The sequence below is a fragment of the Plectropomus leopardus genome, chromosome 20 (assembly GCF_026936395.1).
Source record: "Plectropomus leopardus strain MGB_pleo_1.0 chromosome 20, ASM2693639v1, whole genome shotgun sequence".
Taxonomy (NCBI): domain Eukaryota; kingdom Metazoa; phylum Chordata; class Actinopteri; order Perciformes; family Serranidae; genus Plectropomus; species Plectropomus leopardus.
In genome coordinates, this window is record NC_142195.1 from 21,824,342 (window position 1) to 21,928,738 (window position 104,397).

The 104,397-nt window shown below is 38.6% G+C and overlaps 4 protein-coding genes across 7 annotated transcripts in view; 2 read left to right on the top strand and 2 right to left on the bottom strand.

Moving 5' to 3' along the window:
- rassf6 (Ras association domain family member 6) overlaps positions 1 to 4,726 on the bottom strand; it is an 8,416-nt gene extending 3,690 nt beyond the window's left edge. Inside the window, exons 1-4 of one of the 4 annotated variants that reach the window (XM_088071230.1) lie at positions 4,561 to 4,726; positions 1,331 to 1,398; positions 621 to 694; positions 1 to 133 (exon numbers count right to left, since the gene is read on the bottom strand). The exon at positions 1 to 133 is cut by the window's left edge and continues 25 nt beyond it. In XM_088071230.1, the coding sequence (XP_087927356.1) occupies positions 1 to 133; positions 621 to 694; positions 1,331 to 1,349 (226 nt within the window). In that variant the 5' untranslated portion in view covers positions 1,350 to 1,398; positions 4,561 to 4,726. Of the gene's footprint in view, positions 134 to 620; positions 700 to 1,330; positions 1,399 to 1,626; positions 2,622 to 4,560 lie in introns of those variants that run through there. The other 3 variants (XM_042509969.2, XM_088071231.1, XM_042509970.2) reach the window with 3 other exon arrangements.
- A 3,706-nt stretch (positions 4,727 to 8,432) lies between these two features.
- musk (muscle, skeletal, receptor tyrosine kinase) lies at positions 8,433 to 40,715 on the top strand. The gene is made up of 17 exons (XM_042509459.2): positions 8,433 to 8,667; positions 14,869 to 14,995; positions 15,596 to 15,747; positions 15,914 to 16,041; positions 16,335 to 16,476; positions 16,611 to 16,735; positions 20,210 to 20,369; positions 20,836 to 20,842; positions 22,511 to 22,774; positions 22,908 to 23,101; positions 23,634 to 23,657; positions 24,189 to 24,277; positions 29,173 to 29,344; positions 29,520 to 29,706; positions 29,792 to 29,983; positions 32,973 to 33,121; positions 37,742 to 40,715. Exons 1-17 carry the CDS (start codon positions 8,586 to 8,588, stop codon positions 38,440 to 38,442), a joined length of 2,895 nt encoding a protein of 964 aa, XP_042365393.1. The 5' UTR covers positions 8,433 to 8,585; the 3' UTR covers positions 38,443 to 40,715.
- Positions 40,716 to 44,182: 3,467 nt separating this feature from the next.
- On the bottom strand, positions 44,183 to 81,888 carry lpar1 (lysophosphatidic acid receptor 1). The gene is made up of 3 exons (XM_042508961.2): positions 81,755 to 81,888; positions 63,133 to 63,888; positions 44,183 to 50,139 (listed from the first exon to the last, which is right to left on the bottom strand). Exons 2-3 carry the CDS (start codon positions 63,869 to 63,871, stop codon positions 49,823 to 49,825), a joined length of 1,056 nt encoding a protein of 351 aa, XP_042364895.1. The 5' UTR covers positions 63,872 to 63,888; positions 81,755 to 81,888; the 3' UTR covers positions 44,183 to 49,822.
- Positions 81,889 to 95,879: 13,991 nt separating this feature from the next.
- On the top strand, positions 95,880 to 99,047 carry LOC121960097 (serine/threonine-protein kinase pim-2-like). Its single transcript, XM_088071460.1, has 7 exons — positions 95,880 to 95,940; positions 96,601 to 96,981; positions 97,376 to 97,518; positions 97,685 to 97,906; positions 98,021 to 98,198; positions 98,304 to 98,454; positions 98,918 to 99,047. The coding sequence occupies exons 1-7, from the start codon at positions 95,880 to 95,882 to the stop codon at positions 99,045 to 99,047; spliced, it is 1,266 nt and encodes a 421-aa protein (XP_087927586.1).
- The last annotated feature ends 5,350 nt before the right edge of the window (positions 99,048 to 104,397 follow it).

A 104,397-nucleotide genomic window follows, 5' to 3' on the forward strand; every position in this document is an offset into this window, starting at 1 on the left:
GACTGTTGGGGTCGGTTGAGGTCAGAGGAGCAAAGGGGATAATCTGTTTATCATCCTGTATTTTCAGCCTGATGGGCCTCCTTACTCCCCAGGAGATATTCAGGAAGCCTTCCACCACCACCTCTCTATCATCCTATTATACAGACAGACCAACAAATACCTGAATGTTGTATAAGTACAGTCAAACAGTCATTCTAACCCCTAATCCCTTACCCATAACCCTAACGCCCCAGCCCTAACACCAATAATCTCTCATAAATAATGCTGCGTTCATATGGATTCAGGCAGACATTGGTAGGAAAACAAGGAGAGAACAAGACAGTAAAATTATGCAAGGCTGGCAGAGAATACTGCTGATGGTAACGGTAGACAGCATTGCCATCCAAAGTTAAAATATTTCAACTTTGCCATCCTCCATGATGGAATTTCCAACCACATGTTACACAGCTACCTTACACAAGGAGAATTAAAAAGGTCTTGTCTGTCTACCATCTGCCTGATTCCACGTGAATGCAGCATAAGAGTTCTAAAGATAGTAATTATGTGTACACTTTCCCTTACGTAACAATTACAAAACAACAAACAAACTAGTCCATGTTTTAAATACTGCACAATCATACCTTAAAGTAACTGAGGTGCAGCTGAGTGTGGTCCTTTAGGAAGCAGTTGTAGGTGTTCAGTGTTGAGAGGAACTCTGCTCTGAAATAAAAACAACAGCAATGAATGAATACATGTTAAAAAACAATCTTACATTTTATTGTTGTTTTTTTTCTTTTCTTTTGTAGGCTAATTTTCTGCAGTCTCTCAACATGGAGTTGGCTGAGCCAGCAGCTAAGCAGCTAATAATCAGCATCAAAGAATTGTTTTTAATTAACCAGTGAGAAAACAGATGGTAGGCAATACATTTTGGCCGCAGTGCTGTCCCGATACTACAGCATCAGCTGTGTGAGCGCAAAGCCGTGGTAGTGGTAGATCATTCTCTGCTCTAGGCGTATTTACTCCACAATATATTTACATAGCAAATAGTCATTTGTTACTATATTGATGCCCTCAAATGCATACAGAACTTTTAATAGTGTCAACATGGAGACTTGGTAGCCAGCTTTTTGCAGTGCATGCCACATAACTGCAACATCTGGAATTTGATTCCAGCCTTGGGACCTTAATGTCATACCTTCTGTCTCTCTTTCCCTTTTTTTAAACTGTCATCTGTCAAATAAAGGTGAAACTGAACCAAAAGTGAAGTTAAAATAATAAAAAATAAATAAAGCTAATAATAATGGAGTACTTTCAAACAATGAGAGTCTCATCTGCATACAAAGTGACCCACCTGGACAGTGTCCTCCCATCCCCTGCCTGAATCACTGGGGGAAGAGCTGCTCCATTCATCTCTGGTTACTGCAGAAAGAAATCGACAAATCATTTGTAGCAGCAGCTTCTGTTGACATTCGTACATCTGGAGCCTGAAGCAGGAGACAAACACCGGAGGCTGCCGACTTGTTGAGTAGCACCAGCATTATGTCAATATGGAGCGAAGAACTGCACATAAAATGGACTTCACTGCAATTGTACAACTAGCACTGTGTCACCCTCTTCCAAAAATGAACAATATAATTAGAGTCTTACCGTCTCTAACATGACAAATCAGAGCTCTCCTCTTGAATCTGTTTCTTTGCCACTGTCTTCTCTCTCTGTGCTCTAAATATCTCTTTCCTCCCTCTCTTTTCCTCTCTCTCTCTTTCTCTCTTTCTGAAGTTTTTGTGTTATATTTATCCCTCTCTTTCTCTGTCAAGCTGTGCCTTTACTCTTTCACTTTCTTTTTTTGTGCTGTCTCCAAAGAGATTTAATAACAGTACTCCACCCAGTAACCAGTGATGACAGTGTAGAGCCAACCAGTTGTTTATTCTTTGGTCGCAGACTCTGAAGCCTGCTCCAGTGAGCACAGATTGTTGGAGTATCCATGTGGCCTCTCTTTAAATCTCTTTTCTTTTTTCTTTTTCTCTGAATTGCACAGTAGTGTGAAAGCAGCCTTCTGTCCTCTTTGTCCTTTCTGTCACTCTTTACAACTCTCTCTGTGTCAGCCTGTTTGCTGGTGGAGGAAATATCTCAGGTATTCAGCAGCTGTCATCCCTGTAGCACCACTACTCCTCTTTCTGACTGACAGTTCACTCTTGCAGAGTGAGAGAAACCATTTTAAAACATCAACAACAAAATTTAAAGGTGCAGTACACAAAGTCCCTTGCAAAATTTACAGATTGTAAGGCAATCCTGTATTATTAATCTAAGACTAATGTGGATGTACTGATCTCTTTTATATGAACATGTGAAATTTGTTGTTACATGTGAAAGAAAATTATTAAAACTGTCCAAAAACAACATGTGCCGATATGTCAATCTATTGAAAGCATTGTCACATGGGATAACAAATGTTAAATATCTGGTACCAAACATGATAACCGACGTCATATATGATTTCTGAAAAACACATCACTGGAATTTATTGCATGTGAAATTGTAGTCCACATATAATATCAGAAGTGTTTCACAAGTTAGCACATATTCTCTCTGACATGAATGGAAGTTACATGTTAAAGAAAAGAAGTTGTTTTCTACCTGGATATTACTACAATTCCAGTTGGCATAGTGGCACCAAAACTGATTTTTACCCAAATATTGCTGCTTTTCCTCCCAGGACTGACCCCCCAAAACCAGGTATTTAAACTAGACATGATCTTATCATAACAAAAACTAATTTTTGTTTTGTGCCTAAACGTGTTGTTGAAATATGAAGTTTTAACATATTCACTAAATAATAGCACGCAACATATCCATTGTTTGCAGAAATGTACAAGGCAAACATTTTTTTTCTGACAATTTGTTTAGATCTTAAATGTATTCTTATCTGATTCAGTGTAAAATGGTTGCATTGTTTTGGTAAATAGAGGTCAGACTTTGCATGGAAATGTAAATCTGCCTTTCTTTTTCTGGATTTCAACAAACACCTATGGGCAGGTGCAGGACTTTAGACTCAAGAACTCATTTGCCATCTGCTTGGAGGCTGCTCACTTGCTCATGTTGTAAACAATGACTCTCAAGTGTGAATGTTTATGTCTGAACAGACCTGGCATTGGACATGGCTGGAAAAGGGCAGATGTATTTGCATAAAAAGTTTAGTAAAGGTTTACAAAAACCTCTTCATTACAAAATAAAAAGTTCTTGAGAGAGGCAGGATAACAAGAAAGAAAGAAGCTGTCTTTAGTACAATAAGTCCAAGGTCTCTCCCCTATGTCTCTAACTTGAACTGATGTGAGCACTTCACTGTGGTTCTTTCAAGCCTCAACATGCAGGTTTTAAGGTTGCCTGGAGCAAATACATCCAAACACTGTGTGTTTGTGTGTGTGTGTGTCGACATGTATGTGCATGTGTGTAATTTGTGAATCATATACATGTCAAAAGTCAAAGCAAAGTCAACTATAGCGGAGAAGTACTGTGTCAACATTGCAAAGTCAATATTATGTCATACATCCAACACAGCTACTGAGCAGCAACTATTTTAACCTTTAACAACTGCTCTGTGCCTGGATGCCAAAGGATCTCACAAAACAAGATAACCAGTGATTTTTATCCAGTGCAAAAGAAAAAAAAACACCTTGTTTAGAACTTTAACAATCCTGTGTCATCGCTACTTCCCCCTATATAATTATCCATCATGCTCAACTTCACTTTGAGGCATTGCCACATGAATTTAAGGTTTTCTTTCAACACTGCAAGCTGCTACCGCAGAGGAGAAAACAGCAACAAATCAAAGCAGTCCAACTGGTGGCAATGAGGCTGACTAGAATCCAATTATGAGGACGGACTAAAAGTGGAGACACTTTGCTGTTTTTTTCATATCCAGCACCAATGGGCCCAAATCTTGACTAACTCAGAGTGCAGTGTAAGTAGTAAACAGAAGCTTTTTTAAGGTAAAACTGTGTGCCAGACAAAACATAGCCAGTGGGAGAAAAGCCAAAGTACACCACGACACACCCAGATTCTCTCTATGTTGCTCTCTTGTGTGCCACTCCCCCTGTCTCTGCTTTTCCTTCTCATTTACTCCACTCCTTTGTCCTTTTGTGATGTCGTCTAGTTTGTGACACTTGCTCTTTGTCACTCAAATATGATGTCATGTTAGCATAGTGCCCCCTGTTGAAACTCTGTCCCTTTAAGTTCTGGTTAGTCTGAAAAATGTACATGTACTTTAAATTGTGTCTTTAAACATATCAAATTGCAGCAGAACCATACCCAAATTATGGAAAAGTTTAACTGAATTTTGAATTCAATCATGAAGTTGACAACTAAATAAATGCTGTTAATACATTATAATCAAAATTTAACCTCTTACACTTGTGTACATGACATGTGTCCAGGTTTTAATAAACTATAAGCCATGAACACGCTCAGGCACATTATGTAATAGCTAATATTGTTATTAACTAAAAGTAGCACTGTTGCTTTCTTTCACTTCCACAGTAAATCACTTAACAAACTGAAGCATTAAATAAAGATGATCAAACTTACATTCAGGTCCAATCAGGCAGTCTTACAATCTCCGAACAAATGAAGCAAGTTCACTCCATGTTTAATTTTTTAAAACTTTTGTGTGTGTGTGTGTGTGTGTGTGTGTGTGTGTCTCTGTGTGTGTATCTGTGTGTTCATAGGTCCAGAGTACAGTGCATTTGGTTGGAGTTGAGTTTGTGTAGCACTGCAGCAGCTGGTTAATTATTACAGGACAGGTTGAGACAGCGTTGGGAAGGAGGGGCTGACTGACATCAGATATGACTCGCCTGTTTTTTTTTTTTTGTGTGTGTGTGTGTGTGTGTGTGTAGTGAGCATGTCTAGAAAGAAAGAGAGAGCAGCCCTGTTGTAAGCCAACTTTCAAAAGGTTACCTCATAAGAAATCTGTGTTTCGTGTATGTGTACACATACAAAGACTCTGACTCTAGTTTTAAGTTGCTCTAAAAACAGTTTACGGGAAATATGGAAATAGACATACAGTTAAAAAAATGGACAAAAGGCTGAACAGTTATGAAATCCTTGCCTTAAAGATGGCTGTCTGAAACTGGTAAGCCACCGGAAGCAGCACTGAAGAATAGACAATGTGCAGCTGGTAGGAGATGACAGCTGCAGGTAGAATAAAGAGAACAATAATCCAGGAGGGCTCTCTGAGGACAGACATCCAATACACATAGTAATTAGTTCAATCAAAGGCACCTCAGTCATGATGATTGTTAGGTGGAAAGCAAACACTAAATGATGCCAAACACGGACAGGTGATGCAAGCAATATTTCAGGTGAGGCTAGGCTAGTTGACTGACTCCCCTGTTCATTTGGAATAAATAAAGATTCAATACCATAGAGGGTGCTGCTTCAGACTAGTTTAATTCCCATTCATCTGTAAGGTGTGATTATAGGGGAGTCCTTCCTCCAGAACTATTTCTGGCATGAAGTACCTCAGGGATCAATGCTCAGACCTTTACTATTCTCCTTCTACATTTTACCTCTGTATCAAATATTACAAAGGCATCATATCAGTTTCATTTTTTTTCAGATCTTAAATTCAAATAACATCTTGCAATTGAGCATGTGTTTTACAGAAAAGACTGGTTATCTTAGAAATTTGAAGTTGTTATCATAGGTTAAGACTCAGTTTTCATCACACCTGTGAGTCATGCCTTCAAAAGCCCTTAAGCCTCACTGCAAAAATTCAAATTTGATGAAAATGCTTCATTTTGGTCGGCATGTAAACCCATCACATCCTCTGAATGATTCCAAAATGTATTTATGTATTATTATCATTATTATTTTATAATCTGCATTGCATGTCATTATTTTAATGATAATCCATCACTCATATGTGATTGACTCCCGACGATATTTCTGACTTGGTAACCCCATACAAGCATGAGTGCAGCCTGAGATCCTATGTCATAATTCCAAAGCTGTGCTGAAAACCAGAGGAGACTTGGCCCTTGCAGTCATGGCCCCTCAACTCTGGAACACCTTGCCAGATTTTTTTTAACTTTAAGTTGTTAAATTGCTCCTTTAAAAACACCAAAAAAATACATATTTTATTGAACTATACATCTGGTGAAGCAGGAGCTGTGTATGATCTAAAAGTAAAAGTTTTTTTTGGTGGTACTAAGAAAACCAGGGTCAAATGTGCCTTTTAATTGTAGCCATACCCAAAGTGTTTATGCCATCTCAACAGAAAACAGCTGGTAAGTTCAACTGTTCAAAGACAAGCAGTGTAATCCAATGCTCCATAATAAGACAAAATCCAGGATGACTGAATGCATGTAATGCAAACACGTAGGGCAGAAGACTGGTTGAGCTATTTACTCCATGCCAACAGTAGGATCCATGGTAATTCAGGGAGTACACAGGCAGTGTGCAATTTGTGAAACAAGTCTTTTTTTTTCCACTTTTAAGTCTCTCTGATTAATTTAATTCAGTGTACACGTTATTCAGTTCACTATTGTGATTATACAAGAGGAGCAGTTCATTTCTGTGTCAGCAGAGGGAGTCAGAGCATTAGAACAAAAGCTGTCCAGAATTATCCTGCTGAGTCAGTGGTCCCTGGCATAGAAGTAGTGTGATACTGTAATGTTTATTTTTTCTTTTGGTCTGGTATTGGTTTCTTGGATGTGTTTGAGATACGTCAGAGGTGTGTTGACCTTATTAGAAAAAATAAAATCATGTATCCTGCATGACAGCATCACCTAGTGGTGTGCAGTGTCACCAATAGAGAACTGCTAAAATGATGCACTGTAGCTGGTCTGCTTTGTACTTTATAGTACATATGTGTGTTTTTTTTTTTTTTTGTAATCTAAGACTTGAAGATAATATGAAATGAGAGGAAAAATATATGCGAAAAGAAACTAAATCTCCAATCTTTGTCACATGACATACTTTATGGCAGCCTTATGAAGGCTGTAGGTTTTGTTTTGCCAAGAGTTGGCATTCTCCAAAGTTCAAGATCCAGCCCCATTCTGTCGCACAAAATTACAGTCATATAACTACATTGTATGTACTTACATATACACATATAATTTCTGAATATTTGAAATGGTTTTGAACACTTATTTTCTGCAGCAACAATACTCTTGCACCTGATGCACTTTCTTACTCTCTTTTTAAAAAAAAAAAATTACTAAAGTAATTCTGCTGTTCTCTGCTACCAAACAAGAAAAGAAAAGCTGTCCTTATCATGTTCTAGTCTTGTAATGATTATTTTTCAATAAAAAACATTTACTATCTTTACTATATTAATTTGTCCCTGTGCTATTGGAAATAGTATTGAATCTCAATGTTTCTTCATGTATTTTATCAAAGTTAGAAATTCCATGAATGTGACAACACTAATTTACAACGCTTAAAACAACATATAAATTCTGCAGTGTTTCTTTTAAGAACAATGTGTAACTGTGCCTGCTGAGCAAGTACAATAGTTGACTCCATCCAAAGCAGAATGGATAAGGAGCAAATGAACTGAAATGCCATTCCTTTCCTAAAATAAAACAGGACATACAGGCTGGCAGGCAACAGGTGGACACAAAGGACTCTGTGTGTGTGTGTGTGTGTGTGTGTGTGTGTGTGTGTGTGTGTGTGTGTGTGTGTGTGTGCGTGTGTGTATTAGTGTGCATATGTGTTTGTGTGTCAACTTGTAACAGTAAATACATGTTAAATAGCAAGTTGGAATATGTATATTTGTTTGTAAAAATGAATATTGTTGCTAATGTTTTACAGTATGTGTTTGTTAATAATCTTTATATCTGCATATAAGACTGAACACTAATGATAAAATTAGATACAGTGTACTGTGATGGACTGTATCTGAACAGTATTCTGACACTGAAATTTATGAAAAAGGAAAGCTCTCTTATGTTCTAACATCTGGGTGATGATGTGACTATTCTCTACTGCTTTAATTTCAGATTTTTCCATTTGTGTCGTGCTCTATACAGTATATAGGTATTCTGTTTTGTACTGCAGTATGCGGTAACTTGGACTGAATATAAGCAGAATTGGACATAGGTGACAATAAAAGCATTGTACAGCATGCTAAAAAGTGGATTTGTAATGTATTATATAGTGCTCTCTATGTTTTGATTCCAATTTCAGTTGTATCCTAAATGTGACTTATTTAGACTGATGTGGCACTAGAAAGCCAAATGTTGAATACACTTTGTTGTGCAGTTCCACGAATAAACAGTACACTGACACTGTTGTTGATTACTGTGAATGAGGATAACTTTCCAGCACTGGTGCCTCAGAGCTTTGAGCAAAGCTACAAAACCTGAGCGACTGTACATGAGGACAGCTTGCAGCTGCCACTGTCCATCACAAACACACACACACACACACACAGTGACTGAGCTGGTCCTCATCAAGCACAGAGCTCATGGTTGTCCCTGGCCAAGACACACGCAGACGCACACGGTGAAGAAACGCACCAAGTGAGAACGTCTCCTTACCAGCCATGGGAATCTAACCAGAGGGTTTATTCTGTACGCTTTGTTAAGCTGGATCACTCAAGAACCAGGATGAAGGCTCTAGAAACCATTTCAGTCTTCAAGATCCTCTTTCTGCTAGTTCTGGTCACCTCAAGTTACGGAATACAGAGAGGTATGTGACGTTTCTATATGCTTGTACTCAGAGGGCTTTTAAAAGTGTCTTTTTTAGGAGAAGTTGTAAAAGTCTATCAAGCACATTCAGGAATTGTAGCTACACACAACTCTGTATACATTATTTATCAAATATAAGTTGTTTTGTGCTTAAGACACACTATTAATAATTATCACAAAATGTAAACCGAAAACACTAAAACAGAAGATGAAAAAAGGATAAGGTTAAATCATACAGGACTTCCATCTCAATATGTGTACACGTGTCAGTCAGTAGGTTAAAGATCATCACACGCAAGGTGAGGAAAAATTAGTATTGTTAAGGAGCATCCTTTATTCTGGTGTCTGTATTTTACCTTTAAATAGTTTTGCGATAGAGAATATAGGTGGAGTTTCCCAACACATGTTGTTCTGAGATCACCTGTTTTTCACCACATCCTGTGGCGGAAAGGAGAAGGTGTTTATAGGCCTACATAGTGTAAATGTGACTAAATCTATATCCTTCCTACACACTTCAACATATGCTCTCTGCAGGCTGTTATAAAGGTGGTTAGGAACCAATTCACCTCCACCACAGTTGTGCTGTGAGCCAATATGATCAGAACCTCAATCCATATTACATTAACTCGTGTATTTCCTGTATTTTTTTGAGCCAACAGCTTTGATAAACCTTCAATGATTTTAATTAATTATCATCTACTATGAAATATAAAAGTATTGGTAAAAAGAAAACAGGTCCAGAAATAATGACAAACGGGCATCTCATTGGCTGCAGACTTTTGACCGCAGCAAGTCCGGCTGTGTCCTCAGGACATACGAGATGGGTACCATATCAAATGTTGGCAGTGTTTTACAGTCACATGCACAGGCTTGCATTGACATACAATACATGTTTTATAAGTACAGATGTAGGGGTACATGTTGAAAATTGGCTCCGAAAAACAGGTGGTGTGGATGCTGTCACATTCTGCCAGGGAAGATATCAGAGCTGGGTTGGGGTGTCGAGGTGCAGGGCTGGGCTTGGCAAACATCGTGTGCTTTACATAATATGTTAGTGATTAAAAGACTGAAATCAATGTGGACGGCATCTGTCTTGTCGGTCCAAATCACTTGAGGCATCCTGTCAGCAATAACTTATGTGGGAGTGAGAAACATTATTTACCTTCCAGTAATTGGACCAAAACCCTTCACCAGACTTTCAAAAGCTACAGTTGATGTTCTGCTAATAAGAGAAAAAACAGATTGTCAGAGCCATTGAGATTTTTTTGGAAAATATACTACTTTTGTCATAGAAGGTGATATCCATCATCAAAGTGTTAATTTCTACACGCACAATATCTTCAGTGCACAAAAGAGCGTTTGCATCGTAAAGATTGTGAGTCTTTGACTGTCATTTAGCATGCAATGGACAGAAGTTTCTCTTAGAATCTCTCAGACCACTTGAATTACAATATGCTCAAAGGTTATTATGGGATTTTTGCCCAATGACGCCTGAATCAGACTGTCGACCCCAGCTTTAAGTGGTCAGAGGAAGTTTTGAGCTTCGGACACAGTAGTGCAAGCTGTTTCCCCTGCCTCACACTGAACATGTCCAGAGTCCAGCTCCTCACATATGAGATCAATGAAGTACCCTTTTTTTCATCTCACTATAACCTGTAATTTGCAAAAGGAACTTTTAAGACTTGTTAGTCTGAACTTAAATGAAGTGAACAAACGTGAACCAGTGTAAACATCTGTGAATAGATTGAGCAGAGTGTTACAAGCTGTGGCTGCAAATTAATATTTAGCAAGTGTTGTAAAACTGCACTATTGTATTCTCATTATTGTTAATATTGGCTCTTTGTTGTGGTTTTAGGCGTAGGTCTGTTGAGCAAAGCTGAGATGACACAAAATGATTTTCTTTTATGAGTTCTGTGGGGCTAAGCTGACTTTTATTAGCTGTGTTTGATTTCTTTTGAAATGAGCGTGAGCATCACCATTAAAATGTCCCCTAAAAGAATTATATCTGTCCTGAGGGCCTCCTCAAGTCGCAGTGTTCTTGGGAATAAGGCAGTTTTCCACTTTCAAGCTTTAAATTTATTAATGCACTGGTGACAGCATTAGACATCAGTACACCTCAGTTACTGCAGACAACATGTAATCATGTAAAATCAACATGTTGACATATTTTATAATTACCCACATAATCTGTTGACTATACATAGAGAGCAGAAAATATGTTGTAGCAGAATGACTCAAGACCATTTGTGCATGTAAACATGGCGTGCTAGGTTAAAAGGGTATCCGTGTGAGAAGAACCACTACAATGGATGACTCCCCCGCAGACATCTGATACCCTGACATGCCACAAGAACAATACTATTTTTGTGTTTGTTCTTGTTTGACTACAATGAAGGACTCGACTAAAAAAAACAGCATGTTTCTGGTCTGCATGACAGAATCAAGGAGAATGCTGCTTACAATTTTGATTAAAGCATGGAAAAAAGCTAGAGGATAAACTGCAAATCAAAGTAAACACCAAAAGAACCAAAGGATGTTATAAGTTATAATCTGTACAGAAGGTCCCTATTAAGATGAAGAAAAGATTGACAGTGAATACTGTAATAAATAAAACAGAAAACATGCTATTACGATTGAGTGAGGAAGATTTATTCATGGCCACTGCAGAGGAAGGCATCAACAAATAAAGAAATACGTAAATGGCACGTTGTAGATCAGTGGTTCTCAAACAGGGATTCAAGGGAGTTCCAGGGGGTCCAGAGAAAAATGGGGAGTATTTTATTGTCACTATTAAATTCACTAAGACATTAGCATTATGTGAGTAAGAGTAATAGGACTAACTATTCTGATCACAGGATTTACCTTCCCCAAGGTGATCTCCACAACTGTAGTTGACAACTATAGAATTCATGAACAGGTCGATTTTCACTGACCTCAAACAAATTCAACATATATGACAGTTCTAATGACCAGAGTTTTAAACATGTCTTTAAACTTATGGAATGGTCACTTACGCTATAAGTCTTTGTGATAGGGGTTAGGCAACAAAATGAGCTTGTTAGGTTTAGAAAACATATGATTTGGCTCTAAATAAGTACTTGTGTTGCTAGCGTACTGTCATGTATGTCATAAAACAGCCATATGTCACTTACATTGTATTCCACACATTTTAGCATACTATGTCACATTGTTATTAAAAGAAGTCAGCATTTACTTTGGGTCACAAACACAAACACAACACAAACGTCTCCTTGGTAAAAGTCCTGTTCTTGTTTGGCCTATCCATCAACGCTTCTGCCCAACATATACAGTCTTCATCCATCTTTAAACAGCATTACACAGACTTTGTCTGGTTTTATACTACCTTGTGTCATTTCTTTCTCTGTAGTAGTAATTATTACTAAGGCCACTAAAGGGTGCTGCCTTACAATAAACTTAAGTATCAGTTGTATTAAGCTATTTGCATATGTCACCTACACGGTAGTATTCTTTTCGGTGAAAGCAACCTGATAATATGTCCGCGTTTTGCAAAGACATTCATGTGGAAAAACAAACAAGTTCAGCAAACTCGCAACAGTTTTAAGCTCAGCATTGTATTTCTATGTACTAATGGACACACACAAACAGTAAAATTAAAGAAAGCGAGTGATAATAAAAGGCAGTTGGTTTGAATCAAGTAGTCTTTTGCAGTCCTTTCAGTAGAGGCCAGATGTGACCACTGTAATTGGCCTCCTCTGAAGGCCTCACCAGCACTCTATCACTTCTGGTGTCCAAACAGCATTTCATAACAAGAACCTCTCACAAGGTCAAATCCGGTGAGGCTCTCCATTTGCTCTAAATAATGAGTCATGTGGCTAAACATGAGCCACAGTGAAACCTTCACCCTTCAGATGTTGTCCATCTATGGAGACATAATATTGGCAACAGCAAAAATAACATCGAAAAAAACAACACATTTTGCAATAAACCCAATCACAAACCAGGCCAACCCAATCTTAGTTTAGCATATTACAATGCTATTTTGCAAATTAGCACTATAGGACAACTGAGGCTGATGGGAATGTCATTGTAGTTTTGCTGTTATTGCTGCTGGATGAAAATTCAGGGGATCACCAAAGTTATTAAAATTCATTCTTAGTAGGACATGAATGGAAACCCATCCAGTAGTCTTTGAGACATCCACAAATATGAACCTTTGGCTGGCACTAGGAAAATTTAGAGGATCATTTAGGATTCATCTGCAGGGAACCATGCATCTCTGCCAATTTTCAAAGCAATCCATCAGTTGTTCTCAAGATGTGTCAACAAAAGCCAAAAATGTCAACCTCCTGGTGGCGCTTAAGTCAAGGAATCACCAAAGTTATTGGGAATCATCCCGACGGACCATGTATATCTGCATAAAATGTCAATGCAAAACATCTTGTAGTTGTTGAGACATTTAACAAAGGAAACTTACAAACGTGAACCTTATGGTGATGCTAGAGGAAATGTCAGGAGTTTACCAAAGTTACTGAGGTTAACCCTCTGGGAACCATGCATATCTACCAAATGTCACAGCAATATGTGCAGTAATTCTTAAGACATTTCAGGAAAAGCCAAAACTTTCAACCTGCTAATGTCACTAAAGTCAAGGGATCACCATCATCATTGTGATTCATTGTCTGGGGATCACAAATATATAAAGTTTCATTGCAATCCATCCAACTGTGTTGAGATATTTTAGTTAAGTGGTAGACCACCTGACCAACAAACCATGTGTGTCATTCATATAGATATGCTACTTGCATGGCTAAAATTGAGATTTTAGACTGCATACATGAAATAATGTAATAAAGCAGGTACCAGTGAGATATTTCACCTTACTCTGACCTTGGCAAAAATTGCATCCCAGCATTTAAAAGCCCTTGCGTCAAGGGTTCAGTTTGATTTTCAGTAGCTTTCTGTCCATCACCGGTCCATGAATCAAACAGCAGCAGTGACCTGAGGTTGGAGGTGGGGATGTGGGCTGTTTTTTCCAGCTGTGTTGTTGTTTAAATCTTAATTTCAGAAAAGAGAAAACATGCACAACATCCTGTAAGCCTCATCCATGTCTATAATTTCCTTTATTTTTCTTCTTCACTTTCTTTGTCATTCCTTCTTCCCTCTCTGATCTTTCCATCTCTTCTCTCTTCTGTTTTCTATTTTCTCTCTTCCGCTCTTTAGTTCATACAAAGTTTAAAGCAATGCTGATGTCTCTAATCTGAATCCACATAAACAGCTGCTGCCTACCCCTTCGCTACTACAATCTTCTTCCATCCCCTTTCCCTTTGAACATGTCTTTTCTTTGTTTTTATTCCCCCTCTCATTTTCTCCCCTTCAATATATTCACCCAGAGTAAAAAATAAATACATGTCAGACCATTTAATTATTTATGTCCACTTGTCGGAAAATAACCTTTTTACCACAACCCCCTTTTGTGATTGAAGCAAACTGTATGGATGAGATAAATATTGATTTTCACCTGGTTTATATCACAGAAAAAAACAACTGGTTCTAATAACTTGCAGTGTACACACAACTGGTAATTTACCCATTTTCCTTTTAACGCAGACCATCTGTGGCAACGGGATAGTAGGGGACAGTGTGCACACTGGGAATGGAGCCTATCCTTGCACCTTAAATTAAAGTATTGTCCTTGTTTCAACTTCTACTTGAATACAAAAATAAAGCTATAACAAACTTAAAAACTTCAGAGTTCAACTAGTTAAGTCATTCATTTTCTGTCACTCTTCCATATAATTCTCTTTTTTTTTCTTCTAGCTTTGAATAAAGTTGGAAATTCCCAAATGCTTCATATATAATTTCAACAGTAAACAGACTTTTCATCCCCTGAAGGTCACCCCCCTGCTGCTCTACTTAGGTCAAAGCTGTAAGAAAACCTCCGATGTGGTTCCATTAGTCAACAGTCATTGCTGGAAACTGAGTGACTGAAACAGATGATTCAATCTACAATAAAAGCACCCAAAATGTCAAGTAATTTGGATGAAAAGATGCAGCTGTGATCTAGCTCAATGACACATTCAGCTATGTCCTCTGTAGTTTACAGAAAATAAAAGCATCCACTATCAATGATCTGTACGGGTTTTAACATAAAATGTGATGAATTTCTTGCTTTGTAACAAAAGTCTTTTTCTTTGCTTTTCTTTTTATCTTCACCGCCTAGCGCCTCGTATCATCACCTTATTAGAGACGGTGGACATACTACTCGATCACAATGCGACCTTCATCTGTGAAGTGGAGTCCCGTCCCCCCGCTGACATCACTTGGACCAAGAATAATCACCCAATAATGTAAGTTTACACCTAAATATCCAACAACTTTAGCATTCAGTGACTAATCTTTTAGACAAAAAATCTAATCATCTGTGAAATTTTATCTTTATTTTGGCTGCCTGTTTGATGCAAAATGCACTTTCCCATTTAGATATGTCGCATAACAATTCCAAAACTTAAAGTCTTTTTTAGTCCAGTGTCATCATGTGATGTATCCAAAGTTATACACTGTTTGGCCACCACTGAAATTGGCTTCTAAGCCTGGCGCACTTCCTGTTAAATAATGAAGCTAATTGGATAAAATGCATGTAATATTAGCTGCTCATTTTTGACCATCGATCACACTGCAAACATTTGCAAAAATATGAAATATAAATAATGCCAATTACAAACATATTTACTCACATATTCAAACATTTGATAGGGGCGGCTTTGGCTCAGGAAGAAGAGTGATCATTTACCAGTTGGTGTGTGCAATGAATAATTATCTGCTGAGCAGGTGGCACCTTATATAGCGTGTGAATTGGAGAATGGTGCTGCATTGAGTGGTCACTTAGAAAAGTGCTGTATAAATGTGGTCCATTTACTACGTATATTTCCTTTTCCTTGTCTGACCAGGTACTATGACCCTCGGTACATAACCAGGGAGAAGGGACAGATGCTGACCATCCCTCATGTGAGAGAGTCGGACAATGGAGAGTACTGCTGCCTTGCAAGTAACGGCATTGGAGAGGCAGCCAAGAGCTGTGGAGCTCTGCAGTTAAAGATGAGTATGTTGACTTTTATTTCTCAAGATTGTATGGCTCAAGGATCAATCTTGATCTTGAGTCCCTATTTTTTTAAAGTATATGCAGATTATAAATCTCTTTTATGAAAAACACACTTACAATATCATTGAAACAAATGGCTAAACCATCTTGTCACTCTCTCCGACAGAGCCACAGATCAAACGCCATCCAACCAATGTGACCCTTTTGGTAGAATCCAAAGCAGTGTTGCCTTGTGTTACGCTCGGCAACCCCAAACCGGATGTTACCTGGCTCAAAGACGATGAACTTATCAGGGTAAAATATGCACTATCCATTGTTTTAAGTACAACAAGTACAACAACAACAACAACAACAACAACAACAGGACATTTATGGAATTTTTCCAGCTACATGAAATGTTTCACTGATTATAAGCAGTTAGTTACAAAATCACTGGCTAAGGGTACAGACTACAAAGTTATCCAGACTGTAGATTAATATTAACAAAAGAAACAAAATGCCTTCTTATTTGGCTTGGTCTTGGGTGTCTTGTAAAATTTGGGAAACCAAAAACAAGGAGGATAAAAGAATTGTCCAATTTCTCGTAGATCAGCGACCGTGTAACCATTCTTGACTATGGTGCACTGAAGATCCACAACATACAGAAGGAGGATGCAGGACAGTATCGCTGTGTGGCCAGGAATAGCTTTGGTTTGGCCTTTTCGAAGCCTGTCACCATAGAGGTACAGGGTATGTATTTTAAAGTGGTTTCACTTTCTATGCTTAGTACAGTGTGTACATACGTACTTCAGTCCAAACCAGTGTCACATAATTGTTTGGTTGCAGTATGTGTGTGTGAGTTTATGTCTGCGCTGTGTGTTCAGCTCCAGCACGAATCTTGCGAGTTCCTAAGGAGAAGAGAGTAGCGTATGGCAGCCAGATTTCCCTGGAGTGTAACGCCACAGGAAATCCGATCCCCACCATCACCTGGCTGGAAAATGGGAATACTGTGAGTGTTCAGCTTTAGCGTTTTTGTGTGTGCAGAAGCAGATGTTTATTGGTTTCTAAATAGTCCTTTGCTCTTTCTTTGTATTTTTCTGTTGAAATCTTTGTATCTTTATGAATGTATTTCTGTTCTGTCTAAACCAACAAGACACTGAAGCTCTCCATTGAATTTTTACCATGAAATACAAGGCAATTACATTGTTTAGGTAGTAGCTACACCCAAATGCTTGTGATCTCACCAGGAGTATTGTTGTCTCCTTCACAGTGAGTTAAGTTTGGCTCAAATGTTCCTCAGCCTAGCCAGCGTCAGAGAAATTCCATCACGTAGCTGACATTGTGACACATTGTCAACTGCAGAGCCTGACATAATGGGAAAGCTGTGACAATAACCGGGAAAGCCAACATGCATTGCAGTCTAATATAATACTCACATTAAGTTTTATTTATGAAAGCTTCATCTTCACATACTGCGGTGTAGATCTGGAACCTACACAGTAACATTGTCTGGTGGCAATCAGCTGCTGAGCAAACTGGTAGATCTGAATAACAGACACAGGGTTTAAGACAATAATTTACTGCATAAATAAACTGACCTACAGTACATTTTTAAAATCCATGACTTTTTTTTAGTACAAATTCTTCATTGGGTTTCTTGCTTGGCATACAGACATACAGATCTGTACTGCTGATGCAGATGCTAAGTCTATAGTGTCCCATTAATTTTGGTCTATAGAAGCAACATACTCTGCTCAGAAGTGATTTAAAGCTTAATGATGATTTTTTGAGACACCTGTCACTGTATGTGTGACTGTGCATGACAACAGTGGTATGCTGTCTATTTGTTGTCCATGTAACTTGATAAAAAAAAAGAAAAAAAAAAGATTAAAATCATAACACAGGAGTTAATTTGCAAGGGCAAATAGGAAGAACAGGACACGAGCGACGCTAATCCACACACACACGTACAGTATACTGAAATGCAGACACACAAGAAATCACACAGTTATCCCCCGTCTCCCTGCCTGTCTTTCTCTTTCTCTCTCCTCCACACACAGACACAGTTAAAGACTGGCTGTGGGATCAGTGATATAAACAGCAAAGGAATTCTCATTATAGTGACAGAGGATTGAAGAGATTGCTTTCCATTTAGCCAACAATTCACGGTGTTATCAGTTATTAATTGGGATGCCTTTTTAAAGGAGCAAGCAATGTTCTCGGGGTGTCGAATGTTTTGTGTTAACTGTAGACTTGTGTGAGAATCTGGCTCGATGGTCTAACAGCCCAGCCATGTAAGGTGGTTTCCTTGGAATATATAGCCTCTACAGAGGGCTGGTGTTTATTGAGATCATAAAAAGAAGGAAAACTGTGGGAAATGAAACAGTACCTGAAGATAAATATTTTGATAATGCAGGAAAACAGACACAGATTTTGTGACAGGGAGAGTCAAGTGTCTAAATATTATAAGGTATGCTAAGTCTAAAAATCTATTAATAATAATAATAATAATAATAATAATACAAATGTTCAAATTAATAATAAGGTAATAGTAATAATTATAAGAAGAAAAAAAAGGGCTATCCCATAACACTGGACCACAGCAAAACATGGAAGCCATTATGATGGTTTTGTTTCAATCCCCCTAGCATTTGTAGCCACATGCAATGCTTTTAGAGACAACAGGAGAAGTCACTATTAATGACTTGTGGCAAGTACAAACATTTTTTTTCTTATACTGCAATAATGTAATTTAAGTAAAACACCAGGAGAGTGAGTTCTCCACTTCCTGTAGGCAATAAAGAGTATTAAAGAAACAATGCTCTATTTAGATTTTAGTGGCTGCACTGAAATTAAAATCTTGTAAATTTTGTCATGCACTTGCTCCTCTTTTTTTCTTTTAAGAGGGCTGTTTTTTTTATGCATAGTAGTCTCACTTTTCCACTCCACCCCTACAAACCTCTGTGATCCTCATAAAAAGTACCCAATTTTAAAGGCTTGAAAAAATCACAAATATGGACTTACATACTTGGCCACCTTAAAAATGTTACATTTAAATGACATTTTTTAAGCATGCCATTGCGGGCAGACATACACCACATAATGTCTGGGTTTTAACAGTCTTAGGTGCTAGCTACAATGTGATTACAGGCCCATAATGCTTGTAAATAATATGTGTGTGTGTGTGTGTGTGTGTGTGTGTGTGTGTGTGTGTGTGTGTGTGCTGATTAAAATGACTGTGTGAGTTGCTTTTCTGGCAGCTTGTTGAGGTTATTAATTTCAGCCTGGCTGCTGGATCGTGCTCGTCCTAAAAACAGGCGGTGTCAGACACAGCTTCAAATATAGACACCTCGCACATCAGCACCTCAAACCACCCCCACACACACTCCACAGAGTCCCACATGTATATATATAAATGATATATCTGAGTGTTGTGCAGCAATGCAAAAACTAAAAACAACAAAGACATTTTATCTGGTTACATCTGCCCAGTGTGAATACCAGGGAATTCTTAAATCTTTTAAATGATCACAAGTCGTTATATTAATGCCAGTCAAATAGTGTTCGACTCAGCACCCACGACACTGCAGTATAATCAGTTAATGAACACATTACACATACAATCTAAAGACTTTTTTAAAATATAATTCATGATGGATTTTTTCGGTCAAATTTTCCCACCTTCATGATATGTTTACAACTCAATTTGTGTTACTGCCATCATCTGGTAAGTAATGGGATCAAAAGGCCTGCTACACCGTTTGATCTCATAAGATTTAAACCTCTGTGATCTGGATATAACCAAACTCATAATCATCCTGGGACAGAAATGATACCTGCTAACATAGGGCAACGGTCATTTCTTAGCTTTCATTATGAAATCTTTGACCAACAAAATTCTCACCTAATTATTTGAAACTCATCAAAGATGTCCTGCAGATTGGCTTCAGTTACAGGTTAAAAAGAAAAAAAAGAGCTTGGAAAGTTTCAGATATGCTGCCATACCTCAATGGAATCATTTGTAACATTTAAAAGCTTCATACTTTATAGTACTAAAGAGAGGCCCAATTATGATGTTTTAGGGCATATAGCTGTAGTGAAGTCTGTTTTTAAAGTTGAACTAATCAGTATTAGTGTATTGGAGCATTTAGCAGCTAAAGAGCTAAATATTTCCATTGAGAGTTGGCGGAAACCACCTATTTAATGTCTACTGTTGCTCTGTGCAGATGTTTAAATATGCAAAAGTTTTGCATCACAGCAGTATAAGATAATATAATATGACAATGTTGTGTTTTCAGGTTGTTGTGCTGCTCTCAAGTGAACAAAAAACAATTAATAACTATTTTTGATGAGAGGAGGCATGTAACATGCTTAAAGACAATACAGTTATGGTGAATATTTTAAGTGTAATTTGTCCTTTTATATGAAATTATTTCTGCTGTCTTTTGCTTTGCTGTTCATGTTTTTTTTTCTTGTTTTCTAGATCACAGGCGCATCAGTCGAAGAGACTTTGACAGGAGAGGTGATCCTGTCCGTTCTTAAAGTGACGGTGAATAAGCCAGCTCTGTATACATGTCTGGCCTCCAACAAGCACAGCGCTGGAGCCAATACTGTCAAGGCAACAGCTAAAGTCACTGTCGCAGGTAGTGAACCCCCTTTTTTTTTATCTCCATTTGATACAGTTTTTTCCAATCATTTTGAAGTTAGCAAGCCAAATACCATACATACTTGTAGCTCTTATATCTGTGTGTGTAAGGGGGTTGTCACTGCTTTGTCTTGAATTACAGTATGTGACCTGCCAGTTTTATTGGTTGTGTTTTGTGTGGCTTCAGCTGTTGGTTGTTCCCCCACATTTGGTTCCTACCTCAGCCCACAGTCACCTAAAACAAACACACACATGCCGTCCTCCCTGACCACACACACTGTTCCTCCACCTGGCTATCCCTCAGTCTGCTCAAAGTTAACCATGAGTTGGTAAAAGAAGCACCATGGTTGGTTTTCTCTTCATACTGAGACTGATTTTTGTCTTTTTCCCTCCTCTCTTCTCCCCTTTTCTCCTGCTTATGTTTCTTCAACCAACAAATTCTGGATATTGTCACTTCCCCATAGAGTGGAGGTAAGAGACATGGGCCTTATATATGTTAAATTTCTTTACCTTTTGTATCATGTTTTCCCTCCATGTTTCTCCTCTCTTCATTGCATGGCAATTTGTGACTGCATGTGCACATGTACAGTTAGCACACACCACACACACACAAACACACAGACACACACACTTGCAAACAGCACAGTACAGGTTTGTGTGTGTTTCAGCTCGGTTGAACCACCTTGAATCATAAAAATGACACAGCACATTGTTGGTCACTAAATTCTATGTGGACACCATCTGTGTTTTCACTGTGTTTGAAGAAACTAAGTGCCGTTGCTTCCTTTGGTTCTGCCGTAGACAATATGCATTTCAACTCTTGCAATAAACCTTCAGTGCCAAGAGGGAGCCAGTCTGTAAGTCACTCATATGGTGTGAGCTGAATTTGAACTTTGCTGTACCCCAGTTACCACATCTGGACTATGTAACTGCAGAGAGAGCAAGATAGATAAAGAGAAAGGTAAGAGGAACGAAAGGTAGTTGTTGGCTTTGGGAATGGCCTGATGAGAATTTCTGATGCAAGAATGAAGAAGGAGATAGTGGATTGCAGGTCAACGATAAAGCCTAAATGGTTAGATTTTACATGTTTGTCAACTTATGAGAACATCTGGAGCATATATATATATAACACAGAAACTGGGAGTCAAAGAGAGAAAGTAAAAAGACATTATGATGGGGTTGATAGATTTACAGATCAACTTTAAGTTTGATGGTTTGACTCTGCTGAAGCATCAAGTTTCCCATGAGGTGACATCTGGAGTTTGTAAGTGGTGCGGTACACCGACTGTCAGACAGACAAGCAGGCAGAGAGAGCCTGGATGTGAGGCAGACAGAGACATGTGGATCCACGCTGGAGGATGAACAGACTTAAGTCCAACAGGCAGAACAGGATGCAGTTTCATATGGACTTTCTACAGCCTTTTCTGAGAGCACATCTGGATGATTTTAAAGAAGATATTTCACATGTAGATCATTTATTTTTTTTTCTTTTCTTTTTGTTAAGTGCACACACCTCCACAGAAGTTAACTGTCAGTTAGCTAACAAAGATCCTGCCGATAACGATTAAGATTTAGTATTGGATATGATGGATAAAATATACGAAGGGAAAGATGAAGGGATTGCAGGAAGTGGGATGAAGGAATGAGGGTTGAGGTATGAAGGTAAAGGGTAGAAGGGATGAAGGGATAAAGGGCGAGGGATTAATGGATTAGGGATGAAATCTGGGTCATGGACGAGCGTCATGATGGACGTGTCAGATGAAGGTGTGAACACAGGTTAACACAGGTGTCCAAGCTCATATGTACAATATCAAGTTTCAGACAAGCAGAAACAAAAGCAATACTTACTCCCAGATTATACTTTTTCACTCCAGTTACAGTCGATATCAATGACTTAATTTTTACTATGCCATACTCTCTAGAGTAATTATGGTTTAGCTGAGGGGTCTTTCATGTTTTGGAGGACTATTTAGGAGTTAGAGAACATTGGTGAAATGAGCACAAAGTGGTGTACAGAAAAACAAGCTGGTATAAAAAAATTAATGAAAGATAAATGCACATTTTGGATTCTTTTGGGTGAGGCAATCAAATCGTATACTTGTGTGTACATGGATGTTTATGTATGTGTTCTACCCACAGACTCTACAAGGGCATCGCTGGCTACTGCAGTGCGTATCGTGGAGACGTGTGCCGCACCATCCTGCGAGATGACTTGCTGGTTTTCTTTAACTCGTCCCTATCGGATCCCGAGGACATGCAGGAATACCTGGTTCAGAGCTGGTGGACAGAGCTGGAAGGACTCAGTATGCAGTGCAGTCCTGCGGTGCGCTCACTGCTCTGCCACTCCTCCTTCCCTGACTGCAACCCATCAGGGTTAGGACCGGCACCTAAACCTGTCTGCAGGTAGCGTATGCAGCTCTTTGCTTCCATTGTGCTCTTTGATAGAACCGTATACGAATCACCTAAGTTACAAATTAACTTATGTTAATTTGATGGCACATCATCATCTCTTTTTTTTTACCCCTTTACCAAACAGAGAACACTGCCTGGCAGTGAAAGAGTTGTACTGCCATAAGGAGTGGTTGGTATTAGAAGGCAGCAGTTCAGTCCAGCCTGGTGTCTTCAGCTCTGTCACTGGGTCCAACACTCACAGTTCACTGCTGCCCAACTGTCAGGCCTTACCGAGCCTTCGCACAGACCCCGATGCTTGTACCCATGTCCCTTTTGTAGGTAAGATATCACGTCGTGAGACAACTTTGAGTAGTATTTCAAAAAAAAGAAGCACATTATCTAAAATGTGAAGAATTACATGGACTCACTTGAGGAGTTAACTGAAACACGGTTTATTTGAAAAATAATAAGTATATATTTGAATTGTTTTGGCTAAATATTCAGCACTGAAGAAACTGCTTGAGCAATCGAGCAGAAAAGCAGAAAGGAAATGCAGCATTACGTAAAAGAAAAGCAACTTACAGCCAAATAAAGCTCGGCCTGCTAAACTGCAGGTCACTGATACTGATGAGGTCATTAAGAGGGCCTGACTTGCTGAGCCAAAATATACAGCTGCAGGCTTGTGTGTGTGTGTGGTGTTGCTTTAAAGGATGTAGGTGTAGAAACATGCATGTTTTTTTTGTAATATAATGTTTAATGTACTGGACTGACCTTTAGTGCTATACTGATTTATGCATGATATTTTTTATTCAGAATACTTAATAGCTGTGATTACTAAATCTGTTTTTTTTTGGTTTTTTTTACATTTCAGACATCAAGAGGGATCAAATTACAAGTAAGTGTGAGAAGTGTTTATGTGCAACACAAATGTATTTGTATTAATCAGCACAATCAATGACAAAATGACAGGAAATGCAGTTTAATACTACAGCTCATGGAGTTCTGGGAGCAATAGACAAATCATTGTTGTTTTAATACAGGAGTCAAACAAAAGTTGGCCTTTTTTTTTTACCACTGAAAAGCTCCATGAAAAACCACATTGCATTTCCTGTGAACCCTTCATGATAAATGTAAAGTTGTATTTTCCCAGTTAAATGCTTTTTTTTTTAAATGAAGTTACAGCAATAACCTTAATACAGTGTTTTTTATCCACAAAAGTCATCCTTGACACACTGCAATACAAATATATAAGTTTTGCAATACTTCCATCAGTGGTCAATAGGCTCAAACACCATTGTGTTCTCTAGTTTCGAGAGTGATTTAACGGACAATTATTCAAATGAAAAGCTTCGAGATGTTTACTTTAGATCATCATCGTTGAAAATTACACATTCATCATATATCCCTTTTTGTTTTGTGTCAACAGCAACATGTTACAATGACAGAGGCCGTTTCTACCAAGGCAGCGCAAATGTGACAAGGTCTGGGATACCATGTCAGCGGTGGAGACAACAGGTATTGTGGATTGTGTCTACGTGTATGTTTCCACATATATACGAGTCAAAAATACAGTGTAGTTACAAAAGAACCACATGTGAATAGAGGGTGGGGTCCACAAAGACTTAATTAGTGCAGAATCTGCTTATGGGAATGTCCTCATGTCATTTTGTCATGTTTAAAACTATAGTCTGGCTTAACAATGACCTGCCAATTACATTTGCTACATACTAAAGATGGAAAAAATTAAAAGAATACAAGGGCATTGTTAAATAGGGTTGATAACATCTAAGGGCGTTGATAGCGAGGCCGCCAACACAACTAATGCCTGTATTTATGAATGTATCCAAGAATCCAAGTTTCCTGCAGATTTTAACCAGTGAATAGTTGAAGTGTGACTGATACTTTGTGTGTGGATGTTTAGTTTTATATCAAACATTCCTGGCCTCTAACCAGAAACACAAAAACACAAAAATGCTTACAAGTGCAAACATCACGGTGCATACACACACACTCACACAAACACATAGGCCCTGTGGCCCAACAGCCTCTTTATGTTTTTATGGCTTTGCTCAGTGAGAGAGTCTGTCAGGGTAAGCTGTTACTACTCTCCTGTGCAGTGTGTGTGTGTGTGTGTGTGTGTGTGTGTGTGTGTGTGTGTGTGTGTGTCTGTGCCAGGTCAGCAGAGAGGGAGGGGCTCATCATGTCACATCCTGCCTCTGGAAGCAATTAGCTTTCACACGCATATGCTGCACAGACTCTGTAACACACACACACACACACACACACACACACACTTACACTTGCTCACAAACACAAAGACACGTGTCATGAAACTGAGAAAAATGTTTATGTGATTCACAAATATTAGCAAATTTTCTGTCTCCTTTTTCTCTTTTTTTTTCTCAACACAGTTGGCTTCAGTTCACAAACCAGTTTCACATTCCAATACATGTGCACATAAGAACACATGATGCTAAAATTTTGAATGTATATTTCTTGCAACCTACAGTAGTGACCTGACGAAGCAATATTTCATATTCTTATTCTGTGGGATCACAGGTCATGTTAATAAAAAGCCCAATCTCCACACCCACTGTGTAGTATTTCCCCACTGTGTTGGAGTTGGTCCTAGATGCTGTAGTGGAGTGTTTGGCTATTTTAGTACAATGCCATACATGTAGCTATCAAGTAAATATTTTCCCTCTTTTCAAGATTCTCCTTCTAAAACAAGTGAGCTTGATGATTCAAAAAACTCAACTAAAGACAGCATTTTCAGCCAATCAATTAAGCTAATATAACATATTTTTTCTTGCTAGCTAAAGCTGGCAAAAAACAGCTAGTTAGCATTTTAGTAGACAAAAGTGATGAAACTCACCTTTGTCTGAAATCAAGGACTCATTCTTGCAAAAATTACTTAAAATTGGCATGATAACACCTAGTGTTAGTTGTCATATTAAAACGCTTTCTGGTAAGGTGTTTTTCAGGAGCTCAGCTGTTGCAACAATACAAGCCATCAGAGTAAATGAAACATTTTACATACAAACAAAGCTAAAAAAACCAAAAGTAAACAAATGTGTAATTGTTCATTGCCTCCTCTAGTCTTCCGACCACTTTATACACAGGTGGCAAAGGCTACCATACATAAGGACATCTGCTCATCAGTTTTTTACACACACACCATGACACAAATACCGAGAAAATTGGAGAGCAATATCTTGCCCAAGGATACATTCAACATGGGGTATTGAACTGCCCATCTTCAGATCAGTGGATGAGCTGCTCCATCTCCTGAGCCACAGCTACCCAAATGTTGATTATATCTATCACTGTCTGATCTTTGACCACCAGTTTTGGCATTACCAACATATTTGAGTGAGTACGCTCTCCAATTCCCCATTATACATGGAAACAAGACAAGCATTTGAAGTTAAACATTGAATCTGTAAATCTGCAGAATGCCTGTTGGGTTTTATTCTGAGTGGCTGAGAATGAGCCCTATGTTACTTAATAATATGATATCTTAAATCTATTATCGTTAAACCTGAAGACCATCTGTGTACATATACACATATATTGGAGGACTGAGTGGCTTGGGGTGTCATTTTCCTTGAGTGGGTTTTGTGGTCTAAAAAAGTCTGAGAACCCCTGGCCTGCACTTAAGTCAGGAAAGTCACTGAGAAGATACCATGACTTCAGGAAGTGAGAATGAAGCATGTGCTACTTCCAGGAAAATAACCCCTGTAATTCTGTGATATAATGAGCTGGCCAAACATAAATGAAAAGGTAGGCTGTTAAACATGATGGGATTACTTTGATGATGATGCTTAAGTTTCTGGCTAGCACCAAAGCCTTCATTTCCTGTTGTAAGTATAATGATAGCATGATTGGGATTATGTCTGGAAGAACAGTTCTCCCAGAGAGCAATGAGAACCTGATTGCAGCATTTTCTCTCTGAACTCAAATTGCCTTCATGTGGACCCATTCGGTTAAAATAAACGTTCCTCTTTCATGGGAATATTTTTCACAACTACTTATTAACAACTAAAATAACACAGAATAAGGCTTCTGAAATGTCAAAATTGGAGTTAATATCCACTACACTGTGAGTGTGCATGATTTGAGTGTCCTTTGCTATTTGTGTCTACATCTTAAAATTTGAGGCATGAATCATCTGTTAGTCATAATACTCTGTATAATAACTGATAGTGGATTACAGTTGAAACAAGATGTAGCTTCTACATGCCTACCTGGTCCATTAGAGTCACAAGAAAAGCAGCTGTTCCTAATACTTTGCACAGTTAGTGTCGTTTTTCTAGACTATACTATGTAAGATACTTCAGTGATAGCTCGGTCCAAAGTCATCATTTACCTTCCATGCATCAAAGAGCAGATGTTTTTAAGCAAATGTTTTATAGTGGATATAAAATATTCTGCATGTATGAGTCCTGTAGGAAATGAACCCCAAACTCTAATGTTCCATGTCATATGTTACTCTCCATAGTAGAATCACATTTATGGTCAGCACATACTCAACACATATTGTATGTATGCTATAGTGTGCATTGCATGTGAAGTGGCCTATTTTCTGCTTTTTGTGTGGTTTGGAGTGATAGAAAACTAGTGCAGCCAAACATTGATTGTTGCTACAAAACACCCACATTTAGTGTCTAGAAAGCCACTGGTAAAACACCGACAGGTCTCTACAAAACACCCACATTTGGTGCCTAGAAAGCTTCTGGAAAAACATTGACAGGTCGCTACAAAAACCCCCATGTTTTAAGCCTAAAAAGTCAATGGAAACACAGCAATGACTCACTAAAACACAAACAGTGGTCTGCAGCATCCCACCATCCATCATCCCCTCCTCTTCCCAATATATGTCAGTTTGTATACAACAGTACGTCACTTCAGAATCGTTAATACGCATAAAACTTGTAAATGTAAAGTCTTTGTGGTTTGCAGAAACATACTTTGCCAACAGTTTCTTCCAGCAACTGGGCTGGGTATTTGGAACAATGACTGTTCTCCTTCATAAGCAAAGGCTCAAGAGGCATGACATGGTTATAGTGCTATAAAACCTCCTCAGGTAGAGGGCTTGTGGATGACTGGACTCCACATCCCATCTCCTACCAGGAGTTAATGCTGGTTTCTTTTAAACATGTCCACAGTCTTCCCTGTTCCTAAACTAAGTGGTTTTGGTTGACCATGTAGTTTCTTGCATAATGACAAACTATGTTATCCGGCAAACAGGTGTGCCTGATCAGGAAATGCTCGTATAGATTGTTTTGGAAGGCAATGACAAATTACCTATCCTGCCATTTAGGGAGGAGGACTTGTTGTTTTTAACATTCCTGGCACCAGCAGGAATCCTGTGAGCAGTTTGTGTTACACATTCAGCTACAGCAGCACATGTATGGAAGCCAGCCGTTTCAGCTCATAACTTCATATCTCTTGGGATAGGTTGGACCATTGCTCTTTTGATGACTAAAGCTCATGACACACGAAGACACCAGATGTTCTGTATTTGAGTTGGCTCTTAAAAGATTGCAGATACAACCGTGCAACTCTAATATCCCTCACTGTAGTACATTTTACACCCTCTGTGGTTATTAAACTGTAACCTTAGTGCAGACCTTAAACAAGGCCTTAAAAAATTTATTTAAGTACTTCTTAGCCCATCTTAGATTTTGATGAAGAGTCAGATTTTTTTATTTTTTATTTTTGGAAAAGTCAAAACCATAGAAATGGAATGCATAGAGGGGACACTGAACTTTTCCCATGGTAATTTTCCTAGAAAAAATGAAAATGGCGATTGTCCTTAGTTGTTAAGGTGACAACATAGTGAGTTCAGGGCTTGCTCCAAGTCAGTCTGTTTATACTGACTTTTGTACGTTAGTTAGCCCACAACAACAGTTGCAATGGCAATGATCCAAAGAAAATGGCTGCTGCCCTGACCATCCTGCTACACTGATTTGAATGAAAATGTCCATTCTAATCTTGTTGTATTTCTTTGGCTAAAAACTTTCTCCATTGAAAATCTGCTTGGAAAAGCTCTTGAATACTTGAGAAAAACAAATACAGCAAGACATTTATTGATCATATTTTACTGATCCCTCAAGACAAGTCTGTTTCCTTTATGTCCTCTCCAGAGCAAAGGGTCAGTAGTAGAACACAACAGATAATGCTTTACCCAGAAACGCCTCTGAACAAGCAGGCTGGATTTCTGATTTACTCCCCTTACAACCACAGGGAGCAGAAAGAAACTGTAAATTTCTGACTGAGCATGAAGTAAAGGGCTCCTTGTTTCCCAATTCCTCTTATACTTAGTTCTATACTGCTTATTGCTTTTTGAAAACGTCAACAAAGCTCTTCTTCCTTGATGACTTTCTCCATGTTTCTCTCACCTGTAGGTTCCCCATCAGCACCGACTGTCAGTGGATGTGATTCCAGAGTTAAGGAACTCAGAAAACTACTGTAGGAACCCGGGAGGAATCAGCGACAAGCCCTGGTGTTACACCTCAAATCCCAACATACGCTGGGAGTACTGCGCTGTGCCACACTGTCAGGAGAGCGTAGCATCAGGTACTTCCTTTTGCGCAGCTATTTTCTATTCCAGTTTTCAATTTCTCATCATAAAACCCACTTGGCAAAGAGACAATATAGGATGCCCTTTTACCAGTTAGCATCTAGCATGCAACTTAAATTTTAGATAAGGTTTTGGGATTATGCCTTCATTTTAACTGTTTCTGTTTGTCAGTGATAAATACAGAGATACCAGGTCCTCGTCAAACTTCACGTCTCCCTCCAGCGACCACAATATCATCTCCAGCTTACTCCATGTCCGTCATTGTCATCATCCTGACTGCACTTGCAGCCACAGTCTTCCTTACCATCAGCATCCTCGCCTGCCGTAGACGGAGGAAGCAGTGGAGAAATCGGAAGAGGTACGATAAAGACAAAATGCGCAGTTTTTTATTAATCTGGGTTGTGGCCTTCTTTTGATTTCTCACTCATCTTTTCTTCCTGCAGAGCAATGGAGACACCAACACTGAGTGCTCTTCCATCAGAGCTCCTGCTGGACCGACTCCACCCAAACCCCATGTACCAGCGGGTTCCCCTGCTGCTGAACTCAAAGCTGCTGGCCCTCGAGTATCCCCGAAATAACATCCAATATGTTAGAGATATTGGAGAAGGAGCCTTTGGACGAGTTTTCCAAGCCAGGTGAGAGGGTGAGATGCAGCAGAGGGAAAAGGGGAAATTTTATATGTATATTCAATTGATTAATACCATGAGAGACCAAGAAAGACTGGAAAAGAGGTTGAACAGCTTTCCACCCCCATATGGGTCAATCAAAGAGGGATTTTTATTTGCAATATTACATTACTCAGACTAATATTTAGTATTGCCATGTCATCATCATAATCGCTGCCACGGGCTAACATGCTGAGGTGGATATTTCTCAGGCAGAGGAAGAGAAAGGGGTGAGACAGGTTTAGGAGTGAGAGAGGGGGGATAGAGTGACTAAACAAGGCCACTGGTCATTCTGAGAACTGCTGCGTCATTCACAGAGTCACAAGCCGAGCTGCTACAGGTGTCACTTTCACTCCACACTGACGCTTGCTCACAGCAAGACACAAATGTCGCAAACTAATCCCCATGATCAGACTAAATACCAGACCTGGGTCATAAAATCATTGCATTTTTGAAATGTCATTAATCTATTAAAACATGTGAACATATACAAATCTATATTTTAGGCTTAAGGCGACTATAAGGGGTTTGTAGTTTTGTTCTTTAGGCAGATATTGGTCATATATTCAAGTTGTGACTTAGCAGGAAACTAAAATATAATAACTGACCGGTGCAGCATTGACTAAAGATATTCAAAATCTAATGATTCAGTCAATTAAAGGCAATATATTCAGGGCAGCTAGTGATTAAATATAGAGATTAAAGTTTTGTTTAACCTTGTAGAACATCATAGAGAGGGTGGTTGGGCTGAAATATAATATAGATTTGGGGATAGTGGTGGACAGACCGATCTTGTCACAGTATCCAGGTTACTTCCAGGTGATTCTTATAAATGAATCGAATTGTCCAAATTGATACTTTAGGCAAATATGGTGTCATTTTTGCTGTGACACTGTTATAGTGCATGCACGTTTGACAGCTCATCCTTAATGCATTACCAGTCATCATGTTCACATTATTTAATGCATTGATTCTGCATCCTACTTGTATATAGGTATACTATGTAAACTTGAGAAATGTCACTGACCAATGATCAGCTGTTCTTTGAGGGACAAGTAGCAGATGACTCAGCCTTTTGCTACATTTATGGCATTGATATAATCTGAAAATGATTTGCTTATCATATTTTATGGCACATCTGTTCCGTTTCCTTTGCTCTTCATTATGAGCGTGATGTTTAAATGCTCTAAGCAACAAATACAGCAACAAACAAATTATTTATAGCATCCATGTTGTTTCAACAGTACAAGTTAAAGCTCATGAACACGCCTGAGTTGGAAGAATGACTATTTTAGTGGCGTATGAATGCACTATTAGCCTTGGCTATCAGATGACTTGACTGGTTTCTTCTTGTGCACTCACTGTAGCAGGTAGTGTGAGCGGTACCCAACAATAACAGTGTGAGAGACAGAGTGGGCAAGTGGGAAAAGTTATGGATTCATGAGTACTCATAATTCTGACAGTCTAACCGGTACATACTGGACACTAAAAAGAGTTGTTAAAAAAAATGTGCTTGTTTGATTTAGCCCATCACCTTATAAGTATATTGGTCCATATTTTCAGTCTTTTTTAAGAGACATTGATAGTGATGCATTTAGTTTTTCACGTGAAATGTGTCAGAAATAGTCGTGCCGAGAATAAAAAGGTTTGGACTTTTATTGTTTTAGAGGATTTTTTGTTTAGGATACCAGACTGTTGCAAAAGTGCAATATAGTAGCAGACAGCACATACTTGCGCATTGTCCATTGGACCCTCTGTCCATGATGTAGCACAAAAAAAAACACATAGAGCTTTAATGCTGATATGTGAGGCACATTAGATATATATGATAGCAATGTTAGCACAGTAATCTAGTAGTTGATGCCATTTTTACAGTAGCACTTGCAGATCTGGGAGATGTCCTCCAGGCAAGCAGGTAATCCCTTAATGAAAACTGGAATGGTGCAGTATATGGACACCGCTGAGAACCTAATACACACGTTCATACACACACATTTGTATGATTGTATATTTGAGGGCACTGGTGTAATGTATTTCATAGTCAGCATCTTAAAGCTTAACTATTACAGCTGTATCTTAACCCACCAGCCTAATTTAACCTGAACCCTAAACTGTCTTCTTGGCTCTTTGACAACCCCTGTAGGAAATGAGGGCTGACCAAATTGTCTTCACTTTTTTGACCACATCCTGACACAGAGTGTCAAATGTGTCCCTAAAAAGACAGCAGTAAAAGAGCACGAACACACATACACACTCATACTTGCGTGCATGACTAGTGACAATGTAAACAAATACACACTATATCCTGTACACAAATGCACTTAAAAGTACTGATCACATTAAAGCACAGGCAACAAATGCATTTGGTCATGTATGTTCATGCTTACATGAACACACACACACACACACACACTCACACACACAGGCACAGGAGGAGTCATTATCTTTCCTGACAGATGGGCTTCAGTCTTTCCCAGTGTGTATGTGAATGTATCTGTTTGTTAGTGAGTGAGTGTTTCCATATGTGCGTGTACAAACTATATATAAATCTGCACTGAGAAAAAAACATGTTGACTTTAGTTTGCCCCTCTGAATAGCCAACACAGGAAGTGTGTGTATGTATGTGTGTTTCCTCCCAGTGACTGACATTTACAGAGCAATGCTCTAATAAAGTTGCGCTGCTTTGCCAGGCTGTGTTAAAAGACTTAAAAGATGCATTCAAAACATATGGTTGCAGAATTCTGGTAAACACATTGCTGACAAAACCCACAGCAATAAAATTTACAGGATTGTTGATTTTATGTATTTTGGAATGTTTCTGTGCACTTGCAAAAGGCTACTGAAGGAGCAGTCTCATAGTACAAGAAGCTGAAATCCTTAAATTATCTCCTCTTATTTTCTCAGCTTGCACGTGCTCATTGTCTGTGCTTGAATATATTTGTGCATGTGTTTGTTGCAGAGCACCTGGCCTGCTGCCAATGGAGTCTTTCACAATGGTGGCTGTGAAGATGCTGAAGGAGGAGGCCTCTGCTGACATGCAGAATGACTTCCAGAGAGAGGCAGCGCTAATGGCTCAGTTTGACCATCCAAACATTGTGCGACTCTTAGGTTAGTGTTTATACGTTTGTGTCGGAGTGTGTGAAGGCAGAAACCAGATTTCCCAAAAAAGCTGCACTCACAGCTGGATTTGACTTTGTGCAGAAGCTGAAACAGTGTGTTGGCTTATTGAGAGTGCAAAAACAGATACAGAAACACAAAAAGAGAGCAATGAGCGGAGGGCAATTTGTGAAGCTTGGTCAACTATGTCACTTGGTTCATTTCAGTGGAAAAAATGTGGCTCTGAAAGAGTTGCTCTTTCTATAATCTTCTCAAACTGCATTTTTTGTGTGAATCAAAGCCCAGCTCATGTTGTGGTTCACCCCTTCATCAGGGACCAAACAGGAGTAATGTTTCAGAGGCAGTTTTATACCTCCTCAGTCAACATGTGCAAGGCATCCTATTTGATAATTGCAGCAGTCAGTAATCATGCCCTCATCTGTGTCACCTGTGCTGCTGCCCTTTGTTTTTCATGAGGTGCACTTTATGCTCAATCAAAACCAGGTAAATAACTTACATAAATGCCCTGCTTAACTAAAAATTATCAAAAATTTGCCAGTTTTCTTGTCAGTGGTTTATACAGAATTAACCAAAAGCTGCTTGTGAGAAACTGAACTAATCATGTGAAAAATAAAGCTGCCCTCTTAGTAATCTTTGAAATTTCAGGGTTTTTTTCTTTGTAAAGTCAGACCCCAGTTTGCACTCACTTTCTCTTGAATGACGTTTTATCCCTTCACAATCTATTTCACCGCAGTGCTGTGAAACCACAAGAGATACAGATAGGACTCTTTGGCAGCAAACAAGTGCTGCTTGACAACCAATGGGCCTTTGTTGGCTCAAGTAAAATAAATGTCTTCTATTAAAGTTTATCTCCACTAATGCAGCCTATCTAATCTAATACAAATTGCTCACATCCAAATATACTTCCTGGAAGACATTCGGAGATACAACATACTCTATTTGGCACTGTCAGTGAGTAAACAGGGCCACTGGCTGCGCTGAAGGAAGTTTGTTTACTTTGGTCCATTTTATGGCTTTGGTGGTTGTGAAATATTTGTGAATCAACATTCACCACTGCAGATTTTTCTTTTTTTTTCCATTAGTCCATCAAACGACAGTATCATGTGTTTTCTGTTTGAGTGAATCTTCTGAGTGACACACTAATGCTAACGTCTCTAGTGCACATGAAACTAGAGATGATTGAATTATTTTGTTAACCTCTAAGTACCCACTGGACTAATAATATGATGCAAATCATGAGTAAAAATATGTGCACAAATCCATAACATGCATGTGTCAAAATTAGAGATGCCATATGTGTGCATGTCATTATTGTGTCACATGTGCAGGATGGGGCCTCTCTACTCTGTATATTTAGCAATGGAGTGAAACATTTTGATCCAGCTACTGACCTTCAGTTGAGGCTGCTACTGTTGAATTGTGGACACCACAGACACACACACACACACACACACACACACACACACACACACACACACACGCACGCACGCACACACACACACACACACACACACACACACACACACACACACACACACACACAAACCCAAGGGAGCAGTAATCAGAGCTGTCTGGGGAGCCGTCCCTCTCTGTGACCCACAGGACATCAACTAACTGAGCATGACCTCTAAGCCTCCTTTCCCTGCCAAGAGTTCCTTGTAAGCATGTTGTTGTTGCCATTCTTGTGTTGCCCAACTATGTGGATATGCATCCTTGTGTGTGTTCATGCTTGTTTAGTTCATACTTCTATAGTACGACAATATGCCACCCTGATTTAACCTTAACACTGTCGGATGATTCAAAGGGTACCTTTGTTATATTTAAACCTGGACCCTTTTTTTTTTTTTACATGTTTTTGCATCTAAGTGACTAATGGAGACAATGATTTTTAAATTGATTCAGTATTTAGTGAGAGTATTGCAGTTGGCTACGGCAAAGCGGGCTGCAACGTAATGTTTAAGGGAAATCAGTTTACATTTAAGTGCTTGTTTTTGCCACTGACGGGCTCATTTTATTAGAAGTGTCTAGCATTATTGTGAAAAGGACTCTTAGATCAACCTTCAGGTTAAATTGTAAAATCCTTTTTTTTTTTTTTAATCTAGGAACAGCCTCAAAATCATCTTCACCATACCCACCAAACTCCATTTAAATATACAGTAATGTTATCAACATAAAACACAGAACAAAATAGAACTCCCAAAAACTGTCTTGGTTCATCTTTCTACTGTTCCAACAAGCTCCAACTCTAGTTTGGTTGAAATAAACCCTTAATTTATCCAGGTAGATGTGAAAATTTAGACACTAAATCATGAGAAAATAGGATTCAGGTTGAAAAATACCAAAGTTCACTCTAAAAATTTGTCTGATTGTATCATATATATTGTGTCTCAGCTTATTGAAGCCTTTTCTCAAAGCTTCAAGATATTTACACAGTGAAGACTCAATGGATTTAATGGCTGCACAATCCCATCAAATGGAAATTCTCCACATTATACTATACATCTGCCTAAAATTCAGCCTGACATGTTTGATATTTCGGTGAACTTTGTTTTGTTCTGTGGGTTTGAAAGAGTTTGAAACGACTCGGCTACTGGCGGGTCAATGAGATTCCAATTCATGTTTCACACAGAAACAGAAGCAGTGAAGTGCTCTAAATCAAAATTATGATTGTGGCCAATATGACTCAGTGCACTAAACCACATAAAATGTTTTCATCATACACTGGAAAGAACATTGACATGATCTGCAAGGCCTCAAACTAGAATTGGCCGCAGAAAGAGAAACTTAAACTACTGTCTGACTCCAGGGTGGTATGTCTTTTCTTGTTGGAAGTCCTGGTGATTTGTTATGATTTTAAAGCAGTGCCATAAAGTACATTAAAATTTGAGGTCAGTGTTGTGACTGGCAGGTCACATGAATGGCACAGCTACAACTTCTGCAGGGCTGGTAAGGCTCTGCACAGTCTTAACTGCTCTAATTCCTCTAAGCGGTGCAAAAAACATTTACAGGAATGCACAAATAAACATGCATACAGCCACTCCTTTATAAAGGCAAAGTAAATAAGTTGTAGATGACGTAGAATTAATTTTTGGAGAGCGCAAACCTCTGCCCATGCTAGAGTATTCTCCAGTGTGCTTTGACACCCCTTTCGACCCCTGTGCAAATTGGCTTGATTTCTCTTAAAAACATGGTAATAAGGCTATGAGCAACTTAAGAAGAAATGACCCTAAAATTAGCAAGACATGTGTAAAAGTAAATTAACTGAAAATTAGCAAAATAAAAATAAGGACAATAAAGCAATGACCTGAAGAAAAAGCTGTTGTTTAAAAAGTAAAAATATAATTAATGTAATTAAAATTATAGCTGCCTGGATATTTCTTTTTCTTTTTTTCTAAGTGTAATAATTTCTTGAAATTTGTGGAACATTTTTTACCAAGTTGTTCATTGTGTTTTTTTCCCATGTTTGAGAAATAAATCACTTCAGTTTGCTTGAGGATTCAAAGGTTTAAATACTTGTGAAAAGTGTCTGAATGTAGCACATGGAAAGTGATTAGCTTATATAGCCTAATATGAAATGATACTTTAATATATCAAAACACATCTTTCCACATCAAAAAAGCAAACAACTTCAGTTGTGGAAGCCCTCGCTCCCAAATACACATATCTTGATCAGATTCACAACAAATGCAGCCACAATCACACCACTACCGATTTTAGAAATTCCCTTTAAATTGCCCGTGTTTCCTCACAGCACAGACAGGCTCAGAAGAACACAGGGTTAATTTAGAAGCACACTATGTTTACATGACAGGACTACTAATGTCAGACTGTAAGTCCACTATGGGTGAGAGTGTATTTGTGAGCGTTCACACATCACAGATGGTTTCGTCTGTGTTTATGTCTAGACTGAATATTTATTTACCTTTTACAGTGAATGAACTCATTGTATGAAACTGCAGAGCAGGGATACTTAACTTGCTTTGCTTGGGGGACACTTTTGCAAAATGACAAGATCCAGGGTGCAGTCACAGCTGCAGCCCCATACATGTTTCTAGGATTTTAGGTTGTTTCTAGGATATTAGGATATTTCTCAGATTTAAGGACATTTCTCACATTTAAGGCTGTCTCTAGGATTTTGGGATGTTTCTCAGATTTTAGTACATTTCTAGGATATATCTAGGACATTTGTCGGATTTAAAGATGTTTCTAGGATTTAAGGATATTTATTGGTTTAAAGGAAACTTATAGGATTTTAGGACATTTTTGGGCTTTTAGGGAAATTTTTGGGATTTCATAGGACATTTCACGGATTTTAGGGTGTTTCTAGGGTCTTAGGACATTTCTCAGATTTTAGGACGTTTCTTGGATTGACGTTTCGAGGATTTAAGGACATTTCTGGGATTTTAGGATATTTCTAGGATTTCAGGACATTTGTATTACTTCTGTAGAGGAAAAATCAAACTTGATTCCGTATGGTTTAGTGGGGTCATGGATGTGTTGGAGCATTTGTGTTTGTACTCTCAAACCTCTGTGGCAGGAACATGGAAAAGCTTACTCAATAAATCTGTATGTCACTGATCATGAAAAAAATATTGTCTGTTTCTTCCCTAGGTGTGTGTGCGGTGGGTAAACCCATGTGTCTGATGTTCGAGTACATGGCCCATGGCGACCTCAATGAGTTCCTGCGTCGCCGATCTCCAAACCAATCAGTGCGCACCCTCAGCCGTGCCAGCTTGTCTGGTCGCAGTTTTTCCTCCGAGCTGGAGGCGGGACTTCTCTCCTGTGCTGAGCAGCTGTCAATCTCCAAGCAGATCGCTGCAGGGATGGCCTACTTGTCAGAGCGCAAGTTCGTCCACCGTGATCTCGCAACCCGGAATTGCTTGGTTGGGGAGGAAATGGTAGTGAAGATCGCAGATTTTGGCCTCTCCAGAAACATCTACTCAGCCGATTACTACAAAGCCAACGAGAACGATGCCATTCCCATTCGTTGGATGCCCCCAGAGTCTATTTTCTACAACCGCTACACCACTGAATCGGACGTGTGGGCATATGGTGTGGTGTTATGGGAGATTTTCTCCAACGGGATGCAGCCGTACTACGGTATGGGTCACGAGGAGGTGATTTACTATGTGAGGGACGGTCACATCCTCTCCTGCCCTGAGAACTGTCCGCTGGAGCTATATAATCTGATGAGGCTTTGTTGGAGCACACCTCCATCAGACAGGCCCAGCTTCAGTAGTATACATCGGATACTGGAGCGAATGCATCAGAGCGCACTGAGCAGTAATGCTGACACTGAGGTCGACTGCTAACCTGGGAACTTTTGGTTTGTCCCAACACCCATTACTTTATGCCATATTTTAGTAATGTGCACATTGCTTACTTCTTCAGTTCAGGAATTTTGTTTAAAGGGACAGTTTGCCCCAAAATAAAGAAGAAAAGAAAGTTCTTTCAACCAAACTACACCCATCAACAGGGTGTAATTCAGTAGAAAGAAAGTGGTCCCCACATGAAACTGCTGTGTGTGCAGGTTGTGAGAAAGAGAGAGAGAGAAAAGTGATATTGCTGTTAAGTTTCTCAGTTTGTATGACATCCTACAGAAATGCACAAACAAAAGTTTGCATTACAGCCTGTAAATTAGCACCCCATAAATGGCATTTCATTCTTTAGGTAAAGCTACATAATTAACCTGACTTAATGGAGGTTAGATTTAGGCAAGTCAATTTAAGAAACGAAACATGGCGAAGACATACGTTAAAACAACTCAAAGTTCACACAGTTCTTAACACTGATCTTCTGGAGAAAGTCCCAATGGAAAGTCCTGTGTTTTGTGACCCATCCACCACCCCAACATGCTCCCTAGCTGGACTGCTCAGGATGCTCCTTTCTTTACGTCCTTTAGCACATTGGTCACATGATTTCAGCCGAGGATACATAGGTTATGTACGGATTACTGGCTCATCATTATGTGGGACATGTACACATTTTGATGAATTACTCTTAATTTTGTGCTTTGAGCACCGCAAGTGGCTTGCTATCTAGTTCCATTTGAGAGAAGACAGATTTCTATGGCTGATATCACCAACACTCACCAATACACCAAAACAACCTAGACTGATAAATAGCACCAGAGTTTAGAGAGAACATATGTATTTTTGATAATGGCGGTGAACTGTCCCTTTAAGGAATGTTGTAGTGTTTTCGGACAAGACTCTGCAGTCACTTTGACTTTTGACCAGCACATATCCGTTACACAGATTTGCTTTCTGAATGAAAAATATGAAATGCACGTATGGACAGACTCTAAGCCTGACCCCTGATACCGAGCCTTAACCTTCGAAGACTTGAAGCCACACATATATACCTGTTATACTCCATCCAAGGCATGTGAAATTGTTGCATTTTTTTCCTCTTCTTTATTTTGAGTTGTCAAGCTGTTGCAAGTGGCCTGACTTTAAGACATTATGCTAAGACAGAGAATGGGACAGTTAACACTTCATAAAACTTCATTTAAAACACCTTTCTTGTTATTGTTGCCTCTAGCAAATTCCACAGTGGCACGCAATCACTTTAAACCAGTGCTGTTGATTGTATTTATAAACAAGTTGCTATTCCATTTTTGGGCATTCTCATTTTAATTTTCTGTTTCTTTTTCATTATGTTGTTGATCTTTGTCTTTTTTTTTTTTAATTTTACTTTGTAATGGTGTTTGACACGCTGACTTTGACATGACGAGTAAATTAATATAGAATTGGTAAAACTGGTTTGACTTTTACTGATGAGTCCAACATGTGCCATAAGCACACCATAAGTCTCACTGAAACACAGACTCATACATTTGCTTAATTATAATTTCGCAGAAACTCATTAACAACATTCATTCCTGTGCCTTAAAATAGGCTCTTTTGTAAGTGAATAATGGGCAAAATGTCTTCATTCTGAAAGAGTAAATCTTTAATTGGTTCTCACAGAATTAGAAACTCTCTCTTACAGATCTAACTTTAATCTCTGGCCTAATTTTATCTGTGTTAAATTGAATAAAGTCACAGTATTACACAATTTCAGTTTTCATCATGATCATCTCTTGTGTCATCAGTCTTCTTTGTCATGTGGATTACTCAAAGTAGGTTTTTTTGTTTTCTTTTTGTTTTATTTATTTAGGAGATTTATACCAAAAGACAGAAAATGTTTATCTTGTCAACTGAAAATGCCTTTCAGATAAATCTCATGTTTTAGTTATTTTTAAATGTGGTGTGATGTTATGCTTTTGTTATTTTGTAACATAACTGCAACGCCTCTGCCAAGGACAAAAGCCCCATTTCTGTGTTGACAAAAGCAAAAAAAAAAAAAAAGTGTATTTTCCCCAGTGATTCTGATCCACTTCAAAATGTAATCTTCTTCCTTGGCCCATGCTGCACCTCTCACAAAGTATAATGGAAATCTGGCAAGTAGGTTTATTTTTTCCTAAATCCTGTTGACAAACAAATAAACCTAACCAAAAACATAACCTACCTGGCGGAGGTTATGATGTAGGTTTGTAAAGTATATTTCTTTTTATTGCTTGCAAATAAATGGAATATTTAAACCCGTTTGTATTTGAGATCTGGACAATATGAGCTTATTTTTCACAAATGCATGCATAAATCCGTTGTGCTGATAATAGATGTTTTGGAAAGCAGGAAAATCACATCATCTGCATTTAGATTATGTGATTTAGATTTGGTCACAGTGCTACTTAACACAGTCACTGACAAGAAGAGCATATTTAATCATTTTATATTTCTTAATTTCTCTAAGGCAGTGTGCTGGACAGATGAATGGACAGTCTGACCAACACCACCATCCTCAGGTCCTGCTTTAACTGAACCTATGTCAGTCCTCTTATGCTCAGCAAAAGTGACTCACTGCACCTCATTGAAAATAAGTGGGAGGCAGTGGCCCCAACTAAGCTGCTGCGTCCATGTGGCTTCATGGTAAGAGTGTGGAACAGCAGTAAAATAAACCCACATCCACAGACATACCCACAGCAAAAGGCACATGCCCTAAAACTTCCTCAGTATTATATGATGGACAGTTATTTAACAAACAGTGGAACTGAGGTGTGAATAGACACAGGCATGAAGAATCAATAAGCATAACAGAGAACTGACTGTATAAATGTAACATTTATTTCTAAATGGAAAATGTTGAGATTACAAAGACACAAAGGGCAAGAAAAGTTGTATGTTTCTGTCTCTCTGACCCTAAACTTGCCTCTTGCTCTCTGTTTATTTCATCACAAGCCTCCTCTAACACATGGTCCATAACAGCCCCCCACTCCACCCACAGAAATAAAGTACTTCACCATGTGCATGCTGCAGTGTTATTAATCACCACAAGAGGGACCAGAGAAGGGAAGTGAAGCAGAAAAACAGGCTTGCCATATGGTTTTATGAGTCATTTTTACAATCAAATTTCTGCGTGCATTGGTGAGATCACTGTATGTCTGTTATATGTGTCTGTGTTTGTTTCCTAGAGTGTGTATGCAAGTTTTATGGAGGAAGTCAACTTGTGAGTGTCGTCTATGTGTGTGTGTGTGTGTGTGTGTGTGTGTGTGTGTGTGTGATGCCCTGTGTAAACTGTTTAAAGTAGGCAGCATGGAGTCCGGCCTTTGACCGGTCATCCCTCCTCTGCTTGATCTAAACTGTGGATTAGACTGTCTCACTTCTGCTTCGTCCTTTCTTCCCACTCCTCACTTTTCTCCTCCTGATTTCTCTGTCTGTGCCATATTTACTACTTTATTTTCCTTCAGATAGCACACAACGAAGGACTGAAGAACTTTTTGTTGTCACTTAAATCTTGTCTTCACTCAGTTCACCCGTCTTTCCTTGTTCTATTTTTCTTCCATTTTCCTCTGCCCTGTCTTTCCTCACCCCCCATCACCAGTGTTTTTGCTCTTATCTGTAGTCATTTCTGGTCAGTTGCCATTCATTCTCCATCTCTTCAACAGCTTTTTTTTTTTTTTTTTTAATGTTACGCAAAGCCAGCTGCAGATACTGGAAAGGAACACTCATTCACAGTGAATAAGCCAAAAGTCCCTTCTCCAAACAAGAGGTTTATCTGAACGTACTTGTTAACCTTCCTGCCAACTTGCAATAGCAGCTCTCAGTGTTTGAGATTTATACTGCCTTGAAGAATCACTTCCTGTTTTGTCATGGTAATCTCCTTTGGTTCAGCACATCTCTGCAGTGCAGAAATTTGACAGTGCTTCAAAGAAAGCTGGATGTGATTCCCTGAAATTTTCTGAATGTTTCATCAGAATTGCTGCTATTTCTGGATGCCTTGTTATCAGTTCAGTCTTGTTGACTTTTCCATGCATCATAAATATTTCTGGTAACAAGAACGTTAATTCTGTCCATTCGGATCATTAGCTTTTACCTTTCTGCCACACACGCAGTAGGATAGCTGACCGAGGGGAAGTATCTGTCAGTCAGCAAATGAGGCTGGGAACCACGGAAAGTGTCTGTATTGACACTGTGACGAAGATGTGGCATCCCCCTCAATCAGCGACAGCACAGAGGAACGCCCTGTGTGGCCGCAGCACCGGCTCCGATTGGCCAATTCATGGAGCAACGGGAAGTACGGAGACATATATCAGTCAGCTGGAGGCCAGCACTCTAAAGTTGTGGAACAATAAACATAGCAGAGCGTGTGTATCACACACATACACACACATACACACACACACGGAACATTCTTCCCTATGAAAACATTTGGCTGCTGTTGCTAGGACTGGTGCTTAATTCATGTCACTCACGACACATAATGGCCCTGGCCGCTCTTACAGTATCATAAAACAAACACATACCACACTTGTATGGTGCAGTGCTGCATGTAGTATCTGCTTCAGGACCCGGTTCACATTCTGCAATGACAAGTCATTATTTTTGAAAATTCAGTTTTCAGAATTGAGTCATATGTCAGTTCTTCTTTATTTGGTTTTCTTTTGAAGCAAAGGGAAATTAGCAAAAGCACCAAAACATTATATATTCATCTACATTTGGCATCTTTGGTCATCTATTCATTATATAAAGATAAAATAAAGTAGGCAAATTTCTCTTTTTTGATTCAACACTTGGCTATAAAAGCTTTTAAATTTATACATTTTCCAATATTTACTCTCCTTTTGAGCTCTGGTCTTGTCTTCATCGACTCCTGAGGAGGAGTATCTGGAAATGTTTGATGCTACATGCTTCATTATGTTTAAAAGACAGTATTTAGCTTTTTGTTTTGATAAATATTTACAGTAGTGCAGTTTTAAACTGTTTTGGATACAGCTGGGGAAACGGCATTGAGTTTCTCACTTGATCATAACGCACCCTTGTTGTTTACTGTCTGTGCTAGCTCCAACCCTAATTCTCCATTCTTGTCTCCAAAACTCCAATAAAAATGAAAAACTATTTCTGTTTCACTCCAGAATGTTGTCAGGTGATTTTCATGAAATTATGTGTCATGTCACTGATTAAAAAAAAATAAATAAAAAAATAAATAAATAAATAAAAACTCTATGTTAACTAATGTTCTCTGTAACTGTGATATGCAAGCCAAGTCTAAATACAGCGCCTCAACTGAGACATGTAGTTGCTGGAAACTAATTCCCTGAGCACTGTCTTACCTCTAACAAACAAAATCACGCAAAATGAAACTGAGAATACACACAGACTTTGCTAACGCTCAAGGCTGTCTAAAATGTGTAAATGCACTCAAGGTCTATAAATTATTAGGTCTTGCAAAGAAAGCCTGCATATGGTAAACATCAGTCTGTGTCTGTCTGTGACCTGGTGTCTTCCCCTGTTTGCCTCTTTTTGGCTTTTTGGATGTCATAGAAATATAAACACTGTTTGATAAAAGAAGGCCAAACATGCAAGATAAAGTATAACTTTAAAAAAAGAAAAAAGGTAACACTTTCTTCTTCTTAGTTAAATAAGTTTAAATTTTGTGGGGTATTTTCAAACTTTTTCGCATTATTTATTTCAGAAAGCCTACTCTCACATTTAAAAGGAAACACAACAATTCAGACTTTTCTCATGTTTTTATTGTTGCTGGGATATCAACACTATGACTCTGGGTGGACATTCATTGATATCGGCCCGTACAGTTAGTATGGAAATCACATTTACGTCTGCGTCACAATTACTTTCTACAAAGAGCTGGTACATGGTTTGTTAAATTTGAGGCTTGGCAAAAAAAAAAAAAAAAAAATCCCAAACATTTTAAAGCAACGTTTTACTTTAAAGAACAAAATGTTTCAGACCCCAGAGTTTGGAAGATCAGTTATCGCTCCTAATAATGTACATTTTATCATTCTACGTGTACACTTTGGAATGAACAGTTTTTGGTATAAAAATGACATTTCTTATGTGAAAAACACACTGGCTGCATTATGTAACATCAACTGATACCCATAGCAAATATTGGATGAACCCACTGGATCAGCACAGTCACCAGAAGAAAGCAATGACATTGTATATTTCTGCAAACTACAAATATGTTACATTTGCATGTTTGATATATATTATACTGCTGTTTTTGAATTGAGGCAATGCATGGCGTGTCACTTTGGTGAGAGAAGCTTGCCAAGCTACAGCCTACTGTTTTTGACCCAAAAATTTGTCACTGCTGCTTTTCTAGTTGGGTTTTGTGCTCCCAAAACCAGGTATTTTTAATGATACTAACTTTCCTTACTATAACCCAGTGTATTTTTTGTTTTGTTTTTGTGCCTTAACACAGTTTATTTCAACCTACCTAATAACAAATTTAACGTTTCTGTGGATTGCCGAAATGTACAATGCCAACATTTTTCCTGACATTGGGTTGCTCACATAATTAAGTAGTAGTCTGGGTACAATGGCTGTACTACTTTGGGGATACATATAATAAAACTGTTGTTTTTCTGGACAGCTTAAGAGTGTTAAAAATGACAAAAAGGACAGTGACAGATTGTGATACGTACTGATGCATGTCCAGTCTACTGGGGTTTGAAGGTGTTTTGATGACGTGCTTCATATTTAGCCAGTTTGTGTTGTCCCCCAAGAATGAATTTGTCTCCTTGTTGAAAAAAAATCCAAAAATTTTATTAATGTCTCCACATGAGATAATCTGTCTCTTAATCTGACCACCCCAAAAGTTGAAATGTTGATGACATGTTTTCATTCGGAACGCTAGTTTTAAAATTTTATCATTACATTAAAACAAACAAAAAAATAATAATGTATGATCTGTATGTATGAGTTTGTACTCATTTGATAATTTTTGAGGCTGTGTTGTGTATCTTTATTGTTAAAAAATATCAAGCATTAAACTCTGCAAAAGTTAAATTTCACTCTAACACTGACACTTACCATTAAATCCTTGTTGTACTTTAAGGCAATTACAAAACAACGGTGTTAGCAACACACAAGCTTAAAGAGTAGGTAAACACCAGCTGAAGATCTTGTTTTTGTGGAGCTCTATCAGTTTTAGTATCTTGCTTTGCTGCAGTGATGTACAAGTGTACTCCAGTGCACTGTGACATCACTGTTGGGTGTGTTTACAGGTGCAACAAGGGACACTTTCAACCAGAGGGGGCGGTAAAACACGACTTTTCAGCCTGGTGTTGAGTTACTCTTTAAGGAGGAAGGCACTGCACACATAGATAATCTAGTTCTGGGTCACAAACACAGTAATGACTGTAATAGAGTCTACAGGAAATCCATTAATTAAGGTCACAATACAAAAGAGCTCATGACATAAAAACAAAATAAACAAAATCCTACAGTACATTTGGACAGATTAAAACACACTTAAAATTTACAAAACACTTTCCCTTTGGTGATTAACTTTGAATAATATATTTTTATATACATACATACTGTACACATATACTTACAATAGTGTACAAAGAGTGACACACTGGTAAACATACAAAGACAGAACGTTTAGTTGGTTTGCTATATAACCTGAATCAATACTTTGTTAGAGAAATGGTTACAGTGAAATATAGAGGGTTGGGTCCAGAGCTGTAGGTAGACAGAGTTCGGTCAATGAAACAATGAGTGGCACTAATGCTGCCACAACTCTTGTGAGGTTTGTTGTGAAGTTAACAGAAGGAAAGGTGGACGAACTCAAAGGCAAAACTACAGGAATTAAGTTAAATTGTTCAAGAAGTGTAAAGGCACAACCGAGAGATTACAAGGCAAAAAACAATTACGACAAGTAGAAATCCTATCCCCACTCCCAACAGCTAGGGAACACTGAAAAAAACACATCCAAACTCTGGATAAAAGAACTTTGTTGCCTCATAACGGCAACATTTTGGCCAACTTCAACAGGCAAAAATACCAGCTGACTTCATTTTAGCACTGCAGCTTAAATCCCTGACAAACATCTTGCTTCCTGGAAAACATTTGACTGTGTTTTTGGCCGTGATTCTCACGTTTCTGTCAGCTGTTTGGAGCTTTGTCTGTGTACTTTGGCCAAAATGTGTTTTGATTCAAGTCACAACAAAAGGTTCAGCTGGTGCTTTTTAACGATGTACGTCAGAGCATCGCCAGGCTGACTTTCAGTTGAGTGTCAAGTTAATGGCAGAAGGTGTTGAGTGCAATTGTGAAAATATGTCTATTCAACACTGCATTGGCTCAACTCTGCTTGACCTTATAGTATCATCATAACAGGAGACACTACAGGTATAAAGAGTAAAACTTTTAACTAATTCCTGTTACATTTTGTTGACACATTAGGAATTTTCATCATTTTTATCACTCCATGAATCAGAAAATACTGCCATAAAAAAAATCAATTTTGCCATGTTTTTAGGAATTAAATGTTCTTCCAGTTAGGCTATAAATGATAAGCTATATGAACAAACCCCTCTGCGAAAACTTTCAGAATACAGACAGAAATATACCTGGAAAGTTTCATGTCTGCAAGTGCTACTAAATTGGACAATTTTGGCTCTGAGAACGAAGAAAAAATCCCATTTGATAAAAATGTATTGTAAAGTTACGACCGAAATTACAACACAGGTTGATTGGATAACATTTTTAACTACTAGATATCACCATGAATCTTCCGCAGTTGATTTCTGAACTAAAATAAACATCTAAATGTGTACTATGAACTTTCTCTTTCCATTATGAAATATATTGAAGCAAAATAGCCCAAAATCTCAAAACTGAGAACTGTGTCTCCCCGTAATAGTAAACTGTGATACGTCATTGTTATCAGTACCTCCTAAACAAGAACAGACTACCAAAAATGCTTAATGTTGGGGGTAATCATTCCATAACGTTGTTACAGTAAACATCAACATACTCAGAACCCCATTTTGTGCCTGTCACCAGGTTTCACGAGACAAATACAAAGTCCAATCTGTAATATGTGCCGACTTAATTCACTGGGAACCTTTGAACGCAAGATGTGTCCCTCTGTGTAAGACACCATCGGCAGGGACAGCAAGAGAGGAAGGCAGAAATATGCAAAATATTTGGATTATGTTTTTTTTTCTGTAGCATTTGTAAATTAAGACTGGTTCACAAAGACATTATTATGAATCCAACCATCTCATAAAGACAAACAAAATATATATTTTGGTTCCATATTACTTCATATCACCAATAACACTGTGGAAGCGCAAAAAAAAGAAAGTATATGACATTCAATTTCTTGTTAGAAGGAAAGATATTTTTAAACTTTCCTATGTGTTTGTAATGCCAAGCAGGCTTATCTGAGTGGTAATGTATAAGTGATTTTCATGAGAATCTCATGCTCTCATGGGTGAAAGTCCTATCCTGTGTTCACTTACTCCATTTAGGTTCCCTCCCTTCTGTACAACATGGACTTTCTTGCTCTTCACACTAAGTCACATAACTTCCTCCTTGGCTTTCGTCATAATTATTACAACCACAAGAGGTTGTCCCCAAACAGTAAACGTAAACAGCCATTTCATGGCCTGATAAAAGCCTTCTGAACCTAATTATAGGTGTGGCAGGCCACTTCTAACCCATATCTATGATGCTTATAATCACTGTTAATGGCCATGTAATGGCCTGCTAACAGCCAAACTGGCTGTAAATGTGGCTTATGACACAAATTAAAGTTGCATTTTGGATGAAAGTAGTGGAATACACTGGAATGAGTGGATTTGCTCATGGAGGATACGTAAATCTGAGTGAAGATTTTGCTTAAGTGAACTCTGACAGGATTTCGCACTACTGACCAATTACAAAATAGATTTTTATTGGCCCTTATACCAGTGTGGCTCTGTGGATGGCAATGCTATTAACTATTAGATGAAATGCCATGAAATTAGCAGGTCAGTGTTTGCACTCAAAACTGTGTAAATCAGCTACTGTATCATTTGTGGCAAGACTGAGTTTCTAAACAATGAAAGCAGGCATTTATTACCATCCACTGTACTGTATCTTCATGTTGATGCTAAAAAGACGGAATGGCCTAACTTGTTACCTCTCACAAATTCCCATTAACACTGATTATGCTTTCACATTCACTCCCCCCAACCCCTTTTTCCTCAGTCAGCCTCATGGACACAGAGATTTGATAAAACCACGAGAGGCAGACAGCTCAGCACATTTCATGACATGATCTGAAGTCTGCGAACGCTCACCAGAAATGACCTTCACCTTGTCTCCACATAACACTGTGGCACAGAGCCTGCTCGAAAACCGCAAAACATCCTCCTCCCGTTTTTGGTAATATCCCTGGAACAACTTGTCTCTAATTCCTTAGAGGGAATAAACAACACATCCTGGACCCTGCATGTATTTACGTTGGATGAAATGAAGAAACTAGATTCACTTATGTATTTTAGTAGGATAAGAGGGTCAGTAGAATAATGAATCCCCAAAGTATTTAGGCTGTAAGGTCACTTGTCATCATAAGATGAATGATGAGTCTGAAGAACAGCAAGATGTCTCGTATATTTTTTACTTTGACGCTTATATCTTCAAAAAGTTTAAACTTCTGATATCTAGATTCTATTAAGAAAATCAACATTGAGTCTCCACAAGGTAATTTTAAAGTTTAAGCTGCTGGAAGGTTTGTATTACCATTTAGTTATATGTTAAGAACACAAAACTGCATGTGTTGGTTTGGATTTTAAATCTGGGTTTGGACAAAAATGTATCAAACATGGGAAAGAAACTCCGATGTCATTATGTCTGCATGTAACATGTATGTATGATGTTATGAGACCTTTCCTAAGAATGAGAATCAAGGAGAAGTTGTCTGAAACCAAAGACAACAGGATAAAGAGTTAGAGAAGACTGGAGTACTGGCATAACCTTCATTTCACAGATTACTTTTAAATAGTTCATATCAGCGTTGTCCATGACAAAACAAATAGAAATAATAAACAACTAAACAAAAAATACTAACAGCCTATCAGAGTCCTCGAAGATCAGACTCTTCTCCTTGTTCTTCCTCCACACAGCGATAAAGTCTTTCTTCATTGTTGCCATCCTTTTCTTCATCGTGATCTCAGCTTGTCATCAACTGTACTCCATCAATCTTCATTCTCCAATTTAACACGTAACTGTCTTCAGTTCAAATCATGTTCCCAGTCTCTCTCGACCTCCCCATGCTTCTGTTTACCTTCTTTCAGTCCCAAAAACTGATTTACTCCTTCAAGCAGTTGGATTAATCTCTGGCTCTGCTTTATACCACCGAGTGTTCGTTGTGGTGGTGGTGGTGCATACCACCGCTCAGCACCGTGTGGTTAATGGACGACGCTGACCGGTCTGATCCTTCCGCTGCCGTGCCATTGACGTTCTCCTGCCGCTGACAGCACAGGATTTGCCTGAAGGTGGCGCTCATCTCTTTGTCACGGTAGGAGTAGATGATGGGGTTCATGGCTGAGTTGAACTCGGCGAGGAGCAGGAAGAACTTTTCGTAGGTGAGGACATTGCAGCTGGCGCAGAAGACATCAAGGAGAAGGATGACCAGGCCGGGGGTCCAGCAGACAATGAATGCACCTGAGGAGACGAGAAGTAGGGGAAAAAAAAAATTTAAGGGATGTAAAAAAAACCAAAAAAAAAACGATATTCACATATTGGATTGAAAACAATGAGTCACTGGGACTTAAATCTCCAGTATGATGACTTAATGAAAATGGTTCTGTGTCAGTGTGACATCTTGGGCCTGAACCAGGCAGATATATTCTTGTCTTTCCTCTTCATTTCCTGAGCTAAAAAAAAAGTAAAGAAACAGAAACTAAGAGTTTGGCCCTGAAAATGTGTCCTTCAGCACAACCACTGATGGGATGAGGTAACATATATTGTATATTATAAGTGAAGCCACTCCATCTGGGAGGCAGAGGTTGGTTTTGGTCTCTCTTGAAACAAAGACAAAAAAACACTCTACAACCACATCACCATCACTTAACAACCACACAATCAGTCTTCAGAACAAAAGCACTCATGTCACTTTATAACCACATCTAACATGTTTTACTGACAATTTGAGTGTAGAGAACTTTTGTTGTACAGTGTTGTGCTGTTGATATATTAGGTAACCAGTAATGGAATGCCTAAAGTGAAAAAATACCACTAAATGACTGATTTCTAAGTCACAAATACACCTAAATGCATTCACAGCTGTGGTTATATCAATGATTTAAACTGCTTGTAAATAAATGAATAACAGAATTCCATTACATCCCATCAGTGTAAATCAAAGATCTACTTATCTCCCATTTATTTTAACCACAGAGAACAATCTTATGTATCAGAACACTCCTCCTCTTCTTTTTTCTACATGATAAAAGATGCATGAGGAAACAACTGTGGACACTGCAAATTTTTTAATGGGCAAAGTGGGAAATGATTGATGTGATTGATTAAACATGTTAGCAGCATGTATATAGAAAATGAAAGCTAAAACATGCTGGTAAAGTTGTGGAAGTGTAATAATAATAATTATCATTACAATAAAATAAAATCTCTGTGGAGAAGATTAATATTTATATTATTTTTCACAAAAATAATTATGTAGCTTGCTCTGCTATTTCACTATTTTGTTGTATTTTTTACTTAAAAAAAACCATTCAGAATTAGTCTTTTACTCTACTACATGAGTTATATCACAATGATAGGATTTTTTTGACAATTTGTCACTTATAGAGCTCTATAAACCAGGATGATCAAGAAAAAGGTCAAACATTTTTTAGGTAATTTTTTTCTTCCTTTTTTGTCAATGCCTCTACAGAAGCAATAGGGGGAAAATGCTAAAACACATTTTCTGTAATTTCTGATCAAATTAAAAGTTGCTCTTTGCATTATTATGCTAATATGCCATTATATCAATTAATAAAATGGTCTCAAAAAGACTGCTTATCTTACTTATTTCTGGGACAATATATTGGCCAACAAAAGTATTTATCGTGAGAGGTCTAACCTAAAATCGGCTATGCGCTTTCCAAATTACATAATATTACAAAACAAAAAATGAATATGATGATTAAAGTTAGGTAACATTTTTAAGGCAACCAAAACCTCATGTTTATACTTAAAAGATCGGATGGGATTATTGATCATCATCCTCTATTATCCCGCCCTTAACTTGAAACATCTACAGAAACATAAATAACTGACCTCTGCCTCATTTTTGCAATCAGACCTCCATCATCATATCTGCCAGCAGCACAGTATCATCATTTCTCTGATTAGATGAAGTGTGTTAGCACAGTCAAGGGGGGTCACTGACTCATTATTCATGAATGTCGGGTTCAAGTATTGTGAATCCAGTCAACAGATGCTATTTGTCACAAATACAAGACAACTGCAGGACATTACACTTTTGAGACAGTAATAACAAAAGGTCTTAATGAGGAATTAGACAAGCAGAGACAGCGAGGGGGATAGAGAGAGACAATATTGACAGGCATGCCTGTTATCTGTTAGTGTTTTTCAGGCGGCAGCTGCAGCAAAGGCTTGACCTCACTTCCCAGCTATGCAGGCAGACTCTCCGCAGTTAGATAAATTTCTCTAACGGTTCGCAGCCCAGCAAAGAAACTATCTGAGCTATTTGTCTCTAAGTGAAACATCTTACTCTGAAACAAGACAAGACTCAGCACAAAAAACAGCAAAGATTCAAATTCAAAACTTCATTTGGAAAACAAGAAAAATACTTCTGAACAACACTTTGATTGTATTATGTGACCATGTTTCCTGCCTTTGGTAACACTGCCTTATTTTGTGTTAGTGTTGAATGAAACATAAAAAAGCCTTAAAATCGACCCAAACCACAACCTATATTCTTGTCCGAATATTCTTGTCCAAGTGAGGCCAAAATAACAACCTAATACTCTTCTACATTCCTCTAGTTTCATATAACCAAACATTGATCCTGTCTGTTTTAAATGTAGTGTGAAATACATATATGTACAGGATGTTTATTCTGATTTTCCCCCAGAATGAGGAAGAAAACAGTCTTTGTGTGAAGTTATGACGTGCGAGGTTTCACCCTTGGAGTCTTTCATTTCCTCTCTCAAGCCATGGGCTTGCGTTACACCCTTCATCTAAGAAATGTCCCTTTGCTTTGCCCAAATGTGTGCAGTTTGCAGCTTTATTGCCACACGGTTCACAGAGGATAAAGCAGAGTTCTTGTTTATGAACAAAACAAATAGACCTTTTTGCCCTGTTGCTACTCGAAAATGCCACATGGAGGGAAGAGAGACTGGAGCAATGGAAAGGCAGTGGAGAAAAGTAAATAAACACGGCTCCAATGCAGGCCTGGAAACTTTGGAAATTTATGGAAGACTACATAGACATTTTTCAGGTTTTGATAGAGTTAGGAATTACAAAAGCAAGACACGTGTATGGGTGTTAGCATGGCAACAATGTCCTATGTGACACATTGTGACCATGTATGGATTACCGAATGGGGCTATCGGATACAGGCACAGGGGCCCAGAGTGTCATAGGGCCCCACTGGCCATCACTTGCAAAATGTCACTCATTAACATACCAACCAGAGAAAGGCACAAAGAGACAAAAGAACTACAAATAAGGTCAAAACAACCAAACAGAGACACAAATTTTTTTTTTTACTTTCCATGATTCTCTATCTATCTATCTATCCATCTATCTATCTATCTATATCATTCCTAACTTTCATCTTTTTTTATGGTGGAAACAGACTTCCATACAAGAGAAAACAGAGGGCTATGGGAACAAAAATAAGGAAATAATAGAGACCAGACTATGACAATGAACTCCACACTCCCACAAAGACACAGATGCAAAACTGAGGGTAGACACGGACAAACACTCACATGTGCAGACAGAAACACACGCAAACACTCACTTCCATAATTGCACATGGCACAAAGATACATGGAGGAGCACTCCAACATGATGTGAAAACATTTGGATGGTGTTGAGAAAGCACTCGGAAAAACTGTCCATCCCATCAAGCTTAGCCTAACAATCACTATTAACCAGAAACAGGGTTTCACTTTCAGCGTTTAAGCCCTTTGCTTCATAATAACATGGTTAGAGGATCATGAGCAATGGTGTGGGTATTTTTCTGTCTCTGCACACCACCTCCTTTTTCAGATTAGGGAATGTGGATCTCTTTCTCAATCAATCTTGGTGTTTGTACAGAGAGGCTTTGCTCTAATGGCTGTCATGTTTCTTCCAATGAGAAAAGCATCTTTAAGAGGTTAATGACGCTGTTTTTCAGCATTACTGACGCATTGCCTCAATCACATGGAGTGGACTAAAGAATTCCATAAATATGAGGTTAAATAGCTTAAAGGATCATGCTGGTGCTTTTGCATGTTACTAGAAATGGCATGTTTTTTATTGCTGCCATCAGTTTCATGTTTCCAGTCATTCTGAGTGCTTTGGAAAGCAACTTGTAGAGATTTGAAACAAGAGATGTTAATGAACATTAGGTCATCCATTTTGGCTTCGTCAAAATTACATTAGTGGTAAGACACATGAAGATTTCTTGTCCATTGTAATCAAGGGTTAAAATCAAGATTTGTGAGGAGAGGGGCGCCCTTGTCCAGTCAGGTGGTGGTGGGGGAATTCCACAGACCTGTTCAACAGTTATCAAACTTTTTTTTTTTAAACAAAGTTTATAGAGACTATAGAGAAGACTTTATTTCAAAAAGACAGTGCAAGTAATGAGCATACATTGCCACAGAATCCCCGAGCATCCCTTACTGACACAGAAAGGGTACCTATGTGAAACATCAAAGTTTGACATGTACGGCCACTACCCAAGCGTCTGAATTTGATAAGTTGGGAGTGAGAATGTGTTGGATTGTTGGTAGAAGACATCTTGACTATAAATGTTTACGTGTACTCGTTTAGTACACCAAACCATCAGACCCAGTCTCTTCCTTGAGAAGGTACTTGCAGTCCTTTGATAATGTCTCGCTATTTCAGCTTTTGCTTCTGAGAGAAAACAGTCATTATTTTCCAGAGCACAAGAGGTCACTTGTCAGGATAATATTAACAGGTTATTTTACAGCAAGTCTTCAGACAAATGGCCAATGTGTTATTGTTCTGGTGAATTTAGTCTTTAGTCTAGTTTGTTTGCTACTACGATGTGTACTGAAATGAAGTGAAATCACCATAACTTTTCAAATGATATATAAAATTGTAGGCTGTAATGACAATATTTTACTATATCAAGTGAAATATATAATTTCTATAATCCTGTACAGCCCTTTAAGTCTCTGATCCTCATAATGCTGTGTCTCTACACTTTGCTGATGTTTTCCACATGTAGCAACATACTTAACTCATTACAGAGCTTCAAATTCTGCTATCAGGGATTTTCATGTCGTCCTATTATTTCTCGTGTTTTCATGCCGGCTTTGGTTTCCACTAATGTGCAATTCTCTCAGGACCTTAAAAATGAATGAACACTTGATATTAAATTACTGCTCTCATTCCTCTGTATGCCTCACTGCCTTTCTTCCCATCAATCTCCATCTGCATCTCTCTATCTCATGCTCGTTTCCTGTCCCTCTTTTCCACTTTTTCCCCATCCTTGTATTGAGATCCTACTTCACTTCATTTCCCTTTTTTTCTCTTTGTCTTGACACTATCTCCCATTCATTTTTATCTCTTTTCTTTGCCACATCTTTCTGCAACCTGTCCTCCTCTCTACTCCAAAGTCTCTGTCTCAATTACTATTCAACTGTCCATCATTTTCCTAAACCAACCATCATCTGTGGTCATGACCATGATCCCACTGAACTAAGTCAGTGGACAGAAACCGTTATATATACTGTGAAATGGCTTCCCGTTTGTCCACAGAGGGATTTCTTTTCCCTCTCCCCTCTTTCCCACATCATGCACTTCCACACACACACACATTGGAGATTAGATAAAAGTTCACATTCAGCAGCTGAGTGTTTACAATTATTGATAAAGAGGCTTGCGGTATACACAGTGATGGAGTGTGCCAATGGTGTCACAGTGATCCAATGGTTCGAGAAAAAGGCTTTATACTGGAAGTACAGTGAGGCCTTTGAAATGGAAATAATGGACTTTTTCTGCTCTGCTAGAACATCCAGACTATGATATATCTGCAGGGTTTTTGGTCAGCAGTGACTCACTCACTTCCACCTTGCGTCTCTCTTTTTTTAATGTAAAAAGACAAAAGTCGACAGTGAAAACAAGAAACAATGCTCTACACTGGTGATGTTCAGAGGTGAGGTTTAGATTAAATCCAGATTGTTAGCCACAGCCAGGCCTCTTGGTGCTTTGGTCTCTGTCTTTTTAAAATAATACCAGTCTGTTTCTATCCTGAAATGGCTTTGTTGACAGAATTGTCTGCGTATGGTTGCATTTTTGTTTGCTAGCTTTTTGGTGTTACCTCAAGCAATGACCACAGATGTTTCCTCATTAGAATTGCCTCCTCTGTCTCAAAACAAATTCCTTTTCAAGGGCTGTTTTTGATTGACTGTGTCATACGAGTTACAGGTACTTTTTAAGGGAGATTTTATCTGGATAATACTTGACTGTATACTAAAGAAAAATGAAAACATGGCACTTCAGTTTTTGCTGCCATTTTTCACAGGCTTCAGTCAATGATCTAAAACTTTTTGTCATGCATTCATATTTCTTTCAATTTCCAATTTCCCAAGCTATTGCATCCACCTGAAAGGTGGAGCATATTACGATGCTAATTAAACAGCATGCTTTAGCAGTACATCCAACCAGCCTCACAACTGCTGACCTCAGCAACAACACCAGCTCAGGACCTCCACATCCAGCGCAAGATTGTCTGGGACCAAGTGAAAAAATTCCCAAACTTTCAGAAACTGCCTTGGGGAAGTTCATCTGCATCGTTCTCAACAGGGTTATGACCTGACAGCAGTTTTTCATCGTAAGCGACTTGTGTGGTTGTGAGGTCGGCTGGATGTACTGCCAAATTGCCTCAGTATGTTAAGATGCACAGTTGAATTGAGCTGTGGTTACAGCTTGATTAGGCTATTTATTCAGACTTAATATGTCCTTGTCTCGGTATAAATGCACTCGAGGGAAACTGATTTAGTGACATAAGTATGTCCGACTCCACCACGGTGGGTGGCGATATGCCCCCTTTCAGCTAGCTCCTGATGTACCTTCTTCCAACTGACCTATTACATCACATCCCAAACGAATTAGCAAGTAGCAAATAGGTTGCTTGTCAAACAGTGAAGAAATTGATAAATGTTCAGTGCTGTTGATACCTTTTTTTCTGTTTTTCCCGGCTTTCTTGTATAAATTCATGCTGTTTGACATGTCATGTGGATGGATTAGCTTAGAAAACAAGAAATGCTTACTAACAAATTTGAATAAATTTGTGACCGAAATTTGAGAGAAATATATTTATTGAGTGCATATAAAAGTCTTAAATCTTTAATTTAAACCCCTGAAATAACTATTAATAATAATTCTTTTTTTTGTTCAGTGTATTTGCAATTGTTCAATTGTTAATGCAGGCTTACAAATCTAGGATTACTCAAAATGCAGTAGGCGCAGCCCCTGGAGGCATTTAACGATGCTTAGGATGTTTGAGCTGTTTGAGATCAGCGTTTGCCAGAAACTAACAACTGCGGAAACAGGATTCACATAGACAGATGCTGCTATTGTGAGTGATTAGAAAAGCTGCACTGCGAACTGTAATTTCCTGCACTAAATGCTTCGCACACACAGAAAACAGGTGACATTACAAGCCAGTCATGTTTCCATGCTGAGGGTTTTAGTAAGCTCTGATTGGTTCTGCTCTCTGTCAGCCAAAAGACACACATACAGTGCAACAGCAAAAAGAAAGTTTTTGTATGTGAGGGGTATGCATTTGTTCACTTTCTGTCCATGCTTTGAAATTAAGGCGAAAAAACTAGGAGTTTTTTATTTGTGAAACAAATGTAGGTCACTGATACGGCATCTGTGTGCATGTGTTTGGGCGATGGTATGTCTTGGCGCTCCACTCTGTCTGAGGATGCGAGTGCATACAACACCATAAGATAATCGAATCATTCACAGAAGACCCCTGCATTAGCCAACACCTGACACACACACACCCAATGACCAAGGGTCATGGTTAATTTCATGTTGCAGTTGACTCATAGAAGAGTGATGAAGAGAATCTCTGTTGGTGTCATTCAAACTTTTCAGTAGAGCACCAGTTAGTGAATGGACTAGCGAGACTGACTGTGACCCTCCTTGTGACAGCTTTTTAAACGGATCAGTATCAGTTGATTAGATTTGGTTAATGAATTTATGTAGGTACTGAAGGTATCTGCGATAAGCTGATATCTGCCGATGTAGTGAACAAGTTGATTTGTCGTTGTAGATTTGTTGCTTCCATAATGATGTCCTTACATCACTAATTCATTATTTGTCATTCAGTGTACTGTTTAAAGGCAGAAATCTTGAGTGGCTTGTACAAGTCAAGTCAATTTTATTTATAAAGCCCGTCATCACAAAAATTTGCTTCAGCGGGCTTTACTAGCAGATTAGTAAAAACTCGCCAAAAACATCCTTTAACAGAGAAAAATGGCAGAAACTTCAGGAAGAGCAACTGGGGAGAGGTCCCTCTTCCAAGATGGACAGACGCGCAATAGATTAGACATGAAAATGCATACAGTATACTATACATTAAAGACCATAGGCTCCTGAGCAATAAAGAGAACCAAATGTATCCTTTTTCAATTAGCAGGAGCAAACTAGTAGTTTTGTCAATGCACTCTTTTTTTTTCCTTTTCAAAAGTAAACTTATCATAATACACAGCCCCCACAATACAGTGATTATATTTAAGCAGCCTATCTCAATGATATATTTTTTTCTTTTAACCATTTTCTGCAACTAAACAAAAACTAGTAAAAAGCATTAGGGTTCTATAGTGTGACCAAATGGTCGCATATGGGACTGTTTTTGGGGTTTTTTTTCCGAGTGTGTGAGCTAAAATTTCAAGTGGTTACATTTATGTGAGTTTATGGTGCAGAATGAATTTCTACCTGATGAGCTGATATATATAAACAGGACTATTGCAGGTTTAATACACATCAGCAGCTCCACGTTATATACTGCATGTCTGGTGTATGAAATGTCTCTATCCTCACTGTGCTTTATTTTTTTATACAGAATAATCATCTGGTCATATCTCCCACCACGTCCAGGTACAATCACACTCCCCCTTCATCTCCCTGCAATTTTTTTACTCATACATCTGAAGTGTCATCCAGCAACTGGAGCCTATGTATGTGCATCATCATATATGTGCACAAAAACAGGGACCTATTGGTGAAACCTTTTCTCCATACTCTATAAAAGGTCAAATACTCCATTGGGTACCCTCAAGGCAGAGGAAGGACTTTCCATTTGTATTTAAATACTGTTCCCACATGTGTATCCCTATCTCTATTATCTTTGGCAAAACACATCAACAGGCCGGATTTTGGTTTTGTTTTCCCATCATTGACTTAGTAAGTGCATCAGAGTTTGTGTGAATGGAGCCAACCTTGTGTCCCACTGTTCTTTATTGAGCCATGGGGCTCATGTGAGTGTGAGAGAGCACGGGTGTGTACACGCATGTGCCTGTGCTTATGGGCAAGTACATGTCACCAACTTTCAATGTCATCCTGTCCTCCTTAAAAGAAATCAGCCATGGCTGGTTTTACAACATCCTGAGAAGGACAAGTGGAGAGGACAGCAGGCAGCAGGGGAATACTTATCATCTGTTCAGCAGATGGAAGAACCTGGACAGGGAACTGCTGTGGGGTTTACTTTCTCGTAAAGCAGCAAAGAGTGAACTCATCTTAACCTTCCCCTAAGAACTCCTTATCGAAACCCAGGGCTCAATGATAACTTTAACCCCACTGGAGACTACTGACCTTTTTGTTTAACTTTTACTAGTGTTAGACAAAGAAAGGCAAAGAGGGATTTCTTTGAAATGAAATAGGAGATAAGAGTCCAAAAGATGTGAATAACTGATTGTACTGTAAATCTGACTGAAAAAAGAAACTACCTCCCTTCTTTCAGTACAAAAATGTTTTTTCTATCCTCCTTAGTGCTAAAAAAATGACCTCACTAAGAAACAGGAGTGGGTTCCAGTCTGTACCAAAACACATCACACCCTTGCTCAAAAGTTTCCAATAAGGGCTTGGCATCAGTAAAAAGAAACACGTGTGATGTGTTCAGGATTTCAAAACAATAATTATTAAAATGAGTAATACAGAAATTTTTTGAACGATGTTATAAATTAGAAAACTGTTCCTACCAACAGTACACAATCAGTTAAATGGTCCTTTGTAGCTGAAATATCTGGACATTTGTGTTGGTTTTTGGAACAGCATTTAAGGTGCGTTTGAGAAATCATTGGGAAAAAATGTTTAAAATATGCATATTTAATTTATTCCTTCTATCTGTCATGACAGTGCATGGATCAACCAAACTTGGGGAGAGATTTGTAGCAGCGTGTAGAGCTAATTAATAGCACTGACAATCTAAGAAAGACCAGAAAATAGTCAGGACAGTTTAGATCTGCATTTTAGATCCATAAAATTAGCTTACATGTGGGTTACACAAGGGACTTCCACTGCGGGGGACATTGCCATCAGGATGGAGCTTTAAGTTTTAATTCCCATGGAGCAGATGATGAGTGGACAACAGGATGTCTGAAACCATTAGAAATTAATATAGATTTTTTGTTCCATGCAATCTAGAGAAGAAGTGTCATTTTGGACATTCACACATTCTTTGGACTAACAGCTGTTGAAACCACTAATGTAGGACATCTGAGCTGTTTTAGTTGTATGGATAGCTCCTGTGGAAGAATGTGCATATATATATAATCATGCACACACAGTTATAGAACAGCAGCCCTTAGCAAAAATATGTCCCGCCAATAGAACAGAAAATTGTTGAACCTCGATTTAATCAAAGTAGTCCACTAAACCCATTTGGAAACACAGCCAAAAAGCAGCAGTAGTTTATTTGCTTAGTACAGGTGATGTCACTTCTGTCAGTGTGCTGCAGAATACTTTGTGTTTACATGAAAACCTTCCATTTCTAGATCCATCTGTAGATAAAGTTAAGCTTTTGTGAATTATAATCTCACACTGTCACGTCATTGACTCCTAGCCAGTCCTTTACTTGCAGAATCTGATATTGTGCAACTCTGAGATAGGGCGTATTCTGTTTAATTTTGAAGGAATCCTCTACCGTTTCAGTATGAAGTCACTCAACAGCATTTGGAACATGTTTGCATTTATTTATAGGGTTATTTTTCAAAGATAGCAGTGAGTGTTAGTGGATGACTCAGACTTTTCTCTGCAGTTGTATATGGGACACTGAGAAAAGGGTAGGGCGAGCTCCAAAGACACATGGAGTTTTAAACTTTCATTCAGTTTAAAGAAATCAACTCACATGCTTATTAATATATTAATTTACTTCATGGTCAGTCTTTCTCTGTGCACCCTTTAACCATGAAGAGGCACAGAAATATCTCTAAATACGACTCTAAGACTGCTGATCTAAGAGGCAGGTTAAATAAGTAGAAACAAAACATCTCCACGCAGCTGAAAATGTATGTCCTCCAGTTTTATAGGCTGTCCAATGCTTTGGATTAAGTTTGAAGTAAAGACAACAGAGGCAACAGGATGAGATAACACAGCACATAGGAGACAAATCACACAGAATCCTTTGGTATGTTTTGTCTAGGACCAACACATCCTGCTTCCAGGCAGCAACAAGTACTTTTCCCACAATTCAGACACTCCAACTTGCTTAACACACGACACTGAGTTAGTGTGCCAATGTGTTGAAATGTAAAAACCAGCTTTGCTTCCACTTATTACAAACCACTACATAGTGGGAAACATATCTCAGCTGAATGCTTGGACATTAAACTGTCAGACTGCACACAGAGCTCAGCTTGAAAATAAAACAGGCACTGTTGCATCAGAAGGGAGCGTTGGACTGCTCATCTTCGACTCTGCTCATCCCTCTCTACTACTTGTATGTTAGAAATGTAGCAGTAATAGATAACATGAGTTTTTAGCTTGACTAGGTTATCAAACAGCTAAAGTGATGCTTATGGGCGATGTGTGGCAAAAACCTCAGCTCCATGTGTATTTCCCTTTTAGTCAAGTAAAATTGCAGCTCTCAGGCCTGCTTCAAGATCAACAATGAAAGACAGACACAGGCACAGTGATGTTATATAGGCCACACCCCATCACACAGCTGATAGCAATTAGGTAAACATGCTTCACCACCAGGGTGAGCAAAAGTAATCAGGAGGCCAAAGTGGAAATACTCAGCCATGGTGACTGCTTATTTCACTCATGATATGGCTTGTAGTATATAAAATACACCATATAGACATGTTTACAAGGTTAAAAACTTGAGTTTGATTAGAGGAGTTTTTAACACAGCATAGCATCTGTTCATTTGGAGAAAAGAAAACTCTCAATGTGATATCAAGCTGCTAATTAATGAAGTCATGGTCAGATCTAAGATTTGAAGTGTCAGGGCCCCCCTTTGGCTTTCACTTGCAAAATGTCTTAAATTAACATACTGACATAGAAAAAACTCAAAATGATCACAAAGAGACACAAAAAAGACAACAAAGAGATTAAAGGAACTGCAAAGAGACACACAACAACCACAAAGGCGCAAAATTACCCCAAAGGGCCCCAAACAACTACAACAAGAACCACAAAACAAACCACAAAATGACAAAAAAAGACACATAAATACCTCAAAGAAACACAAAACAACCTCAAGGAGACACAAAATGACCACAAATAGACACAAAACTTCTACAAAGTTTGTGTGTCCAGTGGCCATGTCTCATAATATGCCCATGGTTAAAGGCAACACATTTAAAGGCTTGTATCGGGATGTCATGAGATTATCCACAGGCTCCTTTCTCGTCTCACCCTAAATCCTTTCTGAGTATTTTCCCACCAAATTTGCAGAAGTGGGTACCTGTTTCATCTCCACTTTCATTTCTACAGGAAATAAAGAAACTTATTTTGCTAAAAAAGCTTCGATAACAGTTATGCAAACATCCTCCATAAACTGAGGGGCTAAAACAGGTTTAAAGTTCGAACTCTCATGATCTTTTACACATTATGGTCAACAAACCAAATTAGTTAAACTGCTATGATAGCAATATTCCCGTCAATTTCAGATTTTCACCTAGGACAGCTGCATGATATGGGGACAGGGTTGGCTGAGATTATGTATTTGAGGCTTACAGTCGTGCTAGGCAGACACTGTGTTTGTGTTGAATGATACAGCGTCACAGACAGACCCATCAACAGATTCATTGTTCTGCTGCTGCTGCTGATTTCAACTGCTGCACTCACTGCTGTAGATGTAGCTTGCCAGATAGAGATAGATATAGCATAAATACAGTGGATAGATAACTAGATAGAGATAAACAGCTAGATAGAGAAGAATAGCCTTATAGCAAGATAGCTTGATAGACAGAAAGAATATATCTTCCTTACCCAACACAATCACCACGGTTTTCAGCAGAGACATCATCGTATCTCGGTTGCGCCTTGGTCCTGAGCTGTGCCGCGACATCCTCATGGTCCTCTGCCGCACATAGACGAATATGTGGGCATATAGTGTCACCATGACAACAAAAGTCACTAGGTTAAACACTGCCCAGAAGACCAAGTAGGAGTTGCTGTAAAGCGGCGCCATGTTGGAGCAAGACTTAATACTACAGATACAGTTCCAGCCCACGCTGGGGATGGCGCCCATGACTATGGACATGGTCCAAATTATGACAATCACCACCACCACACGCCGGTTACTCATGCGCGTGTGTAGCTGCATGCGGAACACAGTGATGTGGCGCTCGATGGCGATGGCGAGCAGGTTGGCCACAGACGCTGTCAGGCTAGTATCAATCAAGCCCTGGCGCAGCAGCCATGTGGAAACAGTCAGACGTCGTGTGTTGGGTCCCGTATTGAACATCAAGTAGAAGTAGGCCAGTCCGGCAAAGAAGTCAGCAGCTGCCAGGTTGGCCATCAGGTAGTAGATGGGGAAGTGGAATCTCCTGTTGACGTAGATGGCGATCATCACCAGAAGGTTGGCGAGCATGATGAAGATGCACACAGTGATGCCCAGGCCCATCACCAGCCTGCTGACTGTGTTCCAGTCAGTAGCAAGGTACTTGCCACTGCGGTTGTAGAAGAAGGCAATGGTCTCGTTGTAGTAGCACTGTTCGTCATCCATGGTGGCAGAGGTGCTTTCTGAAAGGAGAAAGCATTTTAGATATGCTACAATAGATTTTTCAATTTGTGTGACAGTTATTAACATTTTAATTGAACAAGGTGATGCTCTCATGAGAACGGTGTACCCCTGAATCTGTTGCTATATGTTAAGGAACTAAAGAATTAATTAAAAAAACAAGGTGTTTTTTTTTATCATATGCACTGTTCTGTAACACTTTTTTTTCAGTAGGTCACATCTGGTTGTTTTCCTTTACTTGGCAATTGAACCTTACTGTATAAACTTGTGATGTTTGAAGATAAAAAGCTAGATTTAAATAAGCAATGGGGGAAAATGCTGTACTGAAAGACCAGGTTGTTTAGTCAAAGAGTTTGGCATACATGGAAATTTAATATAATCATATTACAGTGAAAATGAAACATAAAACCCAAAGAGACAAAATATTCCCAAAAATGGGCAAGCTGTCTGTGAAGTGTTGAGGTTCTCTTAGGAATTGTACATACTTATCAGTGTGTGTACAAAGTGTGGACATTTTGGCAAGTTCTCACTTCTTCAAAGGCCTGTTTGACGGTTATGTCTTAGTTTTGAGGTTCTGGTTATAATAAGTTTTGGTTAAGTTTGTGTTCAAATGCAGCACTCTAATGAATGCTACAAGGGACATGGGCACGTAAAGACCAGGTGGGTTACGTTACTTTTGAAATATTCTTTAAGAAAACCTTATATTGTTGTCTAAAATCCACTGGAGTTGGTCTACTGGTCCACTCACTCAGGAGAGGAAGAGGAAGGGTTGGCTTTAATACTGCTAGGTTCCTATGGCTCACTGTTGGCTTGCTTTATTAATTAAACTCAAGCAATGCAAACATGACATGCATATATGTATGTGTGTATAAAATTCATGCCTTTGAATTATGAAGCCACCTTTTACAGTTCAACAATTTGCAGTATTTTTGAAGGATCACCTGTAGGAATCAACAATTAAAACCATGAAACCACCAACTGGCTATAACACAGCAGAAAGTGTACTTTAACTTTTAAGGTTTGAATAATGAAAAATGAAAAAATAGTTCTTGCAGTGCATGCATTTACATGGATTAAGGGCACCAAAACTAAATCTGTCTACTCTAAATAGACTGGCCTTGTGTCTGTCTTTCTGAGCGCATGTCCTACTTTTATGCTTCCAAAAAGAATGAGTTAATCCATATTTTCTTGAAAAATGCATATATTCCTCTTTCATAACACCCAACACAAAGCAGTGCTTTAGGAAACGTGGATTTAAGCAGGTTTCTCAAGAAAAGAAAAAAAATCCCCATTGGATTTCGACTCAGAACGATTAGTCGTCGTGTGTGTTTGTGTGTATTGTTGAATCAGTGTTTCATACAGAAAACAGCCATCGTTAAGACATGAACGGTAGCTTTATTAGCGCAAAAGGTCTCAAACGATTGTTGGAAACAAAACATGTATTGTCTACAAGTCACAGTTTCCAGCAGCACTACATAAGTGTGGTGTGTGTGTGTGTGTGTATGTGTGTCTGCTCTGTGTGTGCAGCTGCTTATGTATCTATGTTTGCTGTGCGAATAAATCCCAGTGTGATATGAAACTAAAACATGTTTTTTTTCCCGCATCTGGTGGGTTTTTACGAGTTTTCCAGCATTGAAAAAGTGCATCTGAGGAAACAGAGAAAATTAAGCGGCAACAGCAGCTACACGACACTTAGAGTCAACTCACACACACACATAAACAATGCTCACAGGAACATGAGTGTGTGTATAATAAGCTCCAGTCCCACACAGATGCTGGCTGGTCTCTCTCATACACCCCAGACCGGAAACAGGACCTCAGGGCTAGAGTAGGGGAGTGCGTGTGTGTGTGTGTGTGTGTGTGTGTGTGTGTGTTTAAGTAAGACATAGACAAAGAGACAGAAGAAGGTAGGGGATGAGGAATTAAAGAATAAGCATTAGATGTTCTGTGTCAAAGATCAGTTTTTTTGTGGAAATCCTCCTGTCTCAATTTACCTTCTAACATGACCATCCAAATCCTCTAAGCCTGCTTTTCTCTCTGCAGTGACACAGCAAGAACTGCCAAAACTGAACTGCAAACATGAGGGATTTTTTTTTCTTCTTGGACTAATCTGCAATGTTGGAAAAACCTTCACCTTTCAAAAATTCACATGAAAAATAAGGGATACTCCTGGGAAATGAGGCAGTGTTGAAAGCTATGAAAGCTGAAGTTTGCCAGAAATATTTTCCAACTCCTGCACCTTTGACTGCTGAGGAGCTCTAAATCTTATTGGTAATATACTGTTTTGACAGCCATGATATACATGACATGTTACATAATGTTAGTTTTACCAGTAGCAATAACCCATAATTTGGTTCCTGACTGCTTTTGTTCCATATAACCCAATGCTATAAATTCTAAATTTAGCCCATTTTTATATGTAATCCAAGCCAAAAGCAATACTGTCCATCAGCTATACAGTAGACTGGCTCACAATGTTTGCAGTGTACAATATTTTTCTATTCTTTAGCCAAAACGGGTGTGTATTAGGTATGGCTGTGCACCAATAACAGTATAAAGGAAGTCTTAATCAATTAAATAAACGGTTTTCTGGGCTCTGTTTATATGTCCAATTTCCTGAGGCAGGCTGATTAGGGACTCCATCTGCAGCCATGTTTGCTTGGAGTGGCATTTAAATGTTATTTCATTCACTGAAACAGCAATGGCACATTCTATTAGCTGTATTGAATTATTGCTATATTGTGCTGCTCCAGACAAGCCGGATGTATCTGCTTAATTTCTGCTTGCTGATTTTTGTAGAGACATCTCAAAAATAAACACAGACCACTAATCATAATAATAGGGACACTTTCTGTTTGTATGATTTACTGAGTGTTCATATTTGATTGATAACAAATGTTTGCATTAGAAGTACAGAAATGTTGTCTAGATTCTTGCAGATTTTTATTTTTTTTTTTTACAAAATACTAAGGATTGTTTCTCAGTTTGTCAAGTGTCTTAAAACAGGTACTCATATGCTGAAACTCTTCAAGTCATAACTACCACTTGGTGATGACTGTTTGTCTATATGTAAGTTAAAAGGGTTTCCTGTCCATCCAGACAGCAAACAGTTTGCATCATTTAACCAGTTCAAAATTAAGATTAACATCCCCAATTCTCTTTTTTCAGCACTATCTCCAAATGAGACACTGTCAAAGATAAAATTCCAAATTTTGAAACCATGCCACAGATTTGCTCATTCTTTGAGCTCCTGAAGCTTCCTCAGACTCTAACCGTCTGACAAGGATCAAACTTAAATCAGTTCTGTGTTTGAAAACCATCCATTACACTGTGTTTTTAACAGACTCAGAAGCTCATGTAATGAGCGACTCAGCATGCCTCATTCTTAAACAACTCAGAAGGTCTTTTGTTTCAGCAACCGAAAGATTTTTAATGAACACTTTTATTTGAGGTCTTAGCTGTCGATCATGTCTCAAATGGCTTCTCGTGGTGTTATTTATTTGTTGTATTTTGCATTTGAAGTTGTTGTGTTCTGTGAATGCTCTGTGTACATTGTCTGTTGTCTGCAAGATGTTCCTGGTGACAAATGAGTTTCCTCATTGGGGATTAATAAAGCTTTCTAATCTACTATTTTGTCTATCTATTCACAATTTCAGTGTGCACTAACAACTGGGGAAAAAAGCCTGATCCAATGAGCTGAATCTTGAGGTGTCTGATGACATCTGAAATGAAGACTTCTCAAGAATTCAAACTGGCTCAACTGATGTGAGGTACAAATTGATTCAATACAAAGACTCCACCCAGACTACATCCATAGACTCTATTAATTGCATCCAAATGTATTCGTCTCTTTCCCCATAATGTGACAGATGCAAAGTTGGAGAGGGCTCTTTAACACGTCTTTTCTGGCTTTCTCCATAATTACATAATCACTGGTGTGAAATATTTCAGTGGTCCTCAAGGGTCTGTGGGAGGGATTTTCCCACTGACCCACAACTGGCACTCTGTAGATGTTCTGTTTTTTAACTATACATCTGATGAGCAATTGGCACTGTTGGACAAATTGGAAACTGCCAAGAAACTGATTCTAACCAGCTGGAAATCACCAACACCCTGCTGCTTTCAGAAGTTGCTCAACAAAATGATCAAACTCATACAAATGGAGAGAATAGTGCTGCAGCACTAAAGCATCCAATTGATTTTTGAGTGTATGGTTTATTGACTATCTCAAAGATAAATAGGGTTATCAATAACTGTGTATGTCTGTCTTTCAGCTGAACTCTTGTAATATCTGACTATGCAACATCTTCAAAAATGGCTTACAAATAATTTATACTGCATACACAGTCTGTCTGGTAGCTTCTCTTACATGTTTCTTGTGCATTAAAGTGAAAATTTAAAAAGAAAATGAAAAGAAAATCTATTACTATGCCTAAAATGCAGCTTAAAAACATCTACAAAGAACAAAGAGGGAATTTTCTACTAAAAACACTATATCTAAGACTGCATAAATTAACTTAAGATATGACCATATATACATTTATGTAAAGTGGTGCATACAAAAAATAAAAATAAAATAAGAGTAAAACTTTAAGCAGATGTTATTCCTACATATGCATTAAATGTGTTATAATGGGGTCAGAAATTAGCACAAGTCAGTGTTCTACAATCTGACTGGATTTTCCTGTTTGTGATGAGTTTGTTGTTTCCCCTTGTTTTGTTTTTTTTTTTTTTATAAATTTACAGAGGGCATTATGAAACCTGCATGTGATTTTGATGTTTTTAATCACTGTATCTACCAAAACACTAATGACGAATAGATCCACAATGATGGAGTCCCTACTACAATAACCACCCCAGATGAAAGCTCATTTGTTCTGTTTGTCATCTGTGGTTTATGGCCATTAAACGTCTGGAGGGAGCAGTCGCCTGGGTATTAGATGCCTGAGGCCACTCGTCAGTACTAGAAAGTGGAGGAAGTGTCAGTGGCCTCTCAGTACACATTCCCAAAACTTTCATCAGACCCTTGGAGCCTGCAGAGAAAGATCCAGTCATTGTGTGTGTGTGTGTGTGTGTGTGTGTGTGTGTGTGTGTGTGTGTCTGTATGTGTGCGTGTGTGTATCTGTGTGTATGTTTGCAACAGCCGGTGGGTGGGTTTTGCAAAAGGGAAAGATTGCACCAGAAAAAGGATACAAAAAAGGGGGATTTTAGATTTCTGTGTTCCCGCACCTGGGTGTGTATATAAAAGGAAAAGTTTGAATGACTAAGTTGTTGAAGCATTTTAGTGTGTGTCTGTTAGGGGGAGAGGAAAGTTCAGGAGTGTGTGTGTACAATGTGTTGAACCCCGGGTGTTACAGACAGAGAACAAAATGCTTGCTGTGCTTGAGTGTGTGTCGACACACTCTCTTCATGCTTGTTAGAAATGTGTGATAAAGTCTGGCTGTGTGGTGAGAGAGAAGAAAGGAGAAAGTGTGTGTGTGTGTGTGTGTGTGTGTGTGTGTGTGTGTGTGTGTGTGTGTGTGCGTGCGTGCTTGCGTGCGTGTGTGTGTGTCTAACAGGCTTTGAAAGGACCACCCTGGAATACATTCAAGTGAGGTCATAACTCAAGTATCAGCGCCTGCATCCGTATATTCATATGCCTAATTAACACACATACTCAATTGTCGTCCCTTTCTTACAGACAGTCATACATGTTTCGCCTGTTGTTTGCAAAATAAATCCACCTACATTTAGATATACTATAAACAAATATTTAGCACAGGTTTTTTTGTTTATTTTTTCAAATGTTTTCACTTCAGCCGAACAAGACCCTTTCTTATAAGATGATATTTCTAGATCCACTGAGTTGTCATGCTTGCAGCTGCGTGAGACTGCACAGCTCATTACACCCCACAAATCACTTTCCCAAAAGGAAATGGCTTCATGTCATTGCAATCTGTGCTTTAGATTTTTTTTTCTTTTGTGCACATGTATATGTTGGCCCAAGTGGTGTTTAAATAACCACAAATACATAATATGAAATTTGATGGAATTGTGGTGACTCATTTGGATGTTATGAATGTATAGGTAGACAACAACATCCAGCATCTGACCCCCCCCCCCCAAAAAAAAAAAAAAAAACAGAATGATAGTATAAATATCCAAAAATGACTTGTCTGTACATACAATTGACAAAGTTGTCTAGCAGCTATAGTGATTATGACTGGAGGAGGTAATGTGATATTATTATGAAAGGCTGATGTGGATGGATGTCAAAAAAACATCTGACTGTAACATGGGAGACTGCTGTTTGCTCACCAATTCCTATCAACAGTCAAATGGAGGTTTCTTTTAACTATGACCACAGACATTGCCTGACTGTAACCACATGGTTTTTACTGTAACCATGGCGACAAACATCCCCTAAACTCAACATACAAATGACTTATATTGTGCTTTTTTTTAGAGAACTTGCTACATATATATTCTTAAAGCCTGAGACAAAAATATTCAATGTTGATGTGGCGTTCAGTTCTTACTGTATTTTGTACTGAACCTTAATCTAAGATCAACAGTGAACCGTGCCCTATCACTCGAACCATTCAGCCGTAGATAAGTCTATTTTTCTTTTCATTTTGTTTATAGTAAGTGCCACTTTAAAAAGTGTATTTAAAAAATCCTCCTATTTTAGGAATAAAATATTTTTTTAAGTGATTATCTCAAAACAATCTTCTAAGAACTTGGATCATTTCCAGGTCTTGCAGTGTGGACAAAACAAAGACGGTTCCAAGAACGATGCTTTTAGAACTATTGAACTATTCATCAACTAATGACGAAAGCCAGATGGCCAAAAACGTTTTGTCTTCTTGTCTTCTATATATTAAGACCTTTTCCCGTTGAGAGCCACCCACCTCTGGCATCATTAGTCAATATAATAAGCGAAGTGGAAACTCTACATGTCAGTTCATCTTTGAGTTTTGTCATCATTGGTCCAACACATATTGAGATAAACTGGCTGGGTTCATTCAGAAGTTGCATAATTTTCAGACAGTAGACTAGACCGTGGTCTGCTCCCAGTTTCTCAACAATCCATCATACAACCTTCTGGTTGCTATTGCTAACACAGTCCTGAGAGGAATAAAGCTTTAAGTAGAACACCACTGACCTTCACATTTGACATGTTATTCCTATGCATAGAGAACGTTTAGTCTGTAGAGAACATTTATTGGTGTGTGAGACTATCACACTGATGTCTAGTTTCAAAGTGAATTATTGCGATTTTCACTTTTTATGGAGAACAGAATACATCTCCTGACTATGGAACTCAAAAATATGATAATATGAAGCTCACTTCAATGCTTAAGTTAAAGACAAAAATGCTGTTTCATAACCAGAAGTGGTCCCTGCAGTTTTTCAGCATAGTGTCCTGCAGTAAATCCTTGGCTCTGTAGTTTCTAGCGCTGTAGAATTATCTATTTAAAAAATAAAGGCACTAAACATCAAGCATTATCACACTTATGCACAAATTATCATACTAAATAATGACTCCTTTATACATATCTGGGGCATGGTGAGGATTTTTAAAGATTTAAAAAGTATTTTTAGTGTTGAAAATAAATCATCCACACTGCAGAGTTCAGATGTGCAGCATTTCTTAAAGCAGGCTTTGATGTGAATGGGTTATGAATGATGGAGGTAACATCTGAAAGTGATAGAAAGTCTCTTCACTGAATGCTTGCAAACTGTCGATTCTGCTTTAACATGAAACTGCCTGTTGAATAAGGACTATACCTCAGATTAGTTAGTTAACAAACTAATTCTTAACTGTTTTTTGGATGATTCTTCACATGACAAATACGTGGCTGAAATGTCCAGGACGTGATACAGTATGACAGACCTGGGTCAAGGGTTCCTGCTACTTCCTATTAGTTTAACAATCCTGGTTTACTTTGCCAAGATGATTTATGAGCTATGTTCTAGTGCAACAGGGGTATAAAGATTTCAATTCTGAATGTGAGCCTGATGCACAAATTCCCACTTGGCACTGTTGTGGCAACTTGGGTATTACATGTCCGACAAGTGAAACTGGGAAAACTTTCCACACTTCTTCCATCTCTCCTCTCACTTGTCCTCCTCTGCAATTATGTTCCACATATTGTTCTATTTCTTTTGCTCCATTTCTCCTTCTTATTTGTCATCTCTCCCTTCACCCTGTTTCCATACTTTCCAAGTTCATCAACAATCCTTGCACCTCACCGTCTCTCTGCTCTGCACCACTCTTTTTCTTTCCTCTCCTTACCTTTCCTCTCTTCTTCTCCCCCTTCAACTCATCTGCCATCACCTCTCTTTTCCTCAGCTTTCCTCTCCTGTCTCCTCCTCTCCATCTCATTCCTCCTCCACCTCCCCCCATCTCCTCAATGCCAACTCTCCACACAATGTGCCCATTGTTTCCGTACTCCCACCCCAGAAAGCGGAGAAACAGGACTTCTACAACTCAGAATACACACACTCACACACACACACATAGGCTTTCATTCTCTTACTTTCTCTTTAACATCACGCGCGAGTGCACACAAACCACACACACACTTGCACACATAGTTTCAAACAGTTGCCGCGGAGCGGCAGACCTCAGCACAAGGGCTGGATTGAGAGGTGGTGCTGAGTCATGTGTGACTGCAGCCGTGACGGGCTGATTCATGGCTCGTCAGTGGATGATACCTCTCTAACCACTTAAGCACTTCCATCTCAGCACAGGAAACCTTAAACTGACACATGTTCAGTCATTAAATGTGATGACTAAGATAGAAAAGAAAAGAGTAGAATAGAACAGTATAAAATAGGATTAGTCACATAAACTGGACCATATTTGACACAAATACTTAAACTGTAAAATAGAATAGAAGATAATTAAGTAAATCATGATTAGTCATGCAAACAAGATAGAATAGGATAAAATAGATCTCAGAAATGTATTCAGATTTTGCCAGAAACAATCACTTGTACTCAAGGATGGAGTCATTGGTGCCCATTGGTCAGAGGTCAAGGTAAATGTGGAAGGAAAATCTCATTGGTCAAATTTGGCACAAACTTTCACTTGGACTCAAAGATGAACTACTTCACTTTTGGTAAAACTTCAACTTTGAAAGTTCAAATGACAGAATCTGCTTTGTCTTATAGAGTAGTCTACATTTGGCTTGACTCGACTCAAACTAGAATAGACCCGAATTAGGAGAATCAGAAATAGTATTGTAGGACATGAAAAAAAGACAACTCCAGTCAAATCAACATAAATAGAATATGTTGTGGTCCCTCTGTCTATAATAGGACATCTCTGACTAAAATAGATATAAATACGGGAATCTGTTGAGAATATAACTTCAAGTGATGATACTAAGGAAACCACAGGAAACTGAGGGAGAAGCATTTCATCACACCACCAACAGATGCATTTCTGGAGCATTTAGTTTCAGATGTACTCTGACAAAATAAAGTTTTATTCCCCAGATAGAACGATTTAATGTGCTAAATTACACTCAGCTCTGTAGAGACAGGCTGAGTGGTTTTGACAATGGCTTCTGGTATGTCCAAAGCCACCAAAAGCAATGTTTTATTTCTAAATAACAGCCAGAATCATAAATAACATAAAAGCCTTTTTAATTTGGCTATAAATTCTACTGAGGATCATAGGTTGGGAAAGCCTAGTGACAACTGAAATCCAACTCATGGGTTATTATCTGCGTAACAGCACATAACACACCCTTTCATTTTGCAAACGTCCATCTAATAAGCTTTTTTGCTTTAAGGTTTTTCTGCTATGATCTGTTCCACATGTTTTGGTAAAGCAGGTTTTTAAGCTACATAGCAGGATTGGGGAAAATATAAGCATGAAATTAATCCTTGAAAACACTCTTAGAAATGCAGCTTAGAGCATAAGCTGCACGACACCAACACATTGTGTGTACGTCACTTCACACCTAAACTAACATGCAAATACACATTGAAATTCTACTTGGATCCAACATAGGGAAACACATCTTTCTGCCTCAGAAAAATTAAGTTGTTGTTCATTTCAATAACCAAACTTTCCCAAATATTTAACTATGACTGGCTCCAAATAAACAGCTTCAACCATATGTGTCAGGTTTCTTGTTGGGTGTGTGCAGTCATCCTCTGATGAAATCACACTATTGGAGACAGATTCCACAGATTACATCACCAAAGCTCAGATGCAATATGGGATTGCGTCAGTGTGGTCTGCAGAGATTTCAGGGTTTGACTCAGAAGCGTTCTTCAGATTCATCTCAGAATGCTCCGGACTGTCGCTGGTCAATATTATTAATGCTGTGCACTAAATGAAAACAAATGCTTGTATGTATGTAAGCCAAACTCTGCGGTAAATTGGAAAGGTTGGAATACAATTTACATTAGACTTCCATAATCTTTCATGCAAAGGAATTGTGCAACAATTGTGATATACAGTTTGCAAGAATTTGGAAAGTGGTAGATTGCCCTAGTTCAGCACATTACATGTAAAACTAGAGGGGCATTTGGAAATGGCAGAACTCCACCGAGGCCAAATGCCCCATCTTGCATCGAGTTCGTCCTTGGCCCATACTGCACCCTTCTGCCAAATTTCATGAAAACTGGACCAGTAGTTTTTTGGTTACCCTGCTGACAAACAGGCAAACCAACAGACAAACAAACCAACAAAACATAACTTTCTTGGCGGAGGTAAACGGCCAATGACTACGAGGTTTAAGTCTCAACTTTTACCTTTAAAGGTGAGAGTCTTCATATCTATATTGCATGAGTTGTGGCCTTATATTGCATCCCCAGTTTTAGAACAATGCAGCTGGATAATATTTTTAAACACACAGGCAGGATGACCGAGGAGTTTCTATGGCCAACCAGTGGAATGTCCTTGACTGGCCAAGCCAGTCACCTGACCTCAGTCCAACTTTACATGAAGACCAGACTGAAGGCAAACAAGTGCTTCTCAAAAGAAAAAAAATGAAAAAGAGTAATAAAATAATATACAGTGACTAGAAGTAATGCCACCTCTTCACTTTCTGCACTGTTGTAGATGGTTTGGCAATTCATTTTCATGTAATAACCCATCATGTCAAAGCAAGAACCATTTGGCATCCGGCTCAAATCTTTTAAGGTTAATCACTTCAAGCTTTGTGCACTTGGGGAGTTTCTTCCAGGCAAATCTTGTCACTTGCAGTCAGACTGAAAGCGGAGTGTCTGAACTTCCATTTTAAGGTCACTTCACAAATGTTATATGGTGATCCAGTCTTTGGCTGTGCCATTCAGTGGCATTCAGAGACTTGTCTTGAAGCTACAGCATATTTGTCTTGGCTGTATGCTTCAGGTTGCTGACATGCCAAAATGCAAATATTTGCGACAGTCTGAAGTTGTGTGCCCTCTGGGGCAGGCTTACTTCAAGGACTAAGTATTTGGCTCCATATTGTTTTACCAGAGGGGAGAATCTGGTGAGATTTTAGTGAATTCCACACTGTTCACCTCATGTCAATATAAACCTTCTCAGATTAAAGTACAGAGTCAGAAATTGAATGTCATAGTCATTGTTTCACTATAAATACTGAAGTGCAGAGCCAACACAACAATTCAGAGGAGTCACCAAGTACAACTAAACCTGTGACATATTGTGCAAGTCCAAGTTATTTTCAGTTAACTACTGTATGTGTTTAAGGGATATTCTTGAGATACAGCTGGTATAAACTAATTTCCTCATTATTGCACATTTTGGTTCCTCTTTCTTTTCCCATGACTAATTTGAGACATCCTTTTTACAATTTTAACTCTCATTACCTTCTCTCTCTCTCTCTCTCTCTCTCTCTCTCACACACACACACACACACACACACACACACACATATAGAATTAAGACATTAGGGAATGATGAGTTCCCCTGTGCAGTAAGGGCCACCAATTGCTTTTTTTCTCAAGCTGATGCAGCTCGGTGCCTGCCAGCATGAGCCTCTGAAATTGCACCATTGTGGTTGGTGCTCTCAAAATTTTAAACATTGCATTCTGCCAAGCTCTGAGGGTGACCAACAGCAGATTAGAGCTGCTGGTCACTCTAACCAAAATCCCTTTGTCTAACTTGCATGATGAGTCAATCCTGATTTGTCTCTATTTGCTTCTCAGAAGGTGACAATTCAGAGGTACACTACAGGTTGTACAGAGGCTCATTGTTATATTATAAAACAACTTTGGGAAAGCAAATGTATGCTGTAGAGATACTGCATGTGTAACCTAGATTTCATAATAAACAAACACACTCTGTAGTAAACTCAACTTTCCTGATGGATATATGGGTGGAGTGCAATGGCAACTCCTGCACTGTTGACGGCCCAGCAGTATGTACACATTAATAGTTGTAGACAGTCAGCATGAGGCTGCAGAGTAAATGAGGCTCAACAGGTATGCAGATCTGTTTTCTTATCTTTCTGTTTCTGTTTAATTTCTTTCTCATCATCTTTTTTTTTTTCACAGTGCCAGTCTCCATTTCCCTTAGTCGTTTGAATATGTTAAATACATTGCAGGGCATTCAAAGGTAACATGACTTTTCCCTTTTTCCCCTGATACTAACCCCTACTAGATAGAGAATGTACAGAAAAAGGACATTTTTCTGTACATTCTCTAAGGATTATTAAAATGAAGTCACCATTAGAGGGTACCTTATTTTTTCATATGTGGTGTTGAATTATCAACACCACCTTGGTAAGAACTAATGTATCATATTAAGAAGGCATTGGGCGGGAGAACATAGGACCCTCCCAACATGTTATGCTCAAACTGAACATACAGTAACCACATTATACGATAACAATGTCAATAATGTCTGCTATCCTGAACTGCATTTTTTTGTGTGTTTATCACACATGCATGCACGATGGCAGCAGTGCGCTCTAACTGACAAGAGCAGCTTCCTGTCAAAACCACAGTATTATTTTTACATCCGATGGGGTTAGAAAAAGAAAAGGCAAAAGGAAGCATTTGAAGAGGACCATAAGTACCAAATAAGAGGTTTTCTTTCATATCAAAAATGATGTTTTTACTATGACATAAGCAAACTGCATCAAGCACATGAGAGGCAGTTAAAGTTTGGGGAAGTTAAAGATTTGCTGTCTGCTATTACGTTTTTGACTGCAGCCCATGGCTGACCATTGCATGCTACCCCAACAAGTCCAATGCCACTGCAAACCAAAAGCATGATCACAACCAATTGCATTGTGGTATGTCATGCTTTAATGATGTGATTGGCCACTTAATCTATTTTGAGCAGTTGAAGTGGCCCGACCACAGATTTGTACACTAGCTGGAAATGAAACAGGAATAAACATTTGCATCATTTTTTTTTTTTTTAATTCCTACAGAAATAGTGCAGGTTTATGGTTGTACTGAGAAACTCCACATACAAGCATGTATCAATGCATTGTAAAAGACCACTAAGGAGACAATGCAGGAGATAAAATAAGTCTTTGTAACTATTTGTTGCATCTTTAATAGTCTTATAGCTGTCAGAACTACTTAAATCATTTCACTGTTCACATGGCTTGAAGGAAATTTAATTACTGCCACAATGGCTCACAAAATGCAACTGTGTTACCTGCCCGAATGTGGAAACAATCTGGACGTTGGGAGTAAGAATGGGTGGAATGCAGGTCCTTAGACGAGGGGGAGGAGGAATCGTGCCTTCAGTAATCACAACACAGATGTTTCAAGGACCCTTTCTTTTGACGGATGTCGGGCTCACGCAGGGAAACATAAAACAGCCATCTTCAGGAGAGACGATATGTCTCTGCAGTGGGAGTTTTGTTTAGTTTGAATAAGAGGGTCAGAAGTCAGAAGCATCAGCTTATCCCTTACACATTTCAGCATCTCACAGGTTTTGAAATAACTTTGGGATGAGTATGTTTTTGTTATCCTGTCAAATCTATCAACCAGAACATTATGGACTAATAGCTTGCACCTCTCCCTGGTTACTGAGGAAACCACAGAGCTCCTGAGAACTATTCTAACCCCATATTTGGAATGTTGATGTGTTAAATCCAGGGTGACACAGTGTCGTTATCCACCAAAAAGTCTTTGGATACATAAAAACTTGTATGGTCAATAAATGAAAAAAATCTGGTAAAAAAATGTTTAATCTCTATCGACAGATACATACATGTGTAGAATCTGCAGGAAACCGGACAAGATTTTGGTACTGGAAGTATTCTGGTTTCCGTTTGTAGTCCATTTGTGGCCATGGTATAGTCCAAACATATTTGAGTGGCAGGTAAACCATCCGTGTGTAGAGCGATAGAGGCAGAAAGCACTGGCCAAATGCTATTTCGAAACCTATCAGCTATCATCTGTCTATCATCTATCAGCTATCATCTTATCTCCTCATGTCAAAACCATCGGCAGTAGCTGTGCTTGTGAAAAAATGCTGGGCAAAAAAAGGTCATGTGTTTTGTTTTGTTTTTTTGCTAAGACGGAAAGCATTTGCCATACAAGTCAAATCTCATCTACTGGAAAAAGTTTGATGACCCCAAGATTATCTTTTTGGATTGGGATGGGTTAAAATGTGTAGTTACATATTTGCTTGAGTATTTTCAATGAAATGACAAAAATGACTAAATTAAGATCAACAAGCAGTTTCTTGGTTCAATAAACCTTAGTTCAGAACACCAAGTGGGCTGCATCCCTGCTTCTGAGGAATTTGGCAATTACAAGTGATAATAATTCTTCATGTCCAAAGTGGAAAGGTCAAATGTCCCTTTTTCCATCCAAGGCTTAAAATTATGAAGACTCTTCAGTCTAGTCATCCCACCTCCTTCTGTAGCTGCTGGATGTCTCTCATTCAATCTGAGGTCTACTTAGGGTTGTATAGTAAGAGAAAGTAAAAATCGCTCAAAAGTCCCTATATGTCTACCAGGCATAAATCAATTTACTGTAATGCATTCTGTCAACAAATGTGACTGGCTGTGAAATATTATTCTGAGAATGTGGATTCCATAATAAAAACATCTTGACAGCCACAGACCTAATCTAGCTACAGAAGTGTCAATGGTTCTCACACTCCACTTAACCATCAAAGACCCCCTGAGGTTTGTGGCAGTGGGTGGGAGGTAAACTGTTCTCACCATGTCTTGTGAATTCACAAACATGCACAAACCATTTGAGCCTCAGATCAGTATTAATTGGGTAACATCAAAAGGGTATGATTGCATGCAGGGAGTATATAACTTGTTTATAGTAGACCTTTAGAACCTACTAAATACAACCTGACAGATTAGAAATTCTGTTTCTTGGCTGCATGTGGAAATGTAGGTGAAAAGAAAATGCCAGGGGTTCACTAGAAATGTCTTTTGTTTATGTCTAATTTCCCTTCAAGGGGGCAGTTGAGGAAAGTTAATGTAATTTGGAGTGACCAATCCCTTATATACTTCAGATCATCCAGGGAACCATGTTCATGTCCCAAGTGAAACCAAAAGTCAAAAGAGAGGTATTTTAACATAGCATGGTATAACATAATCACATTAAATATGTCAAGTTACAATGCCTTAGTAACAAACTTATTTTAAGCCAAACAATTTTTTTTTCTAAACCCAACCAAGGAGTTTTGTTGCCTAAACCTTTCCACATAATTGTGGTGCAATGTGACCAAATCACAACATTATCCAGGAGTTTAAAACTGCGAGTGTTAACGGTCATATACAGAAAACACTCCCTTGGTAAGGACATGGGACCTTATTTGATGTATGGGTTGGAGGACTTGGAGGACTGGGTTTGAGGTAACTCAAGGTGTCAAAACAATTACAAAATGTTTGCCTGGTGATGGCAATAAAGGGAAAGGTCAAAGAGTCAGAACACGTTTTCATCCCAACTCGTCCCATGTTACAGATTTGTCAATGGACTTCTGCGTCTTTATAATAAGAGTTGGGTATCCTTCTACGTTTGTTGTTTATGCTTAGGGATGCCGCTATTGTGATGTCAACAAATGTACATGGTGGAATGACATGTCATGTGGTTATGTTTAAGCGATAACAGCACAACACATGAATAGGTAAAGGTGACAAAGTCACAGATGGTTAGGTTAAGGGAAACACATGGTAAGGTGTAGAAAAAAAAACTTGCAATTCAAATGAGTAGCGAATAATCCCACATCAAAGTGCAGTTTTGTGGGACCTATCCATCTACACTCCTATTCACCCAGCAAGGGCCCACGCATTCCCTATATTATGTCATCACTGTCTGACACATCCTGATGCATTTCATCCACATGTGATAGGTTTCATGCGCCGCATTCTAATGCAAACAAATTTCATAGCAATTGGGCAATTAGTTTGTTGTAAGCAACTAAAATTTTAGTGAAGTAAAAAGTCAGACCTGACCTGCCCTAACTGAAACATCAAAAGTCTCCAGAGATATTAGAAACTATCCTCTTTAGACACAAGTTTCACAGCAGCCTGGCCAGCAGTTATTGAGACATCTTACTATGGGCAAACATTTTTGAGTGCTTTGTTTATAATTACTTGTTGGGCAGAAAAAATATCAAGTGTTCCAATACTGCTCTTCAGTAGCAGCTACTCCTAATTCCTGAACACTGTATCTTATCCAAGATGTACATTCATTAACACCATGAACGTTACAGCAATTCATGTGATTTGTTCATTCCTGTAACTGCTAACCGTTACTGATAATCCATTTCATCTGCACATTTAATTTGAATGAAAAATCATAGCTATTCGCATGAGATATCATGGCTCTACTCATTCAAAAACAACAGGAAGCACCTGGTCAGAACCTGATTTTAATTCAAGAATTATCATGAATGCTAGATTTAGAAAAAAATATTGCTGCCACTTTTGACTTCTTATTCTACTGTATAACTCAGGAGAAACAACAAATGGTGTGTTTTTTGTCACAGCAGGATGAGTACATGCACTTTACTGCATCCTTGTTGCAGGTGATGCAGGATAACATTGGCTGTCTGTCTGAGAATCATGAATTTCTGATTGTGTCTTAGTCTCAGCAGCAGGACCAAACCACTTCATCAGTTTTGCCAATGCCTCATCTTTCACAGAATTCAGCGAAAAGTGAAGTTAGTTCATGAAATTGCTGTATTTGAAGGCCTGAGTCCAGGACACAGCATGGTGTGTTGACTCCTGCCGGTAGTAGACAGCATCAAGGCATATACTTTGGGAAGATGCCAACACCACAAGAAATGTTTAAGAGCTATCAATCTGCTGCGCGCCTCTTCATCATGTTTTTAGCAATTACACATAGAAGTGCTGACACTGACAGCACTATAGTTTGACAGCTGATGCTGGATTATGGCTTATTTGGTTTTTAGGGGGTTACATCTAGGGATAGAGAGAGTAAGAGTTCCAATGTAGAAAACAAAAATTCCAAACACATTCGCTGCCTGCAGATCAGCGTGGAAAATCAAGACAGATGTCAAAGTTTTAGTTTCAGACCCGACGCCCGCTTATTTTTTTTCCGCTCACTCCCTTCCACAAATATTGTTCCAATCCCAAAGTTTGATAAAGAGCCCAACTCTGGCGCAACAAGTCCTTCATTTCAGCCGCGTCCCCGTTCTCGACCCTTGTGTGCGCACAACCACTCTTGTCGAAATAACGGTGCGCACAGCGGATTCAGGCATCTGCTAATGCCATCAAAGCCTTTATCTCAACCGAACGCTTCCCAGCCGCGTCTACGTGGCAGGTATACTTTGATTATGTAAAGATGCCCACATCCGTGCGTGCAAATAAGACGCGCTTAAGTGAACCAAAGAAAAAAACTTTTTTTTTTCTCCGATGGAGCAAATGTGAATTTCGAAGGATTCAAGCAATAAGAAATACTCACTGTTTTCTTTCCAATGAAAGCAGTAGGTGGGTAGCTTACTCCCTGACTGGTTCCTGGAACTCAAGTTTGATTCGAGGTGCCTGAAGTCCCTCCAACAGACAACTCCTAGAGACTCTGCCTGCGCAACTCTTGTGTCAAAGTCGCAGCGGTGTAATAAAAGACTCCAAATCCAAAATACAGCCAGGTAAGCCTTTCATTTTATGTCCGTGCAGAAAAAAGCAATACCTCCTCCGATATTTAGTTTTTCCCCACCAGTGTGTCCCAGTTTCTGAAGTTGTTTGATTGATTTGTTTGCAGATGAAGTCGCCTTGATGCTCTCTGCTGCGTCTCCGTGCCTCTCTGCGCTGGCGCGGCGACTCCGCCAAGCTCTCTCTCTCTCTCTCTGTCTTTCTCTCCCTCTCTCTCTGACCGACAGAGTGCCACACACACTCTGCAGGAGAGGACCTTTGTCTGCGCATTACGTCACACACACACACACACACACACACACACACACACACACACACACTGCAAGAAATGCATTTAAATAGAGGGGCATTGTCATTTGTTGCACATCTTATTCTGCTGTTTAAAAGGTGTCACCATCTTTAAAATCAATAAAACTGGTGATTTTTTCCCCTCAGAACTGGTGGATTTTTAATCTCTCAGCACATAAGACAGGTGACACTTTATTAACAAGTGCATTTAGTTCACTTGTCTACATTTCCCCAACTTATACTGAGAAAAACAGATATTTTGTGATGTAAATGTCCTGTCACCGAAGATATTTCTTGAAGTGTTCGCAGTTGTGAGTTGTTCTTTTTCCCTCAGCGCCTAATTGGAAACACATTTTTTTCAGTAACTTGTTAGGAGAGAGACAGGAAGGGAGAGAGGGGTGGAGTGAAGCGGAGAGAAAAAGAGAGCGTGAGACTGACACTGAGAGACTCAAAGACATATTGTATTCCTTACCAATTAACCCTCCACATAATATATTGGAAATATTTCCTCCTGTCTGGTGGTGCTGGTGTCCAAGTGAGGTTTAAACCTTCTTGTACAAAGTTCTCAGGTTATGTGAAAGTATTTGGTGAAGGGACAGTTATGTCTGCCAACTTTACACCATCTGTGAACACTTAGTGAAGTGTTTGTAGTAAACCAACCACTGTGGCTGTAGAATGAAATGAAGTGTTAAAGCCACACCGAACAATAGGACATTCTCTCATTTGTCTCATTGTATATGTTAATTAGATTGAATGTTATTTAGTATCAATTTCAAGGAAAGGCACAGTGATGTTGCCTATATGTCCTCAAAGTATACATACACCGTTGCTCATACATTATTTAGGTCAGGCTGCACACCAGTATTATTCCAAAAAAAAAGGCTCAATCAAGAATATAGGTCAGGCCCAACGATTGCCCATGTATAGCTGTGACAATTGTTTTGAATTTGTTTTGGTTTTGAATTTGAAAGAAAAATCATCTGCAACTATTTTGATTATTATTCACTCCAAATCATTTTCAACTGAAATCACCAAACATTCCTCATGTCCAACTTTGGGATTTTTGTTGCTTTTCTTTGTTGAATGACCCCTTTTTTTAAAAAAAACTGCCCCTGCAGTAAATAAGGTGTCTTTGGGTTTAAGCACAAAAACTACCTGGTTAACTTAAGGGAAAGATCTCTGACTGTTGGTCAAATACGGGATTCAAGCAGTGATCAAATGCTTAATTAATGGGCCTAACCATCCACCTCATCCTGGTACCAAACAGGTTCTATCTACCTTTTGCTCTTAACAGGCAAGAGTTATAATTCATATTGCAACCATTGTCTCTTGTCTTGGAAAATGTGAGTGTAGATCATTTTAGGCATTGAAAAATGATCAAAGCTCTTGTTGTTGTTGTGAGGACGGTAAAATTTGATTGCTCTGTGTTCACTGAGTTATCTGACATGTCTCTTGGTTAAGTGACAGCCAGAATGTAAAGCATAATGATTATAAATTGGCCATGACTAAAGACTTGGGTCTGATGGAAATCAAAAATCTCTCACATCTCTGCAACTACCACAAAATTCGGCATTACTTTAGTATTTGGTTTCTCTGCCACCCACATGTGGTTCTTCTTTGCCTTTTAAAGCACAGAGCATGATGTGAAGAAAAAGAAGGAAAAACAGAAAATACAAAATTAGTTAGAAAGACATGTTGTATACAGTCGCTTGTAGTGTCTGGCATAGGCTACTCCTAAGATGGGAAAGGAACGAGTGCAACCACACAGAACCCAGCAGTGGGGAAATCTGTTTGCTTTGAGTGATTTCTCAAAATACTTGTATGACCGCTATGCTGTATTTGTGCTCTTGTTGTGATAGGAGCTCCTCTATTTCACACAAGTCTAACAGACCAAATTTAAACCGTGGTGTCCCACAATGGAAAGCAAACATCTACCAGTTGGCCAAAGGAGAATCCCACCTACTGTACAAAGGGGAGACTCAGATGTACATGGCTGTAGGCAAAAGTATAGTTGTTTGTTCATATGCTGTATATATGAGACAATCTACTTTTGAAGATAGTTCTAGAGTTGTAATTTATTCTGCAACTACCATCATAAACATACTTTTAAGGAAGATAAAACAAAGGTTAAGATATTGTAACCCTAGTTCTATTGAAAGTCTGAGCTCTCCACAGGACTCTATGGGTACTGCTAGTAGCCATTGTAGAGGCTTTATCAAATAATTTCTTGGACATCAACTTCTACCGCTGTTTTTCATTGTAATATGGAGCACAAACGTTTCTTGCAAAAACAATTTGACGTAAGCTGTTTCTATTAGCCATTGTTTTCATGTGTTGTCACCCTGCCCATCAGAGTATCTCTTCAGAAAGTAGAGTAAAAGCCCAGGAGGTTATGATCAAGGTCTTCGCATGAGGTTGCCGTCACTGTTTTGGCATGGATGAGGTTTGGGCCGGGCGTATCTCTTATGAAAATGCAAGGATAGGTCAAACACTGTGCCATGTTGCCAGGCAAATTTTGATGCTTTTTCTTCCCAGTGTTGGATCTTGTTTTGTTTCTGAATTATCTTCCTCTGAATTATCTTCTTCCTCTTAATCTTCTTGTCTTCATGCCTCTATGTTTTTTGACCACTGTATTTTGTTTTTTTTCCTTTTGGCATACAAATACATTATATTATCATTATCATGGCAGGGGATACCAACATCATAAAGACAATGTGTAATCCTAGCCACATTACCTAATAAGTAACTAAGTATCTTGCAGCATGAATGCACTGTTGGGCTTTATGTTCTAATCAGGACCAGCCTTGCTAAATGTGTGCTGTTGACCTATGTCTTTTACTGTCAATGGGTCCACCATTAAAGTCACTCAAAGATTAAAATATTCATTTTTATATCTTTATTTTTGATCATGCCAAATAAAATAGGAGAACAAAAAAAAAAATATGTGTCAGAAAAACAACACCAGAATGCCCATCGCAAATATTCAGTAAATAACACAAGTATTCAATGTCCAAAAAGGAGTAGGACGAAGTGAATAATCCTTTTTTTCCCCAGTTTTATCAAAAAATAATATTGTTAACTAACTCATATCACCTCATTTGGAAATTGCATTTACTTAAGACACTAGTCACCAGGTTGTTCAGCAAACACAATCCACAAGAGCTACTTTCAATGTGTCACACCCACAGGCTTGTGCTCCATCTGGTAGCATTTACTGAGGTGTTTGTAGTAAACAAACCAGCAGAATTGTAGCAATCAAAGGGAAGAAGAGAAGAGTTAATTTTGAAATCCTTCTTTTCTTACAAGTTGCTGGAGGCGTGAGCATCATGTTATCCCCTTAGTCAGGCTTATATCCTCATGACTAGACCTAATTTTACTTAATGAACATTTTTGGAGAAAATGAAAAACCAAAAGTTTGCATGTCAATCAATAAAGTCTGCAAACATTATATGTCTGATGTAGCCTGACACTAGCCACCTAAAGAAACCTAATATGATGAGCATAGTAAAACATTAGGCTTATATCTGCTTAACATCACCCATTGTTAGCACGTTAGCATGCTGACATTGGTGAAAGTGAAAGACCTGCTTTATAAATGTCCCAAATTAAAAAAAAAAAAAAAAATTGACAATTTGGCATGCAGTTCAATACCATAAACCGCTGTAAAAGCGTGTTGTAGTTGTCTTATGCAAACTCTGTGTGATAACGACCAACAAGAAACAGGCATGCAGCCAGATCCAGTTCCATGTGACATTTAGTTATGTAAATATGCAAATAAGGGAGTCTTGACACTTTGGATTTGTGTATTTAAGCAGACAATGGTTCTCTTCTTAAGCATAAACTGCACTAACCAGTTCTGGCTTCATCTCCCAAAACAGAACTATTATTATTATACTATTAGACAGATATGAAAAGTTCAAGGGGCTCTCTGCAAAATTGAGATTGTATGAGTTGTCTAGTCAGGTTCTCAACAAAGGGTGGATGAGCCAGAGGCTAGCAGCCAATGGTGCTAACACCATTAAATATATATTTAATGGTGTTAGCACCATTGTTAGTAACAACAATGCCCACAGAGCCACAGCGTTAACCAGGTCAACATGATCTCTTTATAACTTGTTAAACATTGCTGCTTGGAGGTCACATCTACATTTGGCACATTCTAGTAATCTCCTGTGACTGTTGTTGATGTTAAGGGATGCCATGCAAATTTACTCCTGCTAAATGCATTGTGTCTTTTCAAAATAGGCTACACTTCTGTTTTCACAGGACAGTTTCTGTCAGTGTAGTTTCTGCTCTTAAGATGTATACTTATATATATATATATATATATATATATATATATATATATATATATATATATCTTTTTGTTGTTGTTTTGTTGGTTTGTGTTTATAAAAAAAAAAACCTGTGATCAGGTTTAGGCAACAAAAGCATGTAGTTAGGTTTAGGGAAAAAAAACAACAAAACATCATGGTTTCAACATTCATATGGGAAGTGAACAGCAGGTTCTTGGGTGGAAGTTTGGGGTTTGTTGGACCTGTCTGCAACCCTTCGTGTCCACGCTATATGGACTTTCCAGCTCCTTATATTGCATTCTGGAACTGACACCTTCTGGAGGCATATAATACTGATGCAAAAGGAATCTTTTTGTGTCTGTGTATGATGCCAAAATCACTTACAAGCATTGGTATTTGATGAGTTGGGAATGAGAATGGGCTGACCAGGGTGGGAGCTGCACTTACACAGCAATATCGACTCAGTGTCAACAGTAATCACCATATGAATGCACTACAAAATGGCATCAGTGAGCTAGCCAGTGGGATGCACACATGCACTAACATGGACGTACGACTGGACTGGCTTTCCAAAACAAACAACAGAGAAGCTCGGATTACAACACACATAGAGGCAGTTTGACTCTATTCTCCGTGCAGGATGCCAAAACTCCACTATATCCTTATATACGTAGCAAAAAAATGTTTTTGCTGCTATATTAATGCTCTGAATGTTGCATACAGAACCTTAAAGATGTTTGTACATTTGACAGCTGACAGAAGGAGAGGGGAGGCACTGGACCTTCAAAGGAGAGCTGCATCTCAGTTGTGGAGCTAGAGAGTGAGGGGTTAGGTAGGGTGAAATAGAGGAAATGGAAGAAAAAAGTAAAAGGGGGAGAGAGACACAAGGCTACATAAACAGCTCAGGGGCAGAGAGATGAATTACATCACAAAAGTAAACAAAACTCTTAGGTAGGAGCTTGAAAAGAGGTGATTATGTGCTATCATTCATATACTAGATACAATAAGCTTGGATATGAAAGGGCTCAGTATAAATACAACACAGTGGTAATAAGACACAGAAAATACCAGAGATGATTATTGCCAGTCAGGCACTCTGATGGAAAGAAAGACAAAGCAAACTGAATCTGTCATCATGTCGAATGTAATAACAGTTTATGATTTAATGCAAATTAAATTCAAGTTAAGGTTTACAGATCTATTCACAGTTCTGACACTACTTTATGATCCTTTATTATTTACAAAGCAGCACAATGGATAATTTACAAATGTTGACAGAAAAGATTTCTGCCCAAAATAGAAGACTTGCCCCTTGACTTAGAATAAAGGGAATCAAACTAAATAGATAAATAAAATAAATTTTGCTAGATTTAGAACAAGTCAGGTTCTATAAAAATCTACATCTCTTCCCTTTCCTCTCCTTTGTTTTGCTCCTCTTACTCAGAGATTTTATTGTCACAATTACAATCTGACATTCTCATTTACACTGACCAGATGCACATGATGACAGTAAGACCAACTGTGTACAGTAATAGTGTTCGCGTGCGTTCCGGACAACATCTCTCTGTTATTGTCAGACCCAAGAGGAGTTATGAGATGGAGATGACAGATTAGCCATGGTAACTTCCTTTGTCTCAGGTGATGATGCATGGTAATGGCTCCTCTCTGTCAATGACCGTGTCTGTGATGAAGTGTTCCTTTTTGTAATGGACTCTTGTATACTGGTTTACAGCCTCCTCCGCAACGACTGGATTTTAAACCACATAGTGTTGTCGTCATTGCCAGACTGCCATTGTAAAAAGAAAAAAAAAAACAGGGCTAATTGCAATGTCCAGTAAAGTTTAGTTTGGATGTGACAAGATAAAAACATAGTAATTACTGTAACAAGCTCAGCGTAAGGTCACTGACCAGTTTTCATCCCCAGGCTCCAGCTGCAGGGTGTGGAAAATACTGTAAACTGTAGAAATGATTGTGCCTTCAAGGCATCACATTGATTTAAAAATGGCATGCAATTAATTATGAAAAAACATATTTGGATTCAGGTACATCCATAGTTTACACTGCATGACTTTAGCCCTGATTTTAAATTTAATTTTATTTTAATTTATTTATTTTTTCCATTGGCCAGTAGTTTTTTGAGTTCCTCCACAAAGGTCCAGATCACAGGAAAATTGGTGTTGACTCGGTTCTTACTGTTACGTGTAGCCCTGCCCTCTGTTTTGTGTGAGAAGCTGTAACACTTTCAAATTGGCAAAGTTAGCTCACCAGTGCATCTCAGACACTCTAGCAGGCTAAATATCTAGACCTGTCAAAGGACCTAATTTTATATTTTGTCCTTGTGTACATTTATGTCTTTTACTGTGTCTTCCCCAGGAACTGGCCCTTGGGGATATTGCATTGAAACTGAATTGAATAAATGAGAACCCAAGACACGAGTTGAGGGGAAACCTGAGGTTGAGGTCATCTGTACATGGGGAAAGTTATTGTATGTGTTGCATTTGCTTTGCTTTGCACTTTCCAAAAACACATTATCCCCTTGCAAAATAGAGAACTGTCATTTTTTCACTTTGATTTCTGTGCATATTATGTGTGTGTGCATAGATAGGTTATACACATGATGAATTAGGCCTCTAAAGCTGCCAAGCAACCAGGTAAGCAAACACACAGTCAGTCACTCACACAAAGAAAGAGGCAATCAAGCGAGTAAACACACGTAAATGCACGCACACAAACACACACACATACACACAGGGCTCTTATGTGACAGCTGTTTGTTATTGAGTCGGTGAGGTCAGTGAGGTCTGGTGTTTGGAGTGGCTCAGACTCTCACTGTGGCATTGGGGTCAGTGCACTGCTGTGGCTGTGTGTGTGTGTGTGTGTGTGTGTGTGTGTGTGTGTGAGCATTCTATCAGATATTTATCATCCATCCATTCATCCATCTGCCCAGCTACTGTTATGTGTGCGAAAGTGCTCAACAGTCCTCCAAATTGTACTGTATATTGTTAAACGGCGTAAAGTCTGTAATTTTATGCAAGGATTCTTATCTAGTCCCCTAACAGATTAGATTTTGTTTTGTCGCAGAAGGCCTCTTTCAACACTGCCCATGACCTACGATACTAATCAGGCCATCGCAGTCAGTGCATTTGTATTTTTGCGTACCTTCTAATTCAAAGCAGGTCGTGAGCAATGCTAGGATGCTAATGTAGCCCCCACCGGTGCAGTGCAGCATGGAAAAGCCATTACAGCTGACAGAAAGGCCTTTTATTTGGAGGACTAAGCTCAGCTTCACATCAGGAACCAATTACTTTCAACTGCTTTCCTCAGAAAGCAGCTGAAGAAACCCCCCACCTCTACCTTCTTCTTCTTCTGTGTCCCCCGCACCTCTTCTCCAGTGCCTACCTCTCTATAGCCATCCCTTTCCTTTCTTTATTCTTCCCTCCCTCGTTCCCCTTCTCCCTCGCTGGCATCTCACTCTTTAGCTAACCCTCCTTTTCCTTCCTGTCTCCCTCTCTATCTGGTTTCACTCTTTTCTCCTCCACCCTTTCCTGCCTGCTAACCTTACTTTTATATTTTTCCTCAAATGTTTTTGCACTTTTTCAAATTTTCTCACTGCCTCATTCCTCCCTTGTCCTTCCCTTGCCCTCATACCCACCTCTGTCTGCACCCCACTATGTTTCTCTGTCCAATCCCTCCCCTTGTTATCATCATTTCATTCCCTGGAACTCTTGCTCCCTCTGCCTCTCGCCAAGGTCCCCTTGTCCTCCCTCCTTTTTCCTACCAAGCCCAATTATTTGTCTAAAATTGTCACAAGTTCAAAAATTAATACGACCTCACATTTTCAAACACATTTACACACCATCTCAGGAAACTTAAAGTTTTTGGAGTTGTTTTGATTTTTTTGTATTTTTCCACATCTGCATGTGTGTTCCCCCTTTGACATACTGCCAGACATTGTTGTGCTCAGGATCAATTAGATCATGGACATTTATGGTCTTCTTTTTGATGTGTGATTCCAGTATTGCTAGCATCATATCAAACTGGGCCACAGACAGCATGAAATAGTCACCTGGAAACTATTATAATTCCATAGCCCCTTTATCAGCATGGTAAACTCTTCCTGCTCTGGGAGCCTTCACATTTTTTTCTGCTTTCAAGAGGTGAGAGGACCACAAAATCATTCTAACTACAGTTTGTTTCATATTACACACTGGACTCAGTGTGCCAGGTGTTTATGCATAATTTTTTTTCTTTTCATGAAAAATGCAGACAAAGAGTGCAATGTCATTTACTCTACATATGATCTTGGGATAAAAGATGAACTCAGTATAATTTGAATATGAAATTGTTTAAAATAACATCTTAAATCAGTAATTGAGACTGCAGTAGAGAAGAGTTTTTCCCTCTCATTAGATGGCATTGTGTGACACATTGTGTGACACATCCAATGACATCCAAGTTGGTGATCAAAGATAATCAGAATTCAAACAATGTCTAAAATTAAGGACCAAACTCTCAGTGACTGCTGCTTCAACTCTCTCTATGCAATTTTTACATGGTAGCGCAATGACTCACCATGCATTCATCGCATAATAGGACATATCTCAAAATGAATACAGTGTTACACAGACTCTTAGAGATTTTATTAGACCCATCTTGCACAATGGACTTCATGCAAGAACCACTTAAGCAAATGGATGCATTCTTAAGAGGCACATATGGGTGGTTTAATGTTTCCCTTCAGTCCTTTTAAATTGTGAGGACGAAAAACATAGATTTTAACAAAATTTGTGATGAATAACAGGATGTTTCTTCATACAAAAGAAAGTTGGGGTTGACAAAGAAATGCCTGGACATATCCATTTTTGGCAATTCTCAGCTTATTGTTTCAGTCAATATCATTATTCGGGGTGGCCTACCATATCTTTCTAGTAAGAACTACATTTTATTTTAGGGGTTTAGCTGCGTTATTTTAAGGGTTAAGTGAGGGTGGGCCATTTTTGACCTTGAAGATAAGGGGAGTATACAGAATGTTAAAGCTAGGGTTAAGGCAATGTTTGGCATCACTAATTATCTCAAATTATAATTATCCCATAGAATAAGTGGTCCAGATCCATCAGACAAGTCATGTATAGACCTCTGCTGACACTGTTGTTGTGTTTTCATCTTCTGATTTTCAACAGCGTCTTTGCCTAACCCTAACCCCCAACAGGTAGCCCTGTAAAGCATTTTATTTGTTATGCTACTGATCAAATCTCACAAATGTGCACTTCTTCATGAAAAGGTGGCATTGGGGATCGGAAAGAGCATTTTATGTTAAGTTTGGTCAGTAAACACAGTTTGGTGAATCTAACTTGGGTCACTCATACAGGCAAACCCCATGAGACCCACTGTGACATGCAGCTAGCTTGCATGAAAAATATCATCACACAATATCCAGAATTTCATCTAGAAACAGATAAAATAAACACCTATTTTGTTTCTTGTCCTGTGTTATAAAGCCTCTCAGAGAGTGACAGGGCTACTTGTGATATGTTCATTTCAGTTAGAATATGATTGTGATTTTTTTCCCTCTCTTTCAAACACTTACTGCACAGTTCTGAAACATAATCACAACTATCCTGCTGTGTTGAGTACAAAAATGTTAGCTTAGTCTTTGCTGAGGTAGTGGAAATTACAACCTATATATGAGCACTGTAAAAACTCAGATTTCATTTGAAACAGTCAGGGAATTCAAACAAGTGCAATCCCACGCAAGGGATTTTGGTTCAAATTTCACCTGTCTGTGAAACTGAATTAGTTGCAGATTTCATTTAAACTAGGTTTGCATCGTAAAATCACAGGTTACATATTGAAACATATTGAATCTCTTCCCACAGGCATGCGTGCGGTCTGTGTTTCAGTAACTGAGAACACACAGCTGCACGCACACACAGCCAAGCAGTGCCACGTCTGTGGTTAAAAGCATAGTGGTGTGGTACCCTGTAAACACACCACTCAGTGGCATGGTTGTGGTAACCCTCACACACTGTACACCCTCTCTGTCTCTTTCTCTCTCTCTCTCTCTCTCTGTCTTCCTGTTTTGTCATTTTTCCACTTTTTTTCCTGCTCCTGCATCCGTCTCTTTCTCACGCTGTCTTCTTCTGTTTTCTGTGTCTCTGCTTCCACTTCTTCGTAGAGGCTTATTTTATCTGCACATTTCAATTTGATTTTGCAGATGCTGTCTGCATCACTGTATTCACTTTGTTGACCAGATCATCATCGTGTGCAATGTATCTTTGTTTGATGCCTGCATCTGTATGTAGTTTACCACAAGTAGAATATTTACAATATTGGATGTATCGCATGCACTTTTATAAACAGAAGTAATACACATCAGCAGTGTTAAGTTCAGTAATCACATTACAGTAACTAATCAAACAGCTATGTTTTTTGAGTTACATAGTTTTTCTATAATTAAATGCAGCATGGATGAGGTTTAAATTATTATATATTTAAACTTATGTTATTTAATATGAGGCACTTGTGTCCAGTCATTTTCTTTTTTCCTTAAATTTTCTTGTAATTGTGATTTATTTATGGCAAATTTAGGGGTAATTTCTCGTAAAGTTGCACATTGCCCTCTTCTTATGTTCTTGAAAGAAATCAGGCCACTTTGCTCAAGTTTCAAAGGGTTAACAGTTGATCTTATCTATTAAGTCTCTTACAAGTTGGTGAAGGTACAGAGTGTCCCGACTCTCAGTCTGCAGTTTGTTGAAGAATGTGTTCCTTTAACAGTTCCTTATTTAACCTTTCTCTGCTTGCTGGGAACTCAGAGAGTTCTGGATGAGCTGGTGCCTGAGAAGATTTACTCACACCAAAATGATTTGAGCAGAGCTGAAACGAACTAAATTGCTCCAATTAGAAGTCTTAATAAAATATTTTTGCACCTGAAAAGAGATTAGAGAAATGTTTTCACATAAAATCATTTCTATTTCACCTATTTATTTTGTTAAGGATCTGAAAATCGTAGGAAGCAGCATAGGGTCATAGACTACAGACCCACTCTCATCCCATGGCAAACAGATTACACAATTTTACACTTTCTCCCATGCATGCAATGTGCATGCCTTATTGAAATATTGTGTGTAGTTAATGCGCTGAGTGCCACAGTGGCGCCCTTGGAGTCTGAGTGCATCTTATTGGCACATGGTAGTTTTGACCCTGCTGATGTGTTTGGAAAGGCTTCACCTGCTGTGACATATGTGCTGGCTATGTACGGCATGACTGCACTCCTGACAAAACTTCATCACAGACATGCAATTATGGCAACAGATGTTTTTTTTCTTAGTAATTGTGGCTACAACTTCCTCTGCATGTACAAGGTGTGTAATGGTTGCTGCTGGCTATCAGGGTTGTTCTCCCTCTGTGAACGATCCTTTAGCCTCTGTAAAGTGTAAGCTAGCCAAACCTACAGCCCTAATGACAGCTAATAAGAAAGCTCAATGACACAGTCGTGACTGCAAGGGTTTGTTTGACCATTTTAAGTTTACAGCTGCTGTTATTAGCAGTCTTAACATACGAATTGACCTGTCGTTAAACCCCGCTCCCTTAGCTCGCTTTGGCAAACATTTAGTGCGCTGCCTAAACTAACAACGGACGTTTTCACTGTAAAACACACATACCAAGACGCTATACAAAACTATACAAAAGCCTTTGCTTTCTTTGTAATGTTACAGCTAAATTAACGTTAATGGTTTTCAGTTGGGTTGGCATTAACTGTAACTGTTTCCAGCAGTTAACACTGATGTCTGACCGTCAAAGAGGGGGGTACAATGATGTGAAAAGCAGTAGTAAACAAAAGCAAATTTTCTATGAAAAATTAAGCAGAAATGGGAGGAGGACCATACATGCCAGACGATATGATCTCGCCTGAGGACATATCTGCCTCCACCTTTCAAAGAGAGCGATTGCCTGTTTAAGTCTAGTTTTCCTAGAAAATAATTTTGTTTTTTGTTGTCTAAAAACATTTTGTTTTAGTTTATTAATCGTTTATTTTTGATCATTTTTTATTTTAGTGCATTAATGTACCATTTGTCTATATTTTGTAAAGAAAGAATTTTGTTTTCGTAAAGGCTTTTTCTTTGTTTATAAATGTGTCATTTTAGTTTTGTTTTTTGACTGAGTCATGTAGTCTCAATAAAATATGCATCAGTGCTCACTCATACTTGATGTGTTGAAAGTTTTAATTAAATCAACAAACTGTAAAAATTAAGGCATTTTGTATATTTAAGGATTTATTTTGAGTGCTCTTCGGTTTCAGTTAGTTTGTTTTTATAATAGAGATGACTGTAATATTTTCTTTTACCACACCAAAAAATTAAGTTAGATAATCCCTGCACAAAGACAGTCAGAGTGGTAGGTTGCACATTATGAAGTGATTGATATGATTTCATTTAAGTTGGCTTTGTAATGAAAGAACAAATGAAACGCTGACTCTACTAAGGGCCATTTGCATCTCAGCATTTTCACATTTTCACATTGGCCAGTGTAGTTCTTCTACACGCGTGGCACAAAAGAAAAGTTTCCCATCTGCAACCTCACCACTAGATGTCACTACATTAACAACACTGGACCTTTAAGCAGACAAAACACTTATGACTCACATTTAAAAAGTTAATTTTGGGGCTTAATAGATCCTTTTATATTGATTCAAATGTTTACAAAAAAGCCTTTTGAATATAAATGTAAAAAACGTCAATGTCTTGAACTTATTGTCAGTAGAATATTAGTATCATTTAGATAGTAATTATTGCAAGGATTTTGTATTGGTTTGGATTAGATGAGACAGCTTTCTATTTTTTCGTTCACTGAACAAACAAAACAAAAACAATAACTGTAAGAGAGAGACAGTGTAAAACAACAACAATGTAGTTGGTGTATTTTGCTATTGCAGTATTTCACATTGGTAAGCTGTCCTGCCTGTGATAGTATTGGGTCAGCTTTTCAAGCTTTCATGAGAAGGACATTTGCTGTATTTAGTAAAATTTGTTGCCATAATATTAATACAATTAATACAATTGGTTTGTTTATTTGTTTTTTTTTATTTGTTTGTTTGGGTTTTTTTTTTTTTTTGTGAAAATTTGAATGTTGTGCATTCCGTGATGTTTTAATGACATCGGACGGAACATGATGTCACAAAGCATTTTATTTCAGGTGACATCATGTTCTGTCCGATGTCATGAAGCGTTCTATTTCGGATTAGTGTATGTAAGAACTGTCAGGTAATATCAGAGATTCATTTGACAGACACGGGTTTACTGCTTCGCGAGGACGCATTTTTCTAGCGACAATTCATTTCAACGACATTTGATCGTAATGGATGGATCGAAGCAAGAGCCAAAGACTTTTCACTTTCCGGCCTTTGGCCAACCAAGAGGTAAGTGGCATAAAGATGAGATGGACGTTGGTTTGGTAACAACAATCCAAAAATTTTGTTTATCAGTTTACTTTGATGCTAAAAAATAAATAAGTAAAACATTTCAAATGCTTAGATGGGTACACTATCCAACATTTCATGGGGAAAACATGGATTAGAGAAAGATTAAGACAAACCTTTAAAGTTTCAATGTATATAATAGCTGTAGGTTGATAGAAAGGCCATTTAATACAACCCTTATTCATAAAAAGTTGGGTCAATGTGTAAAATGTTAATTTAAAAAATGATTGCAGTAAATTGGTAATTCTTCTCAAATACATGACTTTGAATATAGTCAAAGTACAAGATATTTAATGCTAAATTGATAATCTTTATGCAAGACTTGCAAGTAAGTTCCCTGTGTCATTCCATGTTATTGCACCGTATTTTTCATGGATTGAAAAGCTTCTGTTTCTTCATCACTTTAGTTTGATGTGTTGAATTGGCCTATTTCCCTCACATATGGTGGAAAGGATTTCCAAATCATTGCATGTTTATTTTATATTTTTAGTTTTTACACAGAGTCCCAGCCTTTTCTGAATTTGGGGTTGTACAGTTATTAATTAAATGTCACTAAATGCTGTTACTAGGTGTTTAACTTTGTTTTTGTTCTAATTTTAGCTGCGGACTTCACCTTCAAACTTGACAGCATAGTGGAGGATGTCCAGGAGACGAGGAGCAAGAGGAAGGCCAGTTCCCCTTTCATGACTGTGTATGAGGATGCCAGTGTGAGGGGGAACAAGCGGCGGGCTGACGAGACTGAGGAGGAGCACCCCAACAAAAAGCTCAGAGCTTGCAATGACACCAGCATCACTGAGTCCAGTAGTGGGGTGTCCAAGAGTGTCAGAGTAAAGAGGCGCAGAAGATGGGCCCGCTCTGACACAAACAGGTCCTCAAAAACATCGTCGAGCCGGAGCCTGAAGATTTGTACATCATGCTCATCTTCCTCCTCAGAAAAGGAGGAAGGGTATGACTTGTCGTTCGCAGTCAAAACCAACAAAGGTAAATAGATAATTTGAAAAAAGTTAGGTTAGACCTGATTCATGGTTTGAAATTTTGAGAACTCTAATTATTGGCCTTGTTGCCATGAGTTCAGCCAGGAGTTGGTTTTCTTAGCTTAGCTAAGTTTAGCTTAGTTTATTTTAGCTTAGCACAAAGACTGAAAATGCTCTGTTAACAGTCAAGAAAATCCATCTGTCTCCAGTGTTTAAAATTTAGCACTTTTTATCTTGTTTGTTTAATCCATCAAAAATCCAAAGTTATCATACAGACATGAGCCGTACTTAATGTTTTCATTTGAATCTTGGCACGAAAGCGAGTAAGCACATTTCCAATCATTAAATGTCTGTCTAAAATTGATGCAAATACGTCACCTCTTTGTGTTTTTTTTTTACAGCTGAATTTGAAGGCACATACTACGAGCTTTCCCAACTTGGCAGAGGAGGTTTTGGATCTGTGTATGAAGGCTACAGGATAAAGGACATGACACCAGTGGCTATTAAACACATTCCGATGGAGCTGGTCGAATACAAGGAGGTGGTAAGTGATTAAATCGGGTTTCTTGAACACTATCAACTATATCATGTTTTACTGGTAGTGCCAGTGCCTTTGCATGGTTCAGACCATGCAAAGCTATTTCTTTCTCATTTAAGGTGGTATACATTGATGTTATTTCTGATCATGTTATTTTCTGTATGTTCTTTAGCTCCAAGACGGAAAGGTGTTTAAAGTCATCGATGAAGTCTCCCTCATGGTAAAAGCAGCAGGTGGGGCTGAATCAGCTGGGACATCTGCAGCTATCTCCCTGCTGGACTGCTTTGCTCTAGAGGAGGAACTGATCCTTGTTATGGAGAGACCAACACCTTCCATGGATCTCCGACGGTACTGCAGTGCAAAAGGAGGCTACTTGCAGGAAGACGAGGCTAAGGTACTGAAGCTAGGTGAAGGAGGAAGAGTTAGGCAGCATTTCCAGTTATTTATAATGTTTAGGTTCAACTCCACTGCATGCATTCACCTATTTCACTCTTTCACTCTATCACAGATCATCATGAAGCAGATGGTGGATGCAGCACTCGATATGCATGAAAATGGAGTGTTTCACAGGGACATCAAGTTGCTAAATGTCCTTGTTGAAACTGGATCCGCTGTCCCCCGTGTCCGAGTGATCGATTTTGGCTGCGGTTGTCTTGTGACAGATGGATATTATCGTCGCTATTCTGGTATGATATCTTAGAATATTAAAAGAAGGATTCTCATGCTGTTCTCAGTTTTTGTTGTTGTAATTCCGATTGTCTCTGACCGTCTTTCTCCTTTATGTTCTTTAGGTACCTTCACGAAAGCTCCTCCAGAGTGGTTTCTGGAAAAACAATACCAGGCGGAACCCACAACGGTGTGGCAGCTGGGAGCACTGCTGTATGACCTGCTCGACCATCAGGACACTTTCAAAACATCAGTTTATCTTCGGCCGGGATTGACATCTGTCCTAATCTGACGACAAGTAAGCCATACAAACACATTTTGAAAGGGTCATTTAAATGAAATTATAAAAGATGGTGTTTTTTATACCAATACACTGCAATATTTTTTAACGTTTTGTAGTTTATAGCCATACAAATTTGCAGTTTGTTGTAGATTATGTATTCTAACATACAGTTTGTGAAAAGAGACGTTGCTTAGTTTTTTAAAAGTTATGAGCACTATGAAGTTAAAATCACCTTTAGTGTAGCACTGATAAGGCAGAAATCTGTGGCTTCATCTCATTTCAAATAAACCAAGACATGTTTGCGTTAACACTTGCAATACTCCAAATTAGACATGTTTCTGTTTAAAAGAATTCATGTTTTTTGTTACTCTTACCCACCATTCCAAAAATAAATAGACGCAAATCTTTGAAAAATGATGCTTGTTTAACAATGAATCACTGAACCACCAACTAAACCTGTGATCTCCTGCTCTCTCTAGACTGCAAAGACTTCCTGAAGAAGTGTCTTACCGAAGACCCCGACTGGCGAGCCACCTTGCTTCAGCTAAAATACCATCCCTGGCTTTGTGACGGGCGACCACGTTAGCAGAAATGTGAATTTTCTGCTAACATGGTTGCCTCCTGGTTGTTGAATGCCCAGTGATCCAGTTCTCAGTCTGCACTGCAGTCTAATACACTTGGATTCCTGAGCATGCAGCAGTCAGGTCTTGAGCTGCATCCAGCCCTTAACCAATTTTTGGGCACCTGTCTGACCTTGGTCCTCATTTAGGTTGGTTGGGCTGGTTTGCAGCTACAATTGAGGTCCTGTCCCCAAGAGTCTCTTGAGAGTCTCTTGAGTTCCAATAGGATCTCTAGTTTGTTTTTTTTCTTTTTTATATCATTACTGTAATTTAGTTGTTTTTTACGACATCCATTGCACGTCTGTCCGTCCTGGGAGAGGGATCCCTCCTCAGTTGCTCTTCCTGAGGTTTCTACCATTTTTCCCCCCGTTAAAGGAGTTTATTTGGGGAGTTTTTCCTTAGTCGATGTGAGGGTCTAAGGACAGAGGGATGTCGTATGCTGTAAAGCTCTCTAAGGCAAATTGTGATTTGTGATAATTGGCTTTATAAACAAAATTGCCTTGACTGCTTTACTCTCATTTCCGAATGTTGATCTGTGCTGTGAACACGACATCTTTTGCCCTGTGCACCGTGAGGGTCTCAGGACAGGGATGTCATGTGTAGTACAGAGACACATTGTGATTTGAGCAATTGGCCTGTTAAAATAAAATTGAATACCCTAAAACAATGTTAACAAAAATAAAACTAATCTGTACACATCTTTGTCTTGTGGTGTTTTAAATGCAGTATTTCACCTCTGGGGATCAATAAAAACTTAAGTTACCATATTTTTGTCTCGATTCATGTTTAAATGTAAAGTTTTGACATCAGTGTTGTATCACTAAACACAAACCTTTAAGGGGCACCTCAAGATTTTAACCATGTATACAGCTTACATGTCATGTTGACAGCTACTCATCTTGTCAACAGTTTATTATTCACTCTTCCTGGAGAAGAGACTTTTGAACGTCTGAGAAATGAGTTGTGATAATGTCAGCAGTTATCTCAGTTTTATTGGAAAGCCCGCTGTTTAGCTAAAATGGTTTAATTAGGACTTGTAAATACGTACATTCTAAACTATATGTTTTCTGTTATTTATTTTATATTTAATGTTTAATTCCTTTACATTCAATGCATGAAAACGGAACTCAAGCAAGAGCTTATGGACTTCAAAAATGACTTTCGGAATGATATCAAGCAAGAGTTCAACAGTTTCAAGACGGAGATAAACCAGAAGTTACAAAGTGTCATCGGAGATATATGGAATCACGGTTCAAGGCTAACGGAAGCAGAGCAACGGGTGGAAGACGTGGAGACAGCTAATATGGAGCTGAAAGACGCTCTGCTCCACTCTTTCAAACAACAGAAACTCCTTCAGGCCAAGGTGACGGACCTTGAAGGAAGATAACGGCGAAATAACATCCGCATATACGGAATAAAGGAGGCCACAGAGGGGAGTTCAGTGCTAACTTTCATTGACAACTTTTTGAAGACGGAGCTCTCACTCGACAGGAGCGCCGACCTGCAGATTCAGCGAGCTCACCGGTCGATTGGTCCCAAGCCCCAAAACGAGACCGTCTCGAGGTCTATTCTGGTAAACTTTAACAGATATGACACGAAAGATGCAATCCTTAAGGCAGCCTGGGCAAAGAAGATCTTATATGAGGGAAAAACGGTGTCTTTTTCACATGACTTCCCAACCAAAGTGAACAACAAACTCAAAGAATACAAAGACCTGAAAAAAGTCTGATTTGTGCTACAATTGTTAGTCTAGATGCTGAAAAAGCTTTTGACTGTGTTAACTGGGAATACTTGTTTCTGATTTTGGAACGATTTGGTTTTGCAGAGAAGTCAATAAATAGTATTAAAGCATTATACTCGGCTCCTACAGCAAGAATTAAGATAAACGGTCGGCTTACTGATAGAATACAACTTGAAAGATCCACCTGTCAGGGATGCCCGCTCTCTCCTACCCTCTTTGCACTGTACATAGAACCATTGGCACAAACAATAAGAGAAGACTGTAATATTCAAGGAGTCATGGTTTGTAACACAGAACACAAAATAGCGTTATACGCTGATGACATTTTATTATATATTAATAACCCAGATGTCTGCCTTATTCTTTTAAGTACCCTTCACAGATTTGGCACATATTCAGGATATAAGCTAAATATACAAAAAACACAAATACTAACATTCAATTACAACCCATCCCTTGACCTTAAACAAAAGATCCCCATTGACTGGTCACAAAAAGCAATCAAATACCTGGGCATATGGTTAACCCACTCTCTGAAAGATTTGTACAAAAAAATTACGAACTAACGAACAAAAAAATTAAAGAAGACCTTAGCAACTGGTCATCACCCTTATTAAATTAAAGTGCAAAAATTGACGTAATAAGAATGTCTATTTTGCCTAGACTTCTGTACTTATTGATGTCATTACCAATCAGAGTGCCAACCACTCAATTTAATGAATGGGACAAACAAATTTCATGATTTATTTGGAATGGGAAAAGACCCCGGGTTAAATACAGGACTTTAATTATCAGGAAAGAAAATGGAGGTATGTCACTCCCAAATCTGAGGGACTGTTACTACTCAGCACAATTAAGAATTATAACTTGTTGGTGTGACAATAATTATGAAGCAAAATGGAAGGAGATGGAGAGAGAATGCTTGGGCATTCCCATACAAGCAATGATTGGTGATCATAAATTAATGACTGCATATCAAGAACATAGTCACCCTTTTGTCTCTTTCACTCTACAAATCTGGTTTGAGATCACAAAACAATTAAATCTCGAAGCTCAAATAAGAAAGCTTAGATGGATTGCTTATGACACAGAATTCAAACTTAACTCCATGGATCGCAGATTCAGATACTGTCTGAATAAAGGCATTACTGCTTACTGTAATATAATGGAGAAAAACACCTTATATAGTTTCCAAACACTGAAAGGAAAATTTGAGTTAGAGAAAAATTATTTTTTCAGATACTTACAGCTCCGTCAGTATTACTCAACCACAATGGGGAAAAGTGAAACACTTATGGAATCCAATGAGCTAATACAAATCATGGTAAAAGCATACTCAGGTATTTCTAAATCTGCTATCTCTAAGCTTTATCGAGGTATTATTAAGAGTAGGGGAGCCTAAACAAACTATATCAAGGAAAGACGGGAGAAAGAATTAAAGACAACAATATCTAGCCAGCAATGGAAAAACATGTGTGAATCTGTTTTTTCTACTTCCTGTTCTAGGTATTGGCGTGAATTTTCCTGGAAATGCCTTGTACGTTTCTTTATTACTCCTAATATGAAAGCTTATTCAATATCAGTAAAACGTAAATGCTGGAGGAATTGCGGAGATGAGGGGGCTAACCACCAACACATTTTTTGGAGCTGCCCAAAAGTACAGCCTTTTTGGGCTACTATTTCGAAGCTCATGCAACAAGTCCTCGGATTCCATATCCCTTTGTATTGTATTGTTAACTTGCAATTAGATATATTGTGGTGCAATGCAGTCCAGTCATAGTGTACTTTATTGTGTATATATATATATATATACATATATACATATATATATATATATATATATTATAAAGTGTCTTTGAGTACCTTTTATTATTATTAATGCTGAAGAGTAACATAAAAGTAATTATAATTATTGATGAACAAAATATTTTCTACAAGTAGTAATTAAATATCTTTTGTTGAGCAGTGATTGCAAATTAGAATATAAAAGTTGTTCAATGTGGCTCCTTTTTATCCGGACTATGCTTAGAATAGATTTATTGTTCCAGAGAGAGATTTGTTTTCAAAGCCAGGACACAGAAATATACAAATATACACATAGTAATAATTACACACTGGCATTCCTTAGAAAAGCAAATATACTGAGCATAATTGCTCACTCAAAGCCAATTAGATTTATTGACAGGGGATCATGGATGTCTGTACAAAATTTGATGGCAATCTGTCTTTGTTAAGACGTTTCAGTCTTGACCAAACTGGTGAAGCAACCAACATTTCCGACCCCAGAAACACATCACAAACATGGCTAAAGCATGTGTTTGCTTTTTTGTCATTTTAGTATGTAACCACGTTACTTGATATGTCAGCTAGTAAATCAGCTAGTAAATCAGACATACACTCAAACAAATGTTAGCAGACATGACAAGATTTACGTAAAAATGTGTGCACCCACATCATCAGGTAAGAAATGGGTAAACACATGCATGTCTGCTCTTACTCAGACGCACAGTCTCCCCTGCAGACACTTTCTCTCTCTCTCACACACACACACAAACACACAGGGACATTCTTGGATAAAGAGCTATTTGTTTTAATGGCCGAAGGGAGGATGTGGATCTACCACCCATTGTGATGCTGTGCTGACTGCTGTGGTTCTCAGGCATTGTGCGAAGAAAATCAGCCCCTTAAAACTCCACGTTAGAGACAATCAACTCTAAAAAGTGCATGTTCGAGCCACAGCAACAGCTGGAGGTCTGTCAGTCTGCACAAGAGTTTGTCCAAACAAAATCCCAGGTCAAGTCCTTCATGGTAATTTAAATAACGGACGGAACACCGAGCCAAATCTCCACAGTCAAGTTGTTGTCAGCAATGTAGGCTGGCTGCCGAGATGTCAGAAATACAAACTCAAATACACAGTTGCATTCCTAGAAATGCACTGAATATTAGTCCAGCTTAAAAAGCCTAAAGGTCCAATATTGTCATAAATCAGATTTTAATGTCTTTTTGAAAAATTAAGCAGGTACTGATGCTATTTAGTATCAACATGCTCAATCCACAGAAAAATGCACACAGTCCATATTCTTAAATTGGCCCTCTAAATGGACTGTTAGGACTTCCTTGAGGTTGTGATGTCATAACTATACTTTTATATAGATCTTGTGTCACTACAGTGCTGCTGCAGTCATTCCCGCAGCTGCAATGATGGCGCAAAGACACAGAGTGCAGATGAGGAAGACCCCAAAACACTGACCAATCAGAACAGACAGGGGGCCTTAAAGAGACAGGCATTAAAATGGAGTGTTTCAGACAGAAGGTGAATACAGGTATATTCAGGCAGACAGTATGAGAAAAAGATATGTCTTTTGAACATTAAAAGCATGTAAACATGTTCTTGTAGAAACCCAAAATACAAATATGAATCTAAAAATGAGCACAAAATGGGACCTGTAACGTGGATACATTGGTTCTTCAGTTTATTGATCCAATTTTCTCCCTCAAAATCCCTTTTTGACAAGCTGATATTATTTATATCAACCAACAGAAATGCTAGAATATGCTACGGGCTTATTCAGAGG

What these genes read in the sequence shown, in the direction of transcription:
- LOC121960097 (XM_088071460.1), top strand. Translation starts at nt 95,880, where the DNA reads ATGGATGGATCGAAGCAAGAGCCAAAGACTTTTCACTTTCCGGCCTTT. An exon ending in CGCAGTCAAAACCAACAAAG is followed by an intron (nt 96,982 to 97,375) that starts GTAAATAGATAA and finishes TTTTTTTTACAG; the next exon opens with CTGAATTTGAAGGCACATAC. An exon ending in TGCAGGAAGACGAGGCTAAG is followed by an intron (nt 97,907 to 98,020) that starts GTACTGAAGCTA and finishes ACTCTATCACAG; the next exon opens with ATCATCATGAAGCAGATGGT.
- musk (XM_042509459.2), top strand. Translation starts at nt 8,586, where the DNA reads ATGAAGGCTCTAGAAACCATTTCAGTCTTCAAGATCCTCTTTCTGCTA. An exon ending in AAGTTACGGAATACAGAGAG is followed by an intron (nt 8,668 to 14,868) that starts GTATGTGACGTT and finishes TTCACCGCCTAG; the next exon opens with CGCCTCGTATCATCACCTTA. An exon ending in CAGTGGAGAAATCGGAAGAG is followed by an intron (nt 29,707 to 29,791) that starts GTACGATAAAGA and finishes TTCTTCCTGCAG; the next exon opens with AGCAATGGAGACACCAACAC.
- lpar1 (XM_042508961.2), bottom strand. Translation starts at nt 63,871, where the DNA reads ATGGATGACGAACAGTGCTACTACAACGAGACCATTGCCTTCTTCTAC. An exon ending in AACCGTGGTGATTGTGTTGG is followed by an intron (nt 50,140 to 63,132) that starts GTAAGGAAGATA and finishes TCGTCTCCTCAG; the next exon opens with GTGCATTCATTGTCTGCTGG.